The 144,179-nt window shown below is 42.6% G+C and overlaps 1 protein-coding gene and 1 pseudogene across 1 annotated transcript in view; both read left to right on the top strand.

The window, feature by feature from the left end:
* Positions 1-23,097: 23,097 nt before the first annotated feature.
* LOC132654155 (vomeronasal type-1 receptor A11-like) lies at positions 23,098-113,698 on the top strand (annotated as a pseudogene).
* A 29,949-nt stretch (positions 113,699-143,647) lies between these two features.
* LOC132654086 (vomeronasal type-1 receptor 54-like) overlaps positions 143,648-144,179 on the top strand; it is a 945-nt gene continuing 413 nt past the window's right edge. The window contains exon 1 of the mRNA XM_060383353.1: positions 143,648-144,179. This exon is cut by the window's right edge and continues 413 nt beyond it. Coding sequence (XP_060239336.1) covers positions 143,648-144,179 — 532 coding nt within the window.

The following is a 144,179-nucleotide window of genomic DNA, read 5'->3' on the forward strand; positions in this document are numbered from 1 at the left end:
CTGTGACAAATATGAAACCATGTGAGGTGACATTGTACTCAGCAACATAGGAGAAGGAGAAGTGAGCACCACAGGACATGTAAAGGCCCATAGCACAGGAAGGGGGGACAGGCTCTGCTGTGGGGATTTAGGTTTGAACTTTGCCAGACAGGTGCTTCTGGGACTGAGGATGATGGCCTGAAGGATGCTCAGTAGGCAGGTGACACAAAGAGAGAGGCCCCTCAAAAGCCTGTGCAAGTGGAACAGGGAGTTACACTTGATGTCATTCTACATATTCTGAGATGCAAGAATGTCAGCAGCTGCGAATCCAATGACTGTTAGCATCCCAAGGTGGATGAGGGCCAAGAGAATGATGAGTGGGTCAATGATCCGGAGCCTGCTTTCAAGAAGGAACTCAAAAAGGTGGAAGAGGAAGAGGATAATGTTGAAGGAGATCCCAATGCCTACCTCAGAGAAAAATGTATAATGTGTCAACAGCTCCATAAAGGGTCTTGATTCTTCTTATTGTATGAGACAAGGAAATAGAGTAAACATTTGAGAAGAAAGGCAAGAGAAATTATTCATCACAAACAGTAACAGCAACATTGGTCCCAAACACTATTGCCTTTAGGAATATTGGTGGGCCCAGCCCAATACACCCCTCAGTACTCAAGTTTTCCTGAGCGCCAAACCTTCTCATTGTCAGTCATGCCTGGATTGTGTACCTATAGGTGCGCTCCCTTGCTGCTTCAAGTTTCCTGTGTATTACAATGATCATGTATTACAGAAATGATTCCTTACCACTGCCTCATTTTGTGTTTTTGGGGGGCATTGCCTGGTTTTTGTTTTGTCATCTTGTCAGGTATAGGAAAAGCTTCAAAAGTTTTGATTATTTCCCCTTTCTGTTTCCGTTGTTGCACTAAAACACCATAATCAAAACTGGCATAGAGGAGGACAGGGTTTATTTGGATTAACTCTCAGGTCATAGACCATCGTTAATGAGAGGTGAAATCAGGAGCACAAAGCAGATAGTCAAGTCATAGCCACAGTCAAGTGCAGAGAGAGGAGGCTGAAGCCAGGGCTTGGAGGTTAAGAGCTCTGGCTTGTCTTGCAGGGCCTTTGAGTTCAGTTCCAGCATCTAAGTCAACTGGCTTACAGCCACCTGTCACTCCAGCAATAGGCATGGATGACCTCATCTGGCCCCTATGGCACCTGCGCTCATCTGCATATAATGCAAACAAATAATTAAATATAAAATTAAATAAATCTTGAGTTAAATTATAAGGAAATGTTGATGAAAGACATTAGATAGAGTATTTACTGTAATATACGTGTTTGGCCTGGAGAGATGGCTCAGTGGCTAAGCCTACATTTAGAATATATGTTTACATGCCGAATTCTGCCCTCTGTGAGCACTGCACATGCAAACAGCACACTGATATATACACAGACATAACACACACACACACACACACACACTTCAAATAAGTAAATACAATACAATTTAAGGCGCCTGTTTATGTTTTCATTCACATTTTTTAAACAGGAAGACAATGTTGCTGTAAATTTGTCCCCTCACTATGGAAAAGGAATTTCATCAGAAAGTTAAGGTGTGTAAGGTGCTTGCTTTCTGTAGCTTCTTCTGTGTCCGTGTACTTAAGGATCCATAAGTTCCCCAGAGAAGAGGGATGTGTTTAGCACCCATGAACAAGTTATGCTATTTAAAGTTTCAGAACTGAGGTAGACAATTGTAAAAATCTCAACAAGTGGACTTCTCTTCCATTTTAATTGGCATAGATTTTTACTTAGATGAGGGTTACAGTATCTTAATTCAGCACATCTCTGTGTCCTGCTCTGACCAAGTCAGGATAATTTCCACCTTTTCAAATACTGTCATTTCTCTGTGTTTGACACCTTCAGGTCTTTGTGTTCCTTTGGAACATGCAAGCCCTTGGTGTGGACAACAGCTATGCTGCAGTGCTCTAAGGCATGAGCACCATGACCTCACACAGCCTCTGCTCTGAACCTAACTTTCAGTCCTGTTCCACTGTCTCTTTCTGGAATTGACTGACCATTCTTCTTGCTATTTTGTGTAATCAGCTTTCATCTTGACTGAGAACAGACAGTTGGCTCCCATCAAAAGCTCAGCAAAGATGTCAATCATAGACATTTATCTGTTTCAGTCTTTAATGGGTTACAGTTGATCACTAGGACCCAGCACAACCTTTGTGACATGCATGTATTTTAGTACATGTGTTTAATAAAAGGGAAAAAGGAATATTGAAATATATTGTTTGTATATATTATACACTGGTAATATCATAAGAGTAACTTCAGATCTAGCTCCCTGCTCCTTTACCTCATTTTAAACACAAGATTACAGACATAGCAATATAATCCTCATACCATCCCAAACTTTAATTACTTGTGAATCAAAGGTGGTGGATGCTGTCATTTTCAGTGTGGTTTGGCTAACTGCCCTTACAGATATTAAGGGACAGGGTTGTCTGGGTGCTGTGGGCCTACAATAATGATTATGATTTGTGAGTTTATATATAATTACTTTAAAGCCACTGCAAAGGTTTTTCTACAGGTTAAATTCACAGATACAGCAAAGGGAAAAGTAGTCCTTTTCTCAAGATTACAGTCCAGTTATACTCTGTTGACATCCCAGGCACCAGGTCACCTTCCTCAATGCAGCCCGAGGAAATGCTGTAAAAAATATTCCATTAGTCATCTATTACAGACAACTAAACCAGCAATCACGTTCCTCAGGCAAACATGGCTCACATATGTAAACATCATGGCTCATTAAAGGAAAGACATACAATGACTTCTGAGCCAATATACCACTGTTTTCTTTAAAAGAAAAAAGACTTTAAAATGTTTCATTTTTACTTTATGTGTAAGTGTAGTTTGCCTCCTGAATTGCTGAAGTGTCCCTTGCCTAGCCACTGTGTCCTGCACCAACGGTGCATTTTGCACATGGAGAAATCACACTCTTTCTGCCTCTGCTGCTCTGAAGAAAGGGAAGGAGATCACGGTCACAGAAAATGAATTTCTGAAATGTGACATCTGACTAACCCGCATCTGGGAATTTTGTGCATTGGGATGGAGGTGTGGGCCTCTTCATGCAGATTAGAAAGCATGCCCAATATAGAGAAAGAAGCAGCAAGGAGAAATCTGCACTTTCATTAGTGAGTGCCAGCAGCGAAGGCTGGACCTCAGAGCAAAGTGTTGCTAAAAGTCACATCACACAGGGATCTAAGAGCAGTCTCTTCAGTTCCACAGAGTGGCATCCCATGAGAAGCTAAGTCCTTCACCATCCTGTGAGACATAGAACCTCACACAGCCCCAAACTAGGGACACATTTCATAGATAGTGGACTTGATGCAGTGGTCACGACAGAAGCAGAGAGCAGAAAGCCCTAACAGACCCTGCTCCAAGTTTGGTCACTTATGACCTTTCTGGTGGACAGAATCCAGGGTGAAGTTTGAGGGCAGGATGTCTGTCTTCTCCTCTGCAGCACAGGTTCAAACATATCTGTTTCTGAATGAGAAGATGGTGCATAGTGTGGTTGCCCCACACTTACACCTCATGTCCAGACTCATGCCCACAAAGGACTTTGGTTTGCTGTGATCATGTTGCCTGACAGCAGTATGTCACACCATCACCACCTAAGGTGAAGCAAAACTGGGCAAAAGGCCTGAGGGGTGTGGCTGTACTGTTTTTGGTTGGGATTGGACGGCAGTTAAATGGAGAACCTGTCCTTCCTATTGTGCTGTTCTGCTTGGAAAATTAGGGACACTGGGGAGACATGGCTGGCACCACAGTGAAGGCAAGACAGCCACCAGCCAGGTGTAGACGCTGCATGCAGAGATACCATGGAGGGGCTGCAGTCCGGGATGCTATGAGCCAACATCTGGGAGGGTTCAATTAAGGACCGGCAGCTAGCTCCGAAGACAGGTAAGAAGTGTCCACTGCATTTGTACATGGATAGGATTGTGAGGTTCAGCTTAGGGTCACACCCGCAGTTAAAATATTCGTAATAACCACTGTTAAAAATCTCTCTGTAGAAGTCAGTGGAAAGAAAATACTCTTTAAACATAAAGAAATAAGAAGACTTAGAGGAGTGCTCTACAGACTCCAGCTGTTGACACTGGTTCCTGCCACAGCCCAACCTGCTTCCCCCACCACCCAGTGACTCCTCCTGAGCAACTGTGACCTCCCTCCCAGTGTTCTCATTGTCTCAAGGACAAGGGAAGTAGGTCAGTTCCTGTCCATCTCTTCACATAGGTTCTTCAAAAGATGAGGTTTGGGGAAAACGAAGTAGAGGCAACAGGACAGGGTGGGGCTCAATTCTTCAAAGGTTTCCTGGAACTAAGAGATAGTTGGGCATTTCTATTCTGAAAAAGGAATGTTTATACAGAGACTGGAACACAGAAAAGATTAATGGACACAGGTATCATCTCCATTAGGACCATCTTCACTGTATAGTTGACAATCATTGTCCTGGCTAAATCATCATCACAGCACCTCAGGTGACTATTCCAACAAGCAGAGCAAGGTGAAGGGATGACATAAAATTAAACAGGGAATGCAAAGATTCTTTTTTTTTTTTCAATGCAGTTTATTCAGGAACATTGAACAATCCTCGGACCCCGGAGAAAGCCAGCCCACAGCTTAAATAGCCTCTGGGTAACCAACCCAGGCGTGCCACGGGGGCAATGCACATAGGTCCACATACATGGAAGCAAGCCAGATCCTCAGCCTTAGCCAAATGTGGAATTGTTCATGACAGAGAGCACTCACCATCGGGAAGGTGGAAGGCGGAAACCAGCTCCATCTTTAAGGCATAGCATTCCGCAGCTCTCTACAGTTCCCCCTTCTTGTTTTAGACGCATCAGGCAAGAGTAGAGGTCTGATCTCTGATATTAGAAATAAATTGGGACTTTGTACAGATGTTCATTTAGGTGTCATCCACCCAAAGAGCCAATGTAGCTCATGTCTTAGTTGTACATAAAGGAATTAATGCTCAACTAAAAGGAAGTTTGATGGTGTTCAATCAGAGGATTGACTTCGTGCAGGAGCAAATTGATACCCTATGGCAAATCGCTCAACCTGGCTGTCAATGAAAGTATGCTGGACTTTGTGTCACTAGCATACAACATGAGAATTTTTCCTGTGCTGCAAAGATTCTTAAGAAATTCTAGTAGGTAAAAGTCAGTGAGGAGGTGACTGTTAGACAAGGTTTGAACATACAGCCCATTTCTTTTCCTAAGGCTTTCAGTGCCTCTAAGTAGTCACACTAGAGAAGCCAGGGTAACAAAAATGATTCTTTTATAGCACATATGCAACAGAAGTAAAATTAAGTGCATTTGTCTGCATTCGAAATTAAAACCTCTCCTCCTCACAAGATGCGCACAAATGAGCAATTCTGAAAACCTCTAGATGTTATACCAAACAACTTAATGTCCATAAAGTAAAATTGGTAATTTACTTCAGCAAAGTAAATAGGAGTTAAAATTAACTGACATCCTATAAAGGTTATAATTTTAGGACCTTAAGCAATTGAACATCCTGGGAAGAAAACATTTCAGAGCTCAGGTCTCTTCCACAGGTGCTGAAAACCTCCCTGCCTCCCAGTGCTCCTCCTTCCACAGCCTGCCTGGGTCCAGTCCACCTCCTGACTGTGCACTTGGGTGCAGAGCAATTACCCAGATGGACTCTGTGCAGAGGAGATCCTGTGCAGCTTTGGTGAAGGGGTTTTTAATGCACCTCTGCAGCCTGTATTTGTAGCTGCTGTCACTGACAAGTTCCTGCTGGAGAGCATGGAGATCTGGCCTCCCAGGGGAGCATCTTCCCCATGGAGCTGACTCTACTATCTTGAACAGCAGCTGTCTGGGGAGAGGAGAGCACAGACTTTTCTCCAAGTTTCCTTGCCACGTCTGCATGATGGATCAGTTCACAATGTCATCAATCCACTCTTGTTAATTTCCCCTCAGACCAAATGAGTCCAAACTAATCTTCTACTCTCAATTCCTGTGCTATTTCCAGAGAGTACTGGAGACGTAAGGAACTAAGCAGATATTAAAAACAAAACAAAACAAAAAACCCAAAGACTGCCTGGGGTTGTAGCACAGTGGTAGAGTCCTTGTGTGCCAAGTGATAGGCTCTGGGTTATGCCCCATTACCACATCATGAGTAAGTAAGTAAATTAATAAAGAAATGAGCCATATAGGCTTAAAAACTTCCCAAAGACTATAACATCTATTGTCTAAGATTCCACACAAGGCACCCAGTGGGAGTGGAACCCTCAGAGGATAGGAACGGCACCCATTATCAGATACCCAACTCATGCCAAGGGGGGAAGTCCAAATGCTGCCACAGTGGCTCCATGAACATGTTAATGTGCAAACAACAGAGCTCAGCTGGGTGGGAAAAGCCCACACCTCTTCCCCGAGGGTGCTGGCTTCCGTCCTACTCTCTGGAACAGGCCACTTGCCATCCAGTTGCCATCTGGATTCCTGAAAGACTTCTGGGGCTGGTGTGACAGAGGAGGTGGCCTTTGTCTCCCTGGAGGAAGGGAGGGATTGGGATGGGAGGAGAAAGAGAACCACGGGGGGAATACAAAGTGAGTAAAGTGTAAATAATAACGAAAAATAAAATAAAATAAGCAAAGTAATTAAAGAGCAGTCCAATTAGATTGTGTCAAAGGCAGTCCCTCTTCCCATACTATGGAACCCACTTGGACACTAAACTGCCATGGGCTACATCTGTGTAGGGGTTGTAGGTTATCTCCATGCATGGTACTTGGTTGGAGTATGAGTCTCAGGAAAGACCCCTGTGCTCAAAATTTTTGGTTCTGTTGCTCTCCTTGTGGACCTCCAAATGCCCCTCAACTGAAGAATGGATACAGAAATTGTGGTACATCTATACAATGGAGTATTACTCAGCAATGAAAAACAAGGAAATCATGAAATTTGCAGGTAAATGGTGGGATCTGGAAAGGATCATCCTGAGTGATCTATCCCAGAAGCAGAAAGACACATACGGTATATACTCACTCATATAGACATATAATATAGGATAACCCTACTAAAACCTGTACACCTAAAGAAAGTAATCTAGAGGAGGATTCTGAATAAATTGCTCAGTCCCCACCCAGAAAGGTAAAGAGGATGGACATCAGAAGAAGAAGAAAACAGGAAACAAAATAGGAGCCTCCCACAGAGGGCCTCTGAAAGCCTCTGCCCTGAAGACTATCAAAGCAGATGTTGAGACTTATGGCCAAACTTTGTGCAAAATGCATGGAATCTTATGAAAGAAGTGGGAAATAGTAAGATCTGGAGTTTCCCCAATTTAAGATAACACTGACTATAAAGATGTCAAATAGAGACATTATTAGATGGAAATATGTTCATCTATCACTGTCTAACAAAAAGTTGTTAGACTTTCACAAAGGCCTTTTATGTACCTATTGACATGATCCCATGGCTTCTCTTTTCGAGATCTCTTTCTTTTTGAGGGCCTCTATCTCTGTCTATTGACTAAAACATCCTGGGAAGCAGGTCTCAGGCATTGTCATCTCATAGAAACTAGGATATAGCCACTAGTCCAGATAACTTTTTTAATGGCGAGATGTCCAGAGTAGGTCAGGATGGATGTTAAGCCTGGACCTGTTACCCACTGATGGAACTGAGAAGATTGTTGGCCTCAGAGAGCCTTTGTTACTGGTTTGTCAAACTGGGAGGGAAGTGTTTACTTCTCAGGGTGTTGGGGAATTGAGCAAGTAGTAGACAGTAGGTGTTTTATACTTCCTAAGTGCTTCCTAAGAAATCCAGAGTAGACTTCTTGTATTCTCACCAGAAGACAGCCTGCAGAAAAGCTCTTTTGCCTGGCCCATGGTGGACACCTCAGACAGATGTCTGTCGGTGAGTGTGGATGTTGTCACTGTAGACAAAGGTGGAAGGAGTCAACACCAGTTACTGCTGCTCTCTGGCTTCTGACTCAGCATAAAACTTACATTTTCCATCATTCTCTACAAGAAAAAGATAGCTCTTATTCTTGAGAGCTCCCTGAAAGCCAACATTTGGTTTACACAACTCCCCTTCCCCTTCCTTGGCAGAGCTGAATCAGTAAGGATTCTGGTCCATGGTGACCGCGTGAGTACCATAGCAGACCACACTGCCCACATGAAGGATTATTCCTCCAGGGCCAAGAAAATCTCTCAGTTTCAGTTCCTCCCCCTAAGTTCCTCCCAGCCCCCAACTGAACATCACAAGGCACTGACTTTCCTCACTGCTGTCTTTTCTTGTGCTTAGGCTTGGAAAAGGATCTAAACCCTGAAGACCAGCAACCTGTCTCACTAATTTCCTCCTTAGAGCTCTGAGGCTTGTTGGATAGAGGCACCAGAGCACACTGAGTACTCTTCTGAGCCCTGTTCAGGCTCTTGCCTCCTCAGAAGGCACCCAGGGAGAAAGTCCTTCCTATAGATATCAATGCTGCAGTTCAAGATCCCTGGACATCCCTGCCTCTCCTGTGCCTTGTCTCTAGATCCACAAATGCTGTTCAGAATGACAACAGTAAGAGAAGGAACATGACAGAGCTTGGCATTGTTGACACAGCCCAGCAGCCCTGTATTGGTCATGGGAATGATGGTGAATACTGTCAGCTTCATGGGACCCAGAATCCACAGGACCCTCACTCAGCATGTTCTGGGCATGTCTGTGACAAAGTCTCTTGACTAGTGTACTTTTGGTGGGAAGACTCACTGACTGTGGATAACCCTGGGCTTGGTTCCTAGGCTGGGTGAAAAAGAAGCAGCTGAGCACCACAGTTCATCTTTGTTCCTTGAATCTGGAAATTTTACCAGCAGCTTCATGTTCCTGCTATAATGTCATTCCCCTCATGATGGGCTGCACCATCAAACTACCAAAATAAACACTTTCATTCTAAAACAACTAACTAACTAACTAACTAACTAACTAACTAAGCCAACTAATACCTCTCCAAAGAGGTACCCCGTTCAGTGTGAGCTTTTTCCTCTGCTCCTGGGATCTCCCTGTAGGTTGTATGTGGTCTCTCCTCATCTGGCCTTCTCTCTAGAACCAGAATCACCTTCCTGTCATAAGGCCATTGACTAAGGCCAAGGATACAAGTGAGGCTGTGACAGCTTCCCCCACCTACTACAGGCTGCAGAGGAATTTTCCCTGATTGGGGTGCCTGCCTCCCACAATGCCTTGCGGCTCACCTGGGTTGGTCACATTCAGGATCCCTGCTGCTGCCATTGGTCAGAAAACCTGAGTGGAGCAATAAAGCCATGACATCTTTGGGTTGCCCCAGAGAACCCAAACCCTAGCCTGAGCTGTTGCATTACCTCTCCCAGGGGAAGGTGGCAGAGTTTTCTTACCTGCTTTCTGTAGTTTGTACTCAGTCCCCTCCTGAGTTCTGGCCCTGGACCCTTGGTTTGCTCACTCCTTCATTTCCCATCCTTGTGCATCTAACTCTTGGTTCCTCCTTACTCCTGAGATGTCGCCACCTTACAAAGCAGAAGAGGAAGAGAAATTAAGTAGATAGATTAGAGATGAGGAGAGACTAGTGGGGTAATCAGGACGCTGCAGGTAACAGAGGCCCAAGTGAGTGCCCAGCTGAACCTTGTGGTATGAAGTTCTCTCCAGGATAGACTTAGTTAAGGATATTCCTCCTGCCTCCAAGTCCCAGCATTTCAGATTTTCTCACCTGTGTGAAATGCTTCTCTGCTCCTTCCTGGAATGCTCTAGGGTCTAGAATGTAGGAGTCCCCTCCTATAGCATGTTGATGCCAGTGCTGTGCAAACCTGATAGCGGATCCACTGGGGAAAAAAGCCCGTACAGTCCCTGTCCTGCAATTTGTCTTGTCTTCCTCTTTGCCAACAAGGCTCTCTCTGACACCAACTGTACATTCCCTGGACCAAGCTAGGAAAGGTCCCCATCTTAGCTCCTGCAGTAGCAGGCACAAATTAAATTTATGAAGGTCCCTGGTCAAAGGAGCCAGACATTCTGGAAGAGCATTTAGACAACCGAAACACTCTCTGAATTAACCTGGTATACTGGTGCCTGACAAGTGTGAGTGATGGAGTAGCCCTCCCCCCCCAACATGAGCCCCAGCACAGTCAAATACATGAAGTCAGCTCACAGCCTAAGTGGTGTTTAGCAACATAGCACAGCTTAGGAAAACCATGGCTTCTCCCTGCAGAATAGGGCAGTGGTTGTAGTTCCAGAGATGGAAACTGGTTTTAATCCCTCAAGTGAGGCATCCAAATCTCCTTTAAGCCCACTTTGCTGTGGCATTGGTGCTGGGTGGGTCTGTGTGACCTCATCAAATCTTTTTCCTAATTTATTTTTTATTGATCACAGTTTGTTCACATTGTATCCCAGCTGAAACCCCTTCCCTCATTCCATTCCAATCCCACCCTCCCTTCTTCATCTCCACCCATGCCCCTCCCCAAGCCCACTGATAGGGGAGTTCCTCCTCCCCTTCCCTCTGAACCTAGCATTTCAGGTCTCATCAGGACTGTCTGCATGGTCTTCTTCTGCTGCCTGGTAAGGGTGATCCCCTCTCAGAGGGGATGAAACAGCTACTGAATTCATGCCAGACAGTCCCTGTTCCCATTACCAGGAAATCCACGTGGAGACTGAGCTGCCCTGGACTTCATCTGTGCAGGGGGTCTAGGTTATCTCCATGCATGGTCCTTGTTTCGAGTATCAGTCTCGGAAAAGAATCCTGGGCCCAGATTGTTTGGTTCTGTTGCTCTCCTTGTGGAGCTCTTTACACTCCCAGGCTTTCTATCTTCCCCTTCTTTCATAGGTTCCCTGCACTCTGCCCAAAGTTTGGCTATGAGTCTCAGCATCTGCTTTGATATACTGCAGGGTAGAGTCTTTCAGAGGCCTCCTGTGGTATGCTCCTATCTTGTTCCTGGTTTTCTCCCTCTTCTGATTTCTGTTTTGTTTGACTTTCTGAGTGAGGATTGAGCATCTCACCCATGGTCCTCTTTCTTGTTTAGCTTCTTTAGGAGTACAGCTTTTAGTATGTTTATCTTATATTATATTTCTAATACCTCATCACATCCTACTCATATCTCCAGAACAGAAATGGACAGAGGACAGGGACAATAAGAATGACAGAATCCTACTACACCTGTATCTTGACAACTGTGGCAGTCACAGGTGTCCTTCTTTGCTTTCTACTGTGATAAAACCATGAACAGAAATATCTTGGGGAGAAAACAGTTTATTTCAGCATATACTTCCCACATTACAGGCCATCACCAAGGAAGCATTTTATAGTTATTTTATATAACTTTGTTTTTAGTTTCTCTCTTAACTCAACTATCACAAAACAATTGAGACTCATATTTGTTTAATAACAAGCTTCACAACAAAATACTGAGCAGTTATTACTCTATTCTTAACTCTCTTAGCTAATCTGGTTTCCTCCCAGCACGTATCCCAGAGATACTTGCACTTTGTAGCTTTCCTGCCTAGCTGCTTCTCCTGGTGTCTCTTAGACTTCTCCCTTGGCTAAATCCCCTACTTCCTCCTCTAACTCCTCCTCCCCTGGCTGGCAGGCAGTTGAGCCCTATTCTCTCCCCTGGTCATCAGTTTGCTGTCAGCAGCCTCATGGGTATACCTGGGACTATTGAGGAGCACAGTTTATATAACCTCGAGACAGGTGATTCTCAGAACAAGGATTTCAGCCATATGTGAGGGGTACAGAAGGCAGCATTTGAATAACACAGTAACCTTGTACCTACAGAAAATCAGGGCAGAAACCCAGGGCAGGAACCTTGAGGTAGGAACTGAGGCAGAGGCTACAGAAGAACACTGCCTGCTTACTGCACTTGCTCCTGCTTGCTTGCTCTCTCATACCACCTGCCCAAGGATGGCACCTTCCACACTTAGTGGAACCTACCACATCCATCATGAGTTAAGAAACTATCCTGCAGATTTGCCCATAAGACAGTCTGATGGAGGATTGAGGTTCTTTCTTCCCACACGACCCTAGCTTGTTTCACCTTGATAAAAATTCAGTAGCAGTGCAGCCCACTTCCATATAACATGTGAAAGGACCTTTCAACATGCTTTGAAGGGACCAAATAAAATCTCCTAGTTATCTTCAGTAGTCAACTTGATACATTGACCTGAGTGAGTCTCAATAAGAGAAGTTGTCGTTTTAAAAACAAAACAAGATCCCAGTCATTTGAGTTTACCAATAAAGAGTCAGGAGCCAGATGCTGGGGTGAAAACCTGCTAGCTCAGAGAAGCAGCTCACTTTATTTCAACAATATCCCAGTAGGATAAAGCCCTTTGTTCTCAGTTCAAGTCCCTGAGGAAAAAGCTCTTCCTATTCAGCTCATATCTCAGAAGGAAAAAGTGTTCTCCTTCTCCATGTTGTCTTATGTACCTTCCTTCTCAATGTCCCTCCTGTCAGTTTAATCCCTGTCAGCTGGTTGGTTGCTTTGACTCTTGACCTAGGGTTAACTTTAATCCAGTTTACAGAAAGCTCTTGGATTAAAGGTGTGTTCTAGTTTTGAGCCATACCACAAGAACTTGTTAATAATACACAGAAAGCTCTAGGCTCAAATACTGAGCCACACCACAATTAGATACAGGTATTTACAGTTCACAGCCTTAGGACTCACAATGGAATAAAATACCCTGCAACAAAAGGTAGCTAAGAAAGCCAGGGGTAGAAAGCAGATGGGCAGCCTTCCTCTGTGGTTTCCGTTTCAGTTCCTGCTTGAGCTCCTGCCCTAGCTTCCCTCGCTAATGGCCTATAGCCTGTAAATTGAAGCAAACTCTTATCTCTATGAGTTGGTTTTGCTCACAGTGTTTCATCACTACAGGAAAGCAAATCAGTACATGGAGCAACTTGAAAAATGATGGTGGGTCTTAGCTTGCTTGCGACAGACAATGATGCAGTCAGAAAAGACTTGAAACATTGGCCATTTAAAGAAGTATTTCCATAAAACATCCTTCATAGTGAGAACCACACTATAAATATAAAAATGCAGCTCCTTTCAGTGCACAGTGTCAAAACTGAAAGCCAGATGAAACTCTGCATGCAGTGGTGGGAGAACATCATTGTTTAGTTTTGCTTCCTTTTCTCTGTGTCCAGTGTTAGGATATTGTGGACCAAGGGTCTCAGGGAGGTTTTCCTAGGGCTCCATGAAATTGATGATTTTATTTGAAAGACTTCCCACAGAGCATAGTGGAGCTGAAAGCAATAATTTATTACAGAACAATATGAGGCATTCGCAGTGGCAAAAGTGAGAAATATGTGCAGTCCATCATGGAGGAAATCGCTGTTCAGGAATGCACAGCAAAGAACCCATTGTTTGACTGTATGTGGAGGTTGGCTTGATACTTTCCCAAAGCCTGTGGAACAGAAGGCTCCTTTTGGTTCATGGTGCTGGCATGCCCATCCACACTTATACTTAAGGAAGGGGATCATAGTATGTTCCTGTTCCTTGGATAACTTTTGTCTAGGTAGTTTGTAAACTATGGAGATAACAGGTTACTAGCAGTTCAGAAACGCAAGTCCTTTGAAAGAATCAGATGCACCTCTCATATCCCACTATTTTGACTCAAAATTATGTCATAGCAACTTTCAAAGAATCCTGGAAAGAAAATAATAATACTCAGATAAGAACAGACATCTTTAGCACCTGTAAATACCTCTTTTTATTGGCCTGAATCCCTGCTACCTGTGTTGTCCTCCATTTTGTCTAGTCTGCATTTATCCTTTCATGAGGTTTTTTCATATTCTAAGCAGAAAGAATTGTGGTACTTACTCTCCCCTTCCTTAGAGTTAGTGTGCTAACAAGGACACATGATGGGAGATTCAAAGCTGGTTTGGAAGGAAAGGATGGGACCAGGCATGATGGCAAGTGTTGAAATATCTATTACTCCACAAACGAACTGAAAACTTCTCCTTAGGGAAAGTGAAGTAATGTTCTTTATCCTGTTTTCCCAAGCTTCAACAAAGCTCTTCCTGCTATGATCTGTGACTCCTGGTTTGTTTGCTGGTGATTTTAGTGGAATCATTTTAAATTTCTCTCCCTTTATTTTGATGTTGGATATAGGCTTGCTGTATATTGCTTTTGTGTTTAGCTATGTGCCCTGTATACCTGACATCTCCGAGACTTTAAACATTAAGGGGTGTTGGATTTTGTCAAAGCCTTTTTCAGCATCTAATGAGATGACCATATGATTTTTTTCTTTCTGTTTGTTTATATGCTGAATTACATCGATGCCTTTTCTTCCTGAGTTCTTAGATGGAACCTTGAGTTTATGACTTTTAATATTTTTTCTTCCCCTTAATACCTGATGTTAGTCACATGGTCTAAATAACTATAAAATAGTCTCACCTTACAGCCTTGATTTTTAAATAACTCTTTTAATATTTTAATACATTTCACTGTAAAATATGAAAATTTCAATTTCCTTATGTGTGCCAGAGGGCAGATTTGTAGAGTTGGCTCTCTCTCTCCCTTTACATAGGTTGTGAGAATTGACTCAAGATCAAGTTTTCTACCCACGTACCTATTTGACAGCCCTTACGGGTGTGTCTTGTCTAGACTCAAAGCAGGGGTCCTCCTGTCTCTGTCTCTTAAACATACCGACCAGTGCCCACCACCACAACCACTGCTGTTGGTTACATCACCTCCTCCGTATGTGTGACGCTACAGTGAAAGTTAATGCATGTGTTCCCTCAGAGACATTCTGCCAGCAGACCATTTGACAAACTTCCTGGTGTAAAGTTTAGAGTCAGGACCTTTGAGTCTGGAGAAATAACTTGATGGAGAGATGACATCAGAATCCTAGGGCATATACCATTCATGTTGGCTTGGATGCTTTCCCTCCATTGGAACCATATAATGGAATGGCTTGGAAGCTCATGTAACTGCACTTCTATTTGCATTCACACAACCCACTGTGAATTCTCATGTGAAAGGAGAGGAAATGTTAGAATCTGCTTTGCTAATATTTGACCACATGTGTCTGTTCACCTCGACTTCTGGTATTGAAACATGGTCAAGGTGAACAGACACATGTCAGGATTCAAAGAGACAAAAGCCCATGGGAGCACAGCAGAGGATTGCACAGAGGTTACATCATTTGCTTTCTTTCCCCGTGTCTGTTTCTTTGTTTTTTAGACAGGGACAGAGCTGAGCAGTCATTAACGGAGCTGCCTTAACTCTCCCAGGCCACATGCACAAATACCTCAGGAGGAGAGTGGCAGCTGCACTTCATAGAGAACACCGTGGGCTGGCTTCACTTCCATGTTTGGTGTGTACACTTCATCTCATGTCACTCCTGTCGGTCCCAGACACAGGCACAACGCTGTCCACGTAGTCCACAGGAGTCGACTTCAGCCTCAGAGCGCTCAAGTCACACTCTATGAAGGTGTCAGGTTGTGGGTGAAATTTGAAGAAGTCTGTTTTTGGAGTTCACAAATCTCAACTTTTGTAAGAGAAATTCATTAAGAATATTTGCTAGTAGAGTGAAAGAATGAAGAGAGAACTGAAATAAATGGCCCTATCCTTGTCAAACCCACAAGCATACTGTCTTTCGATTTCTAATTTAATGTAATCGTCCTCCTTCAAATCCACCAAAACTAGCTGTTTGTGTACCTGACAGCAAGAGAACAGCAGATGAATGCAGGGACAGTTCCCAGAGATTCTTGCACAGGAGGCAGCGAGAAAGGGAGTGTGTTCTGTGTTGCACAGCAGTTGTTAATTTATATGAGGGCTTCTGGGGCTGGGGTGAACTGAAGTTGAGGTTTTAAGTGGAAAATGATGAATTGGGCTGAGCTGATAGGCTTTCCTGAGGTGAGGCATGGTTAGATCCATGGCCAAGGCTGTGTCTGGCATGAACAGAATCTTTTGGTTTTCCTGCAAGGTTTGCTCTATGCTTCTCGACCTCATAAGATGTATCAGAACAGCAAACTGTCCACTAACAATAACCTCAGAAACCCTTTCTTCTCTGATATAAGCATCAGGAGCTCATGTAACAGTATCCTTTCCCTCCTCAATGTCCTCACATTCAATAGTGGACACAAGCCCAACCTCACTGACCTGCCCATTGGCTCATGGGACCTAATCCACCTCCTGCTGCTGCTGGTTGTAAACGTCATAGGTAGATATTTTCATGCTTCAGAGAGGACAGGATGACATCATATGTAAATTGCTTTTCTTCTTAAACAGTTTTCTAAGGGGGTCTCTTCCTTTGTACCTCTTGCCTCCTGAATGATCTGCAGGCCAACACCCTCAATCCTAGACACTGAGGGTGACAAACTGCTTGGCCACATGTTACAACTTATAGTGGTTGTTTGTCCTGTCTTCTTTCTATTTGTCCATTTCTAGCAACCTTATCATCTGTCTCCATGGTTGTTACCATTAATTTGACCTCACACCACCTACTCTATATTACTGAATACTGCTCTTTTGTATGCCTCAGTTTCCCCAGGAAATACATAATATCAGCACTGTTCATCTTCTGGGAAGCATTGTTTTTGGTGTCATGGCCCTCTCAAGTAGGTCTGTGGTGGCTCTCTTGTACAGGCACAGAGAGGAGGCCTGGCATCTTCACAGCACCAGCCTTTCTCCACAAGGCTTTCTTTTGGCCCAAAGCAAAGGGCCACATGGACCGTCATGCTGCTCATGAGCTTCTTCATGCTCATGTCCATCTTAGATGGCTTTATCTTCTGCTCAAGACATACGTTCAAAAGTGATCCAATATTCTACTGTATCAGATTCTTGTGAGCCTTGGGTACACCACTGTTTGTCTTTTCGTGTTCATCAGCAGTGGAAAGGATATAATCATTGTCTAAAGGTCCATGTGTGAGAGAACAGTGACTATTTGATTATTTAGTGATGGTGAGAATCCCTAAGATCCTAAGATGAGGCTATCTTGGCACCAGAACCGTGATTCACTTTTTTTTTTTTTTTTTTTTTTTTGAGATCCTCTTTTGGTTTATTTGCCATGTGAGTATCTTCTTTTTTTTTTTTTTTTTTTTTTTTTTTTCAATGCAGTTTATTCAGGAACCTTGAACAGACATCTAACCCTGGGGAAATCAACCTGCTGTGTTGTAGAGACTTTCTGCAGGGGCTTCAGCTCACAGCACACTGTGTATCAAAGCCTCAGAAGACTGCCAGTCCTACCTCAGGGCTCCAGCACCTGCCTTCAGAGTGAAGGGTTGTCTGTTAGGTAAAAACTCCACATTTGTGGGTGAGGAGATGACCAGTGGGTAAGAGCACTTGCTGGGCAAAAATAATTACCTGGGCTGGATGACTAAGGGCTTCATCTACAGCTCACAGTGTCATGTTTTGTACCAGGGCTCATAATGTGTTTCGTAGAACTGTTTTGGCACTGAAACACAATTGCATATAGTTGCAGATCCAGTTCCTGCCTCTGTCAGCGAGGATGAACCTGAACATTCAGGCTGCTCATGGAGCAGAGCACAGCTTGTCCTCAGCTTCAGCTGTGTCCCATCTACCTGTGGTCACCCTGGCTCTCCAGCTCTGCCTTGAGTGCTCTGCATTGCATCTGATTTCTTTCACAATTAACCTTCAGATTTCACTCACAGCTAAAATCCTGCAACTAGAAGTTTGGAAATACTGGAGAAAACAATTAATAAAAAAGCTGCTCCAAGGGAACACTGACCTGGGTAAAGGTCACACCCTGTAGATGGAAGACCCTTGGGTGGGTAGGAAATTCATGGGAGTTCCTGAATCTCAGAAGAGAAGCATCACAGGGAGCTAAATTAATTAGAATTATATCAAAAGTTCAACGTGAGAAAAGACATGGTTGTCCATTTGGTGCAAACTTTCTGATCACTCCAGCAGGTGTGGCAAGGGAGCTCAGATAAAGTTTGTTCTCAGCCCTTCCCAGATGGCTGTTATCAGGACACAGGGAGTAAGATCACCAGGCAGAGAAGATGCTCCACTGGGATGCCAGGTCTCCATGACCCCAGCAGAAACATGTCACCTTCTACAGACACAGAAATAATATGTCACAGAGAGGCCTTAAATTCTCCCTTCACCGAAGATTTGCAGGATTTCCTCAAGCTCACAGTCCTCCCCTGCCATGTCAATCTGGGTAAGTGCTCTGCACCCAAGAGCAAATTCAGAAGGTGCTAAGAACCCAGGAAGGCTGTGGGAGGAGAAGGTTAAAGAGGGGATTTCAGCAGCTACAGAGGAGATGCTGAGATCTGACAGACCATCAGCACAAGGGACTGAGTTCTGCATGGGTAACAAGAACGTTTTCTTCTTAACATACTCATTTCCTTAATTTATAGACTTTCAAATTACTATAGAATTCATGTTCATTCCTGTGAACTAAGTAACTCCCACTGTATACCTGGATAAGCTGTTTAGTTACATTTCTTTTACTGATTTACCTATTCCTAGGATAAATTATCAGGGAAGTGAAAGTTCTGGAGAGCTTACTTTCCTGAGTAGTGCATCTGTAACTTTGGTGTGCACACAACTATTTTCATGTAACTTCTTCTGTGCTGTGAGGTATAAAAACTTCCAAATTCTGTGTAAGTAATAGAGGCTGTAGATTCAAATTCTCATTCCACAGAGGGAGCTCCCCACAGGACTGCAATGTATATTCTAGTGTTTGCTCATGGCCTCGATTCTTCTCAGCTCAATTTGAGAGATCACAAAGTAGTGGTGTCGGCCCTTAGCCTCTGCTGGCCTGATAGGAAGTGTCATTAAATGGCTATGATGATGAGGTTTCCAGGACACTAACTATTAATGCACAGTGACAGTGGCAGATTCCCTTCCCTGTCTCACTGAGATCAGGAATTCTGGGAAGAGCTGGTTCCATGATTTGTCTTTTCTCTATGTTCTCCCCCATGTACTCTGTGCAATTTTTTATGAGAGAAAAACATGAATCTTTATTCTTTGAGGAAACTTTAGAGAACTGAACCCCCTCACCCTGTCCTGCTGTCTTTATTTCATTTCCAGGCTTATCCCAAAGCTCATCTTTACATGAACCTATGTGAAGAGATGTACAGGAACTGACCTCCCTCTCCTGTCACTGAGGCAATGAGCACACTGGGAGGGAGTTCGCAGCTCTTAGCAGCAAAGCCAAGCCTCTCCCAAGGCTCAGTGGGTACTGGGGGAGCAGGATGTGCTGCCGCACTGTGCAGGGTCCAGTGTTTCTGCCTGGAGTCTGTGCCATGCTGCCCCTCAGGTACATCCACTCTTGATCTTTCTGGAGGCTGATTTGGAAACCCTGTAAGACATCCTCACTGATACTCTGAGCTCAGAGATGCTGTATAAAGGCTTCAAAGTTTAAAAACACAATTCTCACCCAGGCTTTCAGAAACAGTCAGGATTCATTAGCCCAAAGGTTCTTCATGATTTGCCTATAAAGTTACCACAGTTCATTTATTTCTGGCATCTCTGGAATCAGCACTGGCATATGCTCACTGATGGTTTTGCCTTACCCGAAGTACCAGCCATTTCTCCCTAGTTTCTTTCTAGTTTTAAAGTTAGGATTGTGCCAAAGGTAGACATCCTGATTGAATAACGTCCAGCCATTTTCATTGAGGAGGGACAGTGTCTACACCAATCCCCTGTATGTGCCGATGCTATGGATTGTGGGTTGTCCATGATTTGGGTAACTGTGGGCTGACACAGGCTAAAGTCATGGCTTCTTGAATTCCTGCAGTACAGGGAGTTCAATTCCTCCCCCTACCCACGAGCAGCTGTAGCCTTCACAATTGGCTTTAACTGAGGAGCTCTCAGGTTCTGCTTGGTCATTTCTTGATCTGTGCATGTTTTATTTCCTAATCTGCACAAAAACCTTCCATTCCTATTCTCCAATAGCCTCTTCTACTAGGACCTATTTCACAAATGAATGACTTTTTCTGTTTCCATGTACTGAGTTTCATGCCTCTGGGAAGCAGCCTATTTTGTTGCATTGTATAAAGTGCAATCATAGTACATGTTACAACAGGCTATCCCAGTCCTGTGACAGCTTACTCCCGCCTTTCCTCTCCTCTTGGCTGGATGAGGTGGCCCTTAACCCATTTTGCATATCAGAGAGTGTGGGTCCCTTGAAGTGGTCCTTAACGCATTCTGCAGATCTGAGAGTGTGGGTCCTATCTCCTGGTTTTTAAAACCATACTCAGCAAGGCAGATGAGCTGATAAGGGTCATCTGGGTGGAGACAGGCTAGAGGATTCTCTGTGGCTTGTTCCTGAGGAGAGGAACACTCACCAGAAGGTTTTCTATAAAAATTATAATCTGCCTGGAATCTGCATGCTTTACTGGTCCTTATTGTATAAGATTTAGATATATCTGTCAGTGCATGTCATCTGTAGCTATTTGGATGACTAGAGACATGTAGGTCCCTCCTGGCAAGCTTGTATGTTTTCTCTTTAGCTACTATGTTATTTCATTTCCAGGATATAAGTGGTTTCAAAGCCGGAATCCCTGAAGCCGTGATGTTAGGAATATCAATGAGGATGCACATCCTCTGTAGCTGCATGACTCTCCTATGAGTTTTAGGTTTGTAGGGTTGTGGTTTCTAAAGAGATGGTGAAATCAGCACAGCCTGTGCCCCACTCTGCAAAGCTGACAGCTCACTAGCTGAGCAGTCTGATAGTGTGATGTGCTCATAAAGACCAAGTTTCTTTTTCTTCTTTCTTTTCTTGTTAGATCAGTGGAATTAAAGAAAAAAATGTGCATTTTCAGAAATGACATGAGAAAAAGCATTTTAGAACTCTTTTGCCTTTTAGTTAGCCAGTGCTGATACACATGCAATGCAAACTATTAGTTAAAATGTACAGGTGTGTATTCCTTCCATTAAATAATATAGAATATGCACCTGCCTCTCAGTGCAGAGACCATAAAATGACATTCAGAGTGTGTGCTTCCGATGACATTTGTGAATGTAGTTTGTAATTCTATAAAGCTGTAAATAAAGCTTGGAAACAATGGAGCCCCATCAGTCTCTCCATTGTTTTCCTGGGCTGTCACAGCACAACTCTAATATCTGAGCTGTTCAAAATAGAGACAACTGCCATTTTATCTGCTCATTGGAAAACAGAACTGCCCCCAACCTACTGTGTTCTACTTCTTGTAACTGGGATTTGGAAAACAAACCCATGAGCTTTATAAAGAATAATTGAGCACCACTCATTTAATCAACACTCTAGTGCTATCTGGAGTACATGGTCCATAATCTTATAAAAGATTAACCTTTTCTAATTTTGCTACAGAACATGTATTTCAGAAAATCTGCTTTATTCAATGTTTTCACCAACCATCTGCTTCCAGTCTAAATCCTGACATGGTACCCTGTACTTTTGAAATTTTATCCCCTTTGCCTGTCCTTAGTATCTTCCATGACAATGTCCCATGGTTGTCACACGCCAGTAGGATTTTCCAGGTGTGGTGACAATGTCACATGGTTTACAGAAGTATAAAACAATTTCACCCTACACATATGACAGTCACTGATAAGTTTTTATTATGTCACAGGAATTTATTTACAAAATTACATCTCCTGAATGCATGGTGTCTGTGCTGGAAAGTTTTATGGCAGCTTGAAACAACCTAGAATTATTTCAGAAGAGGGAACCGCAGTTGAGGAAACATCCTCAACAGACCAGCCTGTGGGCAAGCACCTGGTACAATTCTTCATTTATGTTGATTTCATATCGATGGCCATTCTCACTGTGAACAGTGCCATCCCTGCCTGCTGGTCCCAGCTGCTACAAAAAGTAGGTTGAGCAAGCTGTAAGTAGCAAGCTGGTGAGCAACACTACTCCATGGCCTCTCCATCAGTTCCTGCCTCCAGGTCCCTGTCTTGAGTTCTCTCCTAGCTTCCCTGGCTGAGGAACTACAGGCTGTGTGGTGAAATAAACCCTCCTCTCCCCACAGCAACAGAAACCCTGAGAAGACAGAAAGTGGTATTATGTGGTGAGATATGACTATGACAGACCTGACCTTAGCTTTTTGGAGAACTGTGGAAAAGTTTTGAAACGTTGGGCTGTAAAATACATAGAGTGCTGATACTCCACAGGATTATATGGTGAGATATTAGAATGTAATGCTGAGAGCAGAGCAGATGATGGAAGCTTGCTTTATGCAGTTCCATAGGGAAGTTTGAGAGTCCCTTAAAGATTATATGAGGGTTACTCATGTTTTGAGTTAAGAAACACTAAACTGTTTGGTTCTTGTCGAGCTCCTGTCCTCTCCAGTCATACTATCTCCCCCTTCTTTCCTATGATTCCCTGCACTCTGCCCAAGGTTTGGTTATGAATCCCAGCATCTGCTTTGATACACTGCTTGGCAGAGTCTTTCAGAGACACGCTGTGGTAGGCTCCTGTCCTGGGCACAGAGGTCTATTCTGAGACTGTTTCTCCAACTAAAGACCATGCATGGATATAACCTAGAGCCCCTGCTTGGATCTAGCCCATGGCAGCTCATTATCCAAGTGAATACCCGAGTAAGGGGAACATGGATTGTCTCTGGCACGACTTCAATGGCAGGCTCTTTGACCTTCCTTCCTCCCCTGAGAGAGGAGCAGCATTGCTAGGCCACAGAGAAGGACATTTCAGCCAATCCTAAAGAAATCTGATAAGCTAGGGTCCGAGGAAAGGAGGGAAGACTTTGGCTGTCAGTGGACTTAGAGAAAGGTAGGGAGGAGGTGAGGGAGGGTGGGATTGGGAGGAAATGAGGGAGGGGGCTACAGCTGGGATACAAACTAAATAAACTGTAAGTAATATAAAAATATAAAAGTTTAATTAAAATAAAGAACCACTAAAATGAAACGTTTGACTTGGTGAAACAATTAAAACCCTCTGAAGTATTTTCTCAGCTTCAGCACACAGACACTGTGGTCTAAATACTGTTGAGGCTGCATCACATGCTAGTAGCCTAACTTGGTAGCTCAGGAGACTCTGAGGTGTTGAAGGCCAACTTGGTCTATGGAGGGAGTTCAGGACAGCCAAGGATACACAGACAAACCTTGTGTCAAACAAACAAACAAACAAACAAATAAATAAACAAAGAGTTTCTCAGGTGGTACTGGTTCTGAAACATGGAGGGATCATGGAATCAAGCTGTGACTTGGCTCCATACAACTGTGTTATCGTCCTTGAAGACAGCCAAGAGGACACTGATGAAGCCTTGGCCCCTTTGCTGTGCAGAGCCAAGCCATTTGGAGATGTCAGTATCACACGCCAGCAGCATCTGCTGTGGGGTGAGCCAGTTTGAACTTAGGAGACAGCTGTGTGGAAGGCTTTGCCAGCAGTGTGGAGGAGCCCAGAAGGTCACTGGTGAGTCCCAGAAGCCTTGCACTGAGAGTTATGCTGTTAGACTTTGTTGAACTTGATTGTGACTGTGCCCTGGTTCTTTCCTTTTAAATAAGAAAATACTTATTTATTGATATTTTACAGGAGCCCACAAAGTCTCTTGACTTTGAACTTTTAAAGGGATTTTGGAGACTTCAGGAAGTTTGGAGTTCTAGAGAGATGGTGGGTTTTTAAGAGAGACTTTGAAAATGTTAGAGAAACTAGAGGTTTTAGAGAGTTGTATTTTGTAGAGTGTTTGAATGTGGAAAGTGACTTAAGAGATTGAAGTTTAAAAATAAAAAAAAAAACATTGAAGTTTTATATTGCAATGTTGACATTAGTTTAATATCCTGGGAACAACAAAATTGAGAGACAAAGTTATAGTGTAACAGAGATGTGTTTAGTGTCAGGTAGATAGGGGGTCAACTGTGGCAGCTGTTTTTGTCTTTTGTTTGTTGAATCAACACACTAGACTCTTTTGGGAAGGGAACCTCAGTTGAGAAAATGCCCCCACTAGGTTGGCCTATGGGCAAGTGTGTGATGCATTTTCTGGATTGATGATCAGTGTGAGAGGGCCCACATAACTGTTCCTGTGGACTCTGGGCTCAGGGTTCTGGATACTTAAGAACACAGACTGAGAAAACAATGAGAACCAAGCTAGTAAGCAGCGTCTTTTTGTGACACGTGCCTCAGTTCTTGCCCCAGGTTTCTGCCTCAAGTCCCTCCCCAGCTTCCCTGCACAAGGGATTATCAGCTGTAACATGAAATAAAGGTTTCCCAAGCCAATTTGGTTTTGGTCATGGTGGTTTATTTAGTCTGTGTCTAAATCAAAGAAACTACAATAATTCAACAGCATGTACATCACATTTATTAATATAAACCTGGAGCCAGCATATCAGGTACCTGGTAAGTACATCTCCATTATGGAGAGAGGGAATGTTGACTCCTATGGAGTCTGCCTTTCAAGAATGAGTTGGACCATTTTTCTTTAATTAATTCTGTAATATGGGACAGCTCCAAGTCTGCTATAACTGTAGTTCTATTTACTCCCTGAATTCACATGCTGAAGGAGAAAGACATGGCATATGTCCCTGCTGACATTTGCCCACTCTGCCATTCGCTTGGAGCAGCTCTGGACTGAGAGCAGAACCAAGCAAGATGCAGATACAGAGCAGCGATCAAAGACTGAATAGTCCACCAGAGTTCTCTAAAAGGACTATGTGCCAACGTGCTACTGTTTTCTGATTTATTTGTCTTTTATCTACTCTGTTTCAGGAAGGGACAGTGCTGAGCAGTCATTATAAGCTGCCTGAACTCTCCCAGAGCACAAATATAAGGCACTGTATGAGAAAACCAGCTGCCAACACAACCACACAGACGATCATGTGCTGGAACTCTCCCATGTTTGGTGTGTGAACATCATGTTCTTGCTCACCCAGCTTCTCTCTGACAAAAGTACACTGATGTCCACGTGTTCAAGAGGAGGTGACTGGAACCCCGCCTCAGAGTATTGAAGGACACACTTGGAGGAAACAGAAGATCATGAATAGAATCAGAAACATCTGGATCATAGATTACAACCTCCAACATTTTCTATAGAAATTTTCTAAGAAATTAGGATTTTCAATAAAGTACAGATAGCCCTGAATAGAATAAGTGCATATCCAATCCATGTGACCGCTTTTATTGGGAGGTCTATTTTTTTCTTTCACACATCCTCCTCATTCAGACTCCACCCAAAATAGTAAAACTCTGTCTATAAATTACCTGGCCATCAAGATGTTGTTCGGGAAAACCAAGTAAGATGCTGCTCCTGCTCCAGTAAAACCCAAACCTGCAAAACATGAAAGCACATAATTGCTGCTGTTTTTAATGTTGAGGGAGCTCACACATTGCTGAAGCCACTATGGGACACAGGTTCCAGCCATGGCTCAGCTTATGACAAGTGAGAGCAGGACGATGGTCTGTGGGGTAGGAGTTAGAATTGAGGTCTTCAGTGGAATAAGCATTCAGTAGCATCTGCATGTTTTCCTGAGGCCAGAAGCCTGGTCTGGAGTGGTGTCTGAGGTCTTACTCATGGTGAGTCATTGTTTTACTTTACTCCTGAGCCACTCTTTGTTTCCACATAAGATGACTTCACACTATTCTGACATAAGGAACACCTCTTTTTTTTCTGAAATTGGCATTGGAATCTCAGCCAACAGCTTCCTTTTTCTCTTCTACATCTTCAAGTTCATTCGTGGGCACCGGCCCAGACCCACTGATGTGCTCATTGGTCTGCTGGCCATAATCCACCTACTGATGCTAATGTTCATAGCATTCGTAGCCATGGACATTTTTATTTCCTTGAGGGGATGGGATGACATCATATGTAAACTCATTGTCTACCTGTACAGAATTTTTAGAGGTCTCTCACTTTGTACCACCAGCCTGCTGAGTGTCCTCCAGGCCATCATCCTCAGTCCCAGAAGCTCTTGTTTAACCAAGATCAAGCACAAATCTCACTATTACATCTCATGTGCACTTCTTTTTCTGAGTGTCCTCTATATGCTCAATAGCAGTCACCTCTTAGTATCGATTATTGCCACTTCTAATTTGACTAGGAATAACTTCATGTATGTTACTAGGTCCTGTTCCATCCTACCCATGAGTAACCACATGAAAAGCACATTTTCTAAACTGCTGGCCATCAGGGAAGCCTTTCTTATTAGTGTTATGGTCATCTCAACTTGGTACATGGTGGCTCTCTTGTGCAGGCACAGGAAGCAGGCCTGGCATCTTCACAGCACCAGGCTTTCCCCCAAAAGCATCCCCAGAGCAAAGAGCTAACAGGACCTTCCTTCTGCTCATGAGCTTCTTCGTGTTGATGTCTGTCTTGGATGGCTTTACCTCCTGCTCAAGAACCATGTTCCTAAATGATCCAACATCTTACTATATCCAACTCTTTGTGGGCCACATCTATGCCACAGTCAGCCCTTTTGTGTTCTTGAGCACTGAAAAACATGTTGTAAACTTGTTCAGGTCTATGTGTGGGAGGACATAAATGTTTGAATATTCATTGATCATTGATGGGCACATTTCTTTATAAGAGGACCCAATACACTGGCATCAGAACTGTCAGTCAGTGTTCACATGCTTGGCGTACATGAAAATATAATGTTTTTTTTCTGTTAAAATTATTTACTAACTTGTATGGTCACAAAATGTAGCAGAAAATTAAACCATATCCCTTTTGTGATAAAACCAGGGCATTTTTGTTTCATTTTATTTTATCTTATCTTATTCCTCAATGAGTCTTTAAGGGAGTCTTATGAGGTGGCTCTCATGCATCATGGCCTTGGACAGCTCACAGTATTTTGAAGGATGTAACCATGTCTAACACATTTCAATAATTCAATTTCCTGTGTTATAGCTATTGTGACAAATTAAATAAGGAGGCATTTCTTGCCATAAATAGTTATACACTCCAGAAAGAAAGGAATTATTCAAAGAACATTCAGAACAGAATTCTGTGCAAGAAGCACATGTGATGTATACAGCAATGCAAACAACAGCTGGATTTAAAATTCTCAGAGTTATCAGAACTTTTGACCCAAACACAGCCTCTGTACGGCATAGGACCTCCTTCAGTTTTACGGTGCAAGGCAATTAATTCCAGCACTGGGCACCGAGGTGCCCTGGAAACAGGAAAGACCCTTACCACTGGCCAACTCCCTAGAGGTTCAACACTCTACACTACATTTCTTTCAAAACCAAATTCTTCATCCGTTCATCTCTGCTATAAATAGACTGGGATAAAGTCTGTTGCTTAGGGCAACATTTACACTCATTAGGCAGTTTATCAAACTCTAATGAGGTTGTTTCATAAGCCAAACAAACGTATGACATCTAGATTACTATGCAGGGGACATGGAAACACAGGGGGCATGAAAAGCCTTGTTTAAGTTAATTTGGGACTCAGCTTTTGGACTGATGTCCCTGGGCCTATTATTCCCATCCAATGAACTGCTTCCTGGCTTCAGCCTGGTTGTCACATCTCTTGGTTGTTTTCTGTGTCAGTTGAACATAGACAAAACACGAAATGTTAAAGGTTAGGAATTTTTTTTCCAAGCAAATGGACCCAAGAAGCAAGCTGGAGTTGCCATTCTAATATCTTAAAAACAAAAAGACTTCTAACCAAAATTAATCAAAAGAGATGGGAAAGGACCCTTCATACTCATCAAAAAGAAAATTCACCCCCCCAAAAAATGTTAATCCTGAACATCTATGCCCCAAATTCAAGGGCACCCACATTTGTAAAAGAAACATTCCTAAAGTTTCAACCACACATTGAACCTCATACATTAAAAGTGGGGGACTTAAATACACTATTCTCGTCAATAGACAGGTCATCCAGACAAAAACTAAGCAGAGAAATAATGGAGCTAAAAGCCATGGTGAGTCGAGTGGACCAAACAGAAGTCTAGAGAATATTTCACCCAAACAGAAAAGAATATACCCTCTTCTCAGGATCTCACAGAACTTTCTCCAAAATTGGCTACATACTCAGTCACAAAGTGAGTCTCAACAGGTATAAGAAAATTGAAATAACCACCTGTAGCCTATCATACTCTCACAGATTAAAGCTATATTTCAACAACAAAAGGAATAACATAAAGCTCACGAACTCATGGAAACTGAATAACTCTCCTCTCAATGACCACTGGATCAAGGCAGAAATAAAGAGGTTAAAGACTTCCTAGAATTCAAGGAAAATGAATGCACAGCATAACTGAACTCATGAAACACAATAAAAATGGTAGTCAGAGGAATGTTCAGACTTCATACTAGCAACCTATTAGCACCCCTGAAAACTCTAGAACGAAAAGGAAGCAAATGCATCCAAGAGGAGTAGAGGAAAGGAAAAATCCAACTCAGGACTGAAATCAATAAAATAGAAACAAAAAGACCAATACAAAAAAAAAAAATCAGTGAAACAAAGAATTTGTTATTAGAGAATATAAAGAAGATAGACAAACCCTTGTCCAAACTAACTAAAAGGCATAGACAAACTATCCAAATTAACAAAAGAAAAAATAAAAAAAGGATGACATAACAACAGATACCAAGGAAATCAAAAAAATCATTGGGTCATATATCAAAAACCTCTGCTCTACAAATATGGATAATCTAAAAGAAATGGACGAATTTCTTGATAGATACCACTTACCAAAGATGAATCAGATAAACAACTTAAATAGAATTCTAGCTTCTAGGTAAATAGAAGATGTCATTAAATGTCTCCCAACCAAAAGGAAAAAAAAAGCCCAGGGTCCTATGGTTTTAGTAACGAATTTTCTGTATTTTGAAAGAAGAGCTAATAGCAATACTCCTCAAATTATTCCACAAATTAGAAACGGGAGGAACATTGTCAGATTTATTTTGTGAGGCCATAATCACCCTGACACCCAAACCAGGCCAACTCAACAACAACAAAAAAGAAAATTATAGACCAATTTCCCTTATGATCATTGATTCAAAAATACTCAATAAAATGTTTGCAAATCAAATCCAATAACACATTAAAAAGATCATCTATCATGACAATCATACCAGGGATCATCCAAGGGATGCATAATTGGTTTAAAATACAAAAATCAGTCAATGTAACCCAACACATTAACGAACTGAAAGAAGAAAAACCATACGATCATTTTATTGGATGCTGAAAAAGCCTTTGAGGAAATTCAACACACCCTCATGAGAAAAATCTTGACAAGATCAGGAATACAGTTACATACTTCAACGTAAAAACAGCAATATATAGCAAGCCGATAGCCAACATCAAATTAAATAAAAACTCACAGCAGTTCCACAAAAATCTGGAACAACAGAAGGCTGTCCACTTTCTTCATATCCATTCAATATAGTACTTGAAGTTCTAGCTAGAGCAATAAGACAACTAAAAGAGATCATGGGGATACAAATAGGAAAGGAAGAAGTCAAAATATCATTATTTACAAATGATATGATACTATACTTAAACTACTCAAAAAATTCTACAAGGGAACTCCTACAGTTGATAAACACCTCAGTAAAGTGGCTGGATACAAAATTAACTAAAAAAATAATCAGTAGCCCTTCTTTATACAACTGACATGTGAGCTGAGAAAGAAATCAGGGAAACATCATCCTTCACAATAGCCACAAATAATATGCAATATCTTAGGGTAACTCTAACTAAGCAAGTGATGAGCTGAATGACAATAACTTAAAGTCTTTGAAAAAAATAAAGAAGATATCAGAAGATGGAAAGATCTTCCATGTTAATTAGTAAGTAGCGTCAACATAGTAAAACTAGCCATCTTACCAAAAGCAATCTACAGATTCAATGCAATTCCTCACCAAAATTCTAACACAATATTTTACAGACATGGAAAGAAAAAATACTCAACTTAAAATTGAAAAACAAAAAATCCAGGATACCTAAAACAATCCTGTACAAAACAAAAACAAACAAACAAAAAAAAAACTTCTGGCAGTATCACCATCCCTGATTGCCTGATTTCAAGCTCTACTACAGAGCTATAGTAATAAAAACCACATAGTATTGACATTAAAAAAATAAAAACAGGTTGATCAAAGGAATTAAATCAAAGACCCAGATGTAAATCCACACACCTATGGACACCTGATTTTTCACAAAGAACCCGCAGATGTACAATGAGGAAAAAGGCATCTTCAACCAATTGTGCTGATCTTACTGGAAAATAGACCCATTCAATAAGCCTATATAAAATTCATATCCAAGTGGATCAAGACCTCAACATAAAACCAGATACACAGAACCTGACAGAGAGAAAGTGGGGAGTTGTCTTGGGTGCATTGGTATTTTTTTCTACTACCTGGCTATATGAGAGTCTCCATAAAATGACTGCCCTTCTTGACAAGGGCTCTGTGAGTTGCCCAGGCTGCTCTTGAACTAAGTATGCTCCTTCCTCCTCTTCTCAGTCCTGGGCGCAGGTGTGTGCACCATGCCTGCTGGGGAGACTGAAACACAGAGCATATAGTTGCACTCAGGCAAAGCACAGCCTCTTCCTGAAGTCTTCAATGAGAATGCGGTGTCCATTCCGTCCATTCAGATACTGGGATACAGTCAGACATGGCCTCAGCCTCAGCTATGTTCCACCTGCCTGTGACCACCTCAGCTCTGAGCTTTGCCTTTACTTCTCTGGTTTTCATTTCATTTCTTTTTTATTCACTTTTAAAATTTACTAACATCTTGAATTCAGATTTTTGAAACCAGGAAATACAGAATCAAAGCTAAATGGAAATGACATGCTCCATGGGAGAGGGGTGTCTCAGGAAAAGGGTTGGTTGCATTTCACAGAGTGTAGGAAAAGCACACTCAGAACCATGGGAAGTCACGGGAGGCCCAGGAGTCCTCAACCCAGAATAGAAGTATCACAGTGAATAAAAACTTTTTGAAATAAGTCTAATGAGCAAAGTGAGAAAAGTTAGTGTTGGGGGATTGGTCTGGAGCTGTGTACTCTGATGCTAATTGTTGACTCCCACAATCTGGTTACTGCACAGATGAGAGCACATTCTCATCTACAACAGTCCTTGTGTAAAACTTGCCTAAGGAATTGTTCTTGTTTAAACAATAAAAAGCCGACACACATGGCAGGGTGCATGGCTAAGGTTCTAGTTTCTAGAGGACAGGAAGACCATGGGAAGGAGAGGAGAGGAGGAAGAATAAGAGAAGTAAAGAAGCAGAGAGCCACCATGGGGGAGTGTGGAAAGAAGCACATGGCAGGCATGGATGGAGGCAGCTGCCTGATGAAGAATGAGCAAGTCGAGAGGGGCGGTGCCAAGATGGCAACTAGCACACACATTATCTGAGCTGTGGAAGAGCTCAATGTCTGAGTTGATGAGTGGAAGGTCCTCTAACACAGGAAAACAATGGTGAGGATTTCTAAACAACAGGGAACATGATAGGAGGTGAAAACTTTGGTCTCGGGTCACCTGGGGACTTGTTTGGGGAAGGTGAGAAAGGATCCTTTGATCTCCTAGCACTCCCCTCCTCCAGACCTCCCTCCTCCTTGGCACAGAAGCACAGGGGACTCATCTTTCTCAGTGCAGACCTAACAAGCTGGGGTCTGCAGAAGCTGAGGCAGAGCTCCAAGCGCTTTAGCAGCAAATGCCAGCAGTACCTGTCTCGGAGTCCCAGATGTGCTGGGCAGCTGCACCATCCTCCCAGGGCCCAAGTCTGCTAGACGCCATACTAGCTCTGCAGGATCGCTATCACTGATGGTAAGGCCCGCCCATACCACACTGTCAGAGAATATGCTATATACTCACCAAAACCAGACAGAAAACCCCATACAAGCTAGGCACACCAGGCGCTGGGCCTCCCAAGCTTCGAGAGCACCGTGAAGAGACCCCAGGACTTCCCAGAAAGCATCTGGACTAGCAACCCAGTCTCCAGTTACAATGGAGCTTCCTGGTAGCAGAGCAGCACTGAGCTGGCAGGGCACATCAGCCCTCCAGTTTAAGACTAACCAGGGCCAAACCAGAGAACAGAGGTCCTGGTTACCCCAATCCCTACTGACGTGACCACCTTGAAATCTCCAGCTGCAGCAAGACCTCACAGACTGGCAGTGACAGCAGCACGGAGCTGGAGGTGCATATCAAAGAAGCAGGGCCAAACCAGAGAGCAGAGAACCCGGATACCCTGATCTCTGCCAAGTGACCTGCCTGTAAGTGAGTGCACCCTTGAGAATCTGCAGATGCCCAGATCCTGGGTCCTTCTAAAACAGAAGCCAGGCATCGAACCCCCTCTCACCCATATACCCACTTTGGGAAACTGAGGGGCACTTGGGACATTGAAGTTCCTGCTATATGGGTCTAATTGAGGAGTTAAGGCAGTTAATGCCAGAAATTGCGCTAAGATCATCACTAGTGCCTGCGACATATAGAGTGCAGAGCCCCTCCCACACACTCAAGGGTTCAACATCAGCCATCACTCTGTCTCTCGAGACACATGTCCACGCACACTTACACACACACACATGCACACACACACACGAGCACGCATGCATGCACACGCCTGCATTTGCCCCATTTGCACTGCGTACTTTTCTCCCACAGGTACAGCTAGTCCTCAGCACACACTGAGGACACAGGACCTCTTTCAGCTTGCTGAAGTACTCTCCAGACTCCAGAGAGAGACAGTACCAGTCTGATCTACATAATCCAAAAACAAACAGGGAAGGTTTCAGATAAGCCAATGGCCAGGGGTAGGCAGAAGAACACTTCCAACATAAATCAGAACATCATGACTTCACCAGCAAACCCCAAAATTGATGGATACTCCAATTCATCAGAAGCACAGGATAATGACTTTAAAGCCATGCTTACTCAATTATTTGAGGCTCAAAAGGAGGAAACTTTCAAAGAGTTGGCCAGTCAATTGGAGGTAAAGAGAGAAGAAATAGACAAAATCCTTAAAGAAACACAGACAAACATAGCCAAACAAATAGAGGCACAAGTAGAGATAAATTTGGTGGCATATATAAAGGAAATGAACAAAGAAATACAGACCATCGTAGAGAGACAGGAATCCAAATTCAAACAAATGAAAAAATGGTGCAAGGCATGAAAACAGAATTAGAATCAATAAAGAAAACACAAACTGAGAAAACCCTTGAGCTGGAGAACTTGGAGAAAACATCAGGAACCACAAAAGTAAGCATCACCAACAGAATACAAGAGATGGAAGAAAGAATCTCTGGAGCTGAAGACACACTTGCAGAAATTGATACTTCTGTTAAAGAAAAAGTAAAATCAGAAAAGTTCCAATCACAAAATATCCAAGAAATCAAGGACGCTATGAAAAGACAAAAATCTAAGAATAATAGGAACTGATAAAAAAGAAGACTCCAGGCTCCAAGGTCCAGAAAATATTTTCAAGAAAATCATAGAAGAAAATTTTCCCAACTTAAAGAAAGAGATGTCCATAAATATACAAGAGGCCTACAGAACACCAAATAGACTAGACTAGAAAAGAAACACATCACATCACATCGTAGACAAAACACTAAATCTACAGAACAAAGAAAATATATTAAAAGCAGCAAGGGAAAAAGGTCAAGTGACATATGAAGGTAGACCTATCAGAATCACACCGGACTTCTCATCAGAAACTATGAAAGCCAGAAGGGCCTGGGCAAGTGTGATGGAGACTCTAAGAGATCACAAATGTCAACCCAGAATACTATACCCTCAAAGCTTTCAATCAACATAGATGGAGAAAACAAAATATTCCATGACAAAACTAAATTTATGCAATATCTACACAGCAAACCAACCTTACAGAAGATACTAGAAGGAAAACTCCAATCCAACGAAAACAACTTCACCCAAGAAAACAGGGCATACCGATAATATCCCAACAAAAATGAAAAGTAAACAAGCAATGAGACAGGGTAAGATCACCGACTCCATTACAAAAGGAACTAACATGCATTGGTCACTATTATCTATCAATATAGATGGACTCAACACGCCAATAAAAAGACACAGGCTAACAGAATGGTTGCGGAAACAGGATCCAACAATCTCTTGCATCCAAGAAACACACCTCTGCAGCAAAGATAAACACTACCTCAGAGTAAAGGGCTGGAGAAACGTTTTTCAAGCAAATGGTTCCAGAAAACAAGCTGGAGTAGTCATCCTAATATCTAATAAAATAGAGTTTCATCCAAAGTTAATCAAAACAGATAAGGAGGGCCACTATATTCTCATCAAAGAAAAAATACACCAAGAGGACATCACAAACTTGAATATCTATGCTCCAAATAAAAGATCACCTACATTCGTAAATGAAACATTATTAAAGCTTAAATCATACATTGATCCTAATACCTTAATAGTGGGAGACTTCAACACCCCACTCTCATCAAGGGACAGATCAACTAGACAGACACCAAATAGGGAAATAAGAGCACTCACAGAATCCCTAAATCAAATGGACCTAATAGACGTCTACAGATCTTTTCACCCAAACTCAAAAGAGTACACCTTCTTTTCAGCACCACATGGAACCTTCTCCAAAATAGACCATATAGTGGGTCACAAAGCAAGCCTCAACAGATACAAAAGGATTGAAATAATCCCTTGTATACTATCTGACCACCATGGACTAAAGCTGGACATCAACAACAACAGAAACAACAAAAAGCCAACATGAACATGGAAACTGAACAACTTACTACTCAATGAGAGCTGGGTTAAGGAAGAAATAAAGAAAGAAATTAAAGTCTTCCTAGAATTCAATGAAAATGAAGGCAGAACATACCCAAATTTATGGGACACATTGAACGCAGTGCTCAGAGGAAAATTTATAGCACTAAGTGCCTGCAAGAAGAAATTCATAACATCACATACAAACAAATTAATGGCCCAACTGAAAACACCAAAAAAAAAAGAAGAAGCAGATACACCCAAGAGGAGCAGACGGCTGGAAATAATCAAACTCAGGGCTGAAATCAATCAATTAGAAACAAATAAAACTATTCAAAGAATCAATGAAACAAGAAGCTAGTTCTTTGAGAAAATCAACAAGATAGACAAACCCTTAACCAAACTAACTAAAAAGCAGAGAGAAACTATCTAAATCAGCAAAATCAGAAATGAAAATGGGGACATAACTACAGACACTGAGGAAATCCAAACAATTAATAGGTCATACTACAAAAGCCTATATGCCACAAAATTTGAAAATCTAAATGAATGGATAATTTTCTTGACAGATTCCATCTAACAAAATTAGATCTACCAAGATCAGGTAGAAAGACTGAATTGCCCTATATCTACCAAGGAAATCGAAGCAGTCATTAACAGTCTCCTGTCCAATAAAAGCCCTGGGCCAGATGGCTTCAGCGCAGAATTCTACAAGACCTTCAAAGAAGTGTTTACACCAATCCTCCTCAAACTATTCCACAAAATAGAAACAGAAGGAACACTACCAAACTCATTCTATGAAGCCACAATCACCTTGATATCTAAACCACACAAAGATCCAACAAAAAAGGGAACTTCAGACTTATCTCTCTTATGAACATTGATGCAAAAAATACTCAATAAAATACTTGCAAACTGAATCCAAGAACACATCAAAGACATCATCCACCATGACCAAGTAGACTTCATCCCAGGCATGCAAGGGTGGTTCAACATATGGAAATCCATCAACGTAATCCACCACATTAACAAACTGACAGAGAAAAACCACATGATCATCTCCTTAGATGCCGAAAAAGCATTTGACAAAGTCCAACACCCATTCATGTTTAAAGTCTTGGAGAGATCAGGGATACAAGGCACATACCTAAAGATAGTAAAGGCAATATACAGCAAGCCTATAGCCAACATCAAACTCAATGGAGAGAAACTTAAATCAATCCCACTGAAATCAGGGACAAGACAAGGCTGCCCATTGTCTCCATATCTCTTCAACATAGTACTTGAAGTCCTAGCCAGAGCAATAAGACAACTGAAGGAGATCAAGGGGATACAAACCCGAAAGGAAGACGTCAAAGTGTCACTATTTGCAGATGATATGATAGTATACATGAGCGACCCCAAAAATTCAACCAGAGAATCCTTCAGCTGATAAACACCTTCAGCAAAGTGGCAGGATACAAAATCAACTCAAAAAAATCTGAAGCCCTCCTGTATACCAAAGAGAAAAAGGCTGAGAAAGAAGTTAGGGAAACAACACCTTTCACAATAGCCACTGATAACATAAAGTATCTAGGTGTGACTCTAACCAAGCAAGTGAAAGACCTGTTTGAGAAAAACTTCAAGTCTCTGAAGAAATAAATCGAAGAAGATATTAGAAGATAGAAAAATCTCCTGTGCTCATGGATTGGTAGGATTAACATTGTGAAAATGACCATCCTGCCAAAAGCAACCTACAGATTCAATGCAATTCCCATCAAAATATCACTCAATTCTTTACAGACCTTGAAAAAAAAAGATTCTCAGCTTCATACGGAGGCTGTAGAGATGCATTAAATTCTCCCTCAGGCTAAGCTGTGCAGGATCTCCTCAGGCGCACAGTCCTCCCCTACTATGTCCATCTGGGTAAGTGCTCTGCACCCAAGGGCAGAATCAGAAGGTGGTAGGGACCCAGACAGTCTGTGGGAGAAGGAGCACTGGGCTACTGGGCTGTGGGAAGTTTTCAGCATGTGCAGAGGAGACACTGAGCTCTTACAGCCCCTCAGCACAGGGGACTGTGCTCTGCACAGACAACAAGAATACTTTTCCTCTTGGGATATTTCCTGCAACTCCTAAAATTAGTTAATTTTTTCTTGGGAAACATCGTTTTTTCATATTTACATTTTGGTTTACTTAAGCAACTCACAATGAAGAACTACATGAATCATCCTTATGTGTAGAATATTTTAGTGATTTAATTTGTGTACCTATTATAAAAATTGATGTTTTTAATTTCATATCTTCATTAAAATCCTTTTACTTTTGTTATATTCTTAACTGAAACAAAACTATTTATGATGTAAGTCACTCTGTATTTTGAGTAATTAAAAGTAATTCCAGTGTGTTTGGAAGGAAATCTCCTTGAATATCTAGTAGAGAACATCGCCTGACTCAGTTTCAGGAATTTCACGCAAATGCTCTTGGCTCGTGGTGCACTACACAGTAAAACACGTGCTCTGAGAGGACATCCTTGAGGAGGCGCTAGAATGCTAGATATTTTATACACAGTGGATACATGGCAGTTTCCCCTGCTGTTGCCTAAAGAGCCAGGATCCAAACCCCAAGAGCTAGAGAGGAACAAAAGTGAGAACCTTGAGAGCACAGGGGACTGTGTCCTCCACAGGCAACAAGAATAGTTTTCCTCTTAGGGCATTTCCCAAAACTCCTGAAAGTTTGCTTCTTCTTTTTCTCCTCCTCTTCTTGCCTATTCTGTTTTATTTCTGACATCTGCTGAAATTGACATTGGGTAATCAAACTGATCTATTATATAAAGAACCTGGTAATGCAATGGGAATCACTCAGTAAAATGTATTTAAACTCTACTGGTACATAGAACTCAGCATAATAATCTTTAGAAGTTTAACTTTCCTAATGACGCTTTACCATTCTATTTTAGAAAATCTCAATTTAAATTTTTTAGGTTATTTTGTTATGTGTGTTACACTTTTTGTGTGTTTTCTTTTTTTTTTTTTTGTTTTTACTGTGTCTATATATTTGTATTGCATGCATGCCTGCTGCCTGTGGACCTCAGCAGTTTTTGGAACCCCTGGACCTAGAGTTACAGATGGTTAGAGCTGCAATGGGAGAGGTGAGATCTGTACCTGGGGACTCTGTCAAAGCAGCAGGTTCTCTCCACACCAAGCACTCCATGTTTACAGTCTTTAACTGGCCATCCACTTTAGCTGTGGTTTTTTAAATTTACTTTTCATCTTATGTATTTTGTGGGATGGGGTAGGGTGTGTATGTCATAACACACATCTCAGGGGTCAAAGGACCACTCTTTGTAATTGGTTCTTCCCTTCTAGAATGTAACTCATCATGACTCATCAAGGCCAGCACTTCTGAACACTGAGGCTCCCTCATTTCTCCTGCTCTGAGCACTTACTTTCCTGGTGCATCAGGTTTGGTAACTCAGGCACTTTTGCTTTCCCCTCATATCTCACATTACAGATAAAATAAAACCATCTTACACCCATGATATTCAAATCATAATTATTTCTTTACTATATGACTTCATTTTTATATTATTGCATAATTTAGGATTATGATACTTGAAATAAACTAAATACTTGCATTGCTTGAGAAAGAATTTTCGAGAAGACACTTCATCAAATCTTCTGGTGGACATCTGAGGCTTTGGCCACCTGAGTCTGAGAAGCATCACTGCTTCCTCAAGGAGATATGAAATCCTAAACACCTGTGCAGCCCATCATTTAGGATGAGTTGGATAATTATTCTTTCATTAAAACCTTATATTGGGAATGGCCCTCATTCTATTGTAACTATAATTCTTATTAATTGTTTTGCTTTCAAATGTGGAAAGAGACAAAACTTAGACCACATTCCTTGGCAGCTTCTGGTAACTGAACATTACTCACGGAGGCTTTTGTTCTGCTGTGACGTCAGCACATATTTCAGATACAGTTGCAATGTGAGATTCACAGAGAAGGTCTAAAATGCTACCAGGGTGCTGGGATTGGGCTCTCAGGCAACAGCATCCTTCTTCTCCTCCAGGTCTTCAAGTTCATTCATGGACAGAGGCCCAGACTCACTGATCTGCCCATCAGTCTCTTGGCCCTATTCCACATACTGATGCTGCTAGTCGTGAGTTTAGTAGCTACAGACATTTTTATGCCAGGGAAGAGATGGAGTGATTCCACATGCAAATTTGTTATGTTCTTGTACAGGTCTTTTAGGAGCCTCTCTCGTTTTGCCACTAGCCTGCTCAGCATCCTCCAGGCAACACTCAGTCCCAGAAGTTTCCGTCTAGCAAAATTCAAATATAAATCTCCACACCACATACTAGGTTGCCTTCTTTTCCTGAGTATCTTTTATTCATCCATTATTCATCCCTTGTAACATACATAACTGTGACGCCTAATCCGACCTCATCTGGTTTTACATACCTCAGTCAATCTTGCTGTGTTGTGCCCATGAGCTACTCTGTCCATCACACATTTTTTTATATTGTTGACCTCCAGGGATGTCATCTTTGTAGGTCTTATGACCCTCTCCAGTGGGTACATGGTGACTTTCCTATGCAAACATAAGAACCAGTCCCAGCTTCTCCACAGTGCCAGCCTTTCCCTCAGACCATCTGCAGAACAAAGAGCCACACGGACCATCCTGTGCCTCATGAGTTTCTTTATGGTGATGTACACCTTGGACAGCGTCATCTCCTACCTAAGAAGTATAGATGATGATCTGATTTTGTTTTGTGTCCATATTCTCACAGTCCATGGCTATGCCACAGCCAGCCCTTTTTTGGTTCTCAGTACTGAAAAGCACATAACTAACATTTTTAGATCCATGTATGGAAGGATGGTAAACATCATATTACTCAGGTATAGGTAAGATTCCTTAAGATGAGCCGGTACACTGGCATTAGAGCTATGAATTGTAATGTAGTTTACATGAGCCTCAGTTTAAATGAAATTATAGAGTTGTCTTTTTGTTGTTGTTAAACCTATTTCTTATGAGATGTGTGGATGCTACACATAAAAGACAAACCACATGCCAGATACATGAGTCTTTTGTACTTCCCAGTGTGTCTTTTGGGGAGACATAAAGTGACTGTCTTGTTAGTGTCTGGATTATCCACGTCAATTTATAATACATACAGCTTATGATACTCTTCGTTTATTCAAATCCCTCAGCTATCTCTGTTTTGCCAAACAAGGTTTGTAAACACTTCTTAATATAATTATCAAGTAACCAGAAATGTTCTTATCCCTTAACACACACGCACACACACACACACACAGAGAGAGAGAGAGAGAGAGACAGAGACAGAGACAGAGACAGAGACACAGAGACACATAGAGACAGAGACAAAGACAGACATAGCATCTATGTATAAAACGCAGTCCTGATGATAGAAAAATAGAGTTCAGCCTCTCTGCACTGGACTGTTACTCCAGCTTTAAAAGATAAGGAGATTCTGCACATGGTCCCACACAGATTGGCATGAAGCCACTGTGCTGACTGCAATGAGAGTCTAGGCAGAGTGAATTCTGTGTAGACTACTGGGAGCAGGAAGAGCTTGGAATTGTTCAGGAGTGGAAACAAAAGCAGAGTCCCATCCTCACCTCAGGAGGGAAGGCCATGGGCGTCTTGCTGGGTGGAGGAAGATTGTAAAAATGTAATCAACTCCAAGCAGTATGCTAAAGATGGGAAACAGTTGTGTTGTGAGTGCTTTACCATAATAAAAATGTGTTCAGTTACCCTAACCAAGCAGTGATGTATGTTTTCCATGAAATAATAAAGTGAAAAATGGAGATGGAGAGATGGTTCAGGAGTTAAGAACACTGGCTGTCCTTGCAGAGGACCAAAGTTCAATTCCCAGCCTCTAGATGAAGGCTCACAACTGTTAGTAACTCCAGTTCAAGGGGATCTCATGGTTTCTGGTCCTGCAGGCACCAGGCATGCATTCATGCACACAAAATAAAAATAAATAAAACTACTAAAGTAAAATACAATTTTAAAAATGAAAACAAAATTGTCAAAATATGATTTTTCAAATTTTAAAACATGACAGATTTTCTTGAACAATGAGGGTTTTCTCTTAGTCCTCATCTTTTTAAATATTCTTTATTCATTACACTTTATTTTGTATCCCCCCATGTGAGTCCTTCCCTCCTCCTTTCCCAATCCCCATAGTCCTCATCTTAATCTCAGGTCCTCACAGCAAGCAAAGAAGTCCACCTGTAAGACCTGGAGTCTCACTGCTCAGGATCTCAGGATGGCGCCCTTCCCAGGAACTCTCACAGACCACAGCTCGATGCCAAAGCAAGAGGTTTTATTGCTATTGAGGTAGGGTCGTCCCTCAAAGACAGGAGATGACCCTGAACATGCAAAGCACAGGGTTTTTATACCTGAAAATCAGATCACTCTGCTCTATAGTTTACAGATGGTTGTAGATAGTTTACAGCTGGTTGTTTCTCAGAACAATTCACCCCGCCCTTCAAGAGCTCTCTGCACCTGGCTTCAATTCAAATAATCACAGTTTTTCCTCATTCCCAGGTGGCCCCTCAAGATCCAGGTTGCATCCCAGCCTGTGTTCAGCCTTTGAGCAATCTTCAGGCTTGCCAGCCTTGGCTACTGTGAAGTACAGCCAGCCTGGGCTATATTAGAACCTTCCCCCAAAGCAACAGAATTTAATTTGAAAAAGCTCTCAGCCTCCTCTCAGCTCCAGCACTATTGTAATGCCAAGTTAATGGGACCCTCAGAGATGAAACAATGCAATAGCAAGAGACCTTTATTAAGAGAACACTCAAACTCCGGAAGCAAGTCTCACTGATGCAGCAGTAGAGAAGTGGGACCTTGAGCCCTGAGTGAGCAGGGTATTTAATAGGAAAGTCTGTGATCAGGGGGTTTCCATGAGCACAAATAGGGGGGCACATATTTCTATGACAGCAAATGGGGGGTATATGCCTTGACATTACAGGATTAGGTAAAAGTTAGAGGGCTGAGGTGACCTTCTCTGAATCACAATTGCCTAAGGCATATGCTTCTCTTAGGCACAATTGCCTAAGACTTATGATCACAATGGCTATTCTTTTAATCTATATCTGAAACATGGGGAGAATTTTTCCACATGATTCTCAACCAATTCTCATTGATTATTGCCAGTGAGATTGTCTCTATTTTCTATGAAATATTTATTTGTGATATTTCCTGAAAGCTGTTGCTAGGAGAGTTAACATTGTTTTCTGCCAGGTGCACATTTTGTGATATTTCCTGGTACCTGAATTCAGCTTCCAGATAATATGGCTCTTAATATTAAATGGAGTAATACTCAGGCTAACTATACACAGCCTAACTTAAACTCTTTATTTTTCCTTTGCCAGGTACCAGAAGAGGCCAATCTTGGGCTCTTAGAGTTCAAGGTCATCTCCAAGCTGGCAGTACTGGGTTCCAATTATCATCAAGTCTATAGTCCCTAGTCTTTGCCTAATATAGCCTAATAAATTATTAAGTAAGCATAATCCAAAAATGACCAAAAGCAAAATATTCTGCTTTTGAGCTGTTATAATTCTGGCTTTCTACATCTAGTATTGCAACACTAATTTCTGCTCCAGCTAAACTGGTCCCCACGATAATAGCTAATGTCAAGGAGCCCCCTTTGACCTAGCATTTCAGCCTGTTGGTGGGATTTTGAGCCTGTGGTCTCTTCTTCTGAAACTGCTTTAATTATAACAATAGTACTGTTGGTATCAGGGCCTAAGAAGACTGAAATGCCAGCCAAAGGCTGCACAGTGGGGCAGTCCTCAGAAATGTCTGGTTAGGTGATCCATCTATGGAGGCAGTGAGCAATCAGGTCAGCTTCCAGCAAGTTCAGATCTCAGCTTACAGTCCCAACCCGGTGAAAATCTGCTGAGACAAATTCAAACTAGAAACAGAAGTTAAAGTTTGTGTAATAAATGGGAAAAATGAGGAATCCCAAGACCAGGGAAAAACTCATCTGGGGTCTTTTGAGCTATGTCAGATTCAGGTCTCATGACCTTTTGATTTCCTGAAACATTTTGTGTGTAACAGGTAAAACTGCATCCAATGGAATGAGTATCAATTTTTCTTAGCTGTTTGTTTTGTGACCTTTATAAACAAGTTACATGTGTCCATGGTCTGAAACTCTAACATTTTAACTGTGGGCCCTGTTGTTGGTAATCAGCCATCAAAGAGCTTGGCTATTTTTTGTCAATTTTCTTAGGACTTACTTTTAGTCCCCATCTCCATGTTACATTGGAAAGTTAGGCAGAAATACATTAATGGCTTTAGTATTAAACTCTGAATGCTTGGACTTTCCTTAACAAAGCAACTAGAAGAAAAAAATTTAAAATATTCTTAAATCCTATATTACAGTCTACCTCAGAAATGGCAGATATTAAAAATATCATTCTAAAAGCTCAGATATACACATTGTATAGACGTGTTCAGCATGATGAAATATACTTCTAAATCTACCTCCAGAAGACTACCAAAAGGTAATTAAAATCTCAAGCTAGTGACTGGGTAATAAGCAATCAGTGTTTCATCAACTTATCAGAACTCTATTGGTCAATGTCAAAACTCTGGACTTCTGAAACCTTATAACAACATAGGCACAACAATAGCTGAGAGAGGAAAGAAATCTGAAATATCTCCCATTTTTAATATGCCTCAAATCATTACACTCCACATTCATATACCTTAAAACACCTACTTATACCCTCCAATGTTTCTTGCATTTATCAACCCTGAAACATTTTTCCAGACCAAACAACATTCTCTAGATTCTCAAAACCTAAACTCCTATATCCTCAAACCCTACATAAACTCCATTATCTTTCTATCCAGCCATTCATCATAAGACATAAATAATTAAGATGGAGCCTGTAGGCAAGGCAACCCTGCTTGCCTTTTTTAAATAGAAAACCTAGTACCTGGTAATTTTAACTAAGTAATAAATTAACCAATAAACTAATACTGGATCTAACTATCTGGTCTTTAGCTGCAAATTAGCTTAGCTTAGCCATCAATGTAATCAGAGACCTGAGAAGGATAAATATGTACCAATCCATGTACCAATCCAAATGACAGTGACACCTAGTCAGTCCATCACTCTAGGCAGCTATCCCTGGGTCCTGTGGTCTCATGGCATCATAAGCAGGGCAGTCCAGCAACCACGCCCAGAAAATGAGAGACGATAGAATGGCCTCACCTCGCCCTTAGCAATAGGAAACATTGATTCTCCAGGAGTCCACAGTTTTGTCCACAGTTTAGGCTGGGCCCTAGCAGTGGACCAGTTGGGGCAGTCTGGCCCAGTGGTTAGCATACCATAATACAGTGTGGCAGTGTGTCCAAATCTTCTTGGAGACTTTTGGGGAGCTACTGTCAGGATTTTAGAAATCTCTCTCAGAATAATCTTACAAATGTTAAAATGCCGTATTCATCAGATCTCTGACAAGCTTGAGGGCCGGGATATCTGAATTCTTCTTCATCTCTCTTTTAATTATCAATTTTAAATTGCATGCTATGAAATAGAATGTCATAATCTCTAATTCTGGCATATTCTTTAAATAAATGTTTTAGAGCCATATTCATCTCAAGTAAATCTATATAGGCAAACTTTATAATTACCCATCCTAAGCTTAACTTCAAAAACATAAACAAAACACTAGATAAAACTGATTCTTATAGCATAACTTCAAATATCTTTCTGAACTAGAATCAAAGCATAACTTTTAATCAGATACAATATATAGAAGGGGCAGCAAATCTTGCTCATCCTATCATACTGCATTAAGACTGAGCAGCAAAAAAGCAAAAAGGACACAAGTTTCATTTAGCCCTAAATCGAGAACTAAACACAACTGGCAACCTTAGCAGGGATGGACAATTCTGGCCATATCAAACTTATCAGCCAGGAAGAAACAGCATTAAATCATTTATACAGGAACTGGTAACCATGCATACATTTTTATACTAATTAACAATGATTTGAATATTACATTGTATAAACCTGGGTTAAAGAGCATAAGAAAACAATTTCATTGAAGAATCACCAGCTGGGAGAGGGGCAAGATGGCGGTGCCAGGAGGACTCTCATTCTGAGCAGCAGCACAGCAGGATCAGCACAGTGACCAGCAATCAGGATTCTCGGCCATAAAACACAGTCATTGTGTTTCCCAGGTGAGAGGATACCCCACGGTGGGGGATTCAATCAGCTTTTAACTCACCCGGATAAACCACGGAAGAGATCCCCTTTCTGCCAGATGCTTGGCTGCTGGCCGCCAGCCCCAGCCCCAGCCCAGAGCCACAAGCCAGTGTCTCTGGTCACAGTCCCAGACTGAACCGTGGGCACCACACTATCAGAGACTGGAATTTTCAGTCGAGAGATAACCCCAGGGTACAGGAAACGATTGGGACTGGCCTGAGGTCACCCAGACATCCCCTGGAAAAGACTCGGGCGGGTTCCACGGGCACCCCAGGAGCCAGCCCAGAGCCAGAGCTGGGGACCCAGGTTCCGGCACAGAGCCCTGCCTGCCTGCGTGCCTGATTCACCGCCAGAGATAGAAACGGCGGGTCTGATCTCAGAGAACTCAGCTCACCCCCAACCTGAAAAAGTCCCGGGAAAATTACCCAGCTCAGGGAGGCACTCAGGCTCCCAAAAGCCGCAAAGGCAGACACAGGCAGTTTCTGTGCACCGGACAGCTGGCAGAGACTGAGCCGCCATCACACAGCTGTGCTCCAGGCACAGGCAGTTTCTGCAGCCAGCCAGCTGGCGGACACTGAGCAGTGTGCACCAGGGAAAAAAAGACACTGGGAGTTCGTGTCTCCAGAGAATCCATGGGGAAGGAAGGAAACTACTGACCTAAATCACCCAATCCTTCCCTAGAAAAAGTCTAGCAGTCTAGTGGGGCCGAGGCGCCAGCACTCAGCTATGCTCCAGACACAGGCACAAACAGTTGAGGCGCGCCTGATGTCCAACTGGGTCACAGCAGCTGATCATTAAATTTACAACAAGAAACCCAGAAACAGGGCAGCTGCCCTCAGGACTTCCCTGGGTGAGAGGAGAACCCTCTCGACTAACAAAGACCACAGTTACCACTCAGGTCTATATCCCTGAGGTGAGCAACTCCTGAAAAAACACCAGCCATCCAGGGACTATAGCCAAAAAGCTGAGAAGACATCCTTCAGGAAAAACCAGCTTTCTGCAAAGGGGATTCCCTTCACCACAGGATCCCCAGGAACCACCAGAAAATAACCCCAAACACCTAAGATAACACAATGGGTAGAGGTCAGCGTAAAAGCTCAAGCAACAAAAGACAGAGCAATATGGCATCTCCAGAACCCAGTTACCCAGGGGCAAGTAGCCCTGGACACCCCACCATAACTGAAATCCAAGAAGATGACCTAACAAGTATGCTCATGAAGATGATAACAGAGGAAACAAATAAGATTCGTAAAGACATAGAGGAAGATAAACTCAAACAGAATATTGCCATCCGTAAAGAAATAGAGGAAGCTGCAGCCAAACAGTTTATGGCCTTTAGAAAGGAAATGCTTAAAACACTGAATGAAATGATAGAAACAGAGTTGAAGGAACTAAAAGAAAAACAGGAAAGTACAATCAGACAGGTGAAGGAAGTAAACAAAACAACTCAAGACCTGAAGATAGAATTGGAAAAATTAAAGGAAACACAAATGGAAGAAATAATGGAAAGGAAGAATCTAGGGAAGAAAACAGGAACTACAGAGGTAAGCATAACCAACAGACTACAAGAGATGGAAGAAAGAATCTCAGGTGTAAAAGATACAATGGAAGAAATCGATGTATCTGTCAAAGAAAATGTTAAATCTGAAAAATTCCTGGCACAGACCGTCCAAGAAATGCAAGACAATATGAAAAGACAAAACCTAAGAATAATAGGTATAGAGGAAAAAGAAGACTGCCTTCTCCAAGGCCCAGAAAATATTTTCAACAAAATCATTGAAGAAAATTTCCCCAAGCTAAAGGAGAGGCCAATTAGAATACACGAGGCCTACAGAACACCCAACAAATTTGACCAGAAAAGAAAATCCTCCCGCCACATAATAATCAAAACAGTAAGTATACAGAACAAAGAAAAAATACTAAAAGCTGCAAGGGAAAAAGGCCAAGTAACATATAATGGCAAACCCATTAGAATCACACCTGACTTTTCAACAGAGACTATGAAAGCCAGAAGGGCCTGGACGGATATCATGCAGACCCTAAGCGAACACAGATGTCAGCCCAGGCTACTATACCCCGCAAAACTCTCAGTCCTCATAGATGGAGAAAACAAGATATTCAATGACAAAAACAAATTTCAACAATACCTACAAACAAATCCAGCATTACAGAAGACACTGGAAGGGAAAATACAACCCAAGAAAGCTAGCTACATTCAAGAAAACACAGGAAATAAATAACCTCACTTCAGTAAAACAAAAAGCAACCAAGCACACAACTGTATGACCACAGCCAATATCAAAATCAAGAGATCTAACAGCCACTGGTCATTAATCTCTCTCAACATCAATGGACTCAACTCTCCAATAAAAAGACACAGATTAACAGAATGGATACGTAAACAAAACCCAGCAATCTGTTGCATACAAGAAACACACCTAAGACACAAAGATAGACATTACCTGAGGGTAAAGGGTTGGAAGAAGACTTTCCAAGCAAACGGACCCAAGAAGCAAGCAGGAGTAGCCATTCTAATATCTGATAAAATAGACTTTCAACCAAAATTAATCAAAAGAGATGGGGAAGGACACTTCATACTCATCAAGGGAAAATTCCACCAGGAAGACATCACAATCCTGAACATCTATGCCCCAAATACAAGGGCACCCACATTTGTGAAAGAAACATTGATAAAATATAAAGCATATATAGATCCCCACACATTAATAGTGGGAAACTTCAACACCCCACTCTCAACAAAGGACAGGTCAACAAAACAGAAATTAAACAAAGAAACAATGTCTCTGACAGAGGTCATGAATCAAATGGACCTAACAGACATTTACAGAACTTTACAACCAAACACAAAAGAATTTACCTTCTTCTCAGCACCTCATGGAACCTTCTCGAAAATAGACCATATAGTGGGTCACAAAGCAAGCCTCAACAGATACAAGAAGATTGAAATAATCCCATGTATCTTGTCTGATCACCATGGAATAAAGCTGGACCTCAACAATAACAGAAATAACAAAAAGCCTACACACACATGGAAACTGAACAACTTGTTACTAAATGACAGCTGGGTCAGGGAAGAAATAAAGAAAGAAATTAAAGTCTTTCTAGAAATCAATGAAAATGAAGACACAACATACCCGAACTTGTGGGACACAATGAAAGCAGTGCTAAGAGGAAAGTTCATAGCACTAAGTGCCTTCAAGAAGAAATTCGAGACAGCTCATTCAAGCACCCTAATGGCTCACTTAAAAACCCTAGAAAAAGAAGAAGCAGACACACCAAGAAGTAGTAGACGGCTGCAAATAATCAAACTCAGGGCTGAAATCAATCAATTGGAAAGAAATAAAACAATTCAAAGAATCAATGAAACCAAGAGTTGGTTCTTTGAGAAAATCAACAAGATTGACAAACCCTTAGCCAGGCTAACTAAAAGGCAGAGAGACACCACCCAAATCAACAAAATCAGAAATGAAAAGGGGGATATAACTACAGACACTGAGGAAATCCAAACAATCATTAGGACTTACTTCAAAAGTCTATATGCCACAAAATTTGAAAATCTAAATGAAATGGACAGTTTTCTTGATCGATTTGACTTACCAAAGCTGAATCAGGACCAGGTAAAACAACTAAATAGTCCTATATCCCCCAAAGAAATAGAAGCAGTCATCAAAAGTCTCCCATCCAAAAAAAGCCCAGGACCAGATGGCTTCAGCGCAGAATTCTACCAGACCTTCAAAGAAGAGCTAACACCAATTCTCTTCAAACTATTCCACAAAATAGAAACAGAAGGAATATTACCAAATTCATTCTATGAAGCCACAGTCACCTTGGTACCTAAACCTCACAAAGACTCAACAAAGAAAGAGAATTTCCGGCCAATCTCCCTTATGAACATTGATGCAAAAATACTTAATAAAATACTTGCAAACCGAATCCAAGAACACATCAAAGATATTATCCACTATGACCAAGTAGGCTTCATCCCAGGTATGCAGGGGTGGTTCAATATACGGAAATCCATCAATGTGATCCACCATATTAACAAACTGAAAGAAAAAACCACATGATAATCTCCCTAGATGCTGAAAAAGCCTTTGACAAAATCCAACATCCATTCATGTTCAAAGTATTGGAGAGATCAGGGATACAAGGCACATATCTAAACATAGTAAAGGCAATATACAGCAAGCCTATAGCCAACATCAAACTGAACGGAGAGAAACTTAAAGCAATCCCACTGAAATCAGGGACAAGACAAGGCTGCCCACTCTCTCCATATCTCTTCAACATAGTACTGGAAGTCCTCGCTAGAGCAATAAGACAGTTGAAGGAGATCAAGGGGATACAAATTGGAAAGGAAGAAGTCAAATTATCACTATTTGCAGATGATATGATAGTATACGTGAGTGACCCCAAAAACTCTACCAGGGAACTCCTACAGCTGATAAACACCTTCAGCAAAGTGGCCAGATACAAAATTAACTCAAAAAAAATCAGTAGCCCTCCTGTATACAGAAGACAAAAGGGCTGAGAAAGAAATTAGGGAAACAACACCCTTCACAATAGCCACAAATGACATAAGGTACCTCAGAGTAACCCTAACCAAGGAAGTCAAAGACTTGTATGAAAAAAATTTCAAATCTCTGAAGAAAGAATTAAAAGAAGATATGAGAAGATGGAAAGATCTCCCATGCTCATGGCTTGGCAAGATTAACATAGTAAAAATGGCCATCTTACCAAAAGCAATCTACAGATTCAATGCAATGTCCATCAAATTACCAACACAATTCTTTACAGACCTGGAAAGAAAAATTCTCAACTTCATCTGGAATAACAAGAAACCCAGAATTGTTAAAACAATCCTCTACAATAAAAGATCTTCCGGAGGTATCTCCATCCCTGATCTTAAGTTGTACTATAGAGCAACAGTTTTAAAAACTGCATGGTACTGGCATAGAAACAGAATGGTGGATCAATGGAAGCGAACAGAGGACCCAGAAATAAACCCACACACTTATGGACACCTGATCTTTGACAAAGACGCCAAAACCATACAATGGAAAAAAGATAGCATCTTCAACAAATGGTGCTGGTCTAACTGGATGTCTACATGTAGAAAAATGAAAATTGATCCATAATTGTCACCCTGCACAAAACTGAAGTCCAAGTGGATCAAAGACCTCAACATAAAACCAGACACATTAAATGGGCTTGAAAAAAAGTGGGAAATACCCTAGAACTCATTGGTACAGGGGAAAACTTCCTGAGCAGAACACCAACAGCACAGGCTCTAAGAGCAACAGTCAATAAATGGGACCTCATGAAACTGAAAAGCTTCTGCAAAGCAAAGGACACTGTCATCAAAACGAAGTGACCACCTACAGATTGGGAAAGAATCTTCACCAACCCTTTATCTGACAGAGGACTCATATCCAGTATATATAAAGAACTGAAGAAGCTGAAAAGCAGCAAACCAAGTTATCCACTTAAAAAATGGGGAACAGAGCTAAACAGAGAATTCTCTGTAGAAGAATACCGAATGGCAGAGAAGCACTTAAAGAAATGCTCAACCTCACTAGCCATTAGGGAAATGCAAATCAAAACAACCCTGAGATTTCACCTTACACCCATGAGAATGGCCAAGATCAAAAACTCAAGTGACAACACATGCTGGAGAGGTTGTGGAGAAAGGGGAACCCTTCTCCACTGCTGGTGGGAATGTAAACTTGTACAACCACTCTGGAAATCAATCTGGCGCTTTCTCAGACAACTAGGAATAGCACTTCCTCAAGATCCAGCCATACCACTACTGGGCATATATCCAAAAGAGGCTCAAGTACACAAAAAGGACATTTGTTCAACCATGTTTGTAGCAGCTTTATTTGTAATAGCCAGAAGCTCGAATCAACCCAGATACCCCTCAACTGAAGAATGGATGCAGAAATTGTGGTACATCTACACAATGGAATATTACTCAGCAATGAAAAATAAGGAAATCATGAAATTTGCAGGTAAATGGTGGGATCTGGAAAGGATCATCCTGAGTGAGTTGTCCCAGAAGCAAAAAGACACACATGGTATATACTCACTCATATAGACATACAACATAGGACAAACCCACTAAAACCTGTGCATCTAAAGAAACTAAGCAAGAGATAGGACCCTAACTAAAATGTCCAATCCCCATCCGGAAAGGCAAAGAGGATGGACATCAGAAGAAGAAGAAAACAGGAAACAACCTAGGAACCTACCACAGAGGGCCTCTGAAAGCCTCTGCCCTTCAGACTATCAAAGCAGATGCTGAGCCTGATGGGCAACTGTTGGGCAGAGTGAACGGAATTTTAGGTAAGAACTGGGAAATAGTAAGAGCTGGAGAGGACAGGGTCTCCACAAGGAGAGCAACAGAACAAGAAAATTTGAACACAGGGAACTTCCCAGAGACTCATACTCCAACCAAGGACTATTCATGGAGATAACCCAGAACCCCTGCACAGATGTAGCCCAGGGCAGTTCAGAGTCCAATTGGGTTACATAGTAATGTGAAGAGGGACTGCCTCTGACATAATCTGATTGGCCTGCTCTTGGATCACCTCCCTCTGGGGGGGAGCAGCCTTACCAGGCCATAGTAGAGGACAATGCAGTCACTTCTGATGTGAACTGACAGACTAAGATCAGAAAGGAGAGGAGAACCTCCCCTATTAGTGGACTTGGGGAGTGGCATGCAAGCAGAGGGAGGAGGGAGGGTGGGATTGGGAGGGGAGGAGGGAGGGGCTTATGGGGGGGATGCAGAATGAATAAAGTATAATTGATGAAAAATTTTTAAAAAAAGGGAAAAAAATAATTTAAGAACCTTAAATGACTTTCAAAAGTGGAGGAAAACATGGAGTTAGTCAATTGGCATGGAGCATGTCTCGCCCCTGGGGGCAATGGTCTCCTGAACCTACTCAGACCTCGGACACCACCACTGCTAGTTCTAGAACTGACGCAGGATGTTCCAACGAGGGGGTTAAGGCTTCTCATAATATTTCCTATAAGCCCACACCTGTTTGTCTATATCCCCCATTTTTATTTATTATTAGCCAGATAGAGCCAAGTAATTGTGGTAATGATACTTGCTTTTTTGTCCAATGCTGGAATGCTAGTAAATTTAGGTATGCCCTGGTTACTCGCATGCCTCACTGCGTGCCTGTGCCCGTTGATGCCCCTCACGCTATGACTCTCTTCAGACAGAAAAGGGATCTTGGAACTACAGCCACCATTGTTACTACCATCTCATTGGCGGCTGTTGGAGCTACCACCGGGGCATTAGCCATGAGTCATACTGGGCAGACTGCTCAGACCCTGAACAATCATTTAGCCAATGTAGCTCATGCCTTAGTTGTACATAAAGGAATTAATGCTCAACTAAAAGGAAGCTTGATGGTGTTCAATCAGAGGAGTGACCTCGTGCAAGAGCAAATTGATACCCTATGGCAAATCACTCAACTTGGCTGTCAATGAAAATATGCTGGACTTTGAGTCACTAGCATATAACATGAGAATTTTTCCTGTGCTGCAAATCTGTCTAAACAATTGTCGAGCTATATTTTAGGTAATTGGACTGGAGAATTCGATACTATGATGGAGCAGCTGAGAGTGGCCATTGTCACAGTAAATTCTACCAGAGTGGATGCAGGACTAGCCACAGGATTATCATCATGGATTGCTGCAGCCATGAATCATCTGAAGGAATGGGCAGGCATGGGAGCGCTAGCAGGCCTTCTGGTGTTGGTCTCCTTGGTTTGCCTGTGGTATATATGCAAGATTAGAGTCTCACAACAGTGTGATGCAGCCATGATCATTCAGGCCTTTACAGCCATTGAAGCAGGACATTCTCCCCAAGCATGGTTGGATACCATAAAAAGCTAAAATGTTACGCTCAGGATGCGAGGCTAAGCACTGCACTCAGGGTCAGCCGCTTTGGACCCAGAGAAGAGCATGTCTGGTTGCATGCGGGTTGATGCCCCAGGTCCCGCCTTTGAGAAAAAGGTATCGGACGGGTCTGATGCTCTTTGGGTGGATGACACCTAAATGAACATCGGTACAAAGTCCCAATTTATTTCTAATATCAGAGATCAGACCTCTACTCTTGCCTGATGCGTCTAAAACAAAAAGGGGGAACTGTAGAGAGCTGTGGAATGCTATGCCTTAAAGATGGAGCTGGTTTCCGCCTTCCACCTTCCTGATGGTGAGTGCTCTCTGTCACGAACAATTCCACATTTGGCTAAGGCTGAGGATCTGGCTTGCTTCCATGTATGTGGACCTCTCTGCATTGCCCACGTGGCACTCCTGGGTTGGATACCCAGAGGCTATTTAAGCTGTGGGCTGGCTTTCCCCAGGGTCCGAGGATTGTTCAAGGTTCCTGAATAAACTGCATTGAAAAAAAAAAAAAAAAGAATCACCAGCCTTTGAAATGAAGAGCAACATATCTTACAGTTCTTTCTCAAATCATGCTTGCAGGTGTAAAAACAAAAACAAAACAACAACAAAAAAATACACAAAGCAAATACAGTTTATATCTTCTCTAACATTTTGTATATCTTCAGGTTAGACTTTTCTCAACTCTGTCCTTTTGATTTAACCAACATATTTCTTGATTTTCAGACCATATAAAATTTTCATCAGAACTTTTTTATTATTTTATCATTTTGACATAATACATTATAAAAACTGCAATTTTCTTAATTGGCTCAAATCGTATGGCTTGGTTTCATTTGGTAAAACTAACAAAATAAATGCCAAAGTCTTTTGTCTTCCCCCAAAGGACTGAAAAATTGTTTCAAGTTCTCTGTTAGAATACCCACGGTCATTGTCTAAAATACCTGAAAAACTTTAAAATATTTCATAACCTTAAACATAATTTTTAAAACTCATTTTTGCAATATCAATATAAGGTACCCTTTTAGAAAAGAAGTCACAAAATATAACCATAATTTTAAAAGTCATAACCAGATTTCATCAATGCAAACTATTCAGTACTTTTAAAATCAATACCAAGTATATTATTTTGATGTTGGCTGCCAGTAAGAAAAGTTCTTGTATACAAACACATGGAGGTGTAGTTTTAATATTTTATATAAATGTAATTTTAAACATTATTATTTTTATAAACTTGGTTTTTAATACAGGACCAAAATTATGTAAAGTCTTAATACATTTAATAAACAATAATCAGATATCAAAATATATAGAGAACATAGTAAACTTATATATTTAAAACAAACAGACAAAACTATAAAACTAATTTTTCCTCCCTTTAGCTGTAATTTAAAGGGAGGAACATCTTGCTCCCTGTTGAATACTATTTTATGACCATAGAGGCTTGCAGCTTTCTTCCCTGAGAAGCTGCTGTTGACAATTTAAGAGCTGTCTGCTTGCGCAGAAGCCTTAAATATTGCACAAAATCTGTTTTGTTATTTTTTGGGGGGGGCATTTTAAAATTTTATTTTATTTTATTAATTACACTTTATTCACTTTGTATCCCCTCCATAAGCCCCTCCCACCTCCCCTTCCAGTCCCACCCTCCCTCCCCTTTCTTCACACATGCTCCTTCCCAAGTGCACTGATAGGGGAGGTCCTCCTCTCCTTCTTTCTGATCTTAGTCTATCAGATCTCATCAAGAGTGGCTGCATTGTCAACTTCTGTGGCCTGGTAAGACTGCTCCCCTCTCAGGGAGATGTGTTCAAAGAGCAGGCCAATCAGATTATGTCAGAGGCAATCCCTCTTCCCATTACTATGGAACCCACTTGGATACTAAACTGTCATGAGCTACATCTGTGCAGGGGTTCTAGGTTATCTCCCAAAAGAAGAAAACAGTAAACAACCTAGGAACCTGCCACAAAGGGCCTCTGAAAGACTCTGCCCTGAAGACTATCAAAGCAGACACTGAGACTTATGGCCAAATGTTGGGCAGAGTGCATGGAATCTTATGTAAGAAGTGAGAATTAGTAAGATCTGGAGAGGACAGAAACCCCACAAGGAGAGCAACAGAACCAGAAAATTTGAACACAGGGGTCTTTCCAGAGACTCATACTCCAACCATGTACCAGGCATGGAGATAATCAATATCTGTTTTAATCTACTTCAGCAGTATCATCAGTCTTAAGGCTGGGCACTCTAGGGGCTGGCATCCCATATATAATCTCAAAGGGAGTTAAACTTAGCTGGTAAGGGGAATTCCTAACTCTGTAAAGGGCAAAGGGGAGGAACATCACCCAGTCAGTGCCAGTCTCCAAGGTCAATTTCATTAAGGTCTCTTTTAATGTTCTGTTCATCCTCTCTACCTGTCCTGAACTTTGGGGCCTATATATATGCACAATGCAATTTCCAATCTGCCCCAATAAACTTAGCTACATTCTGACTTACCTTCAACACAAATGCTGATCCTCCAGAGCCAGGAAGTTAGTCTGGGTCCTGGGTCCTTTTTTGTGGCAATATCTGACCCAATGACCTTCCTCCTTGCATTATGTACACTGGTTTTTACCCAGTGGTGGTTTGAATTGTCCTTTAGGTCCTTTGCCTTGGGCTATCCGCTGAAGTTGGTGCTTTCTTTTCTGGGGTACAAAACATTGTTGGCCAATAGGACACTTGCCAGATCCCAGTTCAAAGTCTTTCCTGACTTCAACTGCTTTTTCTCAGAACTGTCCCTGTTATTGTACACTCTCTCAGCTACCTGGACTAAATCTTGCAATGTCATCTGTCCTATTCTTTCCTGTTTCTGTAATTTCTTTTTATGTCTGGAGCAGACTGGTTAATGAAAGCCAAAGCAACCGTGCCTGTATGTTCAGATTTTTCTGGATCTACATGTGTATATCTACGAAAGACTTCATTAATTCTTTCCAAGAATGGACTTTCATCCATTCCCTGTCTGACATCATATACCTTGGCCAAATTAGTGGGCTGCCTTGCGGCAGCCTTGAGACCTGCCAACAGGGCCTGATAATAGACTAGGAGATGTTCCTTATCTGCAGGGGAGCTGTAATCCCAATTATGCCTCTTGTAGGGAAGTAATGATCAATATGGCCTTCTTCTGTGGTTTTGACTCCTGTAGTGTCTGGGATATTTTTGTGCATTTCGGATATAATATGTCCGCACTCCTCTATGGCAGACAAAACTTTTAAAAGCTGCTGAAATCATCCCAGGTGGGCTGATGGGTGAAAAGAACAGTTTCAATGAGATCAATCAAATCCCTGGAATTGTCAGAGAACTTGGCATTCTGAGTTCTCCAGTTGTCTGGTTCCCCAGAGGGAGAGGCTGCCCAGTGGCTCTGGGTTTTTGGTGCTGGGCCAGATGGTGGTTCCAACCTGGATAAAGGTTGGAGTTCGCTGAGGAGTGGGAGGAGGAGGGGTTGGAGAAAGTATTTTCATGGGAGTCTCATCCTGAAAATTAGAGTAAAGGGGGTGTGAGGGAGCCAGGGCAGTGGCCTCTAGTTTTGGAGAGGCTGTGGAAGGAGGATTGTTAGTGGGGGTTAGAAAGGGCTTAATTAATGGAGGTGGATGAATCATTAGGTCTTTCCAGACTACAATATATGGCAATTGGTCTCGGTGCCCACATGTTTTCTGAAAAACCCCATTTTCCACTGCAAGGACGGTGGGAAGGTGGAAAGTTCCTTCTGGTGGCCAGCCCACATTAAATGTGGGCCATTCTGAGCTGCAAAATGTTATCATTTTTCCTCTCCTCACATCAACTGAAAGACCGTGAGCTCTAGTCTCAACTTCTCCAAAATATGTCAGAACCAAGTCAAGGGGTTTGGAAATATTCTGTCCCATATCATCAGCCAGTCTTTTCATCAAGAGAATTCAGAATAACGCAAAAGAAGTAAGGAGAGCAATTTCAACAAATAGTAAATCACACATACACAAAAAAGAACCAGCCATCCCAGACAAAAAACAAACTAAAGGCAACAACTCACAACCTATACCTGGGGTAATATCTAAAATCACTAAAGCAAGAAGAGCTATGGCTTCAAAGGCAAATGCAAGACCACAAGCAAGCAATCACAAAAATACAAAAGTAACTCCTGGACAACACCAAGAAAAAGAAAATTAATCCTACACAGAAAAAAGTAAAACCAAAAACCTGGCATTTGCTGTACTTCTCTGCCACAGAAGTCCCAGAAACTCTATGAAAACCAATCCTCACTCTGGTTTCCCTATCCCAAGATTTCCAGGGAGGTAGAAACTTACAAGGCCCAAAATGTCTTTTTGAACCCTGCGGCCCTGGACCTCAACAGGTCTCTCTTGTCCACTTTTGGCCGCCTCTACAACACATCGAGGCTTTTCAGATCAATGAACAGAAGCAAACACTTAAAGCAGAAGACAACACAGAAGACATTTACCCATGGGATTAAGTTCTCTGGGTTGGGAGTCCTAGAGGTCCTGAGGCATCCTGGACCAGACCCCAAATGTAATGCCAGGTTCAGGGGATCCTCAGAGCCCCCAGGAGACAACTTGATGAAATAGCAAGAGAGCTTTATTACGAGAGCAATCAAACACGGGACCAAGTCTCACTGATGCAACAGTAGAGAAGTGGGACCTCAAGCCCTGAGTGAGCAAGGTTTTTAGGGAAAGTCTGTGATCAGGGAGTTTTCATGACAGCAAACAGGAAAGCACATGTTTCTATGACAGCAAACGGGGGGCATATGCCTTGATGTTACAGGATTAGGTAAAGGTTAGATGGGTGATGTGGCCTTCTCTGAATCACAATTACATAAGGTTTATGCCTCTCTGAGGCACAATTGCCTATGACATATGATCACAATGGCTATTCTTTTAATCTCTATCTGAAACATTGGGGAGAATTTTCCCACCAGATTCTGAACTGATTCCCATTGATTATTGCCAGGGAGATTGTATCTATTTTCTATGAAGTATTTATTCTGTGATATTTCCTAGAGATGGTGTGGGGGAGTTAACTTTGTTTTCTGCCAGATGCACATTTTGTCATGTTTCCTGGTACCTGAAGTCAGCTCCTAGTCAAGATAGCTCTTGATTTTAAAATGGAGTTATACTCAGGCTAACTATACCCAGGCTAACAAACTCTTTACTATGACTTTCTAGATGGTGTTTCTTATGAAGTTAAACTGTGAAACTCAGTATAAATACACATAAAAGTCACCCCGCTGAAGGGGAATTTTAATCTAGCAACATGGCTACTCTGGCAGGAGATCACATGTGAAGACCTAGGTCTGTGCAATCTGGCTGAAATACAGACACACTCTTAGTGTGTACACACTCATTTTTTTAACTTTCATTAATTAAACTTTATCACTTTGTATCCCCCCATGAACCCGGCACTCCTCCCTTCCTCATTCCACCTTCCCTCCCCCTTCTTTATGCATGCACCTCCTCAAATCCACTGATAGGGGAGGTCCCCCTATCCTTCCATCTGATCTTAGTCTATCAGATCTCATCAGGAGTTGCTGCATTGTCATCTTCTCTGGCGTGGTAAGGCTGCTCCCCCCTCAGGGGACGGTGATCAAAGAGCAGGCCAATCAGTTCATGTCAGAGACAGTCCCTCTTCTGATTACTATGGAACCCACTTGGACACTGAACTGCCATGGGCTACATCTGTGCAGTTGTTCTAGGTTATGTCCATGCATGGTATTTGGTTGGAGTATGAGTCTCTGGAAAGACCCCTGTGTTCAAATTTTCTCGTTCTGTTGCTCTCCTTGTGGAGTTCTTGTCCTCTCCAGATCTTACTATTTCCTACTTCTTACATAAGATTCCATGCACACTGCCCAACACTTGGCCATAAGTCTCAGCATCTGCTTTGATAGTCTGCAGGGCAGAGCCTTTCATAGGCCCTCTGTGGCAGGCTCCTAACTTTTTTCCTATTTTCTTCTTCTTCTGATGTCCATCCTCTTTGCCTTTTGGGATGGGGATTGAGCATTTTAGTCAGTGTCCTTCCTCTTGATTAGCTTCTTTAGATGTACAGATTTTAGTAGGTTTATCCTATATTATATGTCTATATAAGTGAGTATATACCCTGTGTGTCTTTCTGCTTCTGGGACAGATCACTCAGGATGATCCTTTCCAGTGCCCACCATTTACCTGCAAATTTCAGGATTTCCTTATTTTTCATTGCTGAGTAATATTTCATTGTGTAGCCATACCACAATTTCTGTATCCATTCTTTAGTTGAGGGAAATCGGGGTTGTTTCCAGCTCCTGGCTATTACAAATAAAGCTGCTACAAACATGGTTGAGTAAATGTCCTTATTGTGTAATTGAGCCTCTTTTGGATATTTGCCTAGGAGTTCTATGGCTGGATCTGAGGAAGCACTATTCCTATTTGTCTGAGAAAGTGCCAGATGGATTTTCAGAGTGGTTGTACAAGTTTACATTCCCACCAGCAATGGAAGAGGGTTCCTCTTTTCCACAACCTTTCCAGAATGTGTTGTCCCTTGAGTTTTTGATCTTGGCCATTCTGATGGGTGTAAGGTGAAATCATTGCGTCATTTTGATTTGCATTTCCCTGATTATTAATGAGGTTGAGCATTTCTTTAAGTGTTTCTCTGCCATTCGATATTCCTCTATCTGTTTAGCTCTGTTCCCATTTTTTTTAATTGGATTACTTGCTTGCTGTTTTTCCTTCTTTAGTTCTTTATATATACTGGATATTAATCCTCTGTCAGATAGAGTGTTGGTGAAGATTCTTTTGGGTATGGTCACTGTATGGCTAGTGTTTTTCAGGATTTGCCACAGCTCACCTCAGGCGTAGAGACCTGAGTGGTAACTGTTGTCCTTGTTAGTTGAGGGGGCTCTCCTCTCCTCCGGAATAGTCCTGGACACAGCTGCCCTGCTTCTGGGTTTCTTGCTGTAAATTTAGTGAGCTGCTGCTGTAACCTGGGTGTCCTGTGGTTTGGGCAGTTATGTGAGGGATAACTGGTTGCCCCTTGGAGCAGTATTTGGGAGTTGATCTCAGGGATTCTAGGCTTCTATAGGTCTGAGGTTGAGGCTCTTTGTCCCAGTACGCAAGTGGTTAACTGTGTCAGGTGAGTATAGCTCTCCTGATAGCAGCAGGCTAGCTGGTGCACAGCAGGTCTGTGGGGTGGGCTGGTGTGTGGGACCTTTTCCAGGGATATACTGGGTGGCCCAAGTCTGACCCCATTGGCTTCATTCCCTTTGAGGATTTCTCCCGACAGGGACTCCCAGTTTCTGTTGCCCTGAGTCTCACGCTCTGTCTATGACACAGGGCACGCAGCCAGTCTCTGTGCTCTTGGCTGCAGCCCAGTTCAGTGCTGGGGCACACACCCACCATTCTGTGAGAACTTTTCCAGGGAAAGACTGGGTTACCTGTGGCCAGCCCTGTTTCCTTCCATCCCTGTGGGTTTTTCTCGAGAGTGGGACTCTCAATCTCTGCTGTTATTGTGCCGCCCGTTCAGCCTGGGAAGGTGATCAGGACGTGCAGGAATGTGGCTCTGGTCTGGAGACCTAGTGCCTGCATGACCTGAGATCTCTTTCAGGTTCTGGCTGGGTGACCTGAGAGTGGACCTGACTGATTCACATGCTGTGGAGTTTTCCTCCAACCTGGGAAACACAATCACTGTTGTTTTAGGGCCCAAAGTTCAGTCTCTTGATCAATGTATGGAAAATGTTGTCCTGCTCCTCAGAGGCAGTGTTCTCCTGGCACTGCCATCTTGTTCTTCCTAGTACACACTCTTAATCCATCTGGCTGGAATACAGACACACTCTTAGTATACACCTTTAATCCTAAACAATGAAGCCTGTCCGGTCTTCGTGCCATTCCTGCTCATGCCACATGGTGGCACAAGAGAGCAGCATACACTTGGGAGAGCACAGGGAGAAACTTGAGCACCTGAAAGGGAACTGCAGAGTGCAGCTTCCAAAAGAGACATAATGAATCTTCCGGACGTTTTACAACCTCTAGTCTCTACTCCTGTCTCCATCAAGGAGGTCCTGTAATCACTCTTCCTCAAGTCCTGTGATTTCCCTGACACTGACCTGTGGGGTAGTGTATCTCTTCTTCATCCATTCATTTACACAACTCAGGGCTCCCAGCAGCTCTAGGTATTTCAGGAATACCTCCCCTCCCCCAATATGTGTTTTGCTACAAGCCCACCACCAAATACAAGTGGGAAACGACAACCTATCCAGGGGACCTGACAACAAGAAGAGCCTTGAACAGGATTTTGTAGATAAGGATTGCCCCACGAGGCAGCAGTGGATCTCAAGACCTCACTTTGCAGAGGCACAGGTAACCCTAATGTGGCAGCATGAGACAACACCTCAGCCTTCACAGCCACCTAAAGAAGTGAGAGCCATGTCCTTCCGGTTTACAGATGAGCGGGAAAAGAGAAGCAAATAACTTTGCCAAGACCACAGAGATAATCTGTGTTAGAGCCCAAATAGAGACCCAGGGGGAGGGGTCCAGTGAGCCTGCGGGAGTTTGGGGCTTGACTATTGCTGCCCTGGACTGTTAGTGCTGCCCTGGGACTGAGGTGGCCTTTTCTCCCACTTCCTGCAGGTGGCAACAAAGCACCAAGCCAAGCATAGTCCTGAGGTGGTGATAGCTTGTTTTGCCTGATGATGTCACACTCAATTGGTCATAGTGGGGGAGCAGGAAGGGAGGTGGGAAATGCCTCCTTCCTGGACCAAAACAGAAGTTGCAAATGGGAGACTAGCCTGGACTAGCACCAATCTGCCAACCTTAAGTCTGCAGTCAGTCTGATCTCAGGTGGTTCTGGATCTTAGGGTGGATCAGATACAGTTTCCCACTCAGAACTCTCAGCCTGGAAGTTAATAGCTGCAGAGGACACCCAGTAAGTTCACAAACGCACAGAAACAACACACACAGATATGTTATAGCTGGTGTCCACACAAGCTGTTTGACTGAGTTCCCTTCTGCTCAGAATATCCAGGCAGAGTCCAGTAAGTACTATGAAGGAACACTCCCCCCCCCCTTTAACAGCCTCCTTCAAGAATTCACAAGAACCTAGAGCAGTAAAACTTGTAAAAAGCAGTGATTTTTAATAGCTCAAAGCCCAGTGCCGCAGGGAAAGGGGGCCAGGACCTTTCACTCTCCCCAGTTCACTTGCTCATCCCAACCTGATGCATTTTCTCCCTATTCCAGCATCCCCCTGCAGGGAGCCTGGGAGCCTGAGCTGAGGTGTGTGTGTGTGGAGGAAGGAGAGAGGAAGGGGGAGCTGTGGTTGCAGTGGCCTTACACACTCATGTGGGATCCTGCTGTACTGAGTCCAGTGCACAGACCACCTGTGGGACACCCAGAGGTTGTCTTTCCACCCCACCCCAAGAGAACCAAGGAGGGATTATGTGAGGGCCACATGCCATCTTTGTGGTCATCCCTTGGACAAGGTTGTCTTTGCCTGGTTCATCCTCCATGGTTGCACCTTCTCCCTCTTCCTGCTTTTTTCTTTGGAAGCCAGTCACAGTGCCTGTCCAACACCAAAAATGGAAGCCACAAGCTTTCGAGCTTCACACCCCTGAGAGGCATCACCTGTGCACAACCATTAAATTCTTCCTCAGGAAGATTTCCTCTTCTCCCTCACTTACTGTGTGCGGTCATTCTGTCTGTCCCTGTGGAGTGACATGTTCATTCTGTACTGCCAGTTCTGCCTGCTGTTGATGCTCACTCTCCAGCGCTGGCTCTTCAGGGATCCCTCATCCTCACTCTCCAGTCCTTGGTTGCCCCTGTGTTATCTGGGGGCACTTCCTTCCTGGTAAAAGACAGCCAGGCTCCTTTGTATCTATCTTCTCAGTTCCCTGAGTCAGAGAGTTCTGCAAAGAGTTAGGCTCCTTATACTGGCATTTAAATTTTCTTTGAGTGTGATGAGTGTGGTATAGTTACACATTTGTGTGGGTCAATACATATGTATGTATGTACATGTACAAGTGTGTATATGTGGAGGCCAGAAATGATTGTTAACTGTCTTCCTCTGTCATCACCCACTTTATTTATACATTTCATCATCTGTGTATGTGTGTGTGTGTATGAGGACTTGTATGTGGAGGTGAAAGGTGAAGCTCAGGTGTCAGATCTTACATTTCACTCTCTGTGGGACAGGATCTTTGCAGGGAATCATTTAGTTGGCCTGGCCTGGCTGCCTTGATGGGCATAGGGGTTCTTAAGTTAGGGTTCATGGCTCCTGGGACACTAAGCACCTTTTGTTCCTGAGAGACTGAAACACTCCTGCAGGCAGCTGAAGTGTTGGGCAGTTTTGTGTTTCTCTGATGCAGGATATTTGATCCAATTGTGAGAGTGCAAAATGTTTCTTGTTTGGTGTGGCTCAGCCCTCACACACACCTTTAATCCAAGAGCTTTCTGTACACAGGATTAAGTAAAGTTAACCCCAGGTCAAGAAGTGGAGGAAGAAACCAGCTGACAGGAAGTTAACAAGAAAGAGGGGCATTGAGTTGAAGGGAATTTAAGACAGTGTGGAGAAGAAGGGGCTTCCTTCTGGGACGTGAGCTGAGTAAGAAGATCAGCTGAGCAGGAAGGTCTTTCTCTGCCTCTCTGAGCTAGCAAGCTTTCACCCCAGCATCTGGATCATAAGTCTTTATCGGTAATTATTGAATGCTTGGGATTTTGTTTTTAGTAACAACAACATTTCTCTGCATGTTTCTTTAGTAGTGAAGGAAACTTGGAAACTCGACAGGACAATTACTCTTAGACATAACCCTTGTGTACCCTCTAGTGCTTGCAAATGTCAGTGGATCCTGGCAACGACCACTGTGTTGAACCTGGCAATGGCCATTATATTCTGTTTCTGACAAAGGTATGAAAAGTCTGATTGCTCTTCATAAAATTGTCACAGCCTCAGTCTTGCTGTGGCCCCTCCTACAAGCCTGGTTTAATTCCTTGAAGCCATATTAAGCAATCTTGATCTAATAAGCAATGAAAGTTTCTTTTGTTGTTCTCTGCTGTGTACTTCAGGTTAGTTGGCCTGCAAGCTTCTAGGTATTCTCCTATCTCTGCTTCCATCTCAACATAGGAGCACTGAGTACAGACAGGTACTACCCTGTCTGGCTTTATGTGGGTTCTCTGCACTCAAGCTAAGGTCCTCATGCTTGCATGGCAAATGAACCTAATCAATCTGAACCTTATCATTCTGGCTGGGGTATCTGGTCAATGAGCTCTAGGATCTTACTTGTCTCTGCCCCCTCAGTGCTGGGGGCTACAAGAACTCACACCCTGCATGGCTTTTACATAGGTGTTGAAGATTCAAATTCAGTCTTTATGCTTGTGCAGAAAGCACTGTTACCTCACCCCTACCCAGCCCAGACCCCTCCACCCCTCCAGCCTCTCATTGGGTTTCAGAAGATTACTGTTTTTTCTTCTTGTTCTGAATGGTCATTCTACACCAATTAAGAATTCTCCACTGTGCCATTCCTCAACCCCTGGCAAACACCATTGCATTTTCCTTTCTTGAAAAATTACAGTACAGTACTCTCAGTTCCACCCCTAGATATACAGAAGCTTGTCATTTTGTGACTGACATGTCACTGGAAGTATGTATTCCTCTGTGGTAGACCTACACCTACAGGTGGCTTTCCTTCCTGTTTAAGCTGAGTAATAGTCCATGATATATAAAGGCCACATGTGGTTGGTACATTCATCTGCTTATGGACAGAGAGTTATTTCCATCGTGGCTGTGGTTAAGTGTTGTTAATATAAACAAGCAAGCATCTGAGACTTTGAATCAATTATTTTTCCATAACTATGAAAGAACTGTTGATGAATGATATGCGATTTTGTGATAATGCATCCATATTTAATTAGGTAAAATGCAAAGTGTTAAGGCTTATTAAAAAGTGCTATACAGTTTTGCTTATTGCACGGAGCACCCTAATCTGTGAAGTGTAACAGGTGTCCCCTGCTGACACCAAGCAGAAATGCGCATGAAGACATTTGGCTCAAATATCTACAGGTGCTGTAACACACATTTCAATGGAAGCAGTTTAACAAAGCAGGAGTCATTTGTTCACTTATCTGGAGGAGCATGAACACTAGGCTGGGATTCACCATCTGTCAGCGAGCATCTGTCAGTTGGCTCTTGAGTGAACTCGTCTTTCCCTCACTAGGTAAGCATTTGCTGTCCTCCCCACTAAGGATTGTAAGAAGACAATTCGTTTCTCAGTGCCAAAGAACAGCAAGGGGCTGACAGTGGCGTAGCCATTGGAGACCATCATGTGGATACTGTGGCGGACTGGGTCACTATCCTGCATCAGTCTGGAGGCAGATATGATGCAGTCCAAACAGTACATCAGGATGAAGAAGTTCATGAGCAGCAGGATGGTCCTGGTGGCCCTTTGCACTGGGGACACTTTTGCAGAAAGGCTGGTTCTGTGAAAGTGCTGAGCCTGTTTCTTGTGTCTGCACAAGAGAGCCACCATGTACCCACTGCAGAGGGCCATGAGACCTAGAAAGAACACATCTCGAAATATCCTCAGTATGGAAAATAAGGGTCTGCTGCTATACTCCATAGGTAAAATAATGCAAGATTCTGTGACAAATATGAGACCATGTGAGGTGACATTGTACTCAGCAACATAGGAGAAGGAGAACTGAGCACCACAGGACATGTAGAAGGCCCAAAGCACGAGAAGAGGGCACAGGCTCTGCTGTGGGGATTTAGGTTTGAACTTTGCCAGACAGGAGCTTCTGGGGCTGAGGATGATGGCCTGAAGGATGCTCAGCCGGCAGGTGACACAAAGAGAGAGGCCCCTCAAAAGACTGTACAAGTGGAGCAGGGAGTTACACTTGATGTCATTCCACATATTCTGAGATGCAAGAACGTTAGCAAGGTGGATGAGGGCCAAGAGACTGATGAGTGGGTCAATGATCCGGAGCCTGCGTTCAAGAAGGAACTCAAAAAGGTGGAAAAGGAAGAGAATAATGTTGAAGGAGATCCCAAAGCCTACCTCAGAGAAAAATGTATAATGTGTCAACAACTCCATAAAAGGTCTTGATTCTTCTCATTGTATGAGACAAGGAACTAGAGTAAACATCTGAGAAGAAAGGCAAGAGAAATTATTCATCACAAACAGTAACAGCAACATTGGTACCAAACACTATTGCCTTTAGGAATATTGGTGGACCCAGCCCAATACACCCTCAGTACTTAAGTTTTCCTGAGGGCCAAACTCCCTCATTGTCAGTCATGGCTGGATTATGTACCTATAGGTGGGCTCCCTTGCTGCTTCAAGTTTCCTGTGCATTAAAATTATCATGTATTATAGAAATGATTCCCTACCACTGCCTCATTTTGAGTTTTTTGGGGGCATTGCCTGGTTTTTGTTTTTTCATCTTGTCAGGTATAGGAAAAGTTTCAAAAGTTTTGATTATTTCCCCATTCTGTTTCCGTTGCTGCACTAAAACACCATAATCAAAACTGGCTTAGAGGAGGACAGGGTATATTTGGCTTAACTCTCAGGTCATAGTCCACAGTTCATGAGAGGTGAAGTCAGGAGCACAAAGCAGATAGTCAGGTCACAGCCACAGTCAAGAGCAGAGAGAGGAGGCTGAAGCCAGAGCTTGGAGGTTAAGAGCTCTGGCTGGTCTTGCAGGGCCTTTGAGTTCAGTTCCAGCACCTAAGTCAACTGGCTCACATCTACCTGTCAGTCCAGTGCCAGCGCATGGATGACCTCATCTGGCCTCTATGGCACCTGCGCTCACCCCCATACAATGCAAACAAATAAGTAAAAATAAAAGTAAATAAATCATGAGTTAATTTATATTAGAAATGTTGATGAAGACGTTAGATAGAGTATTTCCTGTAAAATACTTGTTTGGCCCAGAGAGACGGCTCAGTGGTAAGCACACATTTAGAATACAAGTTTACATGCCTAATTCTGCCCTCTGTGAGCACTGCACATGCAAACAGCACACTGATATACACACAGACATAACACACACACACTTCAAATAAGTAAATACAAAACAATTTAAGATTCCTGTTTATGTTTTCATTCACATTTTTAAACAGGAAGACAATGTTGCTGTAAATTTGTCCCCTCATGTATGGAAAAGGAATTTCATCAGAAAGTTAAGGATTATAAGGTGCTTGCTTTCTGTAGCTTATTCTGTGTCCATGTACTTAAGGATCCATAAGTTCCCCAGAGAAGTGGGATGTGTTTAGCACCCATGAACAAGTTATGCTATTTAAAGTTTCAGAACTGAGGTAGATAATTGGTAAAAATCTGGACAAGTGGACTTCTCTTCCATTTTACTTGGCATAGATTTTTGCTTAGATGAGAGGTACAGTATCTTAGTTCAGCACATCTGTGTGTCCTGCTCTGACCAAGTCAGGATAATTTCCACCTTTTCAAATACTGTCATTTCTCTGTTCTTTGTGTTCCTTTGGAACATGCAAGCACTTGGTGTGGACAACAGCTATGCTGCAGTGCTCTAAGACATGAGCACCATGACCTCACACAGCCTCTGCTCTGAACCTACCTTTCAGTCCTGTTCCACTGTCTCTTTCTGGCCTTGACTGACCAATCTTCTTGCTATTTTGTGTAATCAGCTTTCATCTTGACTGAGAACAGACAGTTTGCTCCCATCAAAAGCTCAGCAAAGATGTCAATCAAAGACATTTATCTGTTCCAGTCTTTAATGGGTCACAGTTAATCACTAGGACCCAGCAAAACCTTTGTGACATGCATGGATTTTAGTACATTTGTTTAATAAAAGGTAAAATAAATATTGATAGTATATTGATTGCAATATTATACACTGGAAATATCATAAGAGTAACTTCAGATCTGGCTCCCTGCTCCTTTACCTCATTTTAAACACATGTGATTTACAGACATAGCAATATAAACCTCATACCATCCCAAACTTTACTTACTTGTGAATCAAAGGTGCTGGGTGCTGTCATTTTCAGTGTGTTTTGGCTAACTGCCCTTACAGATATTAAGGGAGAGGGTTGCCTGGGTGCTGTGGGCTTACAATAATAATTATGATTTGTGAGTTTATTTTATAATTACTTTAAAACCACTTCAAAGTTTTTTCTACAGGTTAAATTCACAGATACAACAAAGGGAAAACTAGCCATTTTCTCCAGAGTACAGTCCAGACACACTCTGTTGGCATCCTAGGCACCAATTCACCTTCCTCAATGCAGCCCCAGGAAAAGGTGCAGAAAAATATTCCAAACTAAACCATCAATCATTTTCCTCAGGAAACATGTCTCACATCTGTAAACATCATGGCTCATTAAAAGAAAGGCATATAATGACTCCTGAGCCAAAACACCACTGTTTACGTTAAAAAAAAAAAGGACTTTAAAATGTTTCAATTTTACTTCATGTGTAAGTGTAGTTTGCCTCCTGAATTGCTGAACTGTCCCTTGCCTAGCCACTGTGTCTTGCACCAACAGTGCATTTTGCACATGGAGAAATCACACTCTTTCTGCCTCTGCTGCTCTGAAGAAAGGGAAGGAGATCACGGTCACAGAAAATGAATTTCTGAAATGTCACATCTGACTAACCCGCATCTGGGAATTTTGTACACTGGGATGGAGGCGTGGGGCTATGCAGGCAGATTAGAAAGCATGCCCAATATAGAAAAAGAAGCAGCAAGGAGAAATCTGCAGTTTCATTGGTGAGAGCCAGCAGCGAAGGCTGGACCTCACAGCAAAGTGGTGCTAAAAGTCCCATCACACAGGGATCAAAGAGCAGTCTCTTCAGTTCCACAGAGTAGCATCCCATGAGAAGCTAAGTCCTTCGCCATCCTGTGAGACATAGAACCTCACATGGCCCCAAACTAGGGACACATTTCATAGACAGTGGACTTGATGCAGTGGTCAGGACAGAAGCAGAGAGCAGAAAGCCCTAACAGACCCTGCTCCAAGTTTGGTCACTTATGACCTTTCTGCTGGGCAGAATCCGGGGTGAAGGCTGGAGGACAGGATGTCTGTCTTCTCCTCTACAGCACGGGTTCAAACATATCTGTTTCTGAATGACAAGATGGTGTGTAGTGTGGTTTTTCACGTCCAGAATCTTGCCCACAAATACTTTGGTTTGCCATGATCGTGTTGCCTGACAGCAGCATGTCACACCATCACCACCTAAGGTGAAGCAAAACTGGGCAAAGGGCCTGAGAAGTGTGGCTGCACTTTATGTGGTTGGGATTGGACTGCAGTTAAATGGAGAACCTGTCCTTCCTATGGCGCTGTTCTGCTTGGGAAATTAGGGACACTGGCCAGACATGGCTGGCACCATAGTGAAGGCAAGACAACCACCAGCCAGGTGTAGATGCTGCATGCAGAGATACCGTGGAAGGGCTGCAGTCCAGGATGCTATGAGCCAACATCTGGGAGGGTTCAATTAAGGACCAGCAGCTAGCTCCAAAGACAGCTAAGAAATGGCCACTGCATTTGTACATGGATAGGATTGTGAGGTACAGCTTAGGGCCACACATGTAGTTACAATAGTCATAATAACCACTATTAAAAATCTCTCTGTAGAAGTCAGTGGAAAGAAAATACTCTGTAAATATAGAGAAATAAGAAGACCTAGAGGAGTGCCCCACAGACTCCAGCTGTAGACACTGGTTCCTGCCACAGCCCAACCTGCCTCCCCCACCACCCAGTGACGCCTCCTGAGCAGCTGTGACCCCCCTGCCAGTGTTCTCATTGTCTCACGGACAAGGGAAGTAGGTCAGTTCCTGTCCATCTCTTCACATAGGTTCTTCAAAAGATGAGGTTTGGGGAAAACCAAGTAGAGGCAACAGGACAGGGTGGGGCTCAATTGTTCAAAGTTTCCTGGAACTAAGTGATAGTTGGGCATTTCTATTCTAAAAACAATTACAAGGAATATTTATTCAATGGCTAGAACACAGAAAAGATTAACGGACACAGGTATCATCTCCATTAGGACCACATTCACTGTGTAGTGGACAATCATTGTCCTGGCTACCTCATCATCACAGCCACTCAGTTGACCGTTCCAATAAGCAGAGCAAGGTGAAGGGATGACATACAATTAAACAGGGAATGCAAAGGTTCTTAAGAAATTCTAGTAGGTAAAAGTCAGTGAGGAGCTGACTGTTAGACAAGGTTTGAACATACAGCCCATTTCCTTTCCTAAGGCTTTTAGTGCCTCTAAGTACTCACACTACAGAAACCAGTGTATCAACAATGATCCTTTTATAGTACATAAACAACAGAAGAGAAATTAAGTGTATTTGTTTATATTCGAAATTAAAACCTCACCTCCTCAGAAGATGGGCACAAATGAGCAATTCTGAAAACCTTTAGAAATTATACCAAACAACTTATGGACGATAAAGTGAAATTGGTAATTTACTTTAGAAAACTAAATAGGAGTTAAAATTAACTGATATCCTATAAAAGTGAAGTAATTTTAGGACCTTAAGCAATTGAACATCCTGGGAAGAAAATGTGTCACAGCTCAGGTCTCCTCCACAGATGTGAGAACCTCCCTGCCTCCCAGTGCTCCTCTTCCCACAACCTGCCTGGGTCCAGGCCACCTCCTGACTGTGCACTTGGGTGCAGAGCACTTACCCAGATGGACTCTGTGCAGAGGATATCTTGCACAGCATCGGTGAAGGGGTTTTTAATGCACCTCTGCAGCCTGTAGTTGTAGCCACTGTCACTGACAAGTTCCCGCTGAAGAGCATGGAGATCTGGCCTCCCAGGGGAGCATCTTCCCCATGGAGCTGACTCTACTGTCTTGAACAGCAGCTGTCTGGGGAGAGCAGAGCACAGACTTTTCTCCAAGTTTCCTTGCCACATCTGCTTGACAGATCAGGCCACAATGTCATCAATCCACTCTTGCTAATTTCCCCTCAGACCAAATGAGTCCAAACTAACCTTCTACTCGCAATTCCTGTGCTATATCCAGAGAGTACTGGAGACTTAAGGAATTAAGCAATTATTAAAAACAAAATAAAACAAAAGAAAAACAAAACAAAAAACACCCAAAGACTGCCTGGGGTTGTAGCACAGTGGTAGAGTACTTGATTGCCAAGTGCTAGGCTCTGGGTTATGCCCCATTACCACATCATAAGTAAATAAGTAAATTAATAAAGAAATGAGCCACATAGGCTTAAAAACCTCCCAAAGACTATAATACGTACTGTTTAAGATTCCACACAAGGCACCCAGTGGGAGTGGAACCCTCAGAGGAAAGGAACGACACCCATTAACAGATACCCAGCTCATGCCAAGGGGGGAAGTCCAAATGCTGCCACAGTGGCTCCATGAACATGTTAATGTGCATACAACAGAGCTCAGCTGGGTGGGAAAAGCCCACACCTGTTCCCCGAGGGTGCTGGCTTCTGTCCTACTCTCTGGAACAGGCCATTTGCCATCCAGTTGCCATCTGGATTCCTGAAAGACTTCTGGGGCTGGTGTGGCAGAGGAGGTGGCCTTTGTCTCCCTGCTTTATGAAGCCATTGTTCTCTGGAGGAGAGGGAGAGAGATAACAGCACACATTCCAGGCCAACCGCCAACCTGCTGTGTGACCCTGGGGAGCTGAGTCCACCTTCCTGAATGTTCATTTCTCTGAGATCTTAAAAATAGATGCTTATTTTTGAGTGTTTTGCAGGTGTGTATGTAAGTGCACTGCGTGCTTGATCCTTTTGAACTGGAGATACAGACTTTTTGAGAGCCTCAGGTGGATGCTGGGAACCAAACTGGGGTCTCCCCCAAAGATCAACCAATGCTCTTAACTGCTGAGATTTGCCTCCAACCCTTGATATAAAAAATCTTTTATTGTTAAATATTCAATGTGCATTGTCTTTTGTGTTCATATAAATCCTAGAATGTATTTCCTACTTCTGTGAAGAGTGACTTTGTAATTTTTACGGAGATTGCACCCAACTGTGAACTGCTTTTGATAGTACAGTCATTTACACAATATTAACCCTATCAGTTCAGGAGCATGAAGGAGGGTACTTTCTTTATTCTAGCGTTTTCTTTATTCAGTGTTTAAACATTTTTTCATTGAGTAAGTTTCACCTCCTTGTGTGGGTTTACTCTGAAGATGGTTACTATTTAATTTTTTCATTTACTTGAGGTTCCTTTGAATGGGACTGTTTCTTTCTCAACAGGTTTGTTATCACTACACAGAAAATGCACACACACACACACACACACACACACACACACACTTATGTATCCTGCTACTTTGTGGAGCTTTGTGTCACCAAAAAGTTCCTTTAGGGTCTTATGGACACTGAGGATCATGTTATCTGCAAATAGCTGGACTTCTCCATTTGTATTTCCATTATCTCATTATTATGTCTTATGCCTATAGCAGAGACTTGAAAGACTGTAGTAGGTAAGAGTGGAGAAAGTGCCACCTTTTTCTCATTCTTGATTTTTAGTGGAAATGCTTGAGTTTCGCCAATTTAAGATAACATTGAGTATAAAGTTATCAATAGAGACATTATTATTATATGGCAATATGTTCATCTATCACTGTCTCTAACAAAATGTTGTTACACTTTCACAGAGGCTTTTTCTGCATGTATTGACATGATCCAATGGTTTCTCTTTATGAGATCTCTTTCTTTTGGGGGGGCCTATCTCTGTCCATTAACTAAAATATCCTGGGAAGCAGGTCTCAGACATTGTCATCTCATCAAAACTAGGATCTAGCCACAAGTCCAGAGCACTTGTTAATGTCCAGTAGTCCAGAGTAGGTCAGAATGGATGTTAAGCCTCGACCTGTTACACACTGATGGAACTGAGAAGATTGCTGGCCTCAGAGAGCCTTTGTTACTGGTTTGTCAAACTGGGAGGGAAGTGGTTACTTCTCAGGGTGTTGGGGATTTGAGCAAGTGGTAGACAGTAGGTGTTTAATACTTCCTAAATGCTTCCTAAGAAAGCCAGGAGTAGACTTCTTGTATTCTCACCAGAGGACAGCCTGCAGGAAAGCTCTTTTTCCTGGCCCATGGTGGACACCTCAGACAGATGTCTGTCAGTGAGTGTGGATGTTGTCACCGTAGACAAAGATGGAAGGAGCAAATACCAGCTGCTCCTGCTCTCTGCTTTTGACTCAGGATAAGACTTACATTTTCCACCATTCTCAAGGATAAGATAGCTCTTGTCCTTGAGAGCTCTGTGGAAGCCAACATTTCGTTTACACAACTCCCCTTGTCCTTCCCTTGCAGAGCTGAATCAAGTAAGATTTTGAAATGGAGACAGGATTCTGGTCCATGGTGACCTGTTTTAATACCATAGCAGAACACACTGCCATGTGAGGGATTATTCCTCCAGAGCCAAGAAAATCTCTTAGTTTTAGTTCCTCCCCCTAACCTTCTCCCAGACCCCAACTAAAGATCACCAGGCATTGACTTTCCTCACTGCCCTCTTTTCTTGTTTTTTTTTTTTTTTTTTTTTTTTTTTTGTGTGTGTGTGTGTGTGTGTGTGCTTAGGCTGTGAAAAAGAATCTAAACCCAGAAGACCAGCAACCTGTCTCACTAATTCCCTCCTTAGAGCTCATAGCCTTTTTGGATAGAGGCACAACAGACTGCTGAGCCCTCTTCTGAGCCTAGTCCAGGCTCTGGCCTCCTCAGAAGACTCCTTGGCAGAAAGTCTGTTCCATAGTTATCAGTGCTGAAGTTCAAGATCCCTGGACATCCTTGGCTCTCCTATGCCTTGTCTCTAGATCCACAAATGCTGTTCAGAATGACAACAGTAAGAGAAGGAATATGAAATAGCTTGGCATTGTTTACACAGCCCAGCAGCCCTGAATTTGTCATGGTGCAGAAATCATCAATTGAATTACACAATAACCTTATAAATGCAGGAGGTCAGGCCAGAAACCCACAACAGGAACCTTGAGACAAGAACTGGAGCAGAGGCTACAGAAGAACACTGCCTGCTTACTGCCCTTGCTCCTGCTTGCTTGCTCTCTCTTACCACCTGTTCAAGGATGGCACCTTCCACACTGAGTGGAACCTACCACATCCATCATGAGTTAAGAAAATATCCTGCAGATTTGCCCACAAGACAGTCTGATGGAGGATTGAGGTTCTTTCTTCCCAGATGACCCTAGCTTGTGTCACCTTGATAAAAATTCTGTAGCAGAGCAGTGCAGCCCACTTCCATATGCTATGTGAGAGGACCTTGCAGCATGCTTTGAAGGGACCAAAGAAAATCTCCTAGTTAGCTCCAGTAGTCAACTTGATACAGTGACCCGAGGGAGTGTAAATAAGAGAAGTTGTTGTTTTAAAAACAAAACAAAATCCCAATCATTTGAGTTTACCAATAGAGTCAGGAGCCAGATGCTGGGGTGAAAACCTGCTAGCTCAGAGGAGCAGCTCACCTTACTTCAACAAAGTCCCAGAAGGATAAAGCCCTTTGTTCTCAGTTCAAGTCCCAGAGGAAAAAGCTCTTCCTATTCAGCTCATGTCTCAGAAAGAAAAAGCCCTTCTTACTCATCTCATGTTTCAGAAGGAAAAAGCATTCTTATGTTATTCTTATGTTGTCTTACATACCCTCCTTCTCAATGTGCCTCCTATCAATTTAATCCCTGTCAGCTGGTTGCTTGCTTTGCCACTTGACCTAGGGTTAACTTGAGTTAATCCAGTATACAGAAAGCTCTTGGATTATAGCTGTGTTCTAGTGTTGAGTCACACCACAAGAACTTGTTTATAATACACAGAAAGCTCTAGGATCAAAGACTGAGCCACACCACAATTAGAAACAAGTATTCACAGATCACAGCCCCAGGACTCACAATAGAATAAAATACCCTCCAACAAAAGGTAGTTAAGAAAGCCAGGGATAGAAAGCAGGTGGGCAGCCTTCCTCTTGGATTCTGCTTCAGTTCCTGCTTGAGCTCCTGCCCTGGCTTCCCTCACTAATGGCCTATAGCCTGTAAATTGAAGCAAAATCTTATCTCTCCAAGTTGGTTTTGCTCACAGTATTTCATCACAACAGGAAAGCAAACCAGGACATGGAGCAACTTGAATGATGATGGTGGGTCTTAGCTTGCTCCCCCAAAATAATAATGTAGTCATAAAAGACTTTTGAAATATTGGTCATTTAAAGAAGTATTTCCATAAAACATCCTTCGTAGTGAGAACCACTGTAAGTATAAAAATACAGCTCCTTTTAGTGCACAGTGTCAAAACTGAAAGCCAGGTGGAACTCTGCATGCAGTGGTGGGAGAACATCATTGTTTAGTTTTGCTCCCTTTTCTCTGGGTCCAGTGTTAGGATATTGTGGAGCAAGGGTCTCACGGTGGTTTTCATAGGGCTTCCCAGAACTTGATGATTTTATTGGAATGACTTTCCACAGAGCATAGTGAAGATGACAGCAAGAATGTATTACAGAATAGCATGAGGCATTCTCAGTGGCAAAAATGAGCAATGGCTGGATCCATCATGGAGGAAATCACTGTGCAGGGCTGAGCACCAAAGAGCCCATTGTTTGACTGTACATGTGTAGGTAGACTTCATACTTTCCCAAAGCCCCAGGAACAGAAGGCTCCTTTTGGTTCACGGTGCTGACATGCCCATCTATATTTATCCTTAAGGAAGGGGATCATAGTATGTCCCTGTTCCTTAGTAAATAACTCCCTTCTAGGTACTTTGTAATCTATCAAGATGACAGGTTACTACCAGTTCAGAAATGCAAGTACCTTGGTAGAGTCAGATGCACATTTCATAGCACACTATTTTGACTCAAACTCATGTCATAGCAACTTTAACAGAATCACAGAAAGAAAATGATAATACCCATATAAAAACAGACATCTTTAGCACCTGAAAATAACCTCCCTTTACTGGGCCTGAATCCCTGCTACCTATGTTTTCCTCTATTTTGTCTAGTCTGAATTTATCCTTTCATGGAGTTCTTTTGTATTCTAAGGAAAAAGAGTTGTGGTACCTACTCTCCCCCACCTTAGAATTGGTGTGCTAACAAGGACACATGGTGGGAGATTCGAAACTGGCTTTGAAGGAAAGGATAGGACCAGGCATTATGGCAAGTCCTGAAATAGTCTTTCTATTACTCCACAAACCAGCCAAAACCTTATCTTTTGGGAAAGTGAAGTAATGTTCTTTGAGACAGACATTCTTTATCCTGTTTTTCCAAGCTGGAACAAAACTCTTCCAGCTATGGTCTCTGTTTCCTGGTATGTTTGGTGGTGGAAATTACATGGGTTGGTAACTTAGCATCAGGTTCAGTTCTGGATTTTACAAACAGTTGATTAGGTTGGTGGCTCTATCCTTACTGACCTTTGGACCTGTGATCTCTGACTACTGCTTATTAGATGGAGCTTCCACATTTCTAACCTGCTGGAGAGTGATCAGATTCTTCCTTCATTCCTGTCCTTGCTTTCATCCCTCAACTTGCTAACATATACTTTAATGTTGTCGTGTAGTGAAGCCTCATCTGATACTGTTGAGCCTTGTCCTGAGCCACGTCCTTGCACAGCTTGGTTCCCAGAAGACTAAGGGTGGTGAGGAAATGAAGAAAGGACAGGCACGCAAGCACAGGCACACACACACACACACACACACACACACACACAGACACACACACACATGTGCACATACACACAGAAGCTTGGATTGGCTGGGTTGAGATCTCTGTGCTGTGGATAGAGCACCCCAGAAGCTCAGTGTGTATATTGTATTATTGAAAAGGGAAGTGGTCTGCAATAGCAAACAGATTCACAAGGCCTCGGGTTATTGCAGAAGCTGGGAAATAAGGCAGGTTTAGTTAATCTCAGGCATGACTTCTCTGTAGGGAAGCAGTCTTCAGGTTGTAAGCTTCAGGGAATGGGGAAGATGTGGTGGATATTTTCTACACACACTGAGAACGTTCCTGTTTGGACCAGAGGAAGACTTTGCCATCCTCCTGAAGCCTCCTCCAGGGAAGGTTTTGCCCTTGACATTGGGTTTGAGCCATTGGTCATTGACACAGCTCCGCCAGTGTGAAATAACACACATTGATTCAGGACTTCACTGGCTTCCTACAAAACCATTCATTAGGCAGGTCTTTCTTGACCTCTTGGAAATGTTCCAGTTCATTTGGCTAAAGGTACCATTGTGGTGGGAAAACATGGCAGCAAGCAGCAGGCATGGCAGCTGGAATAAGACACAGAGTTCACATCGTAAAACCAAACATATATCAGAGAGTGGACGGGAAGAAACAGTAGGATTTTAGGTTAACCCCACCCTAGGCCACTCTCATCTGCCCATGGCTGTCTCACCAAAGGCCAAGCTGTGTGTCTCTCCCTCAACATTTCCATATTATTTCTCTTTACATTTGCTTGTAAATGCCAGACAGTTCAAATCCTGAGGCTGAGCATCAGAAAATTGAGGCACACAGAACCAATATTACACGGAAACCATATTCTCTGTGTGAGTACTGACCCAGGGAAAGGCTGCCTGTTAACACTTTAGGGAGAACCTCAGAGCCATGGGAAGTCATGCGAGGACCAGCAGTTTCTCACCTCAGAGCAGACACAGCAAAAATTATATAATGATTTGGGACTGATTAGATCAGAGGTTCAAAGTGAGCAAAGTTAGAGTTGCCTGTCTGGTGCAAACTTTCTGATCCCTCCCGTAGGTATTGCAAGATAACTCAGATAAAGTCTGTGTTCAGCCCTCCCCAGATGGCTGTTATCAGGACACAGGGAGTAAGATCAACAGGCAGACAGGACACTGCGCTGGGACGCCAGTTCTTCATGCTCCCCAGTGGAAACTTGTCACTTTCTATAGACACAGAAATGACAAATTTTTGACATGCATTAAAGGCCCCTTCACCTTAGCTGTGCAGGATCTCCTCAGGAGCAGAGTCCTCCCCTGCCATGTCCATCTGGGTAAGTGCTCTACACCCAAGGGCAGAATCCGAAGGTGGTCAGGTCCCAAACAGACTGTGGGAGAAGAAGAACTGGGCTACAGGAGGTTTTCAGCATCTGCAGAGAAGATGCCGAACTCTGACAGCCTCAGCACTGGGGACTATTTTTGCACTGGTAATGAGCATGATTTGTCCTTAGGATATTCATTTTCTGTAATTTCTAAAATTCTGTAAATCCTAAAATTTTTCTTGCTTCCAGAATACTAATACACTTTTGGTTTGCTTGCATGTTGTTCTAATGTAAATGACTTTCTGTGTTAACACTTCCATCACACAATCAATTTCCTGATTTATTCTTTCCTGCAGCTCTCCTCATGTTATCCAGGAAAGCTTAAACCCACAGCTTAATGTAATGTCCTCAACACTGTATCTGACTTCTGTGGTCTGAATAATTAAGAGGTTTGAATCTTTACAAGGAATTGAAGGTGTAGGTTCAAAGCCCCACAGAGGACAGCCCCACACTGTGCTGTGGTTCACTCCCAGTTCATCTATAGATCCTAGAACTCAGAGGCTGCCTTTAACCTGGGCTCTGCCCACTGGGATGTCTCAGGTAAGGGACAAGGTTGCCAGTTATGAGATGTCAAGTCCATGTTAAGCCTGGTGCTGGTTTCCCCTTTCTGGGTTCTAAGAACAGGAATTTATGACTCCTAGAGCCTGAGAGAGACAATTGCAAAGTGCTCATATAATGGATATATCTAGCTTTTGTTTCTCTCTCTAGGCCTTGTCTCTGCTCTTAGCTCTCACAGTTTCACAAGCTGAGTCTTTGCATAGGGTTAGGAACAGATGAACAGAAACCTATCTCCCTTTTTGTTACAAAGAGAGCATCAAAGCTGCTGGGCAAGAAGGATGTTATTCCTTGCTCCATCATGGAGACCACCATATCAAGGTTCTGTCAGGAAAAGCTTCTCTTGTAGGACAATTGGTTCCCTGTAGTAACAGCAGGCATCTGTGACAAAACTGTCAGGTCAGTGCGGAGGCTTCTCTGGGATCTCATTCCTTCGTTGTGCAATACTGCAACAGTCTCCCTGCAAGGTTGAGATCTGAGGACAATAAAAAGAGTTTTAGCTATTCCTTAGCCCAAGTATTTTTCATGGTTTTCTGCATAACATCCACACAGCTCCTTTACTTCATGGCCTCTCTGGACACATCTCTTATACCTTCTTGTGATGGTTTGCCTCTTCTGAGGCTCTGGTGGCTTCTCCCCCTCTGTTTCCTGAGCTTTCCAAGTAGAATTGTTAGAGAATACTGCCCAGTGTAACTCCGTTCTAAACACAACCTACTTGGATGAAGCAGAGCTAGTCCCACCTTCCAAACCTCTCTGTGCACTGCATGGGGATGCAGAGCTGAGGAGGAGAGTGATGTGACACTGTAAAGGTGAGCCATGTGACGGTGACGAACATGAACACACAGCTTCAAAAGCATGAGGGTGGACAGGTTCTGCTCAGCCCAGACATAAACATGCTCTTTACACAACCTCTCAGCTTCCGGGAATGGGCAGTTTGTACCCAAGTTGTAGAGGAGGGCACAGACATCACTCCCTGCCTTTCTCCTCCCTGGCTTCAGTGTACCCACAGGGCCACAAGCACCCAGCATGCAGTGGCCTCTGCAGAGGGGGTTCCTGTCCCCTTTCCACTCTCTATTTACCTCCAGGTCATAAGCTCAGGCCACTGCTGCGCTAAACACTGGTCACTTGTTTACAGGCCTCTTTGTGATGTCATGGATCTCATGCTGTCCATGATTCAGGTAACTGAGGGATGACACAGTGTCTACAGTCCTGGTTTCCTGACTCCATGCAGAACAGGGGGCTTTAACCTTGTTGCCCTGAGCAGATGAAGCCTTCATAGTTGCTTTAACAAGGGATGTTCAAGAATCTTATGGATATTTCTTGCTCCAGGTGTATTTTGTTCTCCTGTTCTACCCTCTAAGCCTTTCCTTCCTTGTCCCCAATGTGGCCTCTTCACAGGGAACCTATTATACAAATGCAGGTCCTTTTTCTGTGTACCAAACACCAATTTTTTCTGCAGGAAACCTGATAGACCAGGCTATAAAAACTAATTTTAGGGCACAGTGCAATTGAATCCCAAGGACACACATGGCTGTGGCAGCCTGAACTGTTGTGCAAAAGGCTTTTCTTACGTAATTTTTCTGATGGTAGGAAGTCGCTGTCATGTTCTCTGATCTCCTGTGCTGGGCTAATAGGCATTCATGTGAGCACCACCATCTAGGAAGAGAGACAAGGTAAACCCTTTCAGCAGTTTTTCTATGAAGGGTTTGTAGTCACCGCAATGCTTTGTATACAAATGATGCATTAGCCCAGAATTTTCTATAGACATTCACATAGACACAGTTGAGGGGGTTGCAAATCCTGGAGCTGGCAGGTGGCTCCAGGCTGTTGTTTGTCTCACTCCACACAAGCTGGTGCTCACAGTTTATGACATGGTGTCACTCTCCTCAGCTTTTTCTGCAGAGAGGAAGCAACTGTGAACTTTCACCTCCACAGTAACAAGGTTCTGCAGTGCCTTCAAAGCAATGATCTCCTGAAGCCATGATGCCATGAATATGGCTGAGGATCCCAAGCTCCTGAGATGTCCTGGCTTCCCTAAGCGATTTACATTTTACAGGGCTGTATTTACTGAAATCACCCTAAAAACAGCACAGCCTGCACCCAACTCTACAGATGTTGACAACCCTCTCCCTGGGTTGACAATGTCATGTCTTTGTAAAAATCAGTTCCTCAACCTCTCCTTCTCCCTCTCCTTTTCCCTCTTCCTCTTTCTCTTCTCCCCTAGCTCTAATGTTTGTGTGCGTATGTATTTATGTGTGTGTTTGTATTCACTTGAACAAAAAAACCTGCATCATAAAAATGATAGGAGAGAAACATGTATTAGGATTGTTTTGTTAGTATCTGCTAATAAATGCATATATTTCGAGGTTTTTAAACTTTTAAATCTTTGCCAATGTGTACTTTATCTTCCATGAAATGTGTCTTTCAAACCCACGGCTACCATTATGGGTGCACACAGGTCACAAGCTGATGTTCAGGTTGAGTGCTAGTGCGCACTGCTGTTCTTTGTCCTGAAGGCTTGATTACTGATTATTTTTCTGGGTTTATCATGGCATAGACTCAACCACATTGGCTGTGTGCCTTAAACTGTTATTCTATGTCACCTGTTGATGAAACTGAATTTTTCCCCCTCCTCTTCCTTTTCTTTCCTGGTCCTTCCTTCTCCATAACCTGTGTCTTCTCTTCATTGAGACTGAGGTCAGGGAGGAGCCCTTGCATTATGACAAACTCCACAGGTTCACAGAAATTAAAATCTGAAGAGCTTAATCATGACTCTCTGGGCCTGGTGGCCACTAATCTTTTGAAGAACTAGCTTTCTGTGTTGCTATTATAGAGCTTTTAGGTGAGGAAGCCCAAATTATCAACTGTTATTATCACGCATTTATTTTCAGCTCTGAATTATTCATTCTTTTCAAGTGTTTATGAATTTTAACATCTTCCCTCTTCCCTCATTTTATAAATACTTCTTTGAATTTTAAGCTTATAATATAATGATGTAATATGTCCTTTCCCATTCCTCCCTCAAAACCCATCCAAATATCCTTCCCATGCTGTCCTCCATCCTCATGGGCCATTTTTCCTCTAATTATCATTACAAACATATATAGTCTCAGATGCATAACTGCGACCTGCTCAGTCTGTATAGTGTGACGTGTTTGCCTGTTTTCAGGGCTGATAATTTGGTTTTGGACTGCCAGTTTGTGTGCTCTTCCCTGGAGAGGACTGTTGCTCCTGCTCTTAGCATTCCTTAGTCTCCTGTAGTTCTTTGAGAAGGGCTGAGCAGTGGTTTTCTTGTACCTTGTCATGTCTAAGTGTTGTTGTCCTTGTTTAGCTCAGGTTTAAGCAGTCATGTGCGTAAGGTTATTGCTGTAGCTCCTTAACAACTACAGGGAGACACAATCTCACAGTGAATTCCCTAATCCCCTGCTTTCAATCTCTCCATGCCATCTTCAGAAACAATGTTCTCTGAGCTTTGCTTGCAGGAGTTCTTTGGTAGATGGGTCCACCGAGACTGGGATCCACAACTCTCCATGTTGATCAGTTGTGGTTTTCTGTACTGATCTCTGTCCCCTGAAAAAGAGAAGTTTTCTTGTTGAGAGGGGAGGGTTACACTCATCTGTGGATATAAGAACAAATACTTAGATCATTTAAAACATTTTTTCTACTTGTCAATATACTGTATTACAGTGCAATATGGTCAGAAAAATTATGAAGTTATTTCATTTCACACCCTTGATTTTCAGTTGATAATTCTTTACTGTGTATCTGGAAAACTTTTTACAATATTATATACTTTGTGTGTATTTAATCATCATTAAAAGAAATGATGAGCTCTACATAAAATACCCACTGAATTTCCTACATCCATGAAGTCTGGCAAAGTCCCCTACAACTTGGAGGCGATGGAGACCTAAGACTCTTGTGGAGCCCATCCCTCAACACTGGGTGGACATTTTTCATTTAATTGTGACCTTAGAATGAGATGGTCCTAAGTCTATTGTAATTGTAGTTTTGTTTACTACCCTGATTTTACCTGTCAAAAGAGGGGAAAAAAAAGGAAAATGCTCACCCGGAACTCACACCATACTGGATCTCATGGCTGGAGATTAAATTCATAGTTTGGAGGCAGAGTCACTTAGAAGAGTTCAGAGAAAGGCCAGAATTTCAAACTCTCTGGAAAGGGAACTTGGCTCCATCATTCTAGCCTTTTGGTCATTTTTGTCTTTTCTGTTTCATGCAGGGAAGGAGCTGATCAGTCATTCACAGAGCTGCATTCTGTCTCCCAGGCCACTGCATGAGAAAACCAGCAGGTCACCTATACAGAGATCACTCTGTGCCAGAAACAGTTCCATGCTTGGTGTGTATATAGCATCCTCACATCTAGGGGCTCCTTGACTGTGCATATGCTCCAGAGTTGCTGACTGGAGCTCATCTTCTGAGTGCTTATGGTCACACTTCGAAGAAATGGCAGAGAGTCAGTAGGATTCAATTCAGAGTCCAAACTGGTAATTATTTTTTCTGGAGGTTTATTAAGAACATTTGGCTGGGCAGCGGTGGTGCATGCTTTGAATCCCAGCACTTAGGAGGCAAAGGCAGGTGGATCTCCGAGCACTAGGACATCTCTGTTTACAGAGTGAGTTCCAGGACAGCCAGGACTACATAGAGAAACCCTGACTTGAAAAACCGAGAGAGAGAGAGAGAATAAGAGGAGGAGGAGGAGGAGGAGGAGGAGGAGGAGGCAGAGGTAAGGGGGACAAAGGGGAGAGAGAAGAAGAGAAAGAGACAAAGAAAATTAATGAATAATGAATGAATGAAAAAGAAGGTGAATGAATACTTGGCCAGCAGGGAAGAGGGCACTGAGATAAACGACCCTGTGCACGTGTGTCTGACAATCAAGTGAGATGCAGCTATTACCCCTTAATAAACCAAACATGTGGACCAGGAGAGGAAAATTTTTTATAACTAGTGGAAATGTTTAATGTACAAGAAAGTTTGTATTCTGAGACAGCCCTACAATGGTCCGCACAGTTCAGTTTCACTTGAGAAGCATCAGGACAGTGGGGACAGTGGTGGCTGTGGGATGGCCTCAAGGGGATGTGAGCTGGCGCTGAGTTCTTCTTGGATGAGGTGGAATTGGGATGAATTAACACCTTGTTGCCATCTCAGTGTTGGTGGGTAATGCTTCATTACCAGTATTTGTAATGAAGAGTTTTCTCTTTTCTCCTCAGACTTTTGATACTTGCAAATATACACACAATGAATAAAGCCAGCATACTCCACACTAACACAAACATTAAAATCACCTTGTTCTCTGAGATGAGTTTTGGGATCTCAGCCAACAGCATCCTTTTCGTCTTCCATCTCTGCATGCTCATTGCTGCACACAGGCCTAAGCCCATTGATCTCGCCATTGGTTTCTTGGCCCTGACCCAACTACTGATGCTGCTAACTATGGGACTCATAGCTGCAGACATGTTTATGTCTCAGGGAAGGTGGGACCCCACCACATGCCAATCCCTTTTCTATCTACACAGGTTCTTGAGGGGCCTCTCCCTTTGTGCTGCCTGTCTGCTGAATGTCCTCTGGACCATCATCCTCAGCCCTAGAAGCTGCTGTTTATTCAAGTTTGAACATAAATCTCCCCATCACATCTCCTGCACCCTTTTTCTTTGCATTCTCTATGTGTCTTTTAGCAGTTACCTCCTGGTATCAAATAGTGCCATCCCCAATTCGACCTCAGATAATTTTATGTTTGTTACTCAGTCTTGCTCACTTCTATTCCCGAGTTACTCCAGACAAAGCATATTTTCCACACTGTTTTTCTTCAGGGAAGCCTTTTTTATCAGTCTCATGGTCCTCTCCAGTGGGTACATGGTGGCTCTCTTGTACAGACACATGAAGCAGGCCTGGCATCTTCACAGCACCAGCCTTTCTCCAAAGGCATCTCCAGAGCAAAGGGCCACCCAGACCATACTGATGCTCATGAGCTTCTTTGTGTTTCTCTGCATTTTGGAGACTGTTATCTTGCAAACAAGAATGAAGTTCAAAGATGGCTTGCTACTTTATTCATATTCTTGTGTCCCATAGCTCTGCCACAGTCAGTCCCCTTGTGTTTATTTGCACTGAAAAGCGTATCATTAAATTTTTGAGGTCAGTGTGGGACAGGAAAGTAAATATCTGATTATTCAGGAATGGGTTTCATCCCTTAATACAATCCAATATGTTGTCATCAGAGCTATGATCATGACATAGTAGGAACATTCCAAGGTTTAAACTGATATGTAAAAACATCCTTTTCCCATTATATCTGTTTACTCTGTTTGTGGATGGCAAGTATGTAAAAGAAGATTAAACTGCATTCCCACTCAGATATCATATGAGGTTTATCTTTCTCCATGGGTTTTCCAAGGAGATCTGTGAGATGTCTCTCACCTGACCTGTGTTAGCACATTACTTTTTATTATTTATTTATTTATTGAGGATTTTGAGGCAGGGTTTCTCTGTATGGCCCTGGCTATTCTGGGATTGCTTTGTAGACCAGGCTGACCTCAAACTCAGAGATCCACCTGCCTCTGCTTCCCTGAGTGCTGGGAACAAAGATGTGTGTCACCATGCATAGTTTGTTTTTAATTTTTTGAACAATGATTTCAGTTTTAACTGTGTGTGTGTGTGTGTGTGTGTGTGTGTGTGTGTGTACTTGAGTGCAGATGCTCTTGGAGCCCAGATGTGTCAATTACTGTTAGAGCTAGACTTATAGGCAGTTGTAGGCCAGCCAAGTGTGAGTGTTGGTAATTGAACTTGAATCTTCTGAAAAACAGTTTACTTATGTGCTGAGCCAACTCTCTGGCACAACCATTACTTTAAATATGTGGCAACTATGACATTTTCAATAAATGAATGCCTCAATTGTTTATATTTGGAAAAATACACAAGGAAACATTGTTTTGAGAATAAATTATCACAGGATGAAGAACACACACACAAATACACAGAGCTAAAATGATATGCAGAGAACCATAATGTCATTTGCATAATGGTGCTCCTATGGCCAAATTTAAAATAGTCAAAGGTAGGAGCAGCCACTGTCTAGTCTAGGGGTATCAGGATGTGGGATCAGGTCATGGCCTCCCTGTGTCAAGAAGTGCTATTCAGAACATGAAGAACACCTCGAATGTCTGCCATGCCAGTCAGACACACTGCACAAACTTGATGAGTTACTTATGAAAGATGAAGCTTAGGGGTGTCAAAGGAATAGAGACCATAAACAAAGTGCTTTATCTGTGCTCAAAATATCATAGCCAAATGTAAATAGTAAACTAGTCACAGATAGTTACTCAGCTGTACTATTGATATACTCCAGGGAACTGAGGGCTTGCAGCATGCCTGCTTATTGGAGACTAATCAGATACCTCCTCAGAGCACCCTTCATGTGAGGGAACACGGACTCAGTCACACAAGTCACACAGCTGAGCACACTCACAGGAAGACTTCACACAACCAAACACAATCAGCGGGATAATTCACAATGATGAACACTCTCAGAGGCACAATGCACACTGCTGAACACAATCAGAGGCAAAATGCACACTGCTGAACACTCTCAGAAAGAAACGCTTCACACAACGGAACAGACAGTGAAAATTTTACACAGCTGAACACACCCAGAGGCATACATTACAGAGCAGAACACACACTTAGAGGCGTACTTCACATAGGAAAACTGTTATCTGTCACTCAAAGCAAGGGAATGTCACAAACATGAACCCCACCCACACCTGGAATCCAGTAATTTCAGTGTTGACACTTATATAAAATTTAAAAAAAAATAACTGGAACCTGGTTGCTGGAAAGAGAAATATCAAAGAAGATCTATTCCATGTTCTGTCTACCCTTTGAGTAAGGCCTAGAACTTCAAACAGTCTGTATTGTAATGCAAGGATCACGGGATCCTCAGAGACCTCCAGGAGACAACTTGATGCAAGAGCATGAGAGCTTCATGAGGAGAGCAATCCAAATCAGGACCCAAGTCTCACTGAAACAGCAGTAGAGAAGTGGGACTCTGAGCCCTGAGTGAGGTGGGTTTTTAAAGGAAAAGACTGTAAGAAGGGGGTTTCCATGACAGCAAGCAGGGGGTTAGCAAGCAGGGGATTCCAGGAACCACCAGAAACTAACACCCAACACCTAAGATAGCCCAATCTGTAAAGGCCAGTGTAAAAGCTCAACCAACAAAGGAAAGAGCAATATGACATCTCGAGAACCCAGTTATCCAGAGGCAAGTAGCCCTGGACACCCCAGCATAAATGAAATTCAAGAGGATGACCTAAATTCTATGCTCATGAAGAGGATAACAGAGGAAACAAATGCTTAAAGACCTAGATAAAGATAAACTCTAATAGCTTATGGCCATCTCTAAAGAAGTAGAGGAAGATAAAGAAAAACAGATTATGGCCATCCATAAAGAAATACAGGAAGTTGCAGCCAAACAGTTTGTGGCCTTTAGAGAGGAAATACTTAAATCACTGAAAGAAATAAAAGAAACAGAGGATTGTTCAAACAAACAGCTGAAGGAATTGAAGGTAAAACAGGAAAATACAGTCAGACAGGTGAAGGAAATCAACAAAACGGTTCAAGATCTGAAGATAGAATTGGAAAAATTAAATAAAACACAAATGGAGAATATTGTGGAGAGAAATAATTCAAGGAAGATAACTGGAACTACAAAGGTAAGAATAACCAATAGACTACAAGAGATGGAGAAAGAATCTCAGGTGTGGACAATACAATGGAAGAAATCGATGTATCTGTCAAAGAAAAGGTTAAATCTAAAAAATGCCTGACACAGACCATCCAAGAAATTCAAGACAACATAAAAAGACAAAACCTAAGAATAATAGGAATAGAGGAAAAAGAAGATTCCATCCTCCAAAGCCCAGAGAATATTTTCAACCAAATCATTGAAGAAAATTTCCCCAACTTAAAGGAGAGGCCAATAAGAATACAATTGGCCTACAGAACCCCCAATATATTAGAGCAGAAAAGAAAATCCTCCTGCCACATAACAATCAAAATAGTAAGTGTAAAGAACAAAGAAAAAATACTAAAAGCTGCAAGTGAAAAATGCGAAGTAACATAATGGCAAGCCCATCAGAATCACACCTGACTTCTCAACAGAGACTATGGAAGCCAGAAGGGCCTGGTTGAATATCATATAGACCTTAAGAGAACACAGATATCAGCCTATGCTACTATACCCAGCTAAACTCTCAGTCCTCATAGATGGAGAAAACAAGATATTCAATGGCAAAAACAAATTTCAATAATACCTACACACAAATTCAGCGTTACAGAAGACACTAGAAGGAAAAATACAACCCAAGGAAAGTAGCTACTTTCAAGAAAACACAGGAAATAATTAACCTCACTATAGTAAAAGAAAAAGCAACCAAGTGCAAAAACTTGTGACCACAGCCAACATCAAAATCAAAGGATCTAAGAGCCACTGGTCATTAATCTCTCTTAACATCAATAGACTCAATTCTCCAATAAAAAGACACAGACTAACAGAATGGATGGGTAACCAAGACCCAGCAACCTGTTGCTAACAAGAAAGACACCTAAGTCACAAAGATAGACATTACCTGAGGGAAAAGGGCTAGAAGACTGCTTTCCAAGTAAATGGACCCAAGAAGCAGGCAGGAGTAGCCATTCTAATGACTGATAAAATAGGCTTTCAAACAAAATCAATCAAAAGCGATGGGAAGGACACTTCATACTCATCAATGGAAAATTCCACCAGGAAGACATCACTATCCTGAACTTCTATGCCCCTAATACAAGGGCACCCACATTTGTAAAAGATACATTGATAAAACTTAAACCACACAAAGATCCCCACACATTAATAGTGGGAGACTTCAACACCACACTCTCAAAAAAGGACTGATCAACAAAACAGAAATTAAACAAAGAAACAATGTCTCTAACAGAGGTTATGAATCAAATGGACCCAACAGACGTTTATAGAACTTTACACCCAAACACAAAAGAATTTACCTTCTTCTCAGCACCTCATGGAACGTTCTCTAAATTAGACCGTATGGTTGGTCACAAAGCAAGCCTCAACAGATACAAGAAGATTGAAATAATTCCTTGTATCCTATCTGATCACTATGGAATAAAGCTGGACCTCAATAACAACAGAAATAGTAAAAAGCCTCCACACTCATGGAAACTGAATTATTTGCTACTAAATGACAGCTGGGTCAGGGAAGAAATGAAGAAAGAAATTGAAGTCTTCCTAGAATTCAATGAAAATGAAGGCACAACATACCCAAACTTGTGGGACACAATGAAAGCAGTGCTAAGAGGAAAGTTCATAGCACTAAGTACCTTCAAGAAGAAATTTGAGACAGCTCATTCAAACAACTTAATGGCTCACCTAAAAACCCTGGAAAAAGAAGCAGACACACGAAAAATGAGTAGACGGCTGAAAATAAACTCAGGGCTGAAATCAATCAATTTAAAACAAATAAAACAATTCAAAGAATCAATGAAACCAAGAGCTAGTTCTTTGAGAAAATCAACAAGATAGACCAACTCTTAGCCAAGCTAACTAAAAGGCAGAGAGACATCATCCAAATCAACAAAATCAGAAATGAAAAGGAGGACATAACTACAGACACCTAGGAAATCCAAACAATTATTAGTTCTAATTTTAAAAGTCCTCTTGGCACAAAATTTGAAAATCAAAATGCAATGGACAATTTTCTTGATCGATTCCACTTAAAAAGCTGAATCAAGACCAGGCAAATCAATTAAATGGTCCTATATCTCCTAAGGAAATAGAAGCAGTCATTGAAAGTGTCCCATCCACGAAAAGACCAGGACCAGATGGTTTCAGCATAGAATTCTACCAGACCTTCAAAGAAGAGTTACTTCCAGTTCTCTTAAAACTATTCCACAAAATAGAAACAGAAGGAACATTACCGAACTCATTCTATGAAGCCACAGTCACCTTGGTACCTAAACCTCACAAAGACGCAACAAAGAAAATTTCAGGCCAATCTCCCTTATGAACATTGATGCAAAAATACTCAACAAGATACTTGCAAACCCAATACAAGAACACATCAAAGATATCATCCACTATGACCAAGTAGGCTTCATCCCAGGTATACAAGGGTGGTTCAATATATGGAAATCCATCAATGTGATCCATCATATTAACAAACTGAAAGAAAAAGACCACATGCTAATCTCCTTAGATGCTGAAAAGGCCTTTGAAAAAATCCAACATACATTCATGTTTAAAGTATTGGAGAGATCAGGGATGCAAGGCAAATACCTAAACATAGTAAAGGCAATATACAGGAAGCCTATAGCCAACATCAAACTAAACAGAGAGAAACTTAAAGCAATCCCATTGAATAGGGACAAGGCAAGGCTGCCCACTCTCCATATCTCTTCAACATAGTTCTGGAAGTCCTTGCTAGAGCAATAAGACAGTTGAAGGAGATCAAGGGGATACAAATTGGAAAGGACAAAGTCAAATTATCACTATTTGCAGATGATATGATAGTATACCTGATTGACCTCAAAAACTCTACCATGGAACTCCTACAGTTGATAAACACCTTCAGGAAAGTGGCTGGATACAAAATTAACTAAAATAAAAATCAGTAGCCCTCCTTTATACAAAACACAAAGGGCTGAAAAATATATTAGGGAAACAACACTTTCACAATAGCCACAAATAACATAAGGGAACTTGTACCTAACCAAGCCAGTCAAGGACATGTATGAAAAAAGTTTCCAGTCTCTGAAGAAAAAATTAGAAGAAGATATCAGAAGATGGAAAGATCTCCCATACTCATGGCTTGGCAGGATTAACATAGTAAAAATGGCCATCTTACCAAAAGCAATCTACAGATTCAATGCAATTCCCGTCAAATTACCAACACAATTCTTTACAGACTATCAAAGCAGATGCTGAGACTTTTGGCTAACTGTTAGGCAAAGATCATGGAATCTTATGAAAGAAGTGGGAAATAGTAAGATCAGGAGAGGACAGGAACTCCACAAGGAGAGCAACAGAACCAGAATATTTGTATACAGGGGAATTTCTAGAGACTCATACTCCAACCAAGTACCATGCACGGAGATAACCTAGAAACCCTGCACAGATGTAGCCCATGGCAGTTCAGTATCCAACTGGGTTCTATAGTAATGGGAAGAGGGACTGTCTCTGACATAAACTGATTGGCCTGCTCTTTAATCACCTTCCTCTGAGGGGGGAGCAGTGTTACCAGGCCACAGAAGATGACAATGCAGCCACTCCTAATGAGATCTGATAAACTAGGATCAGAAGGAAGGAGAGGGGGACCTCCCCTATCAGTAGACTTGGAGTGGTGCATGTGTGAAGAAGGGGGAGAGAAGTTGGGATTAGGAGGGGAGGAGGGAGGGATTTATGAGAGGATACAAAGTGAATAAAGTGTAATTAATAAAGTTAAAAAAATGACATTAAATTAAAAAAAAAAAACAGTCATGTACTCGACAATGCTCCTGACAAATTTTCAGCATTCCAACAACCTAAGATCTAGAACACTCTGAACACAGGAACACAACTGTAGCCTGTGCATGAGTGAACTGTTATTTAGCATTCAGAAAGGAGGAGACACCTGCACATGAATCAATGCCCATGAGCCCCAAAGCTACTTAGCAAAGTGAAAGTTCAGTCACACAAGAGCAGACATTGTATGAATCCATTTATAGATGACAGGACTCAGAGTAACCAACAGGAACAAAATCAGAATGTTATTCTAGAGTTTCAATAGCATACGCATTGTGGAAGTTTTGCTGGTGGGGTCTTTAGAGGCATTCTCTCTGGCTGGCCAGTAATGTGACTGTTCTCACCAATGTATGTCCACAATATTCAGAGGGGAACTGTGTATCTTCAGTCCATTTTCTCATTATGGAAATGTGTACAGTTAGTTTAAACATGCTGCAAAAGCATTGCCGCTGCAATTAAAAATAAAAGTATTCTAAAAGTATCAAGCTGTCATTTCTCAACAGTTTAAAATCCTTAAGGTAAATGTGCCTCAAGCAATGTATTGTCTGTTATTTCCTAATGCTCTGACTCTTAGTCTCAGGTTTCCCATGAAAGCAGAGAAGTCCTTCAGTTAAGCAGTGCTCTTAGGAAGGTACTCCTCCACCCTGGAAGGATTTCCCACCTTGTGCTGACATCCAGTTATTACCTTCTGGATGAGATATTTTAAATTCAGTCAGAGCCATAAAAAAATGTAGATTAAACATGGAAAATTACCTAGCTTGAAAACAAGTGATGGTGTGTAAATTGTGGGCTTTTTCTTTTGTTATGTGGAAAAATCAACCAAACATAAAACATACCCAGCCCTGTATTTTTACATCAGTGATTGAAAAATCATATGTCCCTTAATGTTTCAAAAGAGCAACTCTGTAAGAGATTATGAACTAATAAGACTTATGTCCTATTACGTAGACATGCTCTTTATATGTCAATATGGTCATTCAGCTTTCAGGATTGTCACTTCTTTCTTAAACGAAAATTTTAATTGATTATTTCTGAAGTTTACATCATGGTCCCCATTCCAACTCATGTCTCTGTTCCTTGGTTTCCACCCTGTACCCTTGCAACCTCTCCACCAAATGAAATGAAAAGAAGTGAAATGAAATGAAAAGTTTTGCTGTGGAACCGTAGTGTGGCATCTTTTCTTGCTTATGTTCACTGCAATGAGTCATGGGTCTGGATTGAAGCCTCTGGCTTCTGCTACACCATCAAGACTGTATCCACACGGGGACTTCTCTCAGATGCCCTCTTATTGCCCTGTGTCTTTGGAGATCAGGCAGCTTTGGATCTACAGGACCGGCCCTTTCATCCTCTCCAGCAGGTCACAAAAGGTCAGGTGTTGGGGTGGACCACCTCAAAGCTCTGGATCTGCCTGGGTGGTAGCTGAGTTGGTCAGCCACCAGCTCTCCTGCACCCACACCCCAGGGTGAGCCCACCAGCTCTCCTGTACCCACACCCCAGGGTGAGCCCATCACGACCCTGGATATCTCACCCAGTGTTGCAGCAGGCAAGGAGCAAGGTCAGCTCTCCTGGTCTCATGCCATTGAGGCCAAATCACCCGTGCCTTCACCACCAGGGCCAGCCATACTGTGCTGCCCAGGTGAGGTACAGGGCCCACACTTCTGAGTGCTGCAAATGGGGAGAGGCAGAGACAATTCTCCTGCTCTCATGACCTTGGGGCCAGGTCTCCCACCTGCTACAGCTGGTGAGGGACAAAATGTGAGGAGTAGGGAGGGGATCTCTTCCTTGCCCAAGCCATCCCACAGCAGAGCAGGGGCTGGCCCAGATCTCCCAGTGTGGTGGCCTTTGAGGGGTGGAGTCAGCTCAGAACAGTGCTTCAGGTTGCATTCCAGACCAGGGACACCTGCATGGCCTCTGGTGGAAACATGGGCCTGGGGCATCAAACAGACCCTGGTTGCCATAGGACCAGGGACCCAGACTTGGCTCCTGGCAGCAGCATGGTTCCACATGTCCCCATGGCCTCAGGTGGCAGTGGAGGCCTTTCTGATCATTATGTCTTCCTCCGCAGCATATCCTTCACATGATCTTCAATGGCAGCCCTAACCTTGACATCCATTTGGCCTTTGTTGGTAACTTAAGCTACAGACATAGACAAAGACCCCAGCTGCAGCAGGGCTTCACCTGGGCCTCCTCATGGATGTCTGTCCCTCACTGCCATTAACTCTCCATTTCCACCTTTTTCTACAGTGTATAAACCCCTCCACTTCACTTTCTCTTCCCTCATTTCACTGTGTACTCCATCTTCCCAATTTTTCCTTCACACATTTCCATTGAAGGGGAACCTGTGGCAGCGCTAGGAGGCCACGTGTGGATACTTGGCCTGGGTTGTCATTTTTAAAAGTAAATTTACAATTGGGTGCTGGCCTCTTTATTTTGGATATCATGAATACACACACACACATACACACACACCAGAGACAGACAGCAGACTGACAGCAAACAGAGAGTCAGACAGAGACACAGAGAGAGAGAGAAAACCTCCTAAGTTTAAATGCATAATAAGTGATGGAACATAACACATCTTTGACCTCAACTAATGCCAGAAAATTGTGAGCTTGCTCTATCCTGATTACTTATAAAGGGAAATCAATTGCAAGCCTCTAACTCAGATAGACTTTCCTATACTAATGACAGTTTCATTTGTCACACAGTAACTCAAAAGAGCAATTTGGGGAGATGTTACAAATCAAAGCACGCTCATACCCATGAGCAGTGATGTCACTGTCCATGTGTAGTTCTCATAAGTTAGACTTTAGGATCATTTAAAGAAATGACTTAAGAACTAGGTAATGTAGGCTGGGCAGATGGAGAAAAAGATCACATGTCCTTTATACATACTGGGTTGGTCAGAAATGCTGATGACAGGCTGTATGCTCGCAAAATTGAATGTTGTGAATGACTTAAAGGGAGAGAATATTTACAGATACATAAAGATGGAGAAAATAGGGAGAAATTAATAAACTGTTAAAACAAACATGTGAACCCATGAACATGTCCAAATGTGTGGGCACATGCCTTTAGTGCCAGCACTTAGTTTGTGGGCAGGGGCAGAAGTCAGCAGAGCTCTGTGAGTTCAAGGCAAGTCTGGTGTATATAATGAGTTTCAGGCCAGCCATGGCTACATGGGGAGACCCTGACTAAAATAAAAGAACATTCATTCAATATCTCTGAATTTCCAGTTTTCGCTAGAATGTTGTTTCCATCTATATTTATATTCAATTGTTGACATAAGACAGAAGGTTTATATTTTTAAAGCCTTCTCTTCTATTTCTATTGTCTTTAATGTAATTCACACACCTGAAAACATTATACTTGTTTCCCTTTTGCAAATGAGAATGTCATTGTAGCCGGGCTAGCCTTGAATCCTCCTGGCTCCACCTCTGGAGTCATCCTTTATTCAGACTTCAGGAGTGCACCACCAGGCTTGCGTGACTAAGGGCTTCAACTACAGGTCACTGGGTCCCTTATGTCACAGGACTCATAATGCTTTTCATAGCTGTGTGTTAGCTCTGTTGGAGATGAAGCAAAATTGCATATAGATTCAGATCCTGTTCCTGCCCATGTCAGAGAGAATGAACCTGATCATTCCGGATGCCAATGGTGCAGAGCTCAGCTTGACCTCGGCCTCAGCTGACTCCCATCTGCCTGTGATCACCCCGACTCTTCCAGCTCTGCCTTGAGCTCTCTGCATTGCATCTGATTGCTTTCACAATTCACCTTCAGATTTCACTCACAGCTAAAATCCTGCAACTAGGAGTTTGGATAGACTGGAAAATATATCAACAAAACAGGTGCTCCATGGGAAGACTGACCTGGGGAGAGGCTGTCACACACTGTAGAAGGAGGACCCTCAAGTGGGCATGTAAATCATTAGAGGACCAAGAGTTCTGCATCTCAGAAGAGAGGCAGTACAGTGGAGAAATTGCTCAAAATTAAGCCTAAGGTGTAAAGTGAGAAAAGAAACTGTTGTCTATTTGGTGCAAACTTTCTGATCAGTCCCGCAGGTGTGGCAAGGGAGCTCAGATAAAGTTTGTTCTCAGCCCTCCCCAGATGGCTGTAATCAGGACACAGGGAGTAAGATCAACAGGCAAAGAAGATGCTCCACTGGGAGGCCAGGTCTCCATGACCCCAGCAGGAATGTGTCATCTTCTACAGACACAGAAATAACATGTCACAGAGAGGCCTTAAATTCTTCCTTCACCTAAGCTGTGCAGGATCTCCTCAGGAGCACAGTCCTCCCCTGCCACGTCCACCTGGGTAAGTGCTCTGCAGCCCAGGGCAAATTCAGAAGGTGGTAGGAACCCAGGCAGGCTGTGGGAGGAGGAGGCTAAAGAGGGGTTTTCAGCAGCTACAGAGGAGATGCTGAGCTCTGACAGACCATCAGCACAAGGGACTGTGTTCTGCATGGGTAACGAGAATGTTTTCTTCTTTACATACTCATTTCCTTAATTTATAGACTTTCAAATTACTATAGAATTCATGTTCATTCCTGTGAACTAAGTAACTCCCACTGTATACCTGGATAAGCTGTTAATTCACATTTCTTTTACTGATTTACCTATTCCTACGACAAATTATCAGGGAAGTGAAAGGTCTGGAGAGCTCACTTTCCTCAGTTGTGCATCTGTAACTTTGGTGTACACAGAAATATTTTGATATAATATCTTCTGTGCTGTGAAGTATAAAAACTTCCAAATTCTGTGTAAGTAATAGAGGCTGCAGGTTCAAAATCTCATTCCACAGAGGGAGGCAAAACAGGACAGCAATGTGCCTTCTACTGTTTGCTCATGGCTTCTCTTCTTCTCAGCTCAATCTCAGAGATCACAAATTAGTGGTGGTGGCCCTTAGCCTCTGCTGGCCTGGTAGGAGGTGTCAGTAAATGGCTATGATGATGAGGTTTCCAGGACACTAACTATTAATGCACAGTGCCAGTGGCAAGTTCCCTTAGCTGTCTCACTGAGATCAGGAATCCTGGGAAGATCTGGTTGCATATTTTGTCTTTTCTCTATGTCCTCTCAATGTACTCTGTGAAATTTTTTATGATAGAAAAACCTGAATCTTATTTTCTTTGAGGAAACTTTGGAGAAATGAACTCCCTCACCCTGTCCTGCTCTCTTTATTTCATTTCCACACTAATCCCAAAGCTCATCTTTACATGAAACTATGTGAAGAGATGGACAGGAACTGACCCCCCTCTCCTGTCACTGAGGCAATAAACGTACTGGGAGGGAGGTCACAGCTCTTAGCAGCAAAGACAAGCCTCTCCTGAAGCTCCCCTGGGTGCTGGGGGAGCAGGTTGTGCCACAGCATTGTGCGGGGTCAGGTGTTTGTGGCTGGAGTCTGTGCCATGCTGCTCCTCAGGGACACCCACTCTTGCTCTTTCTGGAGGCTGATTTGGAAACCCTGTAAGACATCTGCACTGATACTCTGAGCTCAGAGATGTTGTAAAAAGGCTTCATAGTTGAAAGCACAATTCTCAGCCAGGCTTTCAGAAACAGTCATGATTCCTTAGCCCAAAGGCTCTTCATGATTTACTTATAATGTTACCACAGTTCATTTATTTCTGGGATCTCTGGAAACAGCACTGGCATATGCTCAGTGATGGTTTTGCCTTACCCTGAGTACCAGCCATTTCTCCCTAGTTTCTTCCTAGTTTTAAAGTTAGGATTGTGCCAAAGGTAGACATCCTGACTGAGTAACCTCCAGCCATTTTCACTGAGCAGGGACAGTGTCTCCACCAACCCCCTCTATGTGCTTATGCTATGGATTGGGGGTTGCCCATGATTTGGGTTACTGTGGGTTGACACAGGCTAAAGTCATGGCTTCTTGAATTCCTGCAGTACAGGGAGTTCAATTCCTCCCCCCACCCCCGGAACAGCTGTAGCCTTCACAACTGGCTTTAACTGAGGAGCTCTCAGGTTCCCCTTGGTCATTTCTTGCTCTGTGCATGTTTTATTTTCCTAATCTGCTCAACCACTCTCCAATATAGCCTTTTCTAATGGGACCTATTTCACAGATTGGTGAGTTTTCCTGGTGCCATGTACAGAGTTTCTTGCCTCTGGGAAGCAGCCTATTTTGTTGCGTTGTGTAAAGTGCAATCATAGAACATGTTACAACAGGCTATCCCAGGCTGGGCACAGCTTACTGTCTCCTGTCCTCTTGGTTGGATGAGGTGGCCCTTGACCCATTCTGCAGGTCTGAGAGTGTGGGTCCTATTCCTGGTTTTTAAAACCATAGTCAGGAAGGCAGATGAGCTGATGAGGCTCAGCTGGGTGGAGACAGGCTAGAAGATTCTCTGTGGCTTGTTCCTGAGGAGAGGAACACTCACCAGAAGGTTTTCTATAAAAATTATAATCTGCCTGGAATCTGCATGCTTTACTGGTCCTTATTGTATAAGATTTAGATATATCTGTCAGTGCATGTCATCTGTAGCTATTTGGATGACTAGAGAAATATCAGTCCATCCTGGCAAGCCTGTATGTTTTCTCTTTAGCTACTATGGTATTCCATGTCCAGGATATAAGTGGTTTCAACGCTGGAATCCCTGAAGCCGTGATGTTAGGAATATCAGTGAGGATGCACTTCCTGTGTAGCTGCATGACTCAACTAAGAGCTTTAGGTTTGTAGGGCTGTGGTTTTTTAAGAGATGGTGAAAACAGCACAGCTTGTGTCCCACTCTGCAGAGCTGAGAGCTCATTGCCTGAGCAGTCTGATAGTGTGATGTGCTCATAAAGACCAAGTTTCTTTTTCTTCTTTCTTTTCTTGTTAGCTCAGTGGAATTAAAGAAAAAAAATGTGCATTTCCAGAAATGACATGTGAAAAAGCATTTTAGAACTCTTTTGCCTTTTAGTTAGCCAGTGCTGATACACATGCAATGCAAACTATTAGTTAAAATCTACAGGTGTGTATTCCTTCCATGAAATAAGTATAGAATATGCACCTGCCTCTCAGTGCAGAGACCATAAAATGACATTCAGAGTGTGTGCTTTTGATGACATTTGTAAATGTAGTTTGTAATTCTAAAAAGCTGTAAATAAACCTTGGAAACAATGGAGCCCCATCAGTCTCTCCATTGTTTTCCTGGGCTGTCACAGCACAACTCTAATGTCTGAGTTGTTCAAAGTAGAGACAACTGCCATTTTATCTGCTCAATGGAAAACAGAACTGCCCCCAACCTACTGTGTTCTGCTTCTTGTGACTGGGATTTGGAAAACTAACCCCTGCGCTTTATAAAGAATAATTGAGCACCACTCATTTAATCAACACTCTACTGCTATCTGGAGTACATGGTCCATAATCTTATAAAAGATTAACCTTTTCTAATGTTGCTACAGGACATTTATTTCAGAAAATCTGCTTTATTCAATGTTTTCACCAATCATCTGCTTCCAGTCTAAATCCTGACATGGTATCCCGTACTTGTGAAATTTTATCCCCTTTGCCTGTCCTTAGTATCTTCCATGACAATGTCCCATGGTTGTCACATGCCAGTAGGATTTTCCAGGTGTGGTGACAATGTCACATGGTTTACAGAAGTATAAAACAATTTCATCCTACACACCTGACTCTCAGTGATAAGACTGTACTATAACACAGGAATTTGTTTACAAAATTACATCTGCTGCATGCATGGTGTCTGTGCTGGAAAGTTTTATGGCAGCTTGAAAGAAGCTAGGATTATTTCAGAAGAGGGAACCGCAGTTGAGGAAACATCCAAATCAGACCGGCCTGTGGGCAAGCACCTGGTACAATTCTTAATGGGTGTTGATTTCATATGGATGGGCCATGCTCACTGTAAACAGTGCCGTCCCTGCCTGCTGGTCCCAGGTGCTACAAAAGTAGGTTGAGCAAGCTCTAAGGAGCAAGCTGGTGAGCAACACTACTCCATGGCCTCTCCATCAGTTCCTGCCTCCAGGTCCCTGGTGAAATAATCCCTCCTCTCCCCACAGCAACAGAAACCCTGAGAAGACAGAAAGTGGTACTAGGCCGTGAGGTATGACTATGACAGACCTGACCTTGGGTTTTTGGAGAACTGTGGAAACGGTTTGAAACTTTGGACTGTAAAATACATAGAGTGCTGATACTTTAGTGGATTATTTGGTGTGATATTGGAATGTAATGCTGAGAGCAGAGCAGATGATGGAGGCTTGTTTTATGCAGTTCCGTAGGGAAGCTTGAGAGTCCCTTAAAAATTCTATGAGGGGCACTCATATTTTGAGTTAAGAAACACTAAAATGTTTGGTCCTTGTGGATCTCCTGTCCTCTCCAGTCGTACTAACTTGCCTTCTGTCATATGATTCCCTGCACTCTGCCCAAGGTTTGGTTATGAGTCTCAGCATCTGCTTTGATACACTGTTAGGCAAAGTCTTTCAGAGGCCCTCTGTAATAGGCTCCTGTCCTGGGCACAGTGGTCTATTCTGAGACTGTTTCTCCAACCAAGGACTATGCATGGATATAACCTAGAACCCCTGCTTGGATGTAGTCCATGGCAGCTCAGTATCCAAGTGAGTATCCTAGTAAGGGGAAAAGGGACTGTCTCTGACATGACCTCAGTGGATGGCTGTTTGACAAACCCCCCTCCCCTGAGGGAGGATCACCCTTGCTATGCCACAGAGGAAGACATTTCAGCCAATCCTGAAGAAATCTGATAAGCTAGGGTCAGATGGAATGGGTGGAGGACCTCCCCTGTCAGTGGACTTAGAAAGGGGCAGGGAGGAGGTGGAGGAGGGAGGGTGAGATAGGGAGGAAATGAGGGAGGGGGCTACAGCTGGGATACAAACTAAATAAACTATAAGTAATATAAAAAATAAAAATTTAATTAAAAAAAAGAATCACTAAAATGAAACCTTTGCCTTGCTGGAACAATTAAAATCCTCTACTTTCTCAGCTTCAGCACACTGACACTGTGGTCTCAATACTGTTGAGGCTGCATCACATGCTAGTAGCCTAACTTGGTAGCTCAGGGGTCTCTGAGGTGTTGAAGGCCAACTTGGTCTATGGAGGGAGTTCAGGACAGCCAAGAATACACAGACAAACCTTGTGTCAAACAAACAAACAAATGAACAAAGAGTTTCTCAGGTGGTACTGGTTCTGAAACATGGAGGGATCATGGAGTGAAGCTGTGACTTGGCTCCATACAACTGTGTTATCGTCCTTGAAGACAGCCAAGAGGACACGGATGAAGCCTCGGCCCCTTTGCTGTGCAGAGCCAAGCCATTTGGAGATGTCAGTATCACATGCCAGCAGCACCTGCTGTGGGGTGAGCAAATTTGAACCTAGGAGACAAGCTGTGTGGAAGGCTTTGCCAGTAGTGTGGAGGAGCCCAGGTCACTGGTGAGTCCCAGAAGCCTGGCACTGGGAGTTATGCTGTTAGACTTTGTTGAACTTGATTGTGACTGTGCCCTGGTTCTTTCCTTTTAAATAAGAAAATACTTATTGATTGATATTTTACAGGAGCCCACAAAGTCTCTTGACTTTGAACTTTTAAAGGGATTTTGGAGACTTCAGCGAGTTTAGAGTTCTAGAGAGACCATGGGTTTTTAAGAGAGACTTTGAAAATGTTAGAGAAACTATAGGTTTTAGAGAGTTGTATTTTGTAGAGTCTTTGAATGTTGAAAGTGACTTAAGAGATTGAAGTTTAAAAATAAAAAACAGGGGAAGGGGCAAGATGGCGGCGCCGGGAGGACTCTCATTCTGAGCAGCAGCACAGCAGGATCAGCACAGTGAACAGCAATCAGAACTCTCAGCCATAAAACACAGTCATTGTGTTTCCCAGGTGAGAGGATACCCCACGGTGGGGGATTCAATCAGCTTTTAACTCACCCAGCTAAACCATGGAAGAGATCCCGGTTCCGCCAGACGCTTGGCTGCCGGCGGCCAGCCCCAGCCCCAGCCCAGAGCCACAAGCCAGTGTCTCTGGTCAAGGTCCCAGACTGAACCTTGGGCACCACACTATCAGAGACTGGAATTTTCAGTCGAGAGATAACCCCAGGGTACAGGAAACGATTGGGACCGGCCTTAGGTCACCCAGACATCTCCTGGAAAAGACTCGGGCGGGTTCCACGGGCACCCCAGGAGCCAGCCCGGAGCCAGAGCCCGGTACCCAGGTTCTGGCACAGAGCCCTGCGTGCCTGCGCGCCTGATTCGCCACTGGAGATAGAAACGGCGGGTCTGATCTCAGAGCACTCAGCTCACCCCCAACCTGAAAAGGTCCCCAGAAAATTACCCAGCTTAGGGAGCCTCTCAGGCTCCCAAAAGCCGCAAAGGCAGACACAGGCAGTTTCTGCCCACCAGACAGCTGGCAGAGACTGAGCCGCCATCACACAGCTGCGCTCCAGGCACAGGCAAATTTCTGTGGCCAGCCAGCTGGCGGACACTGAGCAGTGTGCACCAGGGCAAAAAAAGACACTAGGAGTCCGTGTCTCCAGAGAATCCACGGGGAAGGAAGGAAACTGTACTGATCTAAATCACCCAATCCTTCCCTAGAAAAAGTCTAGCAGTCTAGTGGGGCCGAGGCGCCAGCACTCAGCTGTGCTCCAGACACAAGCACAAACAGTTGAGGCGCGCCTGATGTCCAACTGGGTCACAGCAGCTGATCATTAAATTTGCAACAAGAAACCCAGAAACAGGGCAGCTGCCCTCAGGACTTCCCTGGGTGAGAGGAGAACCCTCTCGACTAACAAAGACCACAGTTACCACTCAGGTCTATATCCCTGAGGTGAGCAACTCCTGAAAAAACACCAGCCATCCAGGGACTATATCCAAAAAGCTGAGAAGACATCCTTCAGGAAAAACCAGCTTTCTGCAAAGGGGATTCTCTCCAACACAGGATCCCCAGGAACCACCAGAAAATAACCCCAAACTCCTAAGATAACACAATGGGTAGAGGCCAGCGTAAAAGCTCAAGCAACAAAAGACAGAGCAATATGGCATCTCCAGAACCCAGTTACCCAGGGGCAAGTAGCCCTGGACACCCCACCATAACTGAAATCCAAGAAGATGACCTAACAAGTATGCTCATGAGGATGATAACAGAGGAAACAAATAAGATTCGTAAAGACAGGGAGGAAGATAAACTCAAACAGAATATTGCCATCCGTAAAGAAATAGAGGAAGCTGCAGCCAAACAGTTTATGGCCTTTAGAAAGGAAATGCTTAAAACACTGAATGAAATGATAGAAACAGAGTTGAAGGAACTAAAAGAAAAACAGGAAAGTACAATCAGACAGGTGAAGGAAGTAAACAAAACAACTCAAGACCTGAAGATAGAATTGGAAAAATTAAAGAAAACACAAATGGAAGAAATAATGGAAAGGAAGAATCTAGGGAAGAAAACAGGAACTACAGAGGTAAGCATAACCAACAGACTAAAAGAGATGGAAGAAAGAATCTCAGGTGTAGAAGATACAATGGAAGAAATCGATGTATCTGTCAAAGAAAATGTTAAATCCGAAAAATTCCTGACACAGACCGTCCAAGAAATGCAAGACAACATGAAAAGACAAAACCTAAGAATAATAGGTATAGAGGAAAAAGAAGACTCCCTTCTCCAAGGCCCAGAAAATGGGGAACAGAGCTAAACAGAGAATTCTCTGTAGAGGAATACCGAATGGCAGAGAAGCACTTAAAGAAATGCTCAACCTCACTAGCCATTAGGGAAATGCAAATCAAAACAACCCTGAGATTTCACCTTACACCCATGAGAATGGCCAAGATCAAAAACTCAAGTGACAACACATGCTGGAGAGGTTGTGGAGAAAGGGGAACCCTTCTCCACTGCTGGTGGGAATGTAAACTTGTACAACCACTCTGGAAATCAATCTGGTGCTTTCTCAGACAACTAGGAATAGCGCTTCCTCAAGATCCAGCCATACAACTACTGGGCATATATCCAAAAGAGGCTCAAGTACACAAAAAGGACATTTGCTCAACCATGTTTGTAGCAGCTTTATTTGTAATAGCCAGAAGCTGGAAACAACCCAGATGCCCCTCAACTGAAGAATGGATGCAGAAATTGTGGTACATCTACACAATGGAATATTACTCAGCAATGAAAAATAAGGAAATCATGAAATTTGCAGGTAAATGGTGGGATCTGGAAAGGATCATCCTGAGTGAGTTGTCCCAGAAGCAAAAAGACACACATGGTATATACTCACTCATATAGACATACAACATAGGACAAACCCACTAAAACCTGTGCATCTAAAGAAACTAAGCAAGAGAGAGGACCCTAACTAAAACGTCCAATCCCCATCCAGAAAGGCAAAGAGGATGGACATCAGAAGAAGAAGAAAACAGGAAACAACCTAGGAACCTACCACAGAGGGCCTCTGAAAGCCTCTGCCCTTCAGACTATCAAAGCAGATGCTGAGCCGGATGGGCAACTGTTGGGCAGATGAATGGAATTTTAGGTAAGAACTGGGAAATAGTAAGAGCTGGAGAGGACAGGGTCTCCACAAGGAGAGCAATAGAACAAGAAAATTTGAACATAGGGAACTTCCCAGAGACTTATACTCCAACCAAGGACTATTCATGGAGATAACCCAGAACCCCTGCACAGATATAGCCCAGGGCAGTTCAGAGTCCAATTGGGTTACATAGTAATGTGAAGAGGGACTGCCTCTGACATAATCTGATTGGCCTGCTCTTTGATCACCTCCCTCTGGGGGGGGGGGGCGCAGCCTTACCAGGCCACAGTAGAGGACAATACAGCCACTTTTGATGTGAACTGACAGACTAAGATCAGAAAGGAGAGGAGAACCTCCCCTATTAGTGGACTTGGGGAGTGGCATGCAAGCAGAGGGAGGAGGGAAGGTGGGATTGGGAGGGGAGGGAGGGGCTTATGGGGGGATGCAAAATGAATAAAGTGTAATTGATGAAAAAAAATAAAAAAACATTGAACTTTTATATTGCAATGTTGACATTAGTTTAATATCTTGGGAACAACAAAACTGAGAGACAAAGTTATAGTGTAACAGAGATGTGTTTAGTGTCAGGTAGACAGGGGGTCAGCTGTGGCAGCTGTTTTTGTCTTTTGTTTGTTGAATCAACACACTAGACTCAATTGGGAAGGGAACCGCAGTTGAGAAAATGCCCCCACTAGGTTGGCGTATGGGCAAGGATGTGATCCATTTTCTGGATTGATGATCAGTGTGAGAGGGCCCACATCACTGTGCCTGTGGACTCTGGGCTCAGGGTTCTGGATACTTAAGAACACAGACTAAGACAACCATGAGACACAAGCTTGTAAGCAGCATCCTTCTGTGACACATGCCTCAGTTCTTGCCCCAGGTTCCTGCCTCAAATTCTTCCTCATCTTCCGTGCATAATGGATTATCAGCTGCAAGATGAAATAAAGGCTTCCCATCCCAATTTGGTTTTGGTCATGGTGGTTTATGTAGTCTGTGTCTAAATCAAAGTAACTGCAGTAATTCAACAGCATGTACACCACACCTATAAATAGAAACAGAGACCAGCATATCTATCAGGTATCTGGGGAAGTATCACAGCTCCATTATGGAGAGAGGGAATGTTGACTCCTATGGAGTCTACCTCTCAAGACTGAGTTGGACCATTTTGCTTTAATTAATTCTGTAATATGGACAGCTCCAAGTCTGTTAGAACTGTAGTTCTATTTACTCCCTGACTTCACACACTGAAGGAGAACAGCATGGCATATGGTCCTTTTGACATTTGCAAACTCTCTGCCCTTCTCTTGGAGCAGCTCTGGACTGAGATCAGAACCATGCAAGATGCAGGGACAGAGCAGGGATCAAAGACTGAATCGACCACCAGAGTTTTCTGAAAGGACTCCGTGCCAACGTGCTACTGTTTTCTGAATTATTTGTCTTTTATCTTCTCTGTTTCAGGAAGGGACAGTGCTGAGCAGTCATTATGAGCTGCCTGAAATCTCCTAGAGCACAAACATAAGGCACTGTATGGGAAAACCAGCAGCCAACACATCCACACAGACGATCATGTCCTGGAACTTTCCCATGTTTGCTGTGTAAGCATCATGTTCTTGCTCACCCAGCATCTCTCTGACAAAAGTACACTGATGTCCACGTGTTCAAGAGGAGGTGACTGGAACCCTGCCTCAGAGTATTGAAGGACACACTTGGAGGAAACAGCAGATCATGAATAGAATCAGAAACATCTGGATCATAGATTACAACCTCCAACAGTTTCTATAGAAATTTTCTAAGAAATTAGGATTTTCAATAGAGTACAGATAGCCCTGAATAGAATAAGTGCATACCCAATCCATGGGACCACTTTAATTGGGAAGGTCTTGTTTTTTTCTTTCACACAATCCTACCCATTCTATAAATTACCTGGCCTTCAAGATGTTGTGGGTGAGAACCAAGTAAGATGCTGCTCCTGCTCCAGCAAAACCCAAACCTGCAAAACATGAAAGCACATAATTGCTGCAGTTTTTAATGTTGAGGGAGCTCACACACTGGTGTAGTCACCATGGGACACAGGGTCCAGCCATGGCTCAGCTTAGGACAAGTGAGAGCAGGAGGATGGTCTGTGGGGCAGGAGCTAGAACAGAGGTCTTCAGTGGAACAAGTGTGCAGGAGCATCTGCATGTTTTCCTGAGGCCAGAAGACTGGCCTGGAGTGGTGTGTGAGGTCTTGCTCATGATGAGTCATTGTTTTACTTTTCTCCTCAACCACTCTTTGTTTCCAGATAAGATGACTTCACACTATTCTGACATAAGAAACGCCTTTTTTTCTGAAATTGGCATTGGGATCTCAGCCAACAGCTTCCTTCTTCTCTTCTACATCTTCAAGTTCATTCGTGGGCACAGGCCCAGAACCAATGAGGTGCTCCTTGGTCTGCTGGCCATAATCCACCTACTGATGCTAATGTTCATAGCATTCGTAGCCATGGACATTTTTATTTCTTTGAGAGGATGGGATGACACCATATGTAAACTCATTGTCTACCTGTACAAAATTTTTAGGGGTCTCTCCCTTTGTACCACCAGCCTGCTGAGTGTCCTCCAGGCCATTACCCTCAGTCCCAGGAGCTCCTGTCTAGCAAAATTCAAGCACAAATCTCCCCATTACATCTCAAGTGCCCTTCTTTTTCTGAGTGTCCTCTATATGCTCATTAGCAGTCAAATCTTAGTATCGATTATTGCCACTCCCAATTTGACTTCGAACAACTTCATGTATGTTACTAGTCCTGTTCTCTCCTACCCATGAGTTACCTCATGAAAAGCACATTTCCTACACTGCTGGCCATCAGGGAAGCCTTTCTTATTAGTCTCATGATCATCTCGACTTCGTACATGGTGGCGCTGTTGTGCAGGCACAGGAAGCAGGCCCTGCATCTTCACTTTACCAGCCTTTCTCCAAAAGCATCTCCAGAGCAAAGAGCCAAAAGAACCATCCTTCTGCTCATGAGCTTCTTCGTGTTGATGTCTACCTTGGAAGGCTTTATCTCCTGCTCAAGAACTATGTCCCTGAATGATCCAATATATTACTATATCCAACTCTTTGTGGACAACATCTATGCCATGGTTAGCCCTTTTGTGTTCTTGAGCACTGAAAAACATGTTGTTAACTTTTTCAGGTCCATGTGTGGGAGGATGATAAATGTTTGAATATTCATTGATCATTGATGGGCACATTTCTTTATAAGAGGACCCAATACACTGGCATCAGAACTGTCAGTCAGTGTTCACATGCTTGGCGTACATAAAACTATAAACTAGTGTTTTTTCTTTTTTTTCTGTTAAAATTATTTACTTTAACCTGTGTGGTAACAAACATGTAACAGAAAATTAAACCACATCTGTTTTGTGATTTGACCAGGCCATTTTATTTCATTTTATTTTGCCTTATCTTATTTTATCTTATTCCTCAATGTGTCTTTAAGGGAGTCCTATGAGGTGGCTCTCATGCATCATGGCCGTGGACAGCTCACACTGTTTTGAAGGATGTAACCAAGCCTAACACATTTCAATATTTTAATTTCCTGTGTTACATCTATTTTGACAAATTAAATAAGGAGGCATTTCTTGCCATAGTTATACAGTCCAGAAAGAAAGGAATTATACACAGAACTTTCAGAACAGAATTCTGTGCAAGAAGCACGTGTGATGTATATAGCAATGGAAACAACAGCTGGATTTAAAATTCTCAGAGTTATCAGAACTTTTGCCCCAAACACAGCCTCGGCACTGCATAGGACCTCCTTCAGTCTTCCGGTGCAAGGTAGTTAATTCCAGCAATGGGCACCGAGGTATGGTGCCTTGGAAAACAGGAAAGACCTGCACCACTGCCCAGCTCCCTGGAGGTTCAACACTCTACACTACATTTCTTTCAAAACCAAATTCCTCATCCTTTCATCTCTGCTATAAATAGATTGGGATAATGTCTGTTGCTTGGGGAAACATTTATACTCATGAGGCAGTTTATCAGACTGTAATAAGGAGGTTTAATAAGCCAATCAAACATATGTCATCTAGATTACTGTACAAGGATACATGAAAACACAGGGGGCAAGAAAAGCCATGTTTAAGTTAATTTTGGATTCAGCTTTTGGACTGATGTCCCCTGGGCCTGTTGTTCCCATTAACTGAACTGCTTCCTGGCTTCAGCCTGGTTGTCCCATCTCTTGGTTGTTTTCTGTGTCAGTGGAACATAGACAAACCACGAATTTTTAAAGGGTAAGAAAAATTTTATTCCAACAAATGGACCCAAGAAGCAAGCTGAGGTTGCCATGCTAATATCTTAGAAAAAAAAAAGAAGACTTCTATCCAAATTTAATTAAAAGAGATGGGAAAGAACTCTTCATACTCATTAAAAGGAAAATCCAAAAAAATTGTTAATTCTGAACATCCATTCCCCAAATTCAAGAGCACCCACATTTGTAAATGAAACATTACCAAAGTGTTAACCACCCATTGAACCTCATACATTAAAAGTGGGGGACTTCAATACACTACTCTCATCAATAGACAGGTCATCTAGACAAAAACTAAGCAGAGAAATAATGGAGCTAACAGATGTTGTGAGTCAAATGGACAGAACAGAAGTCTAGAGAATATTTCACCCAAACAAAAAAGAATATACCCTTTTCTCAGCATCTCATAGAACTTTCTCCAAAATTGGCTACATACTCAGTCACAAAGTGAATCTGAACAGGTACAAGAAAATTTAAATAACCACATGTATCCTATGAGACTCTCAGAGATTAAAGCTATATTTCAACAACAGAAATAACAAAAAGCCCACAAACTCATGGAAACTGAATAACTCTCCACTCAGGGACCCCTGGGTCAAGGCAGAAATAAAGAGGTTAAAGACTTCCTAGAATTCAAGGAAAATGAATGCACAGCATACTTGAACTAATGAAACTTTATTCAATGTTTAAAAATTTTTTCATTGAGTAAGTTTCACCTCCTTGTTTAGATTTACTCTGCGGTTAGTTACTTATTTACTTAGTCATTTTCTTGAGGTTCCTTGATATGGGACTGTTTCTTTCTCAACAGAATTGTTATCACTACACAGAAAATGTACACACACACACACACACACACACACATACACACTTGTGTATCCCTCAACTTTGTGCAGCTTTATGTCACCAAAGTGGTCCTTTAAGGTCTTATTGACACTGAGCATCATGTTATCTGCAAATAGCTGGACTTCTCCACTTCTACTTCCATTATCTCATTCTTATGTCTTATGCCTATAGCTGAGACTTGAAAGACTGTAGTAGGTAAGAGTGAAGAAAGTGGCACCTTTTACTCACTCTTGATTTTTAGTAGAAATGCTTGAGTTTCCCATTTTACGATAACATTGATTATAAATTGTCAAATAGAGATATTGTTATTTGGAAGTATGTTCATCTATTCCAATCTCTTTAGGTCTTTATCATAAAAAGTTGTTAGACTTTCACAAAGGCCTTTTCTGCACCTTTTGACATGATCCCATGGTTTCTCTTTTTGAACTTTTTCTTTTAGGGGGGCTTCTATGATTGTCCATTAACTAAAATATCCTGGGAAGCAGGTCTCAGGCATTGTCATCTCATAGGAACTAGGATATAGCCACTAGTTCAGAGCACTTGTTAATGGCTAGTGGTCCAGAATAGGTCAGTATGGATGTTAAGCCTCGACCTGTTACCTACTGATGGAACTGAGAAGATTGTTGGCCTCAGAGAGCCTTTGTTACTGGTTTGTCAAACTGGGAGGGAAGTGCTTACTTCTCAGGGTGTTGGGGAATTGAGCAAGTAGTAGACAGTAGGTGTTTTATACTTCCTAAATGCTTCCTAAGAAAGCCAGAGTAGACCTCTTGTATTCTCACCAGAGGACACCCTGCAGGAAAGGTCTTTTGCCTGGCCCATGGTGGACACCTCAGACAGGTGTCTATCAGTGAGTGTGGATGTTGTCACTGTAGACAAAGATTGAAGGAGCCAACACCAGTTACTACTGCTCTCTGGCTTTTGACACAGGATAAATCTTACATTTCCCATCATTCTCTACAAGAAAAAGATAGCTCTTATCCTTAAGAGCTCTGTGGAAACAAACATTTGGTTTACACAACTCCCCTTCCCCTTCCTTGGCAAACCTGGATTGAGTAAGATTTTGAAATGGATAAAACATTTTCTGGTCCATGGTGACCTGGTGAGTACCATAGCAGAACACACTGCCCAGCTGAGGGATTATTCCTCCAGGGCCAAGAAAATCTCTCAGTTTTAGTTCCTCCCCTTAACCTTCTCCCCGCCACCAACTAAAGATCACCAAGCATTGAAAAATAATCTAAACCCAGAAAACCAGCAACCTGTCTCACTAATTCCCTCCTTAGAGCTCTGAGGCTTGTCGGACAGAGGCACCAGAGCCCGCTGAGTACTCTTCTGAGCCCTGTCCTGGCTCTGACCTCCTCAGAAGGCTCCCAGGCAGAAAGTCCTTTCTATAGGTATCAATGCTGAAGTTCAAGATCCCTGGACATCCCTGTGTCTCCTGTGTCTTGTCTCTAGATACGAAAATGCTATGCAGAATGACAACAGTAAGAGAAGGAACATGACAGAGCTTGGCATTGTTGACACAGCCCAGCAGCCCTGTATTGGTCATGGGAATGATGATGAATACTGTCAGCTTCATGGGACCCAGAATCCACAGGACCCTCACTCAGCATGTTCTGGGCATGTCTGTGACAAAGTCTCTTGACTAGTGAACTTTTGGTGGGAAGACTCACTGACTGTGTATAACCCCAGCCTGGGTTTCTAAGCCAGGTGAAAAGAAAGCAGGTGAGCACCGTGGTTCAACTCTTTGCTCCTTAAATCTGGAAAATTTACAAGCAGCTTCATGTTCCTGCTTTAATGCCATCCTCCTCACGATGGAATGCACCCTCAAACTGCCAAAATAAACCCTTTTTTTTCTAAAATATAAATAAATAATTAAAGTAACTAATACCTCTCCAAAGAGGTACCCTATTCAGTGTGAGCTTTTTCTTCTGCTCCTGGGATCTCCCTGTAGTTTCTGTGGTCTCTCCTCATCTGGCCTTCTCTCTAGAATCAGAATCACCTTCCTGTCATAAGGACATTGCCAAAGGCCCAGGACACAAGTGAGGCTGTGACAGCTTTCCCCACCTACTCCAAGGCTGCAGAGGAATTTGCCCTGATTGGGGTGCCTGCCCCTCACAATGCCTTGCAGCTCACCACGTTTGGTCACAATCAGGATCCTTGCCGCTTCCATGGGCCAGAAAACCTGAGGGGAACAATAAAGCCATGACTCTTTGAGTTGCACCAGAGAAGCCAAACCCTAGCCTGAGCTATCATATTACCTCTCCTGGGGAGAAGACAGCAGCGTTTTCTTGCCTGCTTTCTGTAGTCTGTACTCAGTCCCCTCCTGAGTTCTGGTCCTGCACCCTAGGTTTGCTCACTCCTTCATTTCCCATCCTTGTGCATCTAACTCTTGGTTCCTCCTTACTCCTGGGATGTCACCACCTTACAAGGCAGAAGAGGAAGAGAAATTAGGGGATAGATTTCAGATGCTGAGAGACTACTGGGGTAAACAGGACCCTACAGGCAATAGAGGCCCAAGTAAGTGCCCAGCTGACCCTTGGGGTATGAAGTGCTCTCCAGGATAGACTTAGTTAAGGATATTCCTCCTGCCTCCAGGTCCCTGCACTTCAGATTTTCTCAGCTGTGGGAAATGCTTCTCTGCTCCTTCCTGGAATGCTCTAGAGTCTAGAATGCAGGAGTGCCCTCCTATATCATGCTGAAGCCAGCCCTGTGCAAACCTGATAGTGGATCCATTGGGGAAAAGAGCCCCTACAGTCCCTGTCTTGCATTTTGTCTTGTCTTCCTCTTTGACAATAAGGCTCTCTCTGGCACCAACTGTACATTCCTAGGACCAAGCTAGGAAAGGTCCCCATCTTAGCTCCTGTGGAATCCGGGACCAATGGAAATTATGAAGGTGACAGGTCAAAGGTGCCAGACATTCTTAGACACCCCAAACGCTCTCTGAATTAACCTGGTATCCTGTTGCCTGACAAGTGTGAGTGATGGAGTACCCCCCCAACATGAGCCCCAGCACAGTCAAGTGCATGAAGTCAGCTCACAGCCTAAGTGGTGTTTAGCCACATAGCACAGCTTAGGAAAACCATGGCTTCTCCCTGCCGGATAGGGCAGTGGGTGTAGTTCCAGAGATGGAAAGTGGTTGTAAACCCCCAGGTGAGGCATCCAAAAATCTCCTTCAAGCCCTCTTTTGCTGTGGCATTGATGCTGGGTGGGTCTGTGTGACCTTATCAAATCTTTTTTTTTCTAATTTATTTTTTATTGATTACATTTTGTTCACATTGTATCCCAGCTGGAGCCCCCTCTCTCATCCCATTCCAATCCCACCCTCCCTGCCACATCTCCTCCCATGCCCCTCCTCAAGCCCATTGATATTATAGGTCCTCCTTCCCTTCCCACTGTCTCTAGCATATCAGGTCTCATCATGGTTGCATGCATTGTCTTCCTGTGTTGCCTGGTAATGGTGATCCCCTCTCAGGGGGGAGGGGTGATCAAAGAATCAGCCACTGAGTTTACCACAGAGACAGTCCCTGTTCCCATTACTAGGAAACCAACGTGGAGACGAGCTGCTCTGGATTTCATCTGTGCAGGGGTTTTAGGTTATCTCCATGCATATTCCTTTGTTGGAGTATCAGTCTCAGAAAAGACTTCTAGGCCCAGATGGATTGGTTCAGTTGCTCCCCTTGTAGAGCTCCTTACTCTCCCAGTCTTTCTATCTCCCCCTTCTTTCATAGATTCCATGCACTCTGACCAAAGTTTGGCTATGAGTCTCTGCATCTGTTTTGATATCCTACAGGGTAGAGTCTTTCAGAAGCCCCCTGTGGTACGCTCCTGTCCTATTCCTGGTTATCTCCCTTTTCTGATTTCTGTCCTGTTTGCCTTACTGAGTGAGGATTAAGCATCTCATCCATGGTCCTCTTTCTTGCTTAGCTTCTTTAGGTGTACAGATTTTAGTATGTTCATCCTATGTTATATTTCTAATACCTCATCAAATATTGCTCATATCTCCAGAACAGAAATGGACAGAGGACAGGGACAATAAGAATGACAGAATCCTACTACACCTGTAGCTTGACAGATGTGGCAGTCACAGGTGTCCTCCTTTGCTTTCTAGTGTGATAAAACCATGACCAGAAACATTGTGGGGAGAAAACTGTTTATTTCAGCATATACTTCCCACATTACAGGCCATCACCAAGGAATATTTTATAGTTATTTTATATAACTTTGTTTTTAGTTTCTCTCTTAACTCGGCTATCACAAAACAATTGAGACTCATGTTTGATTAATAACAAGCTTCACAACAAAATACTGAGCAGTTATTACTCTATTCTTAACCCTCTAAGCTAATCTGGTTTCCTCCCAGCATGTATCCCAGAGATACTTGCACTTTGTAGCTTTCCTGCCTAGCTGCTTCTCCTGTTGTCTCTTAGACTTCTCCCTTGGCTGAATCCCCTATTTCCTCCTCTAACTCCTCCTCCCCTGGCTGGCAGGCAGTTGAGCCCTATTCTCTCCCCTGCTCATCAGCTGGCTTTCAGCAGCCTCATTGGCTTATCAGGGGACTATTGAGGAGTAGAGTTTATATAACCTCAAGACAGGTGATTCTCAGAACAAGGATTTCAGCCAGATGTGAGGGGAAAGAAGGCAGCATTTGAATAACACAGTAACCTTGTACCTACAGAAAATCAGGGCAGAAACCCAGGGCAGAAACCCAGGGCAGGAACCTTGAGGCAGGAACTGAGGCAGAGGCTACAGAAGAACATTGCCTGCTTACTGCCCTTGCTCCTGCTTGCTTGCTCTCGCATACCACCTGCCCAAGGACGGCACCTTCCACACTGAGTGGAACCTACCACATCCATCATGAGTTAAGAAAATATCCTGCAGATTTGCCCATAAGACAGTCTGACGGAGGATGGATGTTCTTTCTTCCCAGATGACCCTACCTTGTGTCACCTTGATAAAAATTCAGTAGCAGAACAGTGCAGCCCACTTCCATACACCATGTGAGAGGACCTTGCAACATACTTTGAAGGGACCAAATAAAATCTCCTAGTTATCTTTACTAGTCAACTTGATACATTGACCTGAGTGAGTCTCAATAAGAGAAGTTGTCGTTTTAAAAACAAAACAAAATCCCAATCATTTGAGTTTACCAATAAATAGTCAGGAGCCAGATGCTGGGGTGAAACCCTGCTACCTCAGAGAAGTAGCTCACCTTACTTCAACAATGTCCCAGAAGGATAAAGCCCTTTGTTCTCAGTTCAAGTCTCAGAGGAAAAAGCTCTTCCTATTCAGCTCATGTTTCAGAAAGAAAAAGTGTTCTCCTTCTCCATGTTGTCTTACATACCTTCATTCTCAATGTCCCTCCTGTCAGTTGAATCCCTGTCAGCTGGTTGGTTGCTTTGACTCTTGACTTTAATCCAGTTTACAGAAAGGTCTTGGATTAAAGCTGTGTTCTAGTTTTGAGCCATACCACAAGAACTTGTTTATAATACACAGAAAGCTCTAGGATCAAAGACTGAGTCACACCACTATTAGAAACAGGTATTTACAGTTCACAGCCTTAGGACTCACAATGGAATAAAATACCCTCCAACAAAAGGTAGCTAAAAAGCCAGGGGTAGAAAGCAGATGGGCAGCCTTCCTCTGTGGTTTCTGTTTCAGTTCCTGCTTGAGCTCCTGCCCTGGCTTCCCTTGCTAATGGCATATAACCTGTACATTGCAGCAAACTCTTATCTCTCCCAGTTGGTTTTGCTCACAGTGTTTTATCACAACAGGAAAGCAAAACAGGACATGGAACAACTTGAATGATGATGGTGGGTCTTAGCTTGCTTGCGACAGACACTTAGGCAGTCAGAAAAGACGTTTGAAACATTGGCCATTTAAAGAAGTATTTCCATAAAACATCCTTCTTAGTGAGAACCACACTGTAAATATAAAAATGCAGCTCTTTTCAGTGCCCAGTGTCAAAACTGAAAGCCAGATGGAACTCTGTATGCAGTGGTGGGAGAACATCATTGTTTAGTTTTGCTCCCTTTTCTCTGGGTCCAGTGTTAGGATATTGTGGAGCAAGGGTCTCACTGTGGTTTTCCTAGGGCTCCTGGAACTTGATTTTATTTGAATGACTTTCCGCAGAGCATAGTGAAAATGACAGCAATAATTTATTACAGAACAACATGAGGCATTCGCAGTGGCAAAAGTGAGAAATGAGTGCAGTCCATCATGGAGGAAATCACTGTTCAGGGATGCACAGCAGAGAGCCCATTGTTTGACTTTCCCAAAGTCTGTGGAACAGAAGGCTCCTTTGGTTCATGGTGCTGGCATGCCCATATACACTTATAGTTAAGGAAGGGGATCATAGTATGTTCCTGTTCCTTAGTGGATAACTTCTGTCTAGGTAGTTTGTAATCTATCCAGATGACAGGTTAGCAGAAGTTCAGAAAGGCAAGTCCCTTGGTAGAGTCAGATGCATCTCTCATATCCCACTATTTTGACTCAAAATCATGTCATAGCAACTTTAAAAGAATCCTGGAAAGAAAATAATAACACTCAGATAAGAACAGACATCTTTAGCACTGGAAATACCTCTCTTTGTTGGCCTGAATCCCTGCTACCTCTGTTGTCCTCCATTTTGTCTAGTCTGCATTTATCCTTTCATGAGATTCTTTCGTATTTTAAGGGGAAAGAGTTGTCGTACTTACTCTCCCCTTCCTTAAAGTTAGTGTGCTAACAAGGACACACGATGGGAGATTCAAAGCTGGTTTGGAAGGAAAGGATGGGACCAGGCACGATGGCAAGTGCTGAAATACTCCATTACTCCACAAACCCACTGAAACCTTCTCCTTAGGGAAAGTAAAGCAATGTTATTTATCCTGTTTTCCTAAGCTCTTCCTGCTATAATCTCTGTCTCCTGGTTTGTTTGTGGTGATTTTAGTGGAATCATTTTAAGTTTCTCTCTCTCTGTTTATTTTGATGTTGGCTATAGGCTGGCTGTATATTGTTTTTGTGTTTAGCTATGTGCCTTGTATCCCTACTTCTCCAAGACTTTAAACATTAAGGGTGTTGGATTTTGTCAAAGGCTTTTTCAGCATCTGATGAGATGACCATATGATTTTTTTTCTTTCTGTTTGTTTATATGCTGAATTACATCGATGGCTTTTCTTCCTGAGTTCTTAGAAGGAACCTTGAGTTTACAACTTTTTTTTTCAATGCAGTTTATTCAGGAACCTTGAACAATCATCTGACCCTGGGGAAAGCCAGCCCACAGCTTAAATAGCCTCTGGGTAGCCAACCCAGGTGTGCCACGTGGGCAATGCAGATAGGTCCACATACATGGAAGCAGGCCAGATCCTCAGCCTTAGCCAAATGTGGAATTGTTCGTGACAGAGAGCACTCACCATCAGGAAGGTGGAAGGCGGAAACCAGCTCCATTTTTAAGGCACAGCATTCCGCAGCTCTCTACAGTTCCCCCTTTTTGTTTTAGACGCATCAGGCAAGAGTAGAGGTCTGATCTCTGATATTAGAAATAAATTGGGACTTTGTACCGATGTTCATTTAGGTGTCATCCACCCAAAGAGCATCAGACCCGTCCGATACCTTTTTCTCAGAGGCAGGACCTGGAGTATCAACCCGCATGCAATCAGACATGCTCTTTAATATTTTTTCTTCCCCTTAATACCTGATGTTAGTCACATGGTCTAAATAACTATAAAATAGTCTCACCTTACAGCCTTGATTTTTAAATAACTCTGTAATACATTTCACTGTAAAATATGAAAATTTCAATGTCCTTATGTGTGCCAGAGGGCAGATTTGTAGATTTCACTCTCTCTCTCTCCCTTTATATAGGTTGTGAGAATTGACTCAAGATCAAGTTTTCTACCCACGTACCCATTTGACAGCCCTTACGGGTGTGTCTTGTCTAGACTCAAAGCTGGGGTCCTCCTGTCTCTGTCTCTTAAACATACCGACCAGTGCCCACCACCACAAGCACTGTTGTTGGTTACATCACCTCCTCCGTATGTGTGACGCTACAGTGAAAGTTAATGCATGTGTTCCCTCAGAGACATTCTGCCAGCAGACCATTTGAAACACTTTCTGGTGTAAAGTTTAGACTCAGGACCTTGGAGTCTGGAGAAATAACTTGATGGAGAGATGACATCAGAATCCTAGGGCATATACCATTCATGTGGGCTTGGATACTTTCCCTTCCATTGGAACCATATAATGGAATGGCTTGGAAGCTCATGTAACTGCACTTCTATTTGCATTCACACAACCCACTGTGAATTCTCATGTGAAAGGAGAGGAAATGTTAGAATCTGCTTTGCAAAATATTTGACTGTATGTGTCTGCTCACCTCGACTTCTGGTATTGAAACATGGTCGAGGTGAACAGACACATGTCAGGATTCAAAGAGACAGAAGCCCATGGGAGCACAGCAGAGGATTGCACAGAGGTTACATCGTTTGCTTTCTTTCCCCATGTCTGTTTCTTTGTTTCAGACAGGGACAGAGCTGAGCAGTCATTAATGGAGCTGCCTTAACTCTCCCAGGCCACAGGCACACATACCTCATGAGGAGAGTGGCAGCTGCACGTCACAGAGACCACCGTGGGCTGGGCACACTTCCATGTTTGGTGTGTACACTTCATCTCATGTCACTCCTGGTGGGTCCCAGACACAGGCACAAGGCCGTCCACGTAGTCCACAGGAGTCGACTTCAGCCTCAGAGCACTCAAGTCACACTCTATGAAGGTGTCAGGTTGTGGGTGAAATTTGAAGAAGTCTGTTTTTGGAGTTCACAAATCTCAACTTTTGTAAGAGAAATTCATTAAGAATATTTGCTAGTAGAGTAAAAGAATGAAGAGAGAACTGAAATAAATGGCCCTGTCCTTGTCAAACCCACAGGCATACTGTCTTTCGATTTCTAATTTAATGTAATCGTCCTCATTCAAATCCACCAAAACTAGCTGTTTGTGTACCTGACAGCAAGAGAACTGCAGATGAAGGCAGGGACAATTCCCAGAGATGCTTGCACAGGAGGCAGCGAGAAAGGGAGTGTGTTCTGTGTTGCACAGCAGTTGTTAATTTATATGAGGGCTTCTGGGGCTGGGGTGAACTGAAGTTGAGGTTTTAAGTGGAAAATGATGAATTGGGCTGAGCTGATAGGTTTTCCTGAGGTGAGGCATGTTTAGATCCATGGGCAAGGCTGTGTCTGGCATGAACAGAATCTTTTGGTTTTCCTGCAAGGTTTGCTCTATGCTTCTCGACCTCATAAGATGTATCAGAACAGCAAACTGTCCACTAACAATAACCTCAAAAACCCTTTCTTCTCTGACATAAGCATCAGGAGCTCATGTAACAGTATCCTTTCCCTCCTCAATGTCCTCACATTCAGTAGTGGACACAAGCCCAGCCTCACTGACCTGCCATTGACTTACGGGACCTAATCCACCTCCTGCTGCTGCTGGTTGTAAACTTGATAGGTAGATATTTTCATGCTTCAGAGAGGACGGGATGACATCATATGTAAATTGCTTTTCTTCTTAAACAGTTTTCTAAGGGGGTCTCTCCCTTTGTACCTCTTGCCTCCTGAATGATCTGCAGGCCATCACCCTCAATCCTAGACACTGAAGGTGACAAACTGCTTGGCCACATGTTACAACTTATAGTGGTTGTTTGCCCTGTCTTCTTTCTATTCGTCCATTTCTAGCAACCTTATCATCTGTCTCCATGGTTGTTACCATTAATTTGACCTCATACCACCTACTCTATATTACTGAATACTGCTCTTTTATTTGCCTCAGTTTCCCCAGGAAGTACATAATATCAGCACTGTTCATCTTCTGGGAAGCTTTCCTTTTTGGTGTCATGGCCCTCTCAGGCAGGTCCGTGGTGGCTCTCTTGTGCAGGCACAGGAAGCAGGCCTGGCATCTTCACAGCACCAGCCTTTTTCCAAAATCATCCCCAACGCAAAGGGCCACCTGGACCATCCTGCTGCTCATGAGCTTCTTCATGCTGATGTTCATCTTAGATGGTTTTATCTTCTGCTCAAGACATACATTCAAAAATGATCCAATATTCTACTGTATCAGATTCTTGTGAGCCTTGGGTACACCACTGTTTGTCTTTTCGTGTTCATCAGCAGTGAAATGGATATAATCATCGTCTAAAGGTCCATGTGTGAGAGAACAGTGACTATTTGATTATTTAGTGATGGTGAGAATCCCTAAGATGAGGCTATCTTGGCATCAGAACCGTGATTCACTATTAACATGCTGTGTTGTAGAGACTTTCTGCAGGGGCTTCAGCTCACAGCACACTCTGTATCAAAGCCTCAGAAGACTGCCAGTCCTACCTCAGGGCTCCAGCACCTGCCTTCAGAGTGAAGGGTTGTCTGTTAGGTAAAAACTCCACATTTGTGGGTGAGGAGATGACCAGTGGGTAAGAGCACTTGCTGGGCAAAAATAATGACCTGGGCTGGATGACAAAGGGCTTCAGCTACAGCTCACAGTGTCATGTTTTGTACCAGGGCTCATAATGTGTTTCATAGAACTGTTTTGGTTCTGAAACACAATTGCATATTGTTGCAGACCCAGTTCCTGCCTCTGTCAGCGAGGATGAACCTGAACATTCAGGCTGCTCATGGAGCAGAGCTCAGTTTGTCCTCAGCCTCAGCTGGGTCCCATCTGCCTGTGTTCGCCTTGGCTCTCCAGCTCTGCCTTGAGTGCTCTGCATTCCATCTGCTTTCTTTCACAATTCACCTTCGGATTTCACTCACAGCTAAAATCCTGCAACTAGAAGTTTGGAAATACTGGAGAAAACAATTAATAAAAAAGCTGCTCCAAGGGAAGACTGACCTGGAGAAAGGTTACACCCTGTAGAAGGAAGACCCTTGGGTGGGTAGGAAATTCATGGGAGTTCCTGAATCTCAGAAGAGAGGCATCACAGGGAGCGAAATTAATTAGAATTATATCAAAAGTTCAACGTGAGAAAAGACATGGTTCTCCATTTGGTGCAAACTTTCTGATCACTAAAGCAGGTGTGGCAAGGGAGCTCAGATAAAGTTTGTTCTCAGCCCTCCCCAGATGGCTGTTATCAGGACACAGGGAGTAAGATCACCAGGCAGAGAAGATGCTCCACTGGGATGCCAGGTCTCCATGACCCCAGCAGAAACATGTCACCTTCTACAGACACAGAAATAACATGTCACAGAGAGGCCTTAAATTCTCCCTTCACGTAAGATTTGCAGGATCTCCTCAAGTACACAGTGCTCCCCTGCCATGTCAATCTGGGTAAGTGCTCTGCACCCAAGAGCAAATTCAGAAGGTGGTAGAAACCCAGGCAGGCTGTGGGAGGAGAAGGCTAAAGAGGGGTTTTCAGCAGCTACAGAGGAGATGCTGAGCTCTGACAGACCATCAGCACAAGGTACTGTGTTCTGCAAGGGGTAACAAGAACGTTTTCTTCTTAACATACTCATTTCCTTAATTTATAGACTTTCAAATTACTATAGAATTCATGGTCATTCCTGTGAACTAAATAACTCACACTGTATACCTGGATAAGCTGTTTAGTTACATTTCTTTTACTGATTTACCTATTCCTAGGATAAATTATCAGGGAAGTGAAAGGTCTGGAGAGCTTACTTTCCTGAGTTGTGCATCTGTAACTTTGGTGTGCACACAACTGTTTTCATGTAACATCTTCTGTGCTGTGACGTATAAAAACTTCCAAATTCTATGTAAGTAATAGAGGCTGTAGATTCAAACTCTCATTCCACAAAGGGAGCTCCCCACAGGACTGCAATGTATCTTCCAGTGTTTGCTCATGGCCTCTATTCTTCTCAGCTCAATTTCAGAGATCACAAAGTAGTGGTGTTGGCCCTTAGCCTCTGCTGGTCTGATAGGAAGTGTCATTAAATGGCTATGATGATGAGGTTTCCAGGACACTAACTCTTAATGCACAGTGACAGTGACAGATTCCCTTCCCTGACTCACTGAGATCAGGAATTCTGGGAAGAGTTGGTTGCATGTTTTGTCTTTTCTCTATGTTCTCCCCCATGTACTCTGTGCAATTTTTTATGAGAGAAAAACGTGAATCTTTTTTCTTTGAGGAAACTTTAGAGAAATGAACCCCCTAACCCTGTCCTGCTGTCTTTATTTTGTTTCCAGGCTTATCCCAAAGCTCATCTTTTCATGAACCTATGTGAAGAGATGGACAGGAACTGACCTCCCTCTCCTGTCACTGAGGCAATGAGCACACAGGGAGGGAGGTCACAGCTCTTAGCAGCAAAGCCAAGTCTCTGCTGAGGCTCCTTGGGTGCTGGGGGAGCAGGTTGTGCTTCAGCACTGTGCAGGGTCCAGTGTTTCTGCCTGGAGTCTATGCCATGCTGCCCCTCAGGTACATCCACTCTTGGTCTTTCTGGAGGCTGATTTGGAAACCCTGTAAGACATCCTCACTGATACTCTGAGCTCAGAGATGCTGTATAAAGGCTTCAAAGTTCAAAAACACAATTCTCACCCAGGCTTTCAGAAACAGTCATGATTCCTTAGCCCAAAGTCTCTTCATTATTTGCCTATAAGGTTACCACAGTTCATTTATTTCTGGCATCTCTGGAATCAGCACTGGCATATGCTCACTGATGGTTTTGCCTTACCTGAAGTACCAGCCATTTCTCCCTAGTTTCTTTCTAGTTTTAAAGTTAGGATTGTGCCAAAGGTAGACATCCTGACTGAGTAACCTCCAGCCATTTTCATTGAGCAGGGACAGTGTCTCCACCAACCCCCTGTATGTGCTGATGCTATGGATTGTGTGGTTGTCCATGATTTGGGTAACTGTGGGCTGACACAGGCTAAAGTCATGGCTTCTTGAATTCCTGCAGTACAGGGAGTTCAATTCCTCCCCCTACCCCCGAGCAGCTGTAGCCTTCACAATTGGCTTTAACTGAGGAGCTCTCAGGTTCTGCTTGGTCATTTCTTGCTCTGTGCATGTTTTATTTCCTAATCTGCACAAAATCCTTCCCTTCCTATTCTCCAATAGCCTCTTCTACTAGGACCTATTTCACAAATGAGTGATTTTTTTCTAGTTCCATGTACTGAGTTTCATGCCTCTGGGAAGCAGCCTATTTTGTTGCATTGTATAAAGTGCAATCATAGTACATGTTACAACAGGCTATCCCAGTCTTGTGACAGCTTACTCCCTCCTGTCCTCTCCTCTTCGCTGGATGAGGTGGTCCTTAACCCATTTTGCATATCAGAGAGTGTGGGTCCTGTGAAGTGGCCCTTAATGCATTCTGCAGGTCTGAGAGTGTGTGTCCTGTCTCCTGGTTTTTAAAACCATACTCACCAAGGCAGATGAGCTGATGAGGCTCAGCTGGGTGGAGACAGGCTAGAAGATTCTCTGTGGCTTATTCCTGAGGAGAGAAAAACTCACCAGAAGGTTTTCTATAAAAATTATAATCTGCCTGGAATCTGCATGCTTTACTGGTCCTTATTGTATAAGATTTAGATATATCTGTCAGTGCATGTCATCTGTAGCTATTTGGATGACTAGAGACATGTAGGTCCCTCCTGGCAAGCTTGTATGTTTTCTCTTTAGCTACTATGGTATTCCATGTCCTGGATATAAGTGGTTTCAAAGCCGGAATCCGTGAAGCCGTGATGTTAGGAATATCAATGAGGATGCACATCCTCTGTAGCTGCATGACTCTCCTAAGAGTGTTAGGTTTGTAGGGCTGTGGTTTCTGAAGAGATGGTGAAAACAGCACAGCTTGTGCCCCACTCTGCAGAGCTGACAGCTCACTGCCTAAGCAGTCTGATAGTGTGATGTGCTCATAAAGACCAAGTTTCTTTTTCTTCTTTCTTTTCTTGTTAGCACAGTGGAATTAAAGAAAAAAAAATGTGCATTTCCAGAAATAACATGTGAAAAAGCATTTTAGAACTCTTTTGCCTTTAGTTAGCCAGTGCTGATACACATGCAATGCAAACTATTAGTTAAAATCTACAGGTGTGTTTTCCTTCCATGAAATAATTATAGAATATGCACCTGCCTCTCAGTGCAGAGACCATAAAATGACATTGAGAGTGTGTGCTTCTGATGACATTTGTAAATGTAGTTTGTAATTCTAAAAAGCTGTAAATAAACCTTGGAAACAATGGAGCCCCATCAGTCTCTCCACTGTTTTCCTGGGCTGTCACAGCACAACTCTAATGTCTAAGTTGTTCAAAGTAGAGACAACTGCCATTTTATCTGCTCAATGGAAAACAGAACTGCCCCCAACCTACTGTGTTCTGCTTCTTGTGACTGGGATTTGGAAAACAAACCTATGTGCTTTATAAAGAATAATTGAGCACCACTCATTTAATCAACACTCTACTGCTATCTGGAGTACATGGTCCATAATCTTATAAAAGATTAACCTTTTCTAATGTTGCTACAGAACATTTATTTGAGAAAATCTGCTTTATTCAATGTTTTCACCAACCATCTGCTTCCAGTCTAAATCCTGACATGGTACCCCGTACTTGTGAAATGTTATCCCCTTTGCGTGTCCTTAGTATCTTCCAAGACAATGTCCCATGGTTGTCACATGCCAGTAGGATTTTCCAGGTGTGGTGATAATGTCACATGGTTTACATAAGTATAAAACAATTTCACCCTACACACGTTACTGTCAGTGATAAGTTTTTATTATGTCACAGGAATTTATTTACAAAATTACATCTCCTGAATGCATGGTGTCTGTGCTGGAAAATTTTATGGCAGCTTGAAACAAGCTAGAATTATTTCAGAAGAGGGAACCGCAGTTGAGGAAACATCCTCAGCAGACCGGCCTGTGGGCAAGCACCTGGTACAATTCTTGATGGATGTTGATTTCATATGGATGACCATGCTCACTGTGAACAGTGCCGTCCCTGCATGCTGGTCCCAGGTGCTACAAAAAGTAGGTTGAGCAGGCTCTAAGGAGCAAGCTGGTGAGCAGCACTACTCCATGGCCTCTCCATCAGTTCCTGTCTCCAGGTCCCTGTCTTGAGTTCTCTCCTAGCTTCCATGGCTGGGGAACTACAGGCCGTGTGGTGAAATAATCCCTCCTCTCCCCACAGCAACATAAACCCTGAGAAGACAGAAAGTTGTACTATGTGGTGAGGTATGATGATGACAGACCTGACCTTAGCTTTTTGGAGAACTGTAGAAAAGTTTTGAAACGTTGGGCTGTAAAATACATAGAGTGCTGATACTTCGCAGGATTATATGGTGTGATATTAGATTTTAATGCTGAGAGCAGAGCAGATGATGGAAGCTTGCTTTATGCAGTTCCATAGGGAAGTTTGAGAGACCTTTAAAGATTCTATGAGGGCCACTCATATTTTGAGTTAAGAAACACTAAACTTTTTGGTCCTTGTCGAGCTCCTGTCCTCTCCAGTCATACTAACTCCCCCTTCTTTCATATGCATCACACTCTTGCACATAGGCCAACCTAGTGGGGGCATTTTCTCAACTGAGGTTCCCTTCCCAAATGAGTCTAGTGTTTTGATTCAACAAACAAAAGACAAAAACAGCTGCCAGAGTTGACCCCCTATCTACCTGACACTAAACACATCTCTGTTACACTATAACTTTGTCTCTCAATTTTGTTTTTCCCAAGATATTAAACTAATGTCAACATTAGTTGACATAACCTGCATCTGCCCAAGGTTTGGTTATGAGTCCCAGCATCTGCTTTGATACACTGCTAGGCAGAGTCTTTCAGAGACACGCTGTGGTAGGCTCCTGTCCTGGGCACAGAGGTCTATTCTGAGACTGTTTCTCCAACTAAAGACCATGCATGGATATAACCTAGAGCCCCTGCTTGGATGTAGCCCATTGCAGATCATTATCCAAGTGAGTACCCTAGCAAGGGGAACATGGATTGTCTCTGGCACAACTTCAATGGCTGGCTCTTTGACCTTCCTTCCTCCCCTGAGGGAGGAGCAGCATTGCTAGGCCACAGAGAAGGACATTTCAGCCAATCCTAAAGAAATCTGATAAGCTAGGGTCAGATGGAAAGGAGGGAAGACTTCCCCTGTCAGTGGACTTAGAGAAGGGCAGGGAGGAGGTGAGGGAGGGTGGGATTGGGAGGAAAAGAGGGAGGGGGCTACAGCTGGGATACAAACTAAATAAACTGTAAGTAATATAAAAATATAAAAGTTTAATTAAAATAAAGAACCACTAAAATGAAACCTTTGACTTGGTGAAACAATTAAAACCCTCTGAAGTATTTTCTCAGCTTCAGCACACAGACACTGTGGTCTAAATACTGTTGAGGCTGCATCACATGCTAGTAGCCTAACTTGTAGCTCAGGAGTCTCTGAGGAATTGAAGACCAAGCTGGTCTATGGAGGGAGTTCAGGACAGCCAAGGATACACAGACAATCCTTGTGTCAAACAAGCAAACAAACAAATAAACAAAGAGTTTCTCAGGTGGTACTGGTTCTGAAACATGGAGGGATCATGGAGTGAAGCTGTGACTTGGCTCCATACAACTGTGTTATCGTCCTTGAAGACAGCCAAGAGGACACTGATGAAGCCTCGGCCCCTTTGCTGTGCAGAGCCAAGCCATTTGGAGATGTCAGTATCACATGACAGCAGCACCTGCTGTGGGGTGAGCCAGTTTGAACCTAGGAGACAGCTGTGTGGAAGGCTTTGCCAGCACTGTGGAGGAGCCCAGAAGATCACTGGTGAGTCCCAGAAGCCTGGCATTGAGAGTTATGCTGTTAGACTTTGTTGAACTTGATTGTGACTGTGCCCTGGTTCTTTCCTTTTAAATAAAAAAATACTTATTTATTGTTATTTTACGGGAGCCCACAAAGTCTCTTGACTTTGAACTTTTAAAGGGATTTTGGAGACTTCAGGGAGTTTGGAGTTCTAGAGAGACCATGGATTTTTAAGAGAGACTTTGAAAATGTTAGAGAAACTAGAGGTTTTAGAGAGTTGTATTTTGCAGAGTCTTTGAATGTGGAAAGTGACTTAAGAGATTGAAGTTTAAAAAAAAAAACATTGAAGTTTTATATTGCAATGTTGGCATTAGTTTAATATCATGGGAACAACAAAATTGAGAGACAAAGTTATAGTGTAACAGAGATGTGTTTAGTGTCAGGTAGATAGGGGGTCAACTGTGGCAGCTGTTTTTGTCTTTTGTTTGTTGAATCAAAACACTAGACTCAATTGGGAAGGGAACCTCAGTTGAGAAAATGCCCCCACTAGGTTGGCCTATGGGCAAGTGTATGATGCATTTTCTGGATTGATGATCAGTGTGAGAGTGCCCACATAACGGTGCCTGTGGACTCTGGGCTCAGGGTTCTGGATACTTAAGAACGCATACTGAGAAAACCATGAGACCCAAGCTAGTAAGCAGCGTCTTTCTGTGACACGTGCCTCAGTTCTTGCCCCAGGTTCCTGCCTCAAGTCCCTCCCCAGCTTCCCTGCACAAGGGATTATCAGCTGTAAGATGAAATAAAGACTTCTCAACCCCATTTGGTTTTGGTCATGGTGGTTTATTTAGTCTGTGTCTAAATCAAAGAAACTACAATAATTCAACAGCATGTACACGACATTTATTAATATAAACCTGGAGCCAGCATATCAGGTACCTGGTAAGTACAGCTCCATTATGGAGAGAGGGAATGTTGACTCCTATGGAGTCTGCCTTTCAAGACTAAGTTGGACCATTTTTCTTTAATTAATTCTGTAATATGGGACAGCTCCAAGTCTGTTATAACTGTAGTTCTATTTACTCCCTGACTTCACATGCTGAAGGAGAAAGACATGGCATATGTCCCTGCTGACATTTGCCAACTCTGCCATTCACTTGGAGCAGCTCTGGACTGAGAGCAGAACCATGCAAGATGAAGATACAGAGCAGCGATCAAAGACTGAATAGTCCAACAGAGTTCTCTAAAAGGACTATGTGCCAACGTGCTACTGTTTTCTGATTTATTTGTCTTTTATCTACTCTGTTTCAGGAAGGGACAGTGCTGAGCAGTCATTATGAGCTGCCTGAACTCTCCCAGCGCACAAATATAAGGCACTGTATGAGAAAACCAGCTGCCAACACATCCACACAGACGATCATGTGCTGGAACTCTCCCATGTTTGGTCTGTGAACATCATGTTCTTGCTCACCCAGCTTCACTCTGACAAAAGTACACTGATGTCCACGTGTTCAAGAGGAGGTGACTGGAACCCCGCCTCAGAGTATTGAAGGACACACTTGGAGGAAACAGCAGATCATGAATAGAATCAGAAACATCTGGATCATAGATTACAACCTCCAACATTTTCTATAGAAATTTTCTAAGAAATTAGGATTTTCAATAGAGTACAGATAGCCCTGAATAGAATAAGTGCATATCCAATCCATGGGACCACTTTTATTGGGAGGTTTGTTTTTTCTTTCACACATCGTCCTCATTCAGACTCCACCCAAAATAGTAAAACTCTGTCTATAAATTACCTGGCCATCAAGATGTCGTTCAGGAGAACCAAGTAAGATGCTGCTCCTGCTCCAGTAAAACCCAAACTTGCAAAACATGAAAGCACATAATTCCTGCTGTTTTTATTGTTGAGGGAAGCCACCATGGGACACAGGGTCCAGCCATGGCTCAGCTTACGACAAGTGGGAGCAGGAGGATGGTCTGTGGGGTAGGAGTTAGAATTGAGGTCTTCAGTGGAATAAGCATTCAGGAGCATCTGCATGTTTTCCTGAGGCCAGAAGCCTGGTCTGGAGTGGTGTCTGAGGTCTTACTCATGGTGAGTCATTGTTTTACTTTTCTCCTGAGCCACTTTTTGTTTCCACATAAGATGACTTTACACTCTTCTGACATAAGGAACACCTTTTTTTCTGAAATTGACATTGGAATCTCAGCCAACAGCTTCCTTTTTCTCTTCTACATCTTCAAGTTCATTCATGGGCACAGGCCCAGACCCACTGATGTGCTCATTGGTCTGCTGGCCATAATCCACCTACTGATGCTAATGTTCATAGCATTCATAGCCATGGACATTTTTATTTCTTTGAGGGGATGCGATGACATCATATGTAAACTCATTGTCTACCTGTACAGAATTTTTAGAGGTCTCTCACTTTGTACCACCAGCCTGCTGAGTGTCCTCCAGGCCATCATCCTCAGTCCCAGAAGCTCCTGTTTAGCCAAGATCAAGCACAAATCTCACCATTACATCTCATGTGCCCTTCTTTTTCTACGTGTCCTCTATATGCTCATTAGCAGTCACCTCTTAGTATCGATTATTGCCACTCCTAATTTGACTAGGAATAACTTCATGTATGTTACTAGGTCATGTTCCATCCTACCCATGAGTAACCTCATGAAAAGCACATTTTCTACACTGCAGGCCATCAGGGAAGCCTTTCTTATTAGTGTTATGGTCATCTCGACTTGGTACATGGTGGCTCTCTTGTGCAGGCACAGGAAGCAGGCCTGGCATCTTCACAGCACCAGGCTTTCTCCAAAAGCATCCCCAGAGCAAAGAGCTAACAGGAACTTCCTTCTGCTAATAAGCTTCTTCGTGTTGATATCTATCTTGGATGGCTTTATCTCCTGCTCAAGAACCATGTTTCTCAATGATTCAACATCTTACTATATCCAACTCTTTGTGGTCCACATCTATGCCACAGTCAGCCCTTTTGTGTTCTTGAGCACTGAAAAACATGTTGTTAACTTTTTCAGGTCTATGTGTGGGAGGACATAAATGTTTGAATATTCATTGATCATTGATGGGCACATTTCTTTATAAGAGGACCCAATACACTGGCATCAGAACTGTCAGTCAGCGTTCACATGCTTGGCGTACATGAAAATATAATGTTTTTTTTTTCTGTTAAAATTATTTACTAACTTGTGTGGTCACAAAATGTAGCAGAAAATTAAACCACAACCCTTTTGTGATGAAACCAGGGCATTTTTGTTTCATTTTATTTTATCTTATCTTATTTTATCTTATTCCTCAATGAGTCTTTAAGGGAGTCCTATGAGGTGGCTCTCATGCATCATGGCCGTGGAGAGCTCACAGTATTTTGAAGGATGTAACCATGTCTAACACATTTCAATAATTCAATTTCCTGTGTTATAGCTATTGTGACAAATTAAATAAGGAGGCATTTCTTGCTATAAATAGTTATACACTCCAGAAAGAAAGGAATTATTCAAAGAACATTCAGAACAGAATTCTTTGCAAGAAGCACATGTGATGTATACAGCAATGCGAACAACAGCGGGATTTAAAATTCTCAGAGTTATCAGAACTTTTGACCCAAACACAGCCTCTGCATGGCATAGGACCTCCTTCAGTTTTACGGTGTAAGGCAATTAATTCCAGCACCGGGCACCGAGGTGCCCTGGAAACAGGAAAGACCCACACCACTGGCCAGCTCCCTAGAGGTTCAACACTCTACACTACATTTCTTTCAAAACCAAATTCTTCATCCTTTCATCTCTGCTATAAATAGATTTGGATAAAGTCTGTTGCTTGGGGAAACATTTCTACTCATGAGGCAGTTTATCAAACTCTAATAAGGTGGTTTAATAAGCCAAACAAACATATGTCATCTAGATTACTATGCAGGGGACATGGCAACACAGGGGGCATGAAAAGCCTTGTTTAAGTTAATTTGGGACTCAGCTTTTGGACTGATGTCTCCTGGGCCTATTGTTCTCATCCAATGAACTGCTTCCTGGCTTCAGCCTGATTGTCACATCTCTTGGTTGTTTTCTGTGTCAGTTGAACATAGACAAAACACGAAATGTTAAAGGGTAGGAAATTTTTTTCCAAGCAAATGGACCCAAGAAGCAAGCTGGAGTTGCCATTCTAATATCTTAAAAACAAAAAGACTTCTAAACAAAATTAATCAAAAGAGATGGGAAAGGACTCTTCATACTCATCAAAAGGAAAATTCACCCCCCCCCCAAAAAAAATGTTAATTCTGAACATCTATGCCCCAAATTCAAGGGCACCCACATTTGTAAAAGAAACATTCCTAAAGTTTTAACCACACATTGAACCTCATACATTAAAAGTGGGGGAATTCAGTACACTACTCTCATCAATAGACAGGTCATCCAGACAAAAACTAAGCAGAGAAATAATGGAGCTAAAAGCCATTGTGAGTCGAGTGGACCAAACAGAAGTCTAGAGAATATTTCACCCAAACAGAAAAGAATATACCCTCTTCTCAGAATCTCACAGAACTTTCTCCAAAATTGGCTACATACTCAGTCACAAAGTGAGTCTCAACAGCTATAAGAAAATTGAAATAACCACCTGTAGCCTATCATACTCTCACAGATTAAAGCTATATTTCAACAACAAAAGAAATAACATAAAGCTCACAAACTCATGGAAACTGAATAACTCTCCTCTCAGTGACCACTGGGTCAAGGCAGAAATAAAGAGGTTAAAGACTTCCTAGAATTCAAGGAAAATGAATGCACAGCATAACTGAACTCATGAAACACAATAAAAATGGTAGTCAGAGGAACGTTCAGACTTCATAATAGCAACCTAGTAGCACCCCTGAAAACTCTAGAAAGAAAAGGAAGCAAATGCATCCAAGAGGAGTAGAGGAAAGGAAATAATCCAACTCAGGACTGAAATCAATAAAATAGAAGCAAAAAGACCAATACAAAAAAAAATCAGTGAAACAAAGAATTTGTTATTAGAGAATATAAAGAAGATAGACAAACCCTTGTCCAAACTAACTAAAAGACATAGACAAACTATCCAAATTAACAAAAGAAAAAATAAAAAAGGATGACATAACAACAGATACCAAGGAAATAAAAAAAATCATTGGGTCATATTTCAAAAACCTCTGCTCTACAAATATGGATAATCTAAAAGAAATGGACGAATTTCTTGATAGATACCACTTACCAAAGATGAATCAGATAAACAACTTAAATAAAATTCTAGCTTCTAGGTAAATAGAAGATGTCATTAATTGTCTCCCAACCAAAGGGAAAAAAAAGCCCAGGGTCCTATGGTTTTAGTACCGAATTTTCTGTATTTTGAAAGAAGAGCTAATAGCAATACTCCTCAAATTATTCCACAAATTAGAAACGGGAGGAACATTGTCAGATTTATTTTGTGAGGCCATAATCACCCTGACACCCAAACCAGGCCAACTCAACAACAACAAAAAGAAAATTATAGACCAATTTCCCTTATGATCATTGATTCAAAAATACTCAATAAAATATTTGCAAACCAAATCCAATAACACATTAAAAAGATCATCTATCATGACAATCATACCAGGGATCATCCAAGGGATGCATAAATGGTTTAAAATACAAAAATCAGTCAATGTAACCCAACACATAAACGAACTGAGAGAAGAAAAACCATATGATCATTTTATTGGATGCTGAAAAAGCCTTTGAGGAAATTCAACACCCCTCATGAGAAAAATCTTGACAAGATCAGGAATACAGTTACATACTTCAACATAAAAACAGCAATATATAGCAAGCTGATAGCCTACATCAAATTAAATAAAAACTCACAGCAGTTCCACGAAAATCTGGAACAATACAAGGCTGTCCACTTTCTTCATATCCATTCAATATAGTACTTGAAGTTCTAGCTAGAGCAATAAGACAACTAAAAGGGATCATGGGGATACAAATAGGAAAGGAAGAAGTCAAAATATCATTATTTACAGATGATATGATACTATACATAAGCTACTCAATAAATTCTACAAGGGAACTCCTACAGCTGATAAACACCTCAGTAAAGTGGCTGGATACAAAATTAACTAAAAAAATAATCAGTAGCCCTTCTTTATACAAATGATATGTGAGCTGAGAAAGAAATCAGGGAAACATCATCCTTCACAATAGCCACAAATAATATGCAATATCTTGGGGTAACTCTAAATAAGCAAGTGATGAGCTGAATGACAATAACTTAAAGTCTTTGAAAAAAATAAAGAAGATATCAGAAGATGGAAAGATCTTCCATGTTAATTGGTCAGTAGCATCAACATAGTAAAACTAGCCATCTTACCAAAAGCAATCTACAGATTCAATGCAATTCCTCAACAAAATTCTAACACAATATTTTACAGACCTGGAAAGAAAAAATACTCAACTTAAAATTGAAAAACAAAAAATCCAGGATACCTAAAACAATCCTGTACAAAAAAAAAAAAAAAAAAAAAAAAAAACTTCTGGCAGTATCACCATCCCTGATTGCCTGATTTCAAGCTCTACTACAGAGCTATAGTAATAAAAACCACATAGTATTGACATTAAAAAAATAAAAACAGGTTGATCAAAGGAATTAAATCAAAGACCCAGATGTAAATCCACACACCTATGGACACCTGAGTTTTCACAAAGAAGCCGCAGATATACAATGAGGAAAAAGGCATCTTCAACCAATTGTGCTGGTCTTACTGGCAAATAGACCCATTCAATAAGCCTACATAAAATTCATATCCAAGTGGATCAAGACCTCAACATAAAACCAGATACACAGAACCTGACAGAGAGAAAGTGGGGAGTTGTCTTGGGTGCATTGGTATTTTTTTCTAGTACCTAGCTATATGAGAGTCTCCATAAAATGACTGCCCTTCTTGACAAGGGCTCTGTGAGTTGCCCAGGCTGCTCTTGAACTAAGTATGCTCCTTCCTCCTCTTCTCAGTCCTGGGTGCAGGTCTGTGCACCATGCCTGCTGGGGAGACTAAAACACAGAGCATATAGTTGCACTCAGGCAAAGCACAGCCTCTTCCTGAAGTCTTCAATGAGAATGCGGTGTCCATTCCGTCCCTTCAGATACTGGGATACAGTCAGACATGGCCTCAGCCTCAGCTATGTTCCACCTGCCTGTGACCACCTCAGCTCTGAGCTTTGCCTCTACTTCTCTGGTTTTCATTTCATTTCTTTTTTATTCACTTTTAAAATTTACTAACATCTTGAATTCAGATTTTTGAAACCAGGAAATATAGAATCAACACTAAATGGAAATGACATGCTCCATGGGAGAGGGGGGTCTCAGGAAAAGGGTTGGTTGCATTTCACAGAGTGTAGGAAAAGCACACTCAGAACCATGGGAAGTCAGCGGAGGCCCAGGAGTCCTCAACCCAGAATAGAAGTATCACAGTGAATAAAAACTTTTTGAAATAAGTCTAATGAACGAAGTGAGAAAAGTTAGTGTTGGGGGTTGGTCTGGAGCTGTGTACTCTGATGCTAATTGTTGACTCCCAAGATCTGGTTACTGCACAGATGAGAGCACATTCTCATCTACAACAGTCCTTGTGTAAAACTTGCCTAAGGAATTATTCTTGTTTAAACAATAAAAAGCCGACACACATGACAGGGTGCATGGCTAAGGTTCTAGGTTCTAGAGGACAGGAAGACCATGGGAAGGAGAGGAGAGGAGGAAGAATAAGAGAAGTAAGGAAGCAGAGAGCCACCATGGGGGAGTGTGGAAAGAAGCACATGGCGGGCATGGATGGAGGAAGTTGCCTGATGAAGAATGAGCAAGTCGAGAGGGGCGGAGCCAAGATGGCGACTAGCACACACATTATCTGAGCTGTGGAAGAGCTCAATGTCTGAGTTGGTGAGTGGAAGGACCTCTAACCCAGGAAAACAATGGTGAGGATTTCTAAACAACAGGGAACATGATAGGAGGTGAAAACTTTGGTCTCGGGTCACCCAGGGACTTGTTTGAGGAAGGTGAGAAACGATCCTTTGATCTCCCAGCACTCCCCTCCTCCAGACCTCCCTCCTCCTCGGCACAGAGGCACAGTGGACTCATCTTTCTCAGTGCAGACCTAACAACCTGGGGACTGCAGAAGCTGAGGCAGAGCTCCAAGCGCTTTAGCAGCAAATGCCAGCAGTACCTGTCTCGGAGTCCCAGATGTGCTGGGCGGCTGCACCATCCTCCCAGGGCCCAAGTCCGCTAGATGCCATACTAGCTCCGCAGGATCACTATCACTGATGGTAAGGCCCGCCCATACCACACTGTAAGAGAATATGCTATATACTCACCAAAACCAGACAGAAAACCCCATACAATCTAGACACACCAGGCGCTAGCCCTCCCAAGCTTGGAGAGCACAATGAAGAGACCCCAGGACTTCCCAGAAAGCATCTGGACTAGCAACCCAGTCTCCAGTTACAGTGGAGATTTCTGGCAGCAGAGCAGCACTGAGATGGCAGGGCACAGCAGCCCTCCAGTTTAAGACTAACCAGGGCCAAACCAGAGAACAGAGAGCCTGGTTACCCCAATCCCTACTGACGTGACCACCTTGATATCTCCAGCTGCAGCAAGACCTCATAGACTGGCAGTGACAGCAGCACAGAGCTGGAGGTGCATATCAAAGAAGCAGGGCCAAACCAGAGAGCAGAGAGCCCGAATACCCCGATCTCTGCCAAGTGACCTGCCTGTAAGTGAGTGCACCCTTGAGAATCTGCAGATGCCCAGATCCTGGGTCCTTCTAAAACAGAAGCCAGGCATCGAACCCCCTCTCACCCATATACCCACTTTGGGAAACAGAGGGACACTTGGGACATTGAAGTTCCTGCTCTGTGGGTCTAATTGAGGAGTTAAGGCAGTTAATGCCAGAAATTGCACTGAGATCATCACTAGCACCTGCGACATATAGAGTGCAGAGCCCCTCCCACACACTCAAGGGTTCAACATCAGCCATCACTCTGTCTCTCGAGACACATGTCCACGCACACTTACACACACACACACACACGAGCACGCACACATGCACACGCCTGCATTTGCCCCGTTTGCGCCTGCGTACTTTTCTCCCACAGGTACAGCTAGTCCTCAGCACACGCTGAGGACACAGGACCTCTCTCAGCTTCCTGAAGAACTCTCCAGATGACAGAGAGAGACAGTACCAGTCTGATCTGCAGAATCCAAAAACAAACAGGGAAGGTTTCAGATAAGCCAATGGCCAGGGGTAGGCGAAAGAACACTTCCAACATAAATCAGGACATCATGACTTCACCAGCAAACCCCAAAATCGATGGATACACCAATTCATCAGAAGCACAGGATAATGACTTTAAAGCCATGCTTACTCAATTATTTGAGGCTCAAAAGGAGGAAACTTTCAAAGAGTTGGCCAGTCAATTGGAGGTAAAGAAAGAAGAAATAGACAAAATCCTTAAAGAAACACAGGCAAACATAGCCAAACAAACAGAGGCACAAGTAGAGATAAAATTAGTGGCATATATAAAGGAAATGAACAAAGAAATACAGACCATCGTAGAGAGACAGGAATCCAAATTCAAACAGATGAAAAAATGGTACAAGGCATGAAAACAGAATTAGAATCAATAAAGAAAACACAAAATGAAAAAACCCTTGTGCTGGAGAACTTGGAGAAAGATCAGGAACCACAAAAGTAAGCATCACCAACAGAATACAAGAGATGGAAGAAAGAATCTCTGGAGCTGAAGACACACTTGCAGAAATTGATACTTCTCTCAAAGAAAAAGTAAAATCAGAAAAGTTCCAATCACAAAATATCCAAGAAATCAAGGACGCTATGAAAAGACAAACTCTAAGAATAATAGGAACTGATGAAAAAGAAGACTCCAGGCTCCAAGGTCCAGAAAATATTTTCAAGAAAATCATAGAAGAAAATTTTCCCAACTTAAAGAAAGAGATGTCCATAAATATACAAGAGGCCTACAGAACACCAAATAGACTAGACCTGAAAAGAAACACATCACGTCACATCATAGTCAAAACACTAAATCTACAGAACAAAGAAAAGATATTAAAAGCAGCAAGGGAAAAAGGCCAAGTAACATATGAAGGTAGACCTATCACAATCACACCAGACTTCTCATCAGAAACTATGAAAACCAGAAGGGTCTGGGCAAGTATGATGGAGACTCTAAGAGATCACAAATGTCAACCCAGACTACTATACCCTCAAAGCTTTCAATCAACATAGATGGAGAAAACAAAATATTCCATGACAAAACTCAATTTATGCAATATCTACACAGCAAACCAACCCTACAGAAGATACTAGAAGGAAAACTCAAATCCAACGAAAACAACTTCACCCAAGAAAACAGGGCATACCGATAATATCCCAACAAAAATGAAAAGAAAACAACCAATGAAACAGGGTAAGATCACCGACTCCATTACAAAAGGAACTACCATGCATTGGTCACTATTATCTATCAATATCAATGGACTCAACTCACCAATAAAAAGACACAGGCTAACAGAATGGTTACAGAAACAGGATCCAACATTCTGTTGAATCCAAGAAACACACCTCTGCAATAAAGATAAACCCTACCTCAGAGTAAAGGGCTGGAAAAACGTTTTTCAAGCAAATGGTTCCAGAAAACAAGCTGGAGTAGCCATCCTAATATCTAATAAAATAGACTTTCATCCAAAGTTAATAAAAAAAGATAAGGAGGGCCATTATATTCTCATCAAAGAAAAAATCCACCAAGAGGACATCACAATCTTGAATATCTATGCCCCAAATACAAGAGCACCTACATTCGTAAATGAAACATTATTAAAGCTTAAATCATACATTGATCCTAATACCTTAATAGTGGGAGACTTCAACACCCCACTCTCATCAAGGGACAGATCAACTAGACAGACAACAAATAGGGAAATAAGAGCACTCACAGAATCCCTAAATCAAATGGACCTAATAGACGTCTACAGATTTTTTCACCCAAACTCAAAAGAGTACACCTTCTTTTCAGCACCGCATGGAACCTTCTCCAAAATAGACCATATAGTGGGTCACAAAGCAAGCCTCAACAGATACAAAAGGATTGAAATAATCCCTTGTATACTATCTGACCACCATGGACTAAAGCTGGACATCAACAACAACAGAAACAACAAAAAGCCGACACGAACATGGAAACTGAACAACTCACTACTCAATGAGAGCTGGGTTAAGGAAGAAATAAAGAAAGAAATTAAAGTCTTCCTAGAATTCAATGAAAATGAAGGCACAACATACCCAAATTTATGGGACACATTGAAAGCAGTGCTCAGAGGAAAATTTATAGCACTAAGTGCCTGCAAGAAGGAATTCGTAACATCACATACAAACAAATTAATGGCCCAACTGAAAACCCTAGGAAAAAAAGAAGCAGATACACCCAAGAGTAGCAGACAGCTGGAAATAATCAAACTCAGGGCTGAAATCAATCCATTAGAAACAAATAAAACTATTCAAAGAATCAATGAAACAAGAAGCTAGTTCTTTGAGAAAATCAACAAGATAGACAAACCCTTAGCCAAACTTACTAAAAAGCAGAGAGAAACTATCTAAATCAGCAAAATTAGAAATGAAAATGGGGACATAACTACAGACACTGAGGAAATCCAAACAATTATTAGGTCATACTACAAAAGCCTATATGCCACAAAATTTGAAAATCTAAATGAATGGATAATTTTCTCGACAGATTCCATCTACCAAAATTAAGTCAAGATCAGGTAGAAAGACTGAATAGCCCTATATATCCCAAGGAAATTGAAGCAGTCATTAACAGTTTCCTGTTCAAAAAAAGCCCTGGGCCAGATGGCTTCAGCGGAGAATTCTACAAGACCTTCAAAGAAGTGCTAACACCAATTCTCCTCAAAATAGTCCACAAAATAGAAACAGAAGGAACACTACCAAACTCATTCTATGAAGCCACAGTCACCTTGTTATCTAAACCACACAAAGATCCAACAAAATAGGGAACTTCAGACTTATCTCTCTTATGAACATTGAGGCAAAAATACTCAATAAAATACTTGCAAACTGAATCCAAGAACACATCAAAGATATCATCCACCACAACCAAGTAGAATTCATCCCAGGCATGCAAGGGTGGTTCAACATACGGAAATCCATCAATGTAATCCACCACATAAACAAACTGAAGGAGAAAAGCCACATGATCATCTCCTTAGATGCCGATAAAGCATTTGACAAAGTCCAACACCCATTCATGTTTAAAGTCTTGGAGAGATCAGGGATACAAGGCACATACCTAAAGATAGTAAAGGCAATATACAGCAAGCCCATAGCCAACATCAAACTCAATGGAGAGAAACTTAAATCAATCCCACTGAAATCAGGGACAAGACAAGGCTGCCCATTGTCTCCATATCTCTTCAACATAGTACTTGAAGTCCTAGCCAGAGTAATAAGACAACTGAAGGAGATCAAGGGGATACAAACCCGAAAGGAAGAGGTCAAAGTGTCACTATTTGCAGATGATATGATAGTATACATGAGCGACCCCAAAAATTCAACCAGAGAATCCTTCAGCTGATAAACACCTTCAGCAAAGTGGCAGGATACAAAATCAACTCAAAAAAATCAGAAGCTCTCCTGTATACCAAAGAGAAAAAGGCTGAGAAAGAAATTAGGGAAACAACACCCTTCACAATAGCCACTAATAACATAAAGTATCTAGGTGTAACTCTAACCAAGCAAGTGAAAGACCTGTTTGAGAAAAACTTCGAGTCTCTGAAGAAAAAAATCAAAGAAGATATTAGAAGATGGAAAGATCTCCCATGCTCATGGATTGGTAGGATTAACATTGTGAAAATGACCATCCTGCCAAAAGCAATCTACAGATTCAATGTAATTCCCATCAAAATACCAACTCAATTCTTTTCAGACCTTGAAAAAAAGATTGTCAGCTTCATATGGAGAAACAAAAAACACAGAATCTCCAAAATGATCCTGTACAACAACAGATCATCTGGAGGTATCTCCATCCCCGATCTCAAGCTGTACTACAGGGCAACAGTAATAAAAACTGCATGGTATTGGCATAGAAACAGAAAGGATAGATGGAACCACATAGAAGACCCAGAAATAAACCCACACACCTATGAATACTCGATATTTGACAAAGAAGCCAAATCCATCCAGTGGAGAAAAGACAGCATCTCCATCAAATGGTGCTAGACCAACTGGATATCTACGTGCAGAAAAATGAAAATAGAGCCATATTTATCACCCCGCACAAAACTAAAGTTGAAGTGGATCAAGGACCTCAACATAAAACCAGATACTCTAAATCAGTTGGGAAAAAAGTGGGGAACAGCCTAGAACTCATTGGGACAGGAGACAACTTCCTGAACAGAACACCAACAGCACAGGCTCTAAGAGCAACAATCAATAAATGGGACCTCATGAAACTGAAAAGCTTCTGTAAAACAAAAGACACTGTCATCAAAACAAAACAACTGCCTACAGATTGGGAAAGAATCTTCACCAACCTTTTATCTGACAGAGGGCTAATATCCAGTATATATAAAGAACTAAAGAAGCAGAAAAGTAATAAACCAAGTAATCCAATTAAAAAATGGGGAACGGAGCTAAACAGAGAATTTTCGGAAGAGGAACATCGACTGGCAGAGAAACACTTAAAGAAATGCTCAACCTCATTAGCCATTAGGGAAATGCAAATCGAAACAACCCTGAGATTTCACCTTACACCCATGAGAATGGCCAAGATCAAAAACTCAAGTGACAAAACATGCTGGAAAAGTTGTGGAGAAAGGGAAACCCTCCTCCACTGCTGGTGGGAATGTAACCTTGTACAACCACTTTAGAAATCCATCTGGTGTTTTCTCAGACAAATAGGAATAGCACTTCCTCAAAATCCAGCCGTACCACTCCTAGGCATATATCCAAAAGAGGCTCAAGTACACAATAAGGACATTTGCTCAACCATGTTTGTAGCAGCTTTATTTGTAATAGCCAGAATCTGGAAACAACCCAGATGTCCATTAATGGAGGAATAGATACAGAAATTGTGGTATTTTTACACAATGGAATACTACTCAGCAATCAAAAGGAGGAAATCATGAAATTTGCAGGCAAATGGTAGGATCTAGAAAAGATCATTCTGAGTGAAGTATCCCAGAAGGAGAAAGACAAACATGGCATATACTCGCTTATATAGACCTATAAGATATGATAAACATAAAGAAAACTACACACCTAAAGAAGATAATCAAGAAAGCAGACACGGGCGAAGATGATCAATCCTCATTTAGAAAGACAAATGGGATGTGCATTGAACGGATAACAGGGGTTTACCGCAAAAGGCATCTGAAAGACTCTACCTAGCAGTGTTTCAAAGCAGACACTAAGACTCACAACCAAACCCTCGGCAGAGTGCTGGGAATCATATGAAAGAAGGGGAGTTAGTATGATATGGAAAGGATAGGAGCTCTACAAGGACCAAATATATCCAGTTATAAGGTCTTTTCTGAGACTGACTCTCAACCAAGGACCATCTATGGATATAACCTACAACTTCTGCTCGGATGTGGCCCGTGGTAGCTCAGTAACCAAGTAGTTTTCTAAAGTAAGGGTAACAAGGACTATTTCTAACAGGATCTCAAGAGCAGTCTCTTTGACCTCCCCACACCCCCAGGGAAGGAGCAGTTCTGTTAGGCCCCAGAGGAGGACTTTGCAGCCAACCCTGAAGATACCCGATAAAACAGGGTCAAATGAAGGGGGAGGAGGTCCTTTCCTATCAGTGGACTTGGAAAGGGGCAGGGAGGAGACCAAGGAGGGAGTGTGGGGTTGGGGAGGGAATGAGGGAGTGGGATACAGCTGGGATACAGAGTTAATAAAATGTAACCAATAAGAAAAATAAAATTAAAAATAAAAGTATGAGCAAGTCATTACGGATTATGGATGGGAGGTAGCCTGGGATGGGGCTGTGAGGAAAAGGTAGTTTAGAGGGTAAATATCTGCCTGTCCTGGGTGAAATAGTACTGTTATAAAATCTATCAGGTGTCTGTGTCTTTTATTGATTGTGATACAGGTCAGGTGTACTGCCGTGATAATTATAGGATAATAATAAACATTATTAGACCGTACAGTTAAAATAACAGCAAGAAGTTAGGGCTGTCATAAACTTTCTGATCCCTTTCTCAGGTCTGGCAGGGGGACTCAAAGTGTGTGCTCAGCCCTCCCCAGATGGCTGTTACCCAGGACAGAGTGAGTGAGATCAACAGGCAGGGAAGATCCCCCCTGGGATGCCACATTTCCATGCTCCCCTACAGGAACCTGTCACCTTCCACAAGCAGTAAAATTGCAGGCTGTAGAGATGCATTAAATTCTCCCTCAGCCTAAGCTGTGCAGGATCTCCTCAGGCGCACAGTCCTCCCGTGCTATGTCCATCTGGGTAAGTGCTCTGCACCCAGGGCAGAATCAGAAGGTGGTAGGGACCCAGGCAGTCTGTGGGAGGAGGAGCCCTGGGCTACTGGCTGTGGGAAGTTTTCAGCATGTGCAGAGGAGACACTGAGCTCTGACAGCCCCTCAGCACAGGGGACTGTGCCCTGCCCGGACAACAAGAATACTTTTCCTCTTAGGATATTTCCTGCAACTCCTAAAATTAGTTAATTTTTTCTTTGGAAACATCATTGTTTCATATTTACATTTTGTTTTAATTAAGCAACTCACAGTGAAGAACTACATGAATTATCCTTATATGTAGAATATTTTAGTGATTTAATTTGTGTACCTATTATAAAAATTGATGTTTTTAATTTCATATCTTCATTAAATCCTTTTACTTTTGTTATATTCTTAACTGAAACAAAACTATTTGTGATGTAAGTCACTCTGTATTTTGAGTAATTAAAAGTAATTCCAGTGTGTTTGGAAGGAAATCTCCTTACTGTATCACTATCTAGTAGAGAACATTGCCTACTCAGTTTCAGGAATTTCACGCAAATGCTCTTGGCTCGTGGTGCACTACACAGTAAAACACGTCCTCTGAGAGGATGTCCTTGAGGAGGCGCTGGAATGCTAGAAATTTTATACACAGTGGATACATGGCAGTTTCCCCTGCTGTTGCCTAAAGAGCCAGGATCCAAACCCCAAGAGCTTGAGAGGAACAAAAGTGAGAACCTTGAGAGCACAGGGGACTGTGTTCTGCATGGGCAACAAGAAGAGTTTTCCTCTTAGGATGTTTCCTAAAACTCCTGAAAGTTGGCTTCTCCTTTTTCTCCTTCTCTTCTTGCCTATTCCGTTTTGTTTCTGACATCTGATGAAATTGACATTGGGTAATCAAACGGATCTATTATATAAAGAGCATGGTAATGCAATGGGAATCACTCAGTAAAATGTATTTACAACTCTGCTGGTACATAGAACTCAGCATATTAATCTTGTAGAAGTTTCACCTTTCCTAATGACTCTTTGCCATTCTATTTTAGAAAATCTCAATTTAAATTTTTTAGGTTATTTTGTTATGTGTGTTACACTTTTTGGGTGTTTGTTTTGTTTGATTTTGCTGTGTCTATATATTTGTATTGCATGCATGCCTGCTGCCTGAGGACCTCAGGAGTTTTTGGTACCCCTGGACCTAGAGTTGCAGATGGTTTTGAGCTGCCATGGGAGAGGTGAGAACTGTACCTGGGGCCTCTGTCAAAGCAGCAGGTTCTCTCCACACCCAGCACCTATGTTTACAGTCTTTAACTGGCCATCCACCTTAGCTCTCATTTTTTAAAGTTACTTTTCATCTTATGTATTTTGTGGAATGGGGTAGGATGTGTATGTCACAGGACACATCTCAGGGTCAGAGGACCACTCTTTGGAATTGGTTCTTCCCTTCTAGAATGTAACTCATCATGACTGGAGGGCAGCACTTCTGAACACTGAGGCTCCCTCATTTCTCCTGCTCTGAGCATTTACTTAGCTGGTGCATTGGGTTTTGTAACTCAGGCACTTTTACTTTCCCCTCATATCTCACATTACATATAAAATGAAAGCATCTTACACCCTTGATATTCAAATGATAATTATTTCTTTACTATTTGACTTCATTTTTATATTATTGCATAATTTAGGATTATGATACTTGAATTAAACTAAATACTTGCATTGCATGAGAAAGAACTTTCAAGAAGACCCTTCATCAAATCTTCTGATGTATATCTGAGGCTTTGGTCACCTGAGTCTGAGAAGCATCACTGCTTCCTCAAGGAGGTATGAAATCCTACACACCTGTGCAGCCCATCATTTAGGATGAGTTGGATAATTCTTCTTTCATTAAAACCTCACAATGGGAATGGCCCTCAATCTATTGTAATTATAATTCTTAATAATTGTTTGCTTTCAAATGTGGAAAGAGACAAAACTTAGACCACATTCCTGGCAGCTTCTGATAACTGATCACTTCTCATGTAGGATTTTGTTCTGCTGTGACATCAAAACATATTTCAGATGCAGTTACAATGTGAGATTCACAAAGAAGGCCTAAAATGCTACCAGGATGCTTTGGAAAGGATTGCTTGGGTAGTCTATTGTGTTCATACATACTCTTCTCTGTTTGGGGCTGGGAGAAACCAAACAGTTGTTTTTAAAACTGTATTAACTATCCCAAGTCACAAACATAAGGAACCTTCATGAGAATAAAGCCAGAAGCCTACACTTCCAAAGAGTTCGCCCTGTGCAGGGAACACCATGCTTGGTATGTAGACTTCATCTCCTTACAAATCTCCCTGACACAGGCACACAGATGTCATATGTTCTAATGCTGTAGCTCAGCCCCAGACTGCTCAGGGTCACACACAGTATATGGCAGGAGTGAGTATGATGTAAAGAAGTCTGGATTCAGAGTTTCCACTCCTAAGGCTCCCTGCAGATCCACATGATGAGCACAAAGTCTGACGTAAATGAGCAGAAGAAAGAGGCTGGAATAAAATGACTCTGGGCCTGTTTAAGACAAGGGCACAGCTTCATCTGAGGATCTTATTTCTACTTTCTTGCAATCCTCATTGAACTTCACCAAAACCTGCAGAGCTGCTCTGTGTCTGGCAATCAACATGACGCAGATGAAAGACAAGTAAGACATTGCTTTTGCCTCAGGAAACCTCAAATAGGAAACAGTAGGAAAAGAAATATTTTCTTGACACATGACAATTGTAATGTGGGAGAAAGCTTCTATCTGGATGGGGCATATAAGTGTCAGAACAATGGAGAGAGTGGGCATCCCTTCTGGGCACTTTGAGATGAAGGCAATCTTAAGGGGTATAAGGCAGAGCTGTGAAATAAACATCTTTCTAAGGAGAGTGGAGCTGCCATTGTCTGCAGCTGATGATCAAGGCTAGACTGGTGATAAGGAATCTTCTTGCTGTTCTCCCCTCACAATTGCTACCTGCTTCTTTCAGCCTTAAAATGAACAAAATCAACAAACTGTCAGGTAACACCAAGGTAAGAAACACCATTTATGCTGGAGCTGGGATTGGGCTCTCAGGCAACAGCTTCCTTCTTCTCTTCCACATCCTCATGTTTATTCGTGGGCAGAGGCCCAGACTCACTGATCTGCCCATCAGTCTCTTGGCCCTAATCCACATACTGATGCTGCTAGTCGTGAGTTTAGTAGCTTCAGACATTTTTATGCCAGGGAAGAGATGGAGTGACTCCACATGCAAATTTGTTATGTTCTTGTACAGGTCTTTTAGGAGCCTCTCTCTTTGTGCCACTAGCCTGCTCAGCATCCTCCAGGCCATCACCCTCAGTCCCAGAAGTTCCCGTCTAGCAAAATTCAAATGTAAATCTCCACACCACATGCTAGGTTGCCTTCTTTTCCTGAGTATCTTTTATTCATCCATTAGCAGTCCCCTTATAACATACATAACTGCAACGCCTAATCTGACCTCATCTGGTTTTACATACCTCAGTCAATCTTGCTGTATTGTGCCCATGA

Source organism: Meriones unguiculatus, chromosome 5 (assembly GCF_030254825.1).
Source record: "Meriones unguiculatus strain TT.TT164.6M chromosome 5, Bangor_MerUng_6.1, whole genome shotgun sequence".
NCBI lineage: Eukaryota > Metazoa > Chordata > Mammalia > Rodentia > Muridae > Meriones > Meriones unguiculatus.